The following is a 144,179-nucleotide window of genomic DNA, read 5'->3' on the forward strand; positions in this document are numbered from 1 at the left end:
AGCTCTTAACATTAAACGTCTCTTTTCCAGTGTCAGAAGATCAATTAGTTTTAGGCGATTCTCATATGGTGGAAGTGTATCATTTATATCCCATCCTAATCCTCTGAGAGCAAATAAAAGAAATTGGGTTTGTACTGATTCCAATTTAGCAGAATATGTTTTGTAAAAGGACTCCACAATACGCAACCGTATTCTAAAGTGGGCCGAACCAAACTAATAAATAAACGCTTAGTCACATAAGGATCGTCAAATTCTTTTGACCATCTTTTTATAAAACCCAGCAATGACTTGGCTTTATTTACACATGAATCAATATGCAAATTAAAACGCAATTTATTGTCTAAAATTACACCAAGATCAACGAATGAGTCTACATTGTCCAATTTGTAAGAACCAATGAGGTAATCACTTTTAAAAGGCTGTGTTCTAAACAAAGACAGTTTTTTACATTTCTTGAGATTTAGCGTCATACCATTAGCACTGCACCAATTAACAAGGCAGTAGATATCATGTTGTAAGTAAAGGGAACTAATGTGAGAGTCCATATTACAAAAAAGTTTGACATCATCAGCAAACATTAGGATCTTAGAGTAACGTATAACCGTTGGAAGGTCATTTAGATATAATACAAAAAGTATAGGACCTAAATGGCTAAACTGGGGGACACCAGAGTACACAGTTATCTGTTTAGAAGGAACATTATTGAAAGAAACGCTCTATGTACGCCCTTGCAAATAAGATGATATACATAATAAAAATAATGTTGCGAAACCCATTTTGTCAAGTTTATGTAATAATAATGTGTGATCCACTTTGTCAAAAGCCTTACTGAAATCAATATATATAATATCAGTTTGGGATTTTATTGAAAACCCCCTGTGTACATAACATATAAGTTCTAATAAATTAGTTACAGTTGACCTACCCTTTACAAATCCATGTTGGTAAGGCGATATTATAGACGAAACAAAGTGCGTTAGTCTACGCGAGACTAAAAACTCAAACAATTTCGGTATTGCACTTAATTTTGCAATACCCCTATAATTTTCGACGACACTTCTATTATCAGCTTTATGCAAAGGAATAATAAAACTAGATCGCCATACTTGAGGAAAATAACCAGATGTCAAAGAATAATTAAAAATAGTGGTTAGAGCTCATATGCGCATGACTTTAAAATGTAAGCAGGTACTCGATCAGGACCAGGGGAATTACTACTTTTTAACGATAGAAGACCATTTAAAACCTCCTCCTCAGACAGAATAATTTGGGGGAAATAATTTAATCTACTAATATTATAAGCATAATTGTCATTATGATTGGATGAAGGCTTAGAATAAGTATTTTGAAAAAAGTCAGCAAACAAATTTGCTATTTCAAGGTGGTCCCGTGATTCCCTGCAACCAAGTTTCATGCTACTAGGAAATTCGCGGACTTTACGTTTTGAATTTACAAATTTATAAAAGCTTTTAGGACTCTTCTGAAAGTTATTTTTCATTTTTCTTAAATAAATCGAATAAGACTTTAAATTTTCAATGTTATATTTACTTCGAGCTTGTGAATATTTTGTATAATTTAAAGTGGTATTACATTCTTTAAATTTTTTAAATAACCTACTTCCTGGTCCTGAGTCAGGATAGAACTTCAATAATGGAACTGATATAGTTAACGCATTTTTAAGTACGCTATAAAAATTTAAAATGTGCCATTTAATGTCACCTTCATGAGACCAACTTGAATTGGACAATATAGAAAGAAGGAGATCAATATTAGTCTTAGAAAAATTTAATTTGTGAGGCTTAGTTTGTGGCTTTGCATAATTTGTTTGAATATTAAGTTCAAGGTCTATGACAAGTGTTGGGTGATATTTATCTTCCGGTTCTACAAAAGGTGAACATTTACTTAATGAAGTATTAACAGATGAAGAAAACACTAAGTCTAATATTTTACCTTTAAAATTATAAATTTTATTGAGTTGATATAGACCTTGGTCAAAAATATTTTGCCAAAAATTTTCCATATCGTTAGACCGTACTGTTGACGAAACAGGTACATAATGTGCCGTGTCATCATCAAGGATCCACGATGTATTTGGTAAGTTAAAATCTCCAAGACAAATTAATTCAGAATTTGGCGAGTGAATATGTGAAACGTTTTTAATTAATTCAGAATATTTTAAATAAATGTTTGAATCAGAATTAGGAGGAATATACGAACATGTTATGTAAATAGTTTGGTTAATGTAAGATAATTTCACACATCTTGACTATCAGTATGCATAACACGCTCAGAGGAAATGGAATTGTGAACTGCTATGAGTACACCTTCACCAAATTTATTTAATCTATCATTTCTAAAAAGTTGGTATTGATCGGATAAGATTTCAGTATCACGGATATCCGGTTTAAGCCAAGTTTCTGTAAAAACGAGAATTTTAAGATCTGATTCAAAAGTCTTTAAATATGTATTTTTAAGTTTAGTGTTTAGGCCTCTAATTTTGGACTTGATATAATTACTAATGTTATCTACAGAAATACTAGGATGTAGTCTAGAAACAAATATACTTTTTCTGGGAGCAACTACGATTAAATCGTTATTACTAGTAGAAGGAGCATTTTCTGGAGCACAAATGATTATTGGAGGCGGAATCTGTGGATTATTAGGGGTAACTTCTGAAGATTGGACTTCAACCGGAGTCTTTACACCAGGACTCGAAGCTGTTACAGGATTTACATTAGAGCATACAGATGAGTATAGCGCCGGAGGCGCGAGTTGATTCTCTGTGTGTAAAGTTCCCAGGTTTTTGCGTGGCGGAGCCACAGATGGTGAATTTAAAGTTATTAAATTTTCACCAGAAGCAATTGCCGAGGACTTTTTACGTTTTGGAGAACCATCAACATACTCAAAGTTCATAAAAAGCTTTTCAAAATTTTCAAGCCTTGTGTGAACTGCGTTGAAGTCCTTCTTCGTGGCAGCTATTTCAATTTTAGACTCTTTGAAAAGACGATAAAAGTCAATTTCTAGAGACCTACAATTGATACATGCCCAACGAAGCCCATTTTTACGATCAGTTATTAAGTCAAAATGTAAATCCTGCACATTTTAAATGACCATGTTTGTCACATAGCCAGCAGGTTAATACTCTTTCGTTTAGGTTTGTTATGTTACATTTGTAAACACACTCCATTTTATTGTGCCTTAAGTTATGCTTTACAGGTATGAAATTATTTAAAGAATATTATTATAAATTTACTTAGATGCCGAAAAGTATGCTTTAATTTCAATTATTAAAACCAAATTTTAATTGTTGTTTTCAAACTGTATAGGGCAGTATTAACAACAATGAATACCAAACTGTATAACACAAACATCACGACAACGCAAAGCAAGACAAAACAATAAGTAAACACACTAAGCTAACCAAAAAATTATAGTTGCTTATTTATTTAAATAACACGACTTATCACTGATTATCACAATGCACTTGTAGGGTGACTCAAAAATTCACAAAATTTCACAAAACAATACAATTAACAATTGAATTTAAAAAAAACTTTAGTCACTATTGACAATGTTAAAACACTTCCAAACACAACAAGGGTTGCCAGAATTCTTTATTAAACACTTATTTATTAAATTCAATATTTTTCATTTCCTTTTTCCAGAAATTCATCAGAAATCATTCTTTGTCGTAATTCAAGCTTGGTTTTCCTCTCTTTTATGGGTTTACAAGAACTTTAATCGTAAATTGTCGTTGTATCAATAACAAGTAAGAAGACATTAAAGTCGGCCGGCCAAACTTCTAATACCATCCACCAATAACAAAGAAAACATATTTCTGGAACACGTTTGAATCCATATATCTGGAATCAAACGTGTTCCACTTTAAAATACAAACACCAGTAAGATCGGTGCCAGAGTGCAGTTAGACTTTTCAAAAAACAATATAGTGGTCGAAGCCACTATGTGCAAAAATTAAAGTCCACTGCGAGTCTTAAAGATTGGATATAATTTCAGATTATAAAAATACTGAATATCGGTCCATATATCAAATACCGAATAGTTTTGTTGAAACCGTAAATCAATATGGACAACGTTTTGACGTCGGTTGAAGCACAAATACCAAATTTCACACAAATCTTTTAAAAGTGTTGCAAAAATCTTCAAAATACCGAATCTCGGGAGGCATCCTTATATGGAGGGCTATTCAAACTCGAACCGAGCCATCATTTTTAGGAACCATCACTACAGGCGAGGCCCAGGTGAAGTCACATTCATTTTTTCAACATGGTCCAAATATAACCTGTATGTCGGTGAGAAAATAGGTTCATGTATCTATTTTGTAAACAGCATATGGTGTAGGTTCACCTGAGTCAGCAAAAACTGTTCAAAACTCCACCAATTATGTTTCCACTAAAATTTACGCGGTAGGAGCTCTTTATAGTCTTGTACTCGAAGGAATAAAGTGGTACAAAAATTGAATCGGTATCTTCCTGGTTCGCATTTGAGGTACTTGGGAATAATGAATTATGCTTGGTTCATTCTGGAATAACCATGTCAGGCGCTATAGCATCTCTGAATATAGACTAAATACAACGAGGAGAATAATCATTTTAATGGTAATCTGAGCCATACGATTCAAACTCAGACACGAAATTTTGGCAAACACTCTGTTTGGAGTGATAAATTTGGACTCAACATATTAAATTACAACGTCCGTTGCATTACGGTTGGGTTGCAAATTTACCACTGTAATCGTTTCTTCAGCGAAACCAAAACCTGGGTGGACAACCTTTATAGTGGCAGTGTCATTGACTATTTGCAAAGTTAAGGGTGGGCTTTAATGCCTCACTCAAAACTTCAATTGGTAAAAATCTTAACGACATTTTGTATGAAGGTCCTACTTGACAGTTAGACTTAGTCCTACTTGTATTATCACGTACGTTTTTAGTCTTGATATCAACCAGATGTATCGCCAAATTAGGGTTACTTCCAAACACACTCCTCTCCAAAGAATAGTTTTTAGGGATTCGCCCAGTCAACCTGTTCAAGATTATGAGCTCTAGACAGTTACTTTCGGTGTCAATTGTGCGCCATATTTGGCTATACGCAGGTTATCACGATTTATCACTTGCTCAAAAGTCACGTGATGAATTAATAAAGACTTTATCGTTAGCTAAATTTTAATTGAGAGAATGGACATCGATTAATCGATTTGCCAGCTGAATAAATGTATGACACCCAACTGCTTACCATTGTTGAAGGTAGTAGCAATAAGTCATTAGGAATTCGATGGTATGCACAAACCGATTTATCATTGATAACCCCTTGTTCAAAAACATAATTATACTAAAGGAGAAGTGTTATTTTTTTAAACTTTTTGACCAAATTGGATGGTTAGGTTCCGTGATAATAGTAGCCAAAATTAATAGTAGCAAAACGAGTCACTACCGTCTGCGACGGCAAGTGAATGGGAAAAGTTTGTCGGAACATATAAAGATGTCAATTCCATCCAATCCAATTCTTTGCCAAGGTTGAAACTCTGTGGGCAGTTTTAGGGTCAGAGCTTTTGAAATATATTATTTCTGAAATTGGAATAGAAGTTAATCATATATATTGTCGGACCGATTCTACGATTGTCCTCTCCTGGCTTAAAAAATCTCCTTCAACATGGACTACATTTGTGGCTAATAGGGTGAGCAGAATACATGAGAACATAAGTGAGGGTTCGTGGTACCACGTGAGTTCGGAAGATAATCCAGCAGACTTAGGTAGTCGTGAGCATTCGCCTGCTGAGTTGGCGATGTCTCAAATTTGGTGACGTGGTCCTAGATGGCTTAGCGTAGACAGTTCCCATAGGAATCTTCCAAATTTATCCACCCTTGATACCGATTTAGAGATGCGGGCCGTTAAGAGTCATGTAACATTTTTCTCTAACTATACGGATATTTTAGAAAGGTTTTCATAACTGATCACGGCGATACGTGTAGTGTTTTTCGGTTTTTCTATAAGGGCAAGCATAGTTTTGAAGAGATAACCCTGTCAAGTTTTCAAATCAATAGGTTAAATCACGTTTAGCGTTGTTACCCGAAAGGTACATTATGAATAGAATATAATTGTTTACTAATAATAGACAAATGGATTCTAAAAGTTCAATCTTGTCGTTAAATTCGTCTTTAGATAGGGTTGGAATTATGAAGTTGAATGGTCGTTTAGTAAGATCCCCTACTCTTTCCTATTCCGATCGTCATCCTATCTTGTTTCCGTATCACTGCAAATTTACTCATTTGCTAGTAAATGACGGTCACATAAGGTCCATTCATGGACAAAATCAACTAGTGTTACGAATTATTCGTAGTGAATATTGGACTCCTCGCCTAACGAGTTTACTTCGCACTGTAATTAGTAGATGTAAACGCTGCTCATTGTATAAAAGTCGAGCTTGTACTCAAATTATGGCAGCTCTTCCTCCGGAGAGGACAAGCTTTACCAGGCCATTTGCTACGACCGGTGTAGATTTTGCTGGTCCAAATTGGGATCAATCCTTTATTGGTAGGAGCTGTAAGATAACCAAAGGTTATTTATTCGTTTTCGTATGCTTTTCTACGAAAGCTATACATTTAGAAGCTGCTTCAGATTTGTCTACGACAACTTTCCCAGCTGCCTTCTACATGTTTATTTCCCGTAGAGGCTGTCCTAAAACTATGTTTTCGAATAACGCCACCAATTTCGTTGGAGCTTCTAGGAAACTAGAGAAAGTCTTGTATTGTATGCTCCGAATTGCAATGCCAAGTGGTTTCATGGAAACCGCCCCACCTATGGGCGGTCTACGGGAAGCAGCCGTGAAAAGTTTCAAATTACATTTTAGGAAATGTGCTAATAATGCTAAATATACGTTCGAAGAATTATCAACTTTTCTATCGAGAATTGAAGCATGTTTAAATTCACGACCACTTTGCCCTATGAACAATAGTCCACATTCACAAGTGGCACTTACTCAAGGTAATTTTGAATAGGCTCTCCGATTCTTGCTCCTCTGGATCCATTAAAAAAATGAAATCGTTGACTCAACAATTCTTCCTCCGTTGGAAGGAAGAGTATTTAAAAATCTTCATAAACGTTACAAATGGAAATTTCCGGAATGCGATATACAGACGGATGATTTAGTGGTTATTCGTAATGAACAACTACTTCCTACCTCGTGAAAACTCGGTCTGGTTATTGACGTTTTTCCGGGCGTTGGCGGTCACAATCGCGTGGCAGATATTCGCTCAGAAAACGGTGTTGTAAGACGACCAATAGTAAAGTTGGTCATTCTGGCCCACCAATAGTTAATAGAGGGTATATTAACTTTGTCATTCCGTTTGTAACTCCTCGAAATACTCATGTCAGATCCAACAAAGTATACATATTAATGATCAGCGTAAAATTCTAAGTCGATTAAGCGATGTCTGTCTGTCTGTCTTTTGTAATCACGCTATACTTCAAACGATTTGAGATAGAAGGCTAAAATTTTGCACACATGTTTAGTTTTCCAGTATGCAGGTTAAGTTCGTAAATAAGTCATGTAGGTCCACGTTTTCATATAGCTCCCATATAACGGTACCTCCCTATATTCGGTATTTTGATGATTTTAGCGACATTATTCACCGCAATTGCTTCAAATCTGGTGTTTGAAGTTCGAAATGGATACTACAGCCTAAGGCAGAAAATTGTCTATGCAGGTCCACGTCTTCGTATAGCCCCCATATAAGGGTACCTCCCGATATTCGGTATTTTAATGAATTTAGCGACATTATTCACCGGAATTATTTCAAATTTGGTATTTGAAGTTCTAAAAGGATACTACAGCCTAAGACAGAAAATTGTACGTGCAGGTCCACGTAGAACATGCCCAATATAACAGCTACATTCGGTATTTTAAAGATTTTAACAGATTTAATTTTTTGAAAATTTCCAAATTCGTTCCAAATGGAAGGTAACTCGGATGCAAAGCCAAATAGTACCGATCAAATGGAGGCCACTCCTATCCGGGAGATTGCACAAAGCCCTCCAGTGGAGAATAGTATCCTCCTGCCAAGTCGAGCCGAAGTGACTCCTTTCCGGGAGTCTGCACCCACACTTCGTGCCTCCAGTTCAGTGGTAGAAGATACCCAAGCAGCTCCTATCCGGGAGATTGCACTGAAGCCTTCCGTTGTAGTTATTAATAATTTCGCAAACGCTGTTCAGAATAGGTCGGCTCCGTCGACCGCTCCTGCAGGGAAAACCTAGGTTCGAGCACTAGGAACCAAAGATGTGCGTTTTGCAATCAGGGCCATCAAATTCGTGACTGCCGTAAATTCCATAGACTGTCCCATGCAGCGAAGGTTCGCGTCATTGTGACGAAGCGTTTATGCTCGAATTGTCTGGGAACCCCTTTTATAAAAATTGGCCAAGTCCGAGAAGATGCCAGATATGTCAGCGGAATAACCATACCCTTTTGCATCCTACCAACAATTCCCCAAATCTGAATCTAAGAAATCCAAACGGCAGACAAATTGTTCCTCATCGCCTCCCCCAATTCTTCCTCTGAAATGTCTCCGTTCCTTCCCTTAGAAAATCCTATCCCCATGTCCGTTCCTTCGTTTTCCTTTCAACCTACAGTAACATTAGCGACCACCATTATATTAAATCTCCAATTGGGCAATCGAAAAATTCCTGTCCGAGCTATGTTGGATTCGTGCTCTGAACATAGTAGAATTTGTCAGTCTTTTGCGCAGAAACTACTATTGGGTACGGTGCCAATGGGACAGGGAATGTTTTCCCAAATTAAGGTAAATAATAATAAAGAGATTTTTTATTTGTATTTATTACGAAAAAACTAAAACACTTTGTTTTTTATTTTATTTTCTTTTTATTTATTGTATACACAAACACCTACTATCCCTCCTTAATTTGGCTAAATGTCCCATCCAATTTGGTGGGATGGCATTTCTTGCCTGGATTGGTAAGCGGGAAGACTTTGGCGCATAAAGTGTTGAAACGGCGAAGCCTAGATTTAGCCAGATCCGCAAATTTTCCCCAATGAGCCTTCCTTAGGTTTCTATGAGGTTTTTTTTAAATTCCCTCTACAGAGATTTTGAAAACAGTCTTCCGGTGATCTGAAAAAAAAAACGCTCAGGAGATACTTTCCAATATAGTATAAGTTACTGAAGTAAGATATGTTCTAATGCTGTTTGAGGTAGAAGGTGTATCTATGGAAGTTAAATCTGTAATTTATGACGACTGGGAAACTCTTGCCAATACTCTTGGTTTGTTATTACTCCGTTGGGACACATTTACTGTGTGCAAGAGCGTATGATGCTTAAATTGCACTCAGAACAATTCTTCTGGTTTGTGCAATTTGCCACAATGTGGCCTTAGGCTGGGCAATTGATGCTGTTTAGTAGTAGTGTTTAACAAGAGACATCCAATTTTTAAAGTCCATTGTAAAAAATTTGGGGCAAGACCGTAATGTGAATTTTCCATTTCACAAATAACAATTTTGATTGTTTACTTGGATCATAGTGTTACCTGAAATTTGTTGAGCATATATGTCTGACGCTTTCATGAGCTTGGAATCTATCTGTCAGAAACATATTTTTTTCTTTCCAATATGACATTTCGTTTTTATGTCCTCCACCTTGAAAAGGAGGATATATTAACTTTGTTATTCCTTTTGTAACATACCAAAATATTCGACGTACGCACCATAACGAAGTTCTAGCACCAGTGACGAAAAATTGTATGCATGGGTCCACTTTTTTGTATAGCCCCCATATAACGGTACCCCCCGATATTCAGTATTTTGATGATTTTTGCCACATTTTTCCACGCATTTTTCTAAAAAGTGGTATTTATTGTAGCTCCGGTGGCAGAATATTGAATATTTAGGCCCACGTTTTCTTAGCGTACATATAATGATACCCACCGATATTCGGTATTTTGACACTTACCCAACAAATTGTTTCAAATTTGGTATTTTCGAAGATTTGGTAGATGAAAATTTTTGAAGTATTGAAGTATCTAATTATCTGTAAGCCTCACCCACTTTTTGAAAAGTTTCACAGCATTATCCAAACGGTCCTACTTTTATTTGTACATTAAAGTGGAACATGTTGGAATTCAGATACTTTTATGTAAAATTTTTTCTTTACTCAAATTCTTAAGGGAAAAAGTTTTTTACTTGTTTGTTTTATACCCTCCACCATAACTATTATGGAGGAATTATAAAGTCCGTCATTCCATTTGTAATTCAACGAAATAATATTTTTGGACCCAACCGAGTATACATATTCTTGATCAGCGTAAAGTTCTACAGTCAAAACGAATTAAGATAAGAAGCTAAACTTTTGAACAGAACTCTCTTTTGTCTACAGGCAGGTCAAGTTCGAAGATGTGCTATATCGGTCCCCGATATCGTATAGCCCCCATATAACGGTACCTCCCGATATTCGGTATGTTGATTATATTAGCCACATTTTTCAATTGAATTGTCTGAAACTGTACACAAGGAGTTTTGTATAAACACTTAACTCCTTGGCAGAGAATTGTCTGTATAGGTCCACGATATCGCAACCCCCCACGTAACAGCATCTCCCGATAATCGGTATTTTGATGATTTTAGCCACATTTTTCAATGCAATTGTCTGAAATTCCACACAAGGAGTTCCTTGCGAGTACTTTATCCCCTGGAAGAAAATTATATATGGAGGTCCACAATATCGTAGATAACCCGTTTTAACACTTTTTTACAACTCCACAATCTTCTGCTTGTTTTTTTTTTTTAAATCTGGATGAGAGATACATATTTTTTAGGAAGATATCCCTTATTCTCATAAAATTTCCACTTCCGTTTTTTTCGTTTTTTGCCTATAGAGACATTTCGTTATAATGTTTGAAGTTAGTTTAATTTAAATGTGCTTCAAATGGAGATATTTAGTCACGTATTTATAATGTGTAGCTGTTTTGATGACTGAGACAAAATTTTGAATTAAAAAAAAAAATATTTTGTGATAAAAATTCCTAAATATCAAAATTTGAAAAATGGGACAAGAGATTTTCAATCAACACCTTGTGCATAGACAAATGAAAATATAGACAACGAAATGCTCTCACCGTTCATCTTCGAAAAAAATCGAATCAGCAGATGTCGTCTATATCGTTTTGGGGATTTGAGTGGAAATATTGAAGTCACTCAATTCTAAAACGTTAAAAATAACAAAAACTGTAGGATATTTGTCAGTTGAAAATTGTTCCATAATAGAAGAAATGTGAAAAGTACGTGATGATATCGAAAAATTCCGGATTAATCAAGTGAAATTCTTGAAAAACGATAAAATGTGTTTTCGAAGTCGAGTGGGTTGAACGCGTAAATCAGCATGTTGACTATGCAAAACATGATGAGAGCCACCTGTAAAAAAAGACAAAACTAACTTTTCGTTGTCAATATTTTCATTTGTCTATGCCTTGTGTGAGGTATAATAACATGTTGGAAATTTGACCAAATAAACAGCAGAGGCTGTTTTAATTATTTAGTGATAGATAAACAGAAGTGTAAAGCAAACGACCATAACTTTAGAAACAATCAATAGTGTGAACACAATATTTAAACACCAACACAAATTTTGTACTTCCAGAGACGGATAAAACAAAATGACAATTTTATATTGTCATCCTATTTTTTTAATAAAATTAAAACAATAGTGTTAATTTTATTTCAAAACATAAATAAAAACTATTTTGGTTATCAACAAATTTTCCTTCAGTACCACTGTTTATTGTCAAGTACTTTTCTGCTAAAGTTCGCGCATGGACTTTTGCAAAAATAATCCACAAATATCCAAGGAGCAATTTTTTCTCCAAATCAAATTATTTCTGAAATAACAAATCTCTAATCAGCCAACCAAGCTTGACTGTTTAGAAAAATGTCCCACATTCATATGGAACTAAGCTCGATTAATAATGAAATATTTTAAATTATAAAAGTACCTCTGCGTACATGAACAAGCGTATGTAAGCCCTCGTCTTCGGTATTTTTCGAACATTTTTCAAGCCTAAATAAAGTATTACTGTAGTGTAATTGTTTGTTGGCACAATTAAAAAGTTTTTTCGCTTAGCATTAAATAAAGTGTTTCATTAATCTTTTGCCCCTGGCACTGTTTAGTGCCGGTAAAAATATACAAAAACGAACTTTTGCAACCAGTGTTTGGACAGCAAAGGAAGAAGGATGACAGATTGGCGCGGATTCCACTAACAGAAAAGCCAAAGCATAGAAGAGGTGGTAAGATTGTGATGTTGATTGGCCGATTTGAAGTCTGCTATTTACGCTGATCCTCCACCACCTTGCCACATTGCATCCGAGCTATGGATTCCTGTAAGCGACATTAAAACACAAATGCAACAAAAAAAAAACAATAAATGAAGCAAAAATATATATAACAATAGGTACGGCATAGAAATGAAAAATTCGGAATAGAAAAATAAACGTTTCTACACTATAAAAACTATTATTTATTTTACTTAAACATTAAAAACTTAAAAATTATGAGAAATAGTGAAAATTAAACTATAGGAATTGCTAATTGTTGTACAAAAAATTTAAAAACTAAAAGGAATCGTGAAAAAAAAAACAAGAAAAATATAAAGAATTATAAAGTGGAAATTATAGAAAAGGAATTATCACATTTATCAACAATAACAACTACTTGGGTACAATAATAACTAGTAACCACAATCAGAGTTGAATCGAATGACATAGATCAATCTTTGGCGATGGCAATGTTGTGATTTCTTAAGCGAGTTCACACTAGTAAATATTTTTTAAAAAAATTCAAATATACTTTTAGTAATTAATGAATAAATGAATTTAAAAAAAAAAAAAACAAAAAAATACGTGAATGATAGGTTAGATAGGCTAGGTATACTAAATACTGAATTTGTTACATATTAAACAGCTGAATCTATAGACGCAAATGAATAGATAGTATTAGAAGCAAAATTTCGAGATCTTTGTGAAGATGTTGAGGAAATTTTAAGGAAACTAACGATAAAAGAAGAATTATTCCAAAAAGTGAGATTACCAAATATGACTGCTTTCGATATTTCGGTAGGTGGCAAAAGCCTACAGGTGTTTAAAGGGACATTCAAGTACTTAGACGATAGCGCAGGTTGAATTGCTGCACGATCTCTTGCAAGATGAGGATCTCTTAATTTATATAAAATATGTTTATAATTTTAAGCTATCGAGTGAGGAAGGGTGTACTTTAGATAGGTTTTATAAGCCAACTACATTTGAAGATTTAAAGAAGTTGCTAATTGATGCATATCCGAACCCCAAAACGATACAACAAATTCTGTCAGAAGTCCAAGGGAATTCTTCGGTCAATCTGTTTAGGGAAATGGTAGCAGATTTGGTAGATCAGTTGAGTACATTCCAAATAAATAGATTGCCAAAGCGACGAATGAGACTAAAGATGCAATATATAAGGCGAGCGATAACTTGACACTCAATGTATTTGTAAAAGGAATAGATGATGCGTAAAAGAATGTTCTGCTTGCGAATCCACTTCACACTATGAATGAAGTAGCTCAAAGATGTTCTGATCTTCTTAGATCTTCAAAACAGAAGCGTTTTTACTCATGTAATGGTAACAAGTACAATAACAGATCCGGTTACATTAATAACAGTAATTACGATAACGATGGTAGAGGTGGTGGAGGTTGAAGACGTCTTAATCTGCAAAGATTTTGCTTTCAGTAATATGAATTCAAATGAAACAGCGAGATTAACAGATATTACAGAGACAGCAGTACAGTGCTTGGGTAAATCAGTGTTAAACTTGTCAATTGACAAAGAGCATATTAGTCACAATTTCCTTGTTGTCAAAAGAGATTTCCCGATCCCCACGTATACAATAATTGGGAGAGACATTCTGTCCAATTACATATATAAGATTGATTTTGAGACTTACACTGCGACTTTTTCGGTAAATGGTGGCGATTTAATATTACCATTACATTCGAAACATATATTAAATACCATTGTTCGGCCAGTGCAGTCTGAGGTTATCATTCCAATTGAATTGAAAATAGATGAGGATAGCGTGATACTGAATAAGGAAGTGACGGATGGGGTTTTCATAGCTAGTTGTTTAATACCCCATAATGGACTTAAACATGTAAAATTTTTGAACACTAACAGTAAATCTGTTTAATTAAAAGGTCAAATTTGGATATCAAGAATTTATGAAAGTATGACGTGTATTACGCTAACAATAAATATGTGACAAATGCCAATTCATGAAAGAAAAACATGAAGGTAAATGTTAATTCAGGAGGATATTATAGAAGATTCAGTGAGTCCATATAATTCGCCATAATTAATAGTACCAAAGAAGAGTACAGGTGGGAGTAAAAAGAAAAAGTAAAGACTGGTTGTTGATTACAGAAGACTGAATGAAAAAAATTGTCAAAGGCCAACTTTCCGTTGACAAGGTTGGAAGACTTTTTACATAAATTGTGAAGGGCCAAATATTTCTCACAACCTCTAACTGCCTTCTCAACCGGAAAAGGTCCTTATCAGTATAAGAGACTGCCATTCGGATTAAAAATATCATCCAACAGTCTCCAAAGAATGTTGACCATAGCAGTGACAGGTTTGGATGCTTCCGTGTTTCTTTATGTGGACGACATCATAAAGGTATCAGGACAGAACCCGCGAAAGATGATGTCATAAAGAATTACCCAGCACCTACGAACGCTGACGAAGTTGAACGATTTGTGGCATTTTGCAATTATTACAGGAGGTTTATATCTAAATTTGCGAAGAAAAACGTCTTGCAAAGAAAAACTTACTTTTCCCATGGAATGGTCAATGCCAGAAAGCAATACACTGAAAGGTCAATTATTAAACCCACCGATATTACAGTACCCGTTTTTTCGAAGCCATTCCTATTGATCACAGATGCATCGAACTATGCCCTTGGGGCTGTATTATCGCAGAGGAAAGTTGGAAGTAATTTACCTATATCTTACCCCAGCTCAACGTTATCAAAACATGATCTGAATAAACCGATAATTGAGAAGGAACTACTTGCGATCCATTGGGGAATAATTTTTTCCATACCGTTACGGGAGAAAATCCACTGTAGTAACAGATCACAGACCTTTGGTGTCATTATTTTCTCATAAAACCACATCGTCTAAGATGACGAGGATGTGTGACTACGACTTCGATATAGTTTTTAAAAAAGGAAAAATGAACGCTAATGCAGATGCTCTGTCGATGATAAAATTGAACAGTGAGAGCAAAGGGCAAAGCTATGCCAAGGTAGGCTATAGATACAGAAAGTAGTGGAAGTATTTTTATGGGATTGTGTCTCAAATTCTAACTCTAGAGGAATGAACAAGGTAATATTTGAACCTGATGCTAAGATGAAAAGTATGCACATAAGTTGTTTATCTAATAGTGTAGTTGTAAAATGCTGTGAAAATCCTATTTTATGCATGAAACAGAGCGAATATATCGTAAAGATAAACAGTTGAATCTAGTTCAGGAATATCATGGTTCCATGCATGGTGGTCATTTGGGGGTAAGGAAAACATCATTAAAACTAAAACAGCGATATACGTGGAAGAATATGCACAGGATGGTGAAGAACTATGTCTCGAACTGCCCACAGTGCAAATGAAATAAACAGGATAGACATTCGAAAGAACGTTTTACGAAAACCGATACACCAACGATAAGCTTTGAGATCGTATCTGTAGACACTATAGGCCCCATAGATGGCCCGTCGGAAATTATGACGTATCTGACATACAAAAGTCGTAAACCTACCCGATAAAACAAGGTTTTTGACAAAAATAGGAACGAAATAAAAACACATTTGTCTCTTAAAGTCCAATACAGTTTTTCTTTAAAATATTTGTTTTATTAAACAGGAAATAAAAAACATAACAAACTTAAATAATTCATTTAAATTACATTTTAAATCAAAGGCCTCCAAGCAGGTACATACTGTTATTACAAATTATTTTGTAATTTGTTTCGTTTAATTTTCGTTTTCGCTGGAATCAGTATCCTCTATATACTGCGAGACGTCTTTTGTTTCATTAATTCTTAAAGAAAAATAAACTTCTAACAATTTCTTAGAACGTTCTGGGTCTAATCTGTTCCTCAAATCGGTATGAACATGTGTCCAATTTGAAAAAATACCCTCCAGCTGAGCTGTTGAAGCTGGTATCATGAGCAATTTTTGTGCAAATGTCGTTAATGATTTGTGTCTATTTCAGCCAATTCCCAGAATAGCCCAGGTTAGGATGTTTTTTCCGAAAGTAAGGCAAAAAATCCTGCCGCATTTTTGTTTTCTGAAAATGATTGTAATCCATGTTCATCAAGATTTTCCAGTAAAAAGTCTTCAACTTTTTGCATTTGCTCTGGGTTCAACCTTCCACCCTTATATCGCGGATTCAAAACATTTGCTGCGAGGTTATATTTATTAAAAACTTTACTGATTCTACATCTTTTTGCCGCCACTTCATATAATTCTGGTTTTGCCGTGGTAAGCAATTTTATCCATTCTTCTGTTGCATCAGCTATAGAATACTCAGACTTTTGACAGTTTTTTATGAGTAAAGATACAGGATTCAAAAGGTCAAATAGTTCCTTAACGGATTGAATAAATCCTCCTTATAGAGCAGCTCACTTATATAGGATTTGACCAAGGGTTTTCCATAAGTGTTAGTTTCTGCAGATATTTGCTTCATCTTGGAAATGCGGTTTATCAACCAAAAAAGTCCATCACGCTCACCGCACCATCTTGTTGCACATGGTAACTTCGCTTTGGTTCCTCCAAGCATTGACAACTTTCTTTCAATATGTACTTTTTTAAATTCATTAAGAATTTTATGTACTTTTCTAAGTATTGAAGAGTTTTCAGTAACTTCGTCCTCCAACATACCGAATACATCATCGTTTTGTTGAGACTGTAGCCGTGTAGATCGCCTCTGGCTATTCCCAGTCACACAAAGATAATTTAACTCGAAACGAATACCAAAATTCTTGATGATATCTTTGGATAGCAAATTACCCATGTGGGCATTACACGTTGTATGAATCAGCCCAACATTCCGGCCCATTGATACCATATCAGTAGCATTATCTGTTACTACAGCGAAAACTTCAACTTTGTACCGATATTTGGCTTAACTGGCAGCTTTTTTCACCATTTCAGTGAGATTTTCTGAAGTTTCTCTCATGTATGAAAAGTCGTAAGATTCCAAAAAAAAAAAATCAGTGGTCACAGTTGTGCAGTAATGCTGCGACATTTTTTGTGTTTGATGCTGAATTTTTCCATCCGTAAATAAGAAGTACGGAATATGTACCTTCTTTTAAAAATTTGGCATTCAAATCGATTTGCTCCTTATGCACTGCATCCAATAGTGGTCCAGATATCCTTTTTCTGCTTGGTGGTTTGTACGATGGTTGCATTCCTTTGCAAAAATCTTTGGAGAATTGATTACCTGCTGCAACAAAAGGAATGTTACAAGCGAAAAAACCTGGCAGTACGAATGTCGAGTTGAGCTTTATCTTTCTTGTTGAAAGATAAAGCTCAACTTGTTGAAAGATAAAGCTCAACTTAATAGTAGTTTGAGTATTTGATGTCTGTGTACATGACAACTGAAAGTAATAGTGATATTTTAATACATGTAAATTGAAAACGAATGCATGCTTACATTTTTTGGGATATAACCGCTTCAAGTAAATCACTTCCGTTGTCCTCGTCAATCTGTTCAACATTGCATTTTTTCCTAAAGATCCAAAAACGCATTTATAACTAATCGTTATTTTAATATTAATATGGAGTACTTACCGATGTGACTGCATTCTGTTAATAGCCGTGTTGCGGATTAATTGCTTGCACCTATTGCACTGGGCAACAGCTTTTCCTCGTTCAGTTATTTTTGTATATCTGTACCAATATGGATGAAGGGGCCTACCACCGGTTGCTCCAGAACTTTGTCCAAACCCATCTGGTTGTTGTTCATCACTCGGACTTTTTAACATTTTAAAATATATAAAATTTTTGTAATTGTTGAAAAGTAGTGTTATCTCCCGCTCAAACTAATTTGTTTTTGGCGTTTCTTGGTTGACATCTGTCAGTTCTATTTGTCAACATGTACAAATGCAATGAAACACACATCAAGCAGTATACGCGACATTTTGTAGATGGCGTGATATGTATTTTGTATATTTTATGATTCATTTAATTAAATTTAAATGTTTTATTTAAGAAAACATCAAGATCACAAAAAGTAAATTTTATAAAAGTCTACATTTTGAGAATCTTACACATGTTCATATTATATAAGTTGTGATTATATAGTATAGTGGGTACTATCCGCAATATACATTTGTAATTTGTTTCATACAAAGTTCAAAGTTTTCAAATTATTTTAAATACATTATTTTTAACAAAGTAAAATATATATAAAAACTTACTGAATCTTTTAAGTAACAAGAGCTAGAGGAATTGAGCATAATTATGATTATAACACAACATTTTTCAGGTTTATGACGTTAAATACATTTCATACTTTTTATACAGCTTTATGACGTTTTCGACGTTTACAACTTTGTTAGGCCTCTGATAGGCCCCCTTAGAATATCCAGGAATTACCGGTATGTTCTCACAGCACAGTGCGAACTAACAAAATATATTGTAGCTTTTCCTGTGGAGATAAAAGATGCAAAGACTGTTGTGAAAACTTTGGTGGAAAATTGATTAATGGAATTTTGACGTTGAAATCGGATAAGGGAACTGAATTTATCAATCAATTGTTATCAGAAGTCGGCAAAAAAAATACAAAAATCAACATTTGCAGCCAATGGGGTTTTTAAGCGCCAGCTAAACTATTAGGTAGGCTTAAAAATATTTCCCCAAGCCGTGAACATCACATTACATACATAATAATACTGATTATATATAAAAGAAAATGTTAGTTATTACGATAATAACTTAAGAACGGCTGAACTGATTTATCAATTCATAATGTCTCATGGCAGAAAAGGATAAAATACAAAAAATCGATTAAATATGCTCCAACAAAAATGTAATTTAAAATATTTTTGTTGGAGTATGTATATCCGGTGTTTTTGATTTTATTCTTTTCCGCCATGATCCAAAAAATCGAGTAAAAATACTCCATCAAAAATGTGAATAAATAATATTTTTCTGATATATATATTTTTTTAATTTTTCGTAATTTCTTATATCGCATGTATCAATTTGACTAATTGTATTGCATTGTACATTTTGTAATATTGTTTATATCCTACAACACTGAATTGGGGGTATTATAAGTATGATTGATGATAGCACTTCGAAATATTGGTCCCACGACTTCATATATCAATTTACCTATCTCGCTGAGTTGAATCGATTGAGCTATTTATGAGTTAAGATGGACCAAAAAAAAAAAAAAGATTTTGCTGATGCTCTTCAGGTTTTGAATCATCGGATAATATTTATATTCTCGGTTAATATATAAATTTAAAGCCACATTGACTTGAGAACGTGGCTTAAGACCTTAATAGACTAGTATCGGTCGCTACAGCTATATTAAGCTCAAGTCAAACTAAATCCGTATGGCAAACATTAAAACAGCTTAATAAACACAGAATTTTATTTTTATCAATAATATATACTTTATGGGTATCTTTCCAATATTCGTGAAAATAAAAGTAAATTGTTAAATAAATATATTCCCTTTGTGTAGAGCGTATCGAAGAGCAAAAAACCCTCAATCATTAGGTGGACCAAATAAATACCCTGTAGGATTGCTTATGGAAACATAGATAATAGCTAATACATTAAGAATCCTAATAATTGATCTATGTTTAGAAAACGTAGGCATTACACTATTATTCTATACCCATTAGAATATTAAGATTAAGAATGACATATGAAGGGAATGTGATTATGACCTTTCCACCACTAAAAAGCTGTAATACAGTTGCCAGAAACAGCAATCATAAGATTGTTGTATTAATAAAAAATGAAAATAAGTATATACACTTAAAGGAACACTTGTATCCATACTACATTGGTGACCCCGAACGAAAAATAACAAATTTCAAACATGACAACCGAAAAAAATTCAATGGAAATATCCCGTGTTGCTTTACGTGTTCCACCATTTTGGCGACAACATCCAAGGCTGTGGTTTATTCAATTGGAATCTCAATTCGTAACAGCAGGAATTTCTTCCGACGAAACGAAGTTCCACACGCTAGTTGGGTCCATGGAAAGCAACATCCTAAGCCATGTGAGCCATGTTTTGGAGAATCCTCCAGCGAATGGGAAATATGATACGCTTAAGAAGACATTGCTGAACGAATTTATGGAATCAGAAGAAAAGAGACTACGGCAGCTATTGGAAAACGTGTGCATTGGTGACAAGAAGCCTTCTGGATTGCTGAGAGAAATGCGAGAATTGGCATGTGGATAAGTGTCTGAAGAGTTGCTTAAAACCTTGTGGATCCAACGCCTTCCACAAACAGTGAGAGCAATATTGTCGGTGAGCGAAGGCAGATGGCAGATAAGATTCATGACCAACCGGATGCTTCTGGGGTAGTAAATGCGGTTTCAACAAGCGACGATGACCGATTGCAATCTCTCGAAAGGCAAGTATCCGAGTTGTTATCAAAGATTGATAGTCTGTCAATAAGAGGTGAACAAAGAAACAACCCCAGTTATCGAGTTCAAGAAGCAATTCACGAGCAAGATCATCTGTTTGAGGGTACCATTACAAGTTTGGTAAGAAGGCTACAAAATGTCGGTCACCCTGTTCCTTCGAAGCAGCGGAAAACAATTAGGCACCTCATCTACGGTGACGGATGAGTGTGGCCTACAGATAAGTCGCCTGTTCATTCAAGATAAACAATCGAAGTACAGGTACCTTAGAGATACTGGAGCCGACATTTCAGTTTTACCACCAACGGCTGAAGAGAAGAAAAGTCCACCTAAATCATTTGTATTCTATGCAGCAAACAATACGAAAATACGAACATATGGGACGAAAATTGTAAGTTGCAATATTGGTCTGCGACGCAAATTTCTCTGGTCTTTTATTGTTGCTGATGTCGCACAGCCAATAATTGGATCAGACTTTCTGAAACATTTTGGTCTTCTTGTGGACGTTAAAAATAATCAACTAATTGATTCAACGACGAACCTTAAAGTGCCTGGATATTGCTCCCTTGATCAGAATTTCTCATTGAAGGTAGTTTCAGATGCCCCAGGAAGATATAAATCAATTGTTTCCGAATTTGTCGACGTCACGACACCCAATATTAAATTGCCTCCAGTTAAACATCCAATAACACACCATATTGATACAAATGGACCAGTAGTTTCCGTCAAGGCGCAAAGATTATCTGATGCAGTTAGGAATTTGCTGACTATCAAAAAGTTCTTGGGCGAGTCCGTTACACATGATACCAAAAGGTGACGGGTTGTGGCGCCCCTGTGGAGATTATCGTTCTCTTAATAACCGATCGTTACCCCGTAGCACACATCCAGAATTTTGGATATATGCTGGCTGGTAAGAAAGTATTTTCAAAAATTGATTTGGTCAAAGCATACTTTCAGATTCGTGTGGCAGAAGAAGACATCTCAAAGACTGCTATAATTACGCCATTTGGATTGTTTGAGTTCACGCGCATGCCATTTGGTCTTACGAACGCTGCGCAAACATTACAACGTTTTATTAATGAGGTTTTACGAGGACTTGACTTCTGTTTTGCCTACATCGATGACATACTCGTAGCGTCTGAAAATGAAGAAGAGCACGAAAATCATATCCGGCAAATATTCTCTCGACTACAAGAATATCGCATAACTATCAATAATGAAAAATGCGAATTTGGCTAGAACTCTCTGGAATTTCTGGGATACTGTGTGAAACAAGACGGCCTTACTCCATGTCCAGAACGTGTTTCTGCAATCCTTCAGTACAAATTGCCCCAAACTGTCAATGAATTGAGCCGATTCTTGGGAATGATCAATTTTTATCGACGTTTTATTCCGAGAGCCGCCCAAGCTCAAGCAACGCTAAGTGCCCTAAATCTCGTCAAAAGAAGAACGACAAAACGCCAATAGTTTGGATTCCAGAATTACGTAAATCATTTGAAGAATGCAAAACCCAACTTGCGAACGCAGCACTTTTGGCATATCCTATTGAATCCGCAGAGACCTCTTTATGGGTAGACGCGTCAGATACAGGTATGGGAGCTGCCCTCCAACAACTAATTGATGGTGAATGGAAACCACGCGGATTCTACTCAAAGAAGTTGTCAGACACAAACACGGTATAGTGCTTATGATCGCGAACTTTTGGCGGCATACTCAGGATTGAAGTATTTCCAACATTTTCTTGAAGGACGTCAGTTTTGCATATACACAGTTCATAAACCGCTTACATTTGCTTTTAATCAACGACACGATAAAGCATCTCCACGCCAACTTCGTCACTTAAATTTTATTGGACAGCATACGGTAGACATTCGTCATGTACCTGGAAAACAAAATTCAACTGCAGATGCATTGTCTCGTGTCAACACGATATCGTTCTCATCTTCTTTGAATTATTCAGAACTAGCCGAAGATCAAACGAAAGACGAAGAATTTAAATCTTTACTTGCACACGAAAAACCATCAAATTTGGAACTGAAATCTCTTGAAATTCCAACGTCGAAAAAAGAAATCGTATGTGATGTGTCAACATCTAAAGGAAGACCGTACATCACATCTCTTTTCCGAAAGCAAGTATTTGACATGATACACAACATATCACATCCCGGCGCAAAATCTTCAATTAAGATGATATCGGATAGGTTTGTATGGCCGAATATGCGGAAAGAAATTTCAACTTGGGCTAAATCATGCTTAAAGTGTCAGCAAGTCAAGGTTGTACGCCACGTGAAAAGTGCTGTTGAGCAATTCCCAATTCCAGACGAGCGATTTAATGTAGTAAGCATCGATATAATTGGAACTCTTCCACCGTCGGAAGGGTATAGGTACTGTCTAACGTGTATTGACAGATTCACCCGATGGCCCGAGGCTTTTCCACTGCAAGATATCACAGCTGAATCTGTTGCAAAAGCATTTCTTAGTGGATGGATATCAAGATTTGGAGTGCCTTCTCAAGTAGTGACAGATCAAGGACGACAGTTTGAATCCGCCTTGTTTAGAGAATTTTCAAAATTGATAGGAGTTCGAGTCACTCGCACTACGCCTTACCACCCTCAATGCAATGGTCAAATTCAACGTTGGCATCGGACCCTTAAATCATCTATAATGTGTCACGAGAAAGAGCGTTGGTCTAAAGTCTTACCAATTGTAATGCTAGGACTACGTGCATCTATTAACCACGATTTGAACGTTTCACCTGCAGCTTCAGTTTATGGCATGGAGTTAACGTTGCCTGGAGAATTTTTTACAGAATCAAAAACTACGAAAGTAACTTCCGATTGGGTTCTGCAATTTAAGGCTGATATGAGTAAAGTCAAAGCAACAGAGGTGAACCGTCATGGTACTTCCAAAGTTTATGAACCGGAAGCATGAAAACTTGCAAAATTTGTTTTTTTTCAGAAATGATGCTGTACGACCGGCATTGCAACCTCCCTACACTGGACCATTCCCCGTTGTATCGAAAGGAGAGAAAACATTTTTGGTCGATGTAAATGGAAAGCAAAAAACAATATCAGTTGATCGCCTAAAACCAGATTCAATCTTAAAAGATGACATTCCAGCGGAAGAATCACCACCACTTACAGTTCCACCTGATATTCACACTCGTACGCTTCGATCTGGAAGAACTGTACGAATAAATACCTAACGTTGTCACTGGGGAAGGAGTATTGTGGTGGCACTCAGTATAAAATAAACTGTGCTTATAAAATATAATAAACATCAAGTAGGCTAAGAATTATACCTTTGTATAAAATGTCAACAAAAATATTTTCATGAAATAAAATTTAGTCTTGAATTTGAAATAGAAAAGAACACTCGTATCCATACTACAGGGCTATTTCTGCAGTTTTGCGAAGTTGTTTCACCCAGCAACCATAAGACAGAATTTTCTAAATTGGTTTGCGAGTAAAAAAATATTATATATGAGACATCATGCACTTATGTATTAAAACCAAACACATATATTTCAAAAATTTAATTATTGATATTTATTTGGAATTGAAATAAAGTAATGGCATTTTCTTACATTTAGTATAAAAAATAACATAATTCTTCTTGAAGATTTTAAAAAATTAATGGAAAATATTAACATAAAAACATAATTCCTTTTGATTATTCGTTTTTCATTATACATACATACAAGAAGTTTTTATAGAGGATATTTATACATTTCTGTATAAGTAAGTGAGATCACGTTTTGTTAATGGCCATGGAAAACTGAAAAGCAGTTACAATTCTTATTGAGGCATAAATGTACTTTACATTTTTCACAATAAATATAAGATGAGCCTGAACATCCAGCTAGATTACAGCGCTGCCGATCTCTCGCCCATACTGGAATATGAGATAAATTATCCTCTCGAACATATTTTTGATGGAATAAAAGCTGCGTTAGGCTTTCCTTTTTTTAGCTTCTATTTCTTGAGACACGCGAGTCGATAGACTTCCAAGGGGTTTCACTGTTTGGCCGATTCTACATAAACTTACCCCGATTTCAATGCGGAAATCCGCTAAAGATAAAGTTTTATTCCCATTTCGCTCTTTTGAAATGTGTTTATACAGTATCCACGAGTTGACTGTTGTAATATCCAGTAAATGGTAAAATATTCGTATATACCATTTCTTGGATCGGAGTTTAATTTTATGGCGCCTAATAAGGCTATCAAGAAGGTCAACACCACCCATGTGTGTGTTATAAATCTTTACACTATTTGGGCACTCCACTTCAATCACTCGCTTATTCTTCCTATCATATCTTCGAGCAGAATGAACTGGCAACTTTCCAGAACAGGTCGAAAGAAAATGAACTAATTTGGTATCTTTCCAAACTACCGAACTTACATTTACTGCTTCTACGGCACATGTAAACTCATGACAAGTTCCTCTGGGTTGGGATTTCATGGACCACTCTGTTGGTAGCATACACGATGGAAGTCTATATCGCCGTACAGTACCAATGCTTAGTATGCCGATTTTATGTAGTTCCACAGCTAATTGCAAAGTCGTGTAATAATTGTCGAAGTAAACACGGTAATTCATATTGCTTGGATCATCGCATAAAAGTCGAATGACAACATTTGCAACAGACCCTAAATTGTTTTCTGAAGTCAACCTTACTTCATTCTCTTCATATGTAAAGCCTGAGGCACCAATTAAAACGAAGAGCTTATATCCCCACTTATGGGGTTTCATTGGCATGTATTGCTTCAAGTAACTTTTAGCTTTTGTTGAACATAATTGTTCGTCTACAGAAAGGTTTTGTACCATTGCTACCGTCGCAAATCCTTTCAATAGAGCGTCAATAACAGGACGTATTTTAAAAATTCGATCATGGTTTTTGTCATCACGTGGTACATTTTCAGAATTTCGATTGAAATGAAGAATTCTTCTAATCTTCTCGAACTTAGAAAGAGACATAGTTTCTTTTATAATTTGATTACCAACCTCATATGACCAGTATCTGCGCAAATTTGTCACATGGTGCATTGATGTCATTATACAAATTCCAATGTATGCTTGCAAATCTTTTTCATTTATCGTTATTGGATTGTCAATATTGAGTTCAGCAGAATAGTAATTCGATTCTTCAACAATTTTTGACATAAGCTCATTGTTGAAGAAATATTTAAAAATTTGCAACGGAGTACTCAGCGAAATTATTTCTGCGGAGAGCGTTTCACTACCCTTGAACTGTACAGTTTCTGGTGATAGCTGAAGATTTTGATTTTTCCACAAAATTTTCCTATATTTACATTTCAAGTCTTCAATTTCTTTTTTGGAGTTTGCAGTGAATTGGCCAATGGTTTCATTTTCGTTCAAATACGTTATTGGTAAATCATTTATCGAAGTCGTCTATATCATCGTCAGGTTCTGTATTATCCCCGGGTAACTCGGTGTGTGATCCGCTTATTGTAGGATTAAAGTTTTCTGAAAATTCTTCCTCATCACTACTATTATCATCTAAATCATCTTCGCTCTCGGAAAATTGATTAACTAAATTAGTTATCATTTCGTCATTTAAATATTTAGATTTAAATAACATGGTTTATAGCTAAAAACAATTTTTTTAACTAGTTTTACTGTGAAATTGCATATACATATGGGGTTGTTCTTTGATCTTGTTCGTTGCTGTCGTCTCACTTATTATGGCGACTTTTACCTATTTTTTGGAGATAACATATGTGAAAAATTAAAAAAACTTGGTTCTCTCATATATGATACAAAATGCATAGTAGGGCTAAATAGGTGTCAAACTTATTTCTTAACAATGACAAATGCGCGGCAATTATAGAAAGTATGTTAATCTTTGGTTGTACTTGGTTATCTACGATTAGAGTTTCAAAACAGTCATATTTACTGTTTAAGATAGAATTGGTGTTTAAAAATAGTTAAACACCCACCAACTAATTTGAAAGAACATAGCCCTTAAAATCTGACTACTCCCAATTACTATATCTCTGTTGTAGAAGAATAGAGAGATTTCAACGAGAGATTTCATGCCGCCAATCTTTAGGCATCTAAATAAACATGTCCACACAAACAAATACAATTAAGTTGAGTATCGATCGACTAGAAGCTTAAATCGGAAGCCATCAATAGCGCTTAAATTGGAAGCTTGAGTTAAACTAGTTGTAAAAAGAAAAGGTTATATCGTTTACCAACAATAAATATGTAAGACAATTGGCCAAACCTCTACCAAAACAATTGTGTTTTTTACATCCTCTAATCCTTTGACGCCCACACGTACGTATTCGACGTACTAGCTCCCATGGTACAATGAATACAAGGTAGGCTAACTTTGAAAAAATTGCAAGTATAGAGGTCCACCTGTTTGGCTTGTAATGTCAGAATTGCTATCAAAACAATAAAAAAGCAAACAACTTGTTGCATTGATTTTAAATAAATAAATAAAAACCGCGAAAACTGAATAAAAGGTCAACATTTCTTTTCAAAATCATGTTCTATATATATTTATTATTGAAAAGAAGACACACACATAAGCAAATGAAGTTGACATATTAAGCCAGAAAAATAAAACAATTGAAATCATATGGTAGTTCTGCCTTGAATTCATTGTACCATGCTAGCTCCATTGGGAGAGGTCGCCGGCACTTGATTCCCAGAGTCTCTATAGTGTGAACTTAACATTAGTCCTTCAAGCCGGATACGGTCCAGACTCTTCATTAATATTGATCCTAACAAGCCTGTTATTCCACCCTCATTGGTGTATTTTGGATTTATTTCAAAAATACAGTCCACAACATCGCCTGTTTGCATCAAACTTACTTCGGTACTTGTAGTGAGCAAAACAAAAATAACAAGTGTTTCGTTTGTTTGTGGCCGTCATAACAACAAATCACGTATTCATTGTTTCGCGATCGCTCAAAATCCATTAGCGGACAGGACAGCGGAAATAATAAAATCAAAACCAAATTATTAATTTTGCTTCTTCGGCTTGGTTCTTATTATTCTCTAAATTCGTAATCAATATTGTTGACATATCAACAATTTGCTGTGTTACAATTTTAAATAGCATACATCAATATTCAATTCTCATTATTATTTTCTTTTCAGGCAGCACCAAAAAATACACAAAAATGTAATCATATTGCGTAAATACAAAAATTTGTGCAATTGCACATATCGTGTGTTGTTCATGTGTAATTAGTGGCATGTACAATTCATTTGTTTTACTATTTTAACACTTTTTTACAGTCCTCCCTTCCCAAATACTAAAGCAGAAAGAATTTTTAGGTAATAATTTTTGGGACAGACAAGAAGCGAACATGATTCTCATTTACTGGAGAATGTTTAATATTTAAAGTGCTTATTTTTCACCAAAGTCGTCACATCAATAGCCTAAAAAAGTTATTCATGATATTGGTTGCGATCAGCTAATGTTGCAAAGCTGTCATTTTCGTTTTGAAAAACACAAAGCCAATAGGGGCATACCCCAGACTTAAGCAATCGAATATTTAGCACTTAAAATAATTGCAAAACAACATTTAAGAAACACACATAAAAATATTTTTATACCATAAACTGTGGTCAGGTTTAGACCCATATTTCCTTTTGATTATCTACATAGAATCACATTCTTAGTCGATTTATGAATATATATACTTACATACGTCTGTGCATGTATTTGTGTAAACAGAGTACTGGTCGCATTTATTGCCCGATCAATATGAATCTTTGCACAAAACATTTTTTTGTTCCAAGGATGAATTGGAGATAATTGGTCAAAATTTAGATGTAGCTCCCATATATATCTTCGCCCGATTAGCCTCTTATTGTGCACCAAATGTATACACTGAGCTTAGAAAAAGTATGTCAAATTCGGTGGAAATCGGTTCAGATATAGACATTGCTATATCGGCACCGCCCGACTTTGGCTTTTCATTACTGGTTTAACTATAATTTGATATAAAATTAATTTACGTTTTTTTGGGGTATATAGTTACTTTTGTTAAAAAAAAGTAACCCTAATCAAAAAAAATGTTGATGCATGAGTAATTTTTCCCCAAATGTGTAATATGTTCACCCTCCGTGCGTAATGCGCAGTTTCCCTGGTGGCAAAACTAATATAGCTACTCTTTTTCTCGTTCTTCCAACATGATGAAGGAAGACGATTTGGATTTTTATGTATGATTTAGAGGTTAGGATTGAGGAAATTTGAAAATTGTGGAAATCGGTTGAGGAAAAATTAAATAACTGCCTTTAACATATAGAAAACCCCGAAGATATCGGTTATAGCAAGTTTCACGTTTCTTCCAAAGAATATATAATTTGCGCTTCTGCAATTAAAAGATTATCATCCAAACTTCAGTGTCGTAGAGAAATGTCATCGAAATCATCTCTAAATTGTTCGGTCGTTTCGTTATTGGATTATCCCTGTGAAATCCTGTCGGAAATGCAGCCTCTCGATGTTACAGACAAAAACCAGAGTTCATCATTTCACACTTCTCTTGACGGAGGAGCACAAGCATCTAGCTCTTCAATATTAGGTGTTGGGAATTCTAGATTAGACTCGAATTTTGTAATAAATCCTCTGAATGTAGATGACTTTCACAGTTTGGCGATACCTCCGTGTAATATTGAGGTGTTCGATGGTGGTATTTTGAATTGGCCCACTTTTAGAGATTTGTTTAGTGGGGTTTTTATTAATAATACTCGATGGATAGACATTGAACGTCTGTTTCATTTTCTCAATAAAAGTAGTGGCGACGCTCGAGAGAAGTTACCTTCAACTAATCGGAGTTTTGAACCGTTGTGGAAAGCCTCGAATTCCACTTACAATAATCTACGGTTGCTTGTAAATTAAAGTCATTGCTTGCGCATCCTGTGTTGGAACAGGAATCTAGTTCGGGACTAAAGTTTACACAATGCATGATTAATAGTTGTCAATGTCAATTTTTAATGTACCAACGGATAATTGGGATCCGATCGTTGAATTTATTTGTCTGCAAAAATTGTCATGCTTTGTGGGAGCAAAGTGTCTCTTTCTTTCGAACTCTTCTGTGTTTGCATGAAATGAGGAATGTTAACAGCGATATCAAACGCCATGATTTCTATAGCTTAGGTGTGACTTCTAAGTGATTTGCGAGATATTTTTTGCTTACAGGGAAATGAATACAATGAGTATTTGTGTTGGTGTGAGTGGCAGGTGGATATCGCAACTCGCTACTTACAAGTAAGCAGGATAATATTGTGCATATGTATGCGCCATATACTCTCTTCCAACTTTAGGAGTTATTAAATGGTATGACTGTGCTATGATGTAGCCTGTTTCTATCTTCCTCTTAATTGTGATTTCTGAGATGATTTAAGATTATATCCAATTTGTTTAATGTTATAATTACTTTTTTATATCTCGTCTTTTCGCCTGTCTTATTTATATATTTGCTTCGAAATATAATGAAAATGTAATATTTACGTGTAAAAGTTGTTGTCTAGCAATGTGTTAGGGGGAGAGGGAATGAATCGAGACGCAATGTTGTTGAGTGTTTGACGAGAAATGATTCTTTATTCAATAGAAAAACTAAATCTAGCCTTAACATCTAACACAAAAATGCACATGAGCATGCACTCCACGCACAAAATACGTTGCGGGAGAAACGAAACGTACCTAGTGTGTGATCGACCCTTTCTTATCTTCTATTTATGGCCGTGACATTTATTACATCATTTGTTACCGACCAGAAACCTAGCATATAGAAAGCACATGCATCTTAAGTGTTTTCTTTATTTAACTAATTTGCATTCTTCGGAAAAGACAAATAAAAATGTGATAAGAATTTAAAGAAGTATATTAAACATACAAATTATTTATACAACAAGAACAGTTTCTACAAAATTAAAAACAATGCGTTTGTAGTGATGAATTATAATTCAGAGATTTAATATTCTCTTACCTTTGTTTTATCTATGCAAGCGAACATTGGAAAAAAATTAAAAAAGAAGACAATTATTTTTAAAATTATTTGAATAACTGTCTAGGAAGTGAACTTTGTGGTTATTAGAAGTAACCCTGTGTGCGCTATTTAGTCACGATTGAAATGATCGCAGGCGTGGTTCATTTCTTCCTGGTGATGATCGCTTACATGAAGATAAAAGTTCCAAAAATTAGGTAATACTTTATGATTTAATTACATAAATAAAGTAATTACTTACTACAAGAGAAACTCTCCGAAAAAAAAACAACTATTTCATAATATTTTCTCACAAATTTATTTTATGCAATGAAACTCTACATTAATATGTTTTAGATAGAATATACACTTACAAGTAGATTGGTCAAATAAATATTTACATTACTTAGTTGGAAAACAAACTTAGAGAACTTTAGCATATTTCTGGTTGATATAAGCCTTAGTGTGATAGTTATGTGGTCGAATTGATGCTGCTAAAGTTTGAATTAATTGGTGTTCTCTCTTACTGGAGGATTCGAAGTCCAGACATCTTCCACTAAAAAATAAAGACAAAAACAAGGAAATAGCAGTTAATACTTTAGCTCAAAGTTATATATATATATATATATATATATATATATATATATATATATATATATATATATATATATATATATATATATATATATATATAAGTTTTTAATATGGTAAAAATCGTTACAAAATTTTCCAGTCAAATGAGCAGTAATTTGGAATTTACTGTATTTTGTACACCTCATGATTGAGGCCTGAATGATTAAAGAATAGCCTAAGTTAATTATTTTTCAACCCATTAACACCTTAGATTGTGCATAATAAGTCCGCCAAAAGGTGGCATTTAAATTGTAAGTTGGAGACCCCATAAAATCCATATTTTTCATCATAGTATAATTCAATGACGATTCAACACATACTCGGTCCCGTGCTACTTTCTTATATTTGTAATTTTTTAATGTTTCCACAATTTATTTCATATAGATGTACATCCCAAATCTACGTTCCCAACCAATATTCTCTTGGGGGTTACAAATTCAAAATTATACAAAATTTTCTTTTCTGACCACACATTAGATGTGAAAGTGGACTTGGGGATACTCCAATGTGGGGACTTTACTTAAATAAATTCCTATGTGGCAATTATCTGTATGATGGTTCCCTACCCCAGGGTAGCATAAACACAATTTTTTAGCCAAATCAATTGATAAATGTGGTCAAGAACAATATGGGCCCTACTCTGAAAATTTCAAATTTTATGCGAATAGGTTCTCTACCCCCTTAGAAACAAAGATGCCAAATAAGGGCCAAAAAAAAATTAAAAAAAAGTGTTCAAGACCCCAAAAATAGCTTAAATCATGCGATGGTTATATAAATATGAAATCGGGTTGTACCCTTATCTGTGAGTTATGATCGATATCATGACCTGCAATAGCTATTTAAGGTATCTTGAATGTTTGGGAAGAATTTCTGGGAGGATAGAAATCCTTTTCTTACAAAAGTCCAATTCGCTCTACTATTTTGCACCCTTTATATTTGGTATTTTTACAGATTCTACTCCCAAAGAATTTTGAATTTTGAGCTCTTATTGGACGGATTATTTGTTTATTTAAATGTGTTCGCATCTTCCAGCTGAATCACGATGTAGGCCCTGGAGTTGAAAGGTAGATGTCAGTTAACATCGTATTTCGCAATTATTTTATTTTCTTTTTGGTGAAAAATTATATATATGGTAAAAAATATATTTTTTTTGTTCACAAAAAATTCACTGAATATAATATGATAATACAAATTGAAAAAATTGACAAAAAAAAAAGAATAACAAAGTAAAAAAATATTCAACTTTTTCGCTGATTTTTTACTGCAAATTTCGATATCATCTACTCTGTTTCGCCACCAGAAATCAAGTCAGTTAAAGAAATTGGTATTAATATTCGGATTCAAAATTAAAATATAAAAAACACTACAAATGTACATTAGAAAAAAAAAGTAAGACAAAATGGAAAAAAATATATCATATATATAATATATCAAATTGTTACGAGATTTTTTTGTATATTATCCTTTTCGGACAGGAGACAATTCCGAATTTGTATGAATCGTTAATATCAGTCCAGCGGTTCTTAAGTTATAAGCGTAGAAACTAACTAACTTACTAACTAACTTAAGATCTTTCAATACAAAATTTGAAACAATTCCAGTATACATCCAGATATCGAATATTGAGTAGTACCGTTATATACGATACAAAAACGTGACCCATTTATGAACTTAAACTGCCTACTGGCAAAATACACATGTATGAAAGATTTTAGCTTTCTATCTCACTTCGTTCGAAGTGATTACAACAGACAGACGTATATCGTTTAATCGACATAGATTCTTACGTTTTGTTGGGTCTGACATGAGTGTCCCGAGCAGTTACAAACGGAATGACAAAGTTAATATACCCTTCATAGAATGGTGGAGAGTATAAAATCTAAGGTACCCCATCAACTCCAACAGATTTTGGCTTACGAATTTGTGAGATCCTGTATTAAAAAGAATAGTTATGATCATCAATACTCCCTAAAACGCCTCCAAGCATTGGAAATCATTGCGTTTAATTTCTTAGAAAAATACTTTCTACACTTGCAACGAATCACCGACTTCGCTCTGTTCCGATAACGACAAAAATGTTCCAATTATCATTGTTTTTGTTGTTCAGGTAGGCCTTAAAAGCCAAATCACGAAGTGATCGAGAACAATAAACTGATCAAATTATCATTAGGTAGCATTTTTTGCACCAAATTAACAAATGAAAACAACCCCGAAACAAGTTTTGATATTTGAGAACATTTAATATCAACATCAACAACATTCAAAATATTAACATTTAAGGCCGATTGATAAGAAAAACAAGTTAAAAAGCAGATAACAGTTAAACAGATAAAACAATTGTTAATAATGTCGCAAAAATCATGAAAATACCGAATATCTGTCTATCTATACTAGAAAATGGATCTATGTAGACAATTCTCTTCGTGGGGTAAAGTACTCAGAAGGAACCCATTGTGTGGATTTTAAGAAAATTCCATTTAAAATTTTGGCTGAAATCATCAAAATACAGAATATCGGGGGTACCGTCATATGGGGGCGTGGACCGACATCTTCGAACTTGACCTGCCTGCAGACAAAAGACATATCTGTGCAAAATTTTAGCTTCATTCAATTTCACGCTTATCAAGAATATATATACTTTGTTACGTCTAAAATTATTATTTCCATGAGTTACAAACGGAATAACGAACTTAATATACCCTCCATACTATGTACGGTGGAGGGTATAACAAACCAGGCCAGTCAATACAAGAGTAATCTCGATAAACAATAACATCACAAAATGTATTATCACCAATATTTAAAAGGCAAAATTAAGTGAATATTTTTGGAATGATGCAAAACTGACAAACTTAAATGGAAACAGACTGAAAGGATAGACAAAAATTTATGCTGATCAAACATATTAACATTGAAACCTCGCAGCTGATCAAATATTGCAAAATGAGATAAAGTTTCTGTACTAAAAAATCAAAGGATCCATCACACACCACCCTCTTCCATGAGAGGAATATGGAAATATTCGACACCAAATCAACTGCCACACTATTTACCACATGGATTGCGGAGATGAGAACAAAGCTGAATGTGCAGGTCGAGAGGCACATAATTCCGACCATTAACTTCTCCAAAATATCAAATCGTCAACGCAAGCCACAGCTATCTGCGATAAATTAAACAGTCGGAACCAGGTTTTCAAGGGGAACCTTGGATAATGAAACCTTCTTGACCTGTTAGAAAGCAATAGGCCGGTCTCTGGTTAGCTATGTGGATGCAATGCGATCTGCGAATACGAGTGCAAATCATTCACACCTTCCAAAATACTGCCCTGAGGACTGCAACAGGGTGCCTCCTCATGATTCCTGTGGACCATTTACATGAGTAGTCGAAGGTTCTTCCCTCACTTCAGAATAATCAAATGCTTTCGAATTCAGAAGCATTTTTCGTATACCCACTTTATTTCGATTCTTTATAGTATTAGAGAAAACTAATGTTATATGTGTTCAGCTTAGTTTCACTAATATATTTTAATATAATTTTACACCGCTGTCGTCATTGGATTTTTTTTAATTTTTGTAAAGTTGATGATGGGCTGAAGCCGCTGAAAATCGAAATGCCCTTTTAATCGAAATCGTTAGTTTCCATCAAGGTGCTGAAGTTTGCTCTATTCCATAACCTGCATGAATCTACTAATTTTACAATTTTCTTAGATATCGTAAAGGTTATTACATTGTTATAGGTTCTGGAAAAGATCAATTATTTTAGAAGTTATGACCAAACAGCCAACAATTTCGACATTTTGCTTGTTTAATAGTTAGTTAGTTAACTGCATATTTCTCGACTATTATCGGCAATTGTTCTTTTTAGTTGTTTATCAATCCCGAAGTAAACGAACATTGTATGTAAAATGGCGACAAAACTGATATAGTCGCATTGTCTGTAATGAACATAAACACTCATTGCATCTGATGAAAATTCAACGATAGAGCTAAATACTGTGCTTGTTGCAGCATTGATCTTCCAGGCTGGCAGAAGTGTTTATGAAGTTTAGAATACATCACTCTAACTATTACAATTCAAAAATTTCAGGAGAGTGAATAATCTAGTTCCACAACTACAGTTGGTTGACAATCTGTTACACATATGTACATAGATATGTAATTAGAATTTTCTTCTTAATTTTACTTTATTTATTTATTTTTTTTTTTTTTTTGCATATTAGGTACTTTTCCATTTTTTTTTTTACAACAATTGAAATTCATGTATCGCCAAATATGCTTTTCAAATTCACAATGTAATTTTTTATACCCTCCACCATACTATGGAGGGTATATTAATTTTGTCATTCCGTTTGTAACTCCTTGAAATACTCATGTCAGACCCAACAAAGTATATATATTCTTGATCAGCGTAAAATTCTAAGACGATTTAGCCATGTCCGTCTGTCTGTCTGTGTGTCTGTCTGTCTGTCTGTCTGTCCGTCTGTCTGTCTGTTGTAATCACGCTATCTTTCGAACAAATAGAAATAGAATGCTAAAATTTTGCACACATGTATATTTTGCCAGTAGGCAGGTTAAGTTCGTAAATGGGCCATGTAGGTCCAAGAAATCATATAGCCCCCATATAACGGTACCTCCCGATATTCGGTATTTTGATGATTTTAGCGACATTGTTTACCGGAATCGTTTCAAAGTTGGTATTTGAAGTTCGTAATGGATACTACAGCCTAAGACAGAAAATAATCTATGTAGGTCCACGTCCTCATATAGCCCCCATATAACGGTAGCCCCCGATATTCGGTATTTTGATGATTTTAGCGACATTATTTAGCGAAATCGTTCCAAATTTGGTATTTGAAGTTCGTAATAGATACTGCAGCATAAAACAGAAAATGGGCCATATAGGTCCAAGTCTTCATATAGCCCCCATATACCATACCCCCCGATATTTGGTACGTTGATGATTTTAGCGACATTATTTACCGGGATTGTTTCAAATACGGCATGTGAAGGTCGTAATGAATACTTCAGCCCATGCCAGAAAATTGTCTGTGCAGGTCCACGTCTTCGTATAACCCCCATATAACGGTACCCCCCATATACGGTATTTTAATGATTTTAGCTACATTATAAACTGATTTTTCTTCAAGTTTCGCATTTAAATATTGTAATAACTTATGACGAAAGTTGCCTATGCAGGCCCACGTCGTCGTATAAGCATTTGGAATTCTTAAGATATTAACAGAACTTTTAACGGATTTTACTTTTTGAAAATTACCAAATTTGTACCAAATGGTGGAGGGTATTAAAAGTTCGGCGCGGCCGAACTTACATCTTTTTTACTTGTTCTTTCTCATTCACTTTTATGTCGACGTACAGAAAGAGGTAATTTCTCTTCATTTGGCCAATTGTGAAACTTTTTCAACAATTCGACAAATAATAGTTGCATTTCAAAATCTGCAATATAGTAATATTTTATAAATGTTCCGTTCCTGAAAAGCAAGTAGAACTTATAGTCACAATAAAAAACACAATTATAAAAAAACACTGAATACAAAATAACTGAAATATAGGTGCATAACATGAATGTCTCTTGTGATAGCCCCATATAACAGTATCGGTATTTTGATGATCCTAGTCACATTTTTCTATAAGGAGTTCATATATTTGAAGTATTTGACTATAATAAAAATTACTTTTACGGGACCACGTCTTCGTATAGCATTTCATTTAAGAGGTGTTTTTCGACGGAATTTTTATACCCTCCACCTTGGAAAGGAGGGTATATTAACTTTGTCATTCCGTTTGTAACATCCCTAAATATTCGTCGTAGACCCTATAATGTATATATATATTCATAATCTGCATAAAATTCGAAGACGATTTAACGATGTCCGTCTGTCTGTTGAAATCCCGATACAGCCCACATTTTTGACGTGGAGCGTCAAAATTTAGCAGAATAATTTGTATTATATCTAGGATGGTTGGTATTGAAAATGGTTGGTCCACGTTTTGGAATAGTTCCCATATAACGGTACATGCCAATATTCGGTATTTTGGTTATTTTTGCCACACTTTTTCACGGATTTGTCTGAAAATTGGTATTTGTAGGTTATAATGGGTCCTAGTTCGTGCGGCGAAACATTGTATGTATAGGTCCACGCTTTGGTATAGCCCCCATATAACGGCACCTCCCGATATCCGTATTTTGAGAATTTTTGTCACATTTTTTCATGGATTTGTTAAAAATTGGTACTTGTTGGTAATAATGGGTTCTAGCTCCGGTGGCGAAAATTTGCTTGTATAGGTACACGCTTTGGTATAGCCCCCATATAACGGTTACTCCCGATATTCGGTATCTTGATGATTTTTGCCACATTTTTTCACGGATTTGTCTGTAGATTGGTATTTGTAGGTCATAATGGGTCCTAGTTCGTGCGCCGAAACATTGTATGTATAGGTTCACGCTTTGGTATAGCCTCCATATAACGGTATCTTCCGATAATCAGTATTTTGTCACATTTTATCACGGATTTGTCTAAAAATTGGAATTTGTTGGTCATAATGAGTTCTAGCTCCGTTGGCGAAATATTGTATGTATAGGTCCACGTTTTTGTATAGCCCTATATAGCGGTACCTCCCGATATTCGGTATTTTGATGATTTTCCCACGAATATGTCTATAAATTGCTATTTGTGGGTCATAGTTGGTTTTAGTGTTTCCATTACCATTATGTGGAGGGTATTAAAGATTCGGCCCGGCCAAAATTAATGTCTAATGTTTCTTCCAGATGGTGGAGGGTATAAAAAGTTCGGCCCGACCGAACTTAGCTGCTTTTTATCTTGTGTTTCTTATCAATCAGCCTTTAATGTTGATATTTCAAATGTTGTTGATGTTGACATTAAATGTTCTCAAATAAAGAAACTTGTTTCGATATTTGATTCGTTTATTATGGTATTTGAAATTCGTAACATATGATACAGCATAAAACAGAAAATTGGTCATGTAGGTCCACGTCTTCGTATAGCCCCCATATAACGGTACCTCCCGATATGCAGTATTTTATTTGAGGGCTCAGGAACTGACCACGCATACCTCTAATCTATCTATATATATATAAAAGAAAGTTGTGTTAGTTACTACGCTTATAACTCAAGAACCGCTGATCTGATTTTAACGACTCACACAAATTCGGAATTTTCCCATGGTAAATATGTGAAATTTGAACATTTTCATTTTGACTTGAAGTGTACAAGAGTATTGTTTTATTTTGCGTTTCCATTTTGACTTACTATTTTCGAATGTACATTTGTAGAGTTTTTTTTATTTTAATTCTAATATTCTTTTTAGGTAGTACAAAGCGACGACAATTATGGAGTGGCGGACCCGAATAGATGATGCCAAAATAATTTAACGTGGTCAAATCAAAGTTAAAAGATAATTACTTTTTCAAAATAGCTAAGAAACCAAAAAAAGAGCCTATTGCATTGCAAAAAATCTAAAATCGGAAAAAATAAGAGAACATTTTTGAATCTTCAATGGAACTTTTCGTAAGGACTTTTAAACATTCGCTGTAAAAAACCAGCGAACAAGTTGAAGATTTGTTTTCATTTGTTTGTTAGTTACTATTTGTTTGTTAGTTACAATGCTTATAACTCAATAAAGCCTTGACGGATTATCACAATTCATACAATTTCGGAATGGAATCTTGGAAAAAAATGCGTAAAATATGCCAATAAAAATTAAATTTAAATTTTTCAATTTAAAAACTATATAGAAGTTTACATTTTTTATTGTTTTGAGTTCTGAATGAATAATATCAAAAATGAAATAGTACGCAATACGATGGGCAATGGCGATCTTTTATGTCTGAAATTGGCATTTAGCTTTCAACTCCAGGATGTACATCGTGCTTCAGCTGGAAGATGCGAACACATTTAAACAAACAAAAATAACCGACAAAACGTTATGGGGCTAATTTCAAAACGTCCACTGAGAACTCTATATGTAAATTCATTGGGACTGCAATCAATGAAATACCGAATGTAAAGGACACAAAATAGAAGAGGGAAAAGGATTTATATTCTTTCAGAACATTTTCCTAAACTTTCATGATACCTTAAATCGCTTTTGCAGTTCATTATATTGGTCATAACCCCCGGAAAAGTGTACAACTCGATTTCAAGTATATCTTACATTTTAACTATATTTTCATACTAGTTTCGGCAAATGATGGTGATTTGGGAAGAAACCACCCTTGCAAAAACTGATCACGTTTTGTATAACCATCATATGATTTAAGGAACCGGACATTTGTTTCGTCTTTGAATTATATACTATGATAAAAGTATGGGCTGTAACGCGCAATTTCAATAACAAAACAATAAACTTCCATATTACTTTAAAAACAAGTAAAAACATTCAGTTCGGCCGGGCAGAACTTTTAAAATCATCCACCTTAGGATAAAGGAAACATTTTTATATAAAACTAGCTGGCCCGGTCCGCATTGCCGGCCCGTAGTTTTTGTCTATTATGCATATCTGTCAAAGCATAATTATTCACAGATATCCTTTTCTTACTAAGAGTTTGGAATTTTACTGATTGTACTCCCAAAGAATTTTGCATTTTGAGCTCTCATTGGACGGATTATTGTCACATGAAAGAAGTAGGTCCACGCTTTGAAATGAACCCCATTAGGCTTTTTCGATAGTTTTTGTTTGTTCAAATGTGTTCGCATCCTCCAGCTGAACCACGATGTCGGCCCTGGAGTTGAAAGGTAGATGTCAGTTAACATCGTATTTCGCACTTATTTCATTTTTTTGTGAAAAATGGTATATATTGAAAAATTATTCTTTATTTTGTTCACAAAAAATCCACTGAATTCAATATGATACAAATTAATAAAAAAAATGACAAAAAAGAAGAATAACAAATTGAAAAAATTTTCAACTTGTTCGCTGAATTTTTACAGCAAATGTTTAAAGATCCTTACAAATTTTGTCAATAGAATGTACTATTATTTTAAAATTCGATTCCATTGAACATTTTTTTTTCGAATTTTTCCCTTTTTCGTAATTTTTGAGGGAATTTGAAAAAGTAATTATCTTTCAACTTTGGTGTGACCGCGCTAAATTATTTCGATATCATCTATTCCGTTTCGCCACCACATAATTCGGTACTACACTTCCATGTAACCCTACATCAATTTCAGTTCTAAAGAAATCAAGTCAATTAAATAATTGGTATTAATATTCGAATTCAAAAATAAAATATAAAAAAACACTACAAATGTACATTAGAAAAAAATAAGTCAAAATGGAAAAAAATCATGCAAAATGAAACATTACTATTGTACATTTCAAAAGTCAAAATGAAAATGTTAATATATCAAATTTTTACGCGATATTTTTATACCCTCCACCTTGGAAAGGAGGGTATATTAACTTTGTCTTTCCGTTTGTAACATCCTTAAATATTCGTCGTAGACCCCATAAAGTATATATATTCATAATCAGCATAAAATTCTAAGTCGATTTAACGATGTCCGTCTGTCTGTCTGTTGAAATCACCATACAGCCAACATTATTTGACGTAGAGCGCCAAAATTTAGCAGAGCTATTTGCATTGTGTCTAGGATGGTTGGTTTTGAAAATGAGATATATCGGTCCACGTTCTGGTATAGTCCCCATATAACGGTACCTCCCGATATTCGGCATTTTGATGATTTATGCCACATTTTTTCACTGATTTGTGTGAAAATTGGTATTTGTAGGTCATAACGGGTCCCTGTACGTGTGGCAAAACATGGCATGTATAGGTCCACGTTTTGGTATAGCCCCCATATAACGGCACCTCCCGATATTTGGTATTTTGATGGTTTTTGCCACATTTTTTCACGGATTTGTCTAAAATTTGGTATTTGTCGGTCATAATGGGTTCCAGCTCCTTTGGCGAAACATTGCATGTATGGGTCCACGATTTGGTATAGCCCCCATATAACGGCACCTCCAGATATTCGGCATTTTAATGGTTTTTTGCCACATTTCTTCTAATGTTTCCTTTAACCTAAGGTGGAGGGTATTTAAAGTTTGGCCCGGACGAACTTACTTTTTTACTTGTTGGATATTATCCTTTTCTGACAGGAGACAATTCCGAATTTGTACGAATCGTTAAAATCAGTCCAGCGGTTCTTAAGTTATAAGCGTAGTAACTAACACAACTTTCTTTTATATATAGATAATCTGAATTCAAGCGTGTTTCACTTTAAACTTCATATACCAGTAAGACTGTTTGGATAATGCAGTTAAACTTATCAAAAAACCATAAAGTGAATAAGGCCGTTATATGGGGCCATACTATATGTGTTAGACAAATCCAAAGAGAAATGTGGCAAAAATCATCAAAAGGAAGGCGCCTACATATGGGGGAATATACGATATTGTGGACCTATACAGACAAATTTATGTCTGGGGGTAAAACACTCACAAAGAACTCCTTGTGTAGAATTTCAGACAATTCCGTTAAAAATGTGGCTAAAATCATCAAAATACCAAATATCGGTAGATACCGTTGTATAGGGGATTATACGATATTGTGGACCTATATAGACAATTCCCATTCAGGGGATAAAGTACTCACAAAGAACTCTTTGTGAAGAATTACAGAAAATTATGTTGAAAAATGTGGCTAAAATCATTAAAATACCGATAATCAGGGGGTGCCGTTTTATGGAGGCTACCTATATAGATAGTTCTCTTCCAAGGGATAAAGTACTAACAATGAACTCCTTGTGTGGAATCTCAGACAATTCCATTGAAAAATGTGGCTAAAATCAACAAAATACCGAATATCGGGATGTACCTTTATATGGGGGCCATACGAAGACGTGGACCTTCACAGACAGTTTTCTGTCTTAGGCTGTAGTGTCCATTACGAACTTCACATAACAAATTCGAAACAATTCCGGTGAATAATGTCGCTAAAATCATCAAAATACCGAATATCGGGGGGTACCGTTATATGGGGCTGTATGATAACGTGGACCTACATGGCCCATTTACGAACTTAACCTGCCTACTGGGTGTGCAAAATTTAAGCCTTCTATCTCAATTCGTTCGAAAAATAGCGTGATTACAACAGACAGACGGACACGCGATTTATAAAATTTTGCTCAAATGTATATTATGTCTGCAGGACTTTTGGTATTAAAAATGGGCAATGTAGGTCCACGTCTTTTTATAGCCCCCATATAACGGTACCTCTCGATATTCGGTATTTTGATGATTTTAGCGAATTTATTCACCGGAATTATTTCAAATTTGGTATTGGAAGTCCATAATGGATACTACAGCCTAAGACAGAAAATTGTCTGTGCAGGTCCACGTCTTCGTAGAGCCCCCATATAACGGTACCTCCCGATATTCGGTGTTTTAATGATTTTATGGAAATTTTTTCACCGGAACTGTTTCAACTTTGGTATTTGAAGTTCGTAATGGATACTACAGGTCCACGTCTTCGTATAGCCCCCATATAACGGTACCTCCCAAAATTCGGTATTTTGATGATTTAAGCGCCATTATTCACCGGAATTGTTTCAAATTACGTATTTAGAGTTCGTAATGGGAAGTACAGTCTGTGACAGAAAAATGTCTATGCAGGTCCAGGTCTTCGTACAGGCCCCATATATCAGCACCTCCATATATTCAGTATTTTGACGAGTTTAGGCACAATACCCACCGAAGTTGTTTGAGATATCGTATGTGACGTTAGTAATGGATGCTATTGCCTGTGACGGAAAATTGCCTTTGCTGGTCCAGGTTTTCGCACAGCTCCGATGTAATGGTACCTCCCTATATACGATATTTTGATGATTTTAGCTACATTATTCACCGTTTATTTCAAGTTTCGAATTTGAATATGGTAATGGCTAATGGCAAACAATGCCTATGTAGGTCCACGTCGTATAGACCCCAATATAACGGCAATATTCGGTATTTTGAAAATTTAACAGAATTTTTTAAGGCCGATCTTACTGATTTTAACTTGTTTTACTTTAGTTTAAATGAAATGAATATTTCCATTATTTTTATACCCTCCATAGTATGGAGGGTATATTAAGTTTGTCATTCCGTAGTAGATATATTCTTGATCAGCATAAAATTCTATCGTCTATTCGTCTGTCCGTCTTTGGAAATCACTCTTGCTTCCAATCGAAATGAAGTAGATTGATAAAATTTTACTCAAATGTATTATGCCTGCAGGACTTTTGGTATTGAAAATGGGCTATGTAGGTCCACGTTTTGGTATAGGCCCCATATAACGGTACCTCCCGATATGCGATATTTTGATGATTGTAGCGACATTATAATTGTTTCAAATGTGGTATTTAAAGTTCGTAACAGATGCCACAGCATAAAATAGAAAATGGGCCATGTATTTTAGCGACATTATTTACCGGAATTGTTTCAAATTTGGTATTTGAAGTTCGTAATGGATACTACAAAATGGGACATGTAGGTTTACGTCTTCGTATAGGCTCCATATAACGATACCTCCCGATATTCGGTATTTTGATGACTTTTGAGACATTATTTACCGGAACTATTTCAAATTTAGTATTTGAAGTTCGTAATGAATACTACATCCTAAGACAGAAAATGAGCCATGTAGGTCCACGTCTTCGTATAACCCCCATATAACAGAACCCCCGATATTCGGTATTTTGATGATTTTAGCGATATAATTTATCGGAATTATTTCAAATTTTGTTTATGAAGTTCGTAATGGATATTACAGCCTACGCCAGAAAATTGTCTGTGCAGGTCCACGTTTTATAACCCCCATATAACGGTACCTCCCTATATTCGTTATTTTAATGATTTTAGCTACATTATAAACAGATTTTTTTCGAGTCTAGCATTTGAATATTGTAATAGCTTGTGACAAAATTGCCTATGCAGGTCCACGTCGTCGTATAGACCCTAATATACGGCTACATTCGGTATTTTTAAGATTTTAACAGAATTTTTAACAGATTTTATTTTATTTTTTTTTTTTTTTTTTTTTTGAAAATTGTCAAATTTGTACCAAATGGTGGAGGGTATTCAAAGTTCGGCCCGGTCGAACTTACAGCTTTTTTACTTGTTTTATTTACTGCTGGAGCAATAATTTTATTTTATTAATAACTGAAAAACTAAAACTGAAATTTTATCTAATTCTATATGTGCATTTGCCGTGCACGTTGCCGAGTGTTGGGTAACCGCACATGTAGCAACGTCAGTGTCGGCATTATTGTTTGCATTCCCAAGTTGTTGGGAAATGCAACGCTAGCTGTTTTCAAACGGTTTTATTTAGCTCACCCCATTTGTTATACCTTTAGTCATATGGCTAGTTATACCTTCAGCCATATGGCTAGAGAGGGTATATATATCAGTTGATACGGTCAAAACTTGCCTGGTCGAAATAACGGTTTTAGACTCTAGGTTTCTTCGGACAAAATCCATTTCAGGATATTTGGAGTCAATCTAGCGATGTCCGTCCGTCTAGCTGGTGCGCAAGATAACTGTTTAAAGGAGTATCCGATTTGATCCAAACTTGGTACATTGTAATATTATTGTCAAATTTAGATCGAGTTCGGAGATGGACAATATCGGTCTACACCTTTTGGTACCTCCCACACAAAATGTCAAAATTTTTAAAGAAAATAATTTTCTACACAGAAAGAGAAAGTATAATCCGATTTTTCTCCAACTTTGCACATCCCAGTACTTGCATCAATGCTAGCTCAGGACAATATCAGTCCACTCCACCAAGTACTTCCTCCACAAAGTGTCAAAATTTTGAGTAATAATAACTCTTATAAAATATGATGTAAGTGTCCGGTTGCCTTCAAATTACAAACGTCACAAAGTTTTTTAACCCAAGATCTGGTGTAAAAATCGGATACATAGGTCCACTCCTTCTGGTAACTCCACCTTCAAATTTTTTTAATAATTAAAACTCTTATAGAATTTGATGTAAGAATCCAATTGTCTTCAAATTTCAAACATCCCACTAATTTTACTAACCCAAGGTCTGGTTTTTAGATGGAGTATATCGGTCCACGCCTTCTGGTACCTCCCTCACAAAAGATTTCTGCACAGAAAGGGAAGCAATAATCCAATTTTGCTCTAACTTTGTAAATCCTGATATTTGCGTCAGTTATAGGTCAGGTGCAAAAATGGATAATATCGGTCCACTCCATCAAGTGCCTCTCCCACAAAGGGTCAAAATTTTGAATTATAATTATAACTCTTACAAAATATGAAGTAAGAGTCCGATTGTCTTCAAATTCCACACATCCCAATATTTTTATGAACCCAAGATTAAGATGTTTTTAAAATCCGAAATAAGCATCAAGTTCCCTTTATATTTCACACATACAAAAATTTTTGCTAACACAAGATCTGTTGTGAAGATGGGATATGTCGGTCCTCTCATTCTGGTACCTCCCCCACAAAAGGTCAAAATTTTGAATATCCATGAAGCTTATAAAAAGCGAAGTCAACATCCGATTCCATTCCAGACTTGGTACATATCAATATTTCCATCAACACAAGATCTGTTATAAAGATGATAGAGATCGGACCATTTCTTTTGCTAGCCCACATATGGATCAAGATTTTAAAAAACAAAACGTTTAAAGAAAGCGAAATTAGCACCCAACTCTCTTCAAATTTCACACATGCAAACATGTTTGATATATCTGCGAACCCCTTCTGGTACCTCACCCACAAAGCGTCACAATTTTCAATACTTTTATCTGTCATTAATTGCGAAACAACTCAATGATCTTTACAACTTGCTATACCTAAATATATGTCTCTCAACCAGAAACCTGAGATGAATATGGAATTTATGATTTCCCATAAATTGGATATAAATGTTCTATTTTTTTATAATTTTGACCATACCAATACTTTTATCTATATTAGATGAAGCATGAAAATGGAATACTTTGGTCGACTATATCTGGTACCTCACGCACATGTTAACATTTTCTACAAATAATCACATATTTCATGTAAAGTGAAGGAAGTTATCAATAAAGTCCACACCTGGCACGTCGCAATATTTATATCATATTTATTTAGGTCCAATACGAAATGGACAGTATTGGCCCATTCTTTCAAAACCAATTCCATAGAGGGCCAAGAGTTTGAATAATCATAACAAAAGTCAAAATATTTTTAAATAATCGAATATTGGCTGAGGGTATACATCTGTCGGCCATGTGGGCTCACGGGCTATGTAGGTCAACGTTTTCATATAGCCCCCATATAACGATACCTCCCTATATTCAGTATTTTGATGATTTTAGCGGCATTATTCACCGGAATTGTTTCAAATTTGGTATTTTAAGTTCGTAATGGGAACTACAGTTTGTGAAAGAAAATTGTCTTTGCAGGTCCGTATTCGTATAGGCCCCATATGTCAGTATCTCCCTATATTCGGTATTTTGACGATCTTAGGTACAATACTCAACGAAATTGTTTGAGTTGTCGCATTTGAAGTTCGTAATGGATGCTACATTATTCTTACTACATTATTCACCGTTTATTTTACGTTTCGAAATTGAATATGGTAATGGCTTATGACAAACAATGTTTATGTAGGTCCACGTCGTATAGACCCCAATATAACGGATATATTCGGTATTTTTAAGATTTTTACAGAACTTTTAACGGATTTTATTTTTTGAAAATCTCCATATTCGTTCCAAATGGTGGAGGGTATTCAAAGTTCAGCCCGGCCGAACTTAATGCTTTTTAACTTATTACTTGTTTTTTATTTATTAGTTACTAGCTGGCCCGGTCCGCGTTGCCGGCCCGTAGTTTTTGTCTATTATGCATATTTTCCCAAGCATAATTATTCACTGATATGACTGATATAAGTGTTCACGTACTGGTCGATTAAAAGTGTTTTGAAATACCTGTGCCTATATTTAATTCTAAAATTTTGTAGATATCTTGAAATGTTTGTGTAAGATTTTCACCCCGCAAATACACATTTTTAGCCAAATCCTTAGAAATATGGTAAAATCAGGAGGTACCTTTATATGGGCACTACTCCGACCTACATTGAAAACTTTCTTCTACCTCTTATAATCCAAGGTGACAAATAGAGGCCAAATTAAAAATATAGCGGAACAGCATAGCATGTCAAACTGAAAAATTCGAGTGATTTAAATAAGTAAAAATAGTTTTATCCACCTCATAAATGAGGACAGAATGATTTCAGAATAGTCAAATATAATTACTATTTTACACCCATTACCGTAAAGTGGGAATTAATTTTATTTGCCATTTAAATTGTAAGTTGGAGACCCCATAAAGACCATATTTTTCATCATAGTATAATTCAGTGACGACTCAGCAAATATTTGGTCCCGCGCTACTTTCTTATATTTGTAATTTGTTCATGTTTTCACAAATTATTTCATATAGATCTACATCCCAAATATACGTTCCTAACCAATATTCTCCTGGGGGTCACAAATTCAATAGAATACAATATTTTCTTTTCTGACCACACATTAGATGTGAAAGTGGACTTGGGGATACTCCAATATGGGGACTTTACTTAAATAAATTCCTATGTGGCACTCTGTATGATGGTTCCCCACCCCAGGGTAGCATAAATACAATTTTTTAGCCAAATCAATTGATGAATGTGGTCAAGACAAATATTGACCTTATTCTGAAAATTTCAAATTTTATGCGAAGAGGTTCTCTACCCCTTAGAAACAAAGATGCCAAATAAGGGCCAAACAAAGAAAAAAGTGGCCAAGACCGCAAAAATATCTTAAATCATACGGAGGTTATATAAATATGGGTTAAATAGGGTTGTACCCTTATCCGAGAATTATGATCGATATCATGACCTGCAAAAGCGATTTAAGGTATCTTGAATGTTTGGAAAGGATAGAAATCCTTTTCTTACTAAAAGTCCCATTCGCTCTACTATTTTGCACCCTTTATATTTGGTATTTTACTGATTGCACTCCCAAAGAATTTTGCATTTTGAGCTCTCATTGGACGGATTATTGTCACATGAAAGAAATAGGCCCAGGCTTTGAAATGAGCCCCCTTAGGTTTTTTTCGGTCATTTTTGTTTGTTTAAATGTGTTCGCATCTTCCAGCTGAAAAACGGTGTAGGCCCTGGAATTGAAAGGTAGATGTCAGTTTACATAGTATTTCGCACTTATTTAATTTTTTGGTAAAAATTATATAGATTGAAAAATTATTCTTTATTTTGTTCACAAAAAATTCCATTGAATTCAATAAGATAATACAAATTGAAAAAATCTTCAACTTGTTCGCTGATTTTTTACAGCAAATGTTTAAAGATCCTTGTAAAGATTGTCAATAGAATGTACTATTATTTTTAAATTCGATTCCAATGATTTTTTTTTAGATTTTTTTCCGATTTGAGAATTTTTGCAATGAGATCTCTTTTTTGTGATTTTTTAGCGATTTTGAAAAAGTAATTATCTTTAACTTTGGTGTGACCGCGTTCAATTATTTCGATATTCCATTTCGCCACCACATAATTCGGCACTACACTTCCATGTAACCCGCCATCAATATCAGTTCTCAAGAAATCAAGTCAATTAATTCAAAATAAAAATTCAAAAATAAAATATAAAAAACACTACAAATGTACATTAGAAAAAAGTAAGTCAAAATGGAAAAAAATCATGCAAAATAAAACATTACTATTGTACATTTCAAAAGTCAAAATGAAAATGTTAATATATCACATTTTTACGTGATTTTTTTGGATATTATCCTTTTCGGAGAGGAGACAATTCCGAATTTGTGTGAATCGTTAAAATCAGTCCAGCGATTCTTAAGTTATAAGCGTAGTAACTAACACAACTTTCTTTTATATATATAGATTCTTGGGTCAAATTTAGTCAACCGATTAATCTGAAATTTTGTATGCACTTTGGATTTTGGGCACAATACAATTATGTTTATTCATTATCATTATAAATTAAAGATGGCGGCCGCTACAAAATGGCGGATAACTTAGGATTTATCAATCCCATCAATATGGGTATCAAATGAAAGGGCTCAATAAGCAGAATACAATTTACTAAGCAAAATTGAAATCTAGGATAGCCGCCGCTACCAAATAGCTGATAAAATTTTTTTTTATCAATTTCATTAATATGGGTATCAAATATAGCATTTTCAGATTAAATTAAACCTTTTGCAATTGAAATGAAACCTTTTGCAGCGGAAATGAAACTTTTTGCAGTGGAAATGAAACCTTTTGCAACCAACATTAAACTTTTTGCAAATCAAATGAAACGTTTAGATTTATAAAAGGAAAACTAACAAAACATTTTTATTTTTAGTAGGTTTAAAAATAAATCAACTAATTATATCTAATATATAGTTAAAGAGAAATTTTTATTGCTTATTAATATCTACATTTTTATATTACTAGCTGACCCGGTCCGCATTGCCGTCCCCTAGTTTTTGTCTATTATGCATATTTGTCAAAGCATAATTATTCACAGATATGACTGATATGAGTGTTCACGTACAGGTCGATTAAAAGTGTTTTAAAATACTTGTACCCATATTTAAGCCGTGGGATTCAATATTTAAACCGTGGACTTCAAATGTGTGGATGTGCTATACAAATCCATTAAAAAGTATATATCAATCTTATGCCCATGTAAAAGATCAAATTAATTTTTAGTATGGTAAAAATCGTAGCAACATTTTCCAGTCAAATGAGCAGTAATTTGGAAATTACTGTATTTTGTACACCTCATAATTGAGGGCTGAATGATTTAAGAATAAAATTTTTGTGTAAGATTTCCACCCAAAATATACATTTTTAGGCAAATCCTTTGAAATATGGTAAAATCAGGAGGTACCTTTATATGGGCACTACTCCGAAACAGCGATCTACATACAAAACTTTCTTCTACCCCTTTATAATCCAATATGACAAATAGAGGCCAAATCAAAAATATAGCTATTTTACATACATTACCGTAAGATGGGAATTAATTTTATTTGCCATTTAAATTGTAAGTTGGAGACCCCATAAAATCCACATTTTTCATCATAGTATAATTCAATGACGATTCAACAAATATTCGGTCCCGTGCTACTTTCTTATATTTGTAATTTTTTCATGTTTTCACAATTTATTTCATATAGATGCACATCCCAAATGTACGTTCCCAACCAATATTCTCTTAGGGGTTACTAATTCAATAGAATACAAAATTTTCTTTTCTGACCACACATTAGATGTGAAAGTGGACTTGGGGATACTCAAATAAATTCCTATGTGGCAATTATTTGTATGATGGTTCCCTACCCCAGGGTAGCATAAATACATTTTTTAGCCAAATCAATTGATGAATGTGGTCAAGACCAATATGGGCCCTACTCCAAAAATTTCAAATTTTATGCGAAGAGGTTCTCTAACCCCTTAGAAACAAAGATGCCAAATAAGGGCCGAAAAAATGAAAAAAAAATGGCCAAGACGCCAATAATAGCTTAAATCATACGACGGTTATTTAAATATGAAATCGGGTTGTACCCTTATCCGTGAGTTATGATCGATATCATGACCTGCAAAAGCGATTTAAGGTATCTTGAAAGTTTGAGAAGAATTTCTGTAAGGATAGAAATCCTTTTCTTACTAAGAGTCCCATTCGCTCTACTATTTTCCACCCTTTATATTTGGAATTTTACTGATTGTACTCCCAAAGAATTTTACATTTTGAGCTCTCATTGGACGGATTATTGTCACATGAAAGAAGTAGGTCCACGCTTTGAAATGAGCCCCATTAGGCTTTTTCGATGTGTTCGCATTTTCCAGCTGAACCACGATGTCGGCCCTGGAGTTGAAAGGTAGATGTCAGTTAACATCGTATTTCGCACTTATTTCATTTTTTTTTTTTTTTTTTTTTTTGTGAAAATTTGTATATATTGAAAAATTATTCTTTATTTTGTTCACAAAAAATCCACTGAATTCAATATAATAATACAAATTGATAAAAAAAAAAATGACAAAAAAGAAGAATAACAAATTGAAAAAATTTTCAACTTGTTCGCTGATTTTTTACAGCAAATGTATAAAGATCCTTACAAAGTTTGTCAAGTACATTCTACTATTATTTTAAATTCGATTCCATTGAACATTTTTTTTTTTCGAATTTTTCCCTTTTTTCGTAATTTTTGAGGGATTTTGAAAAATTAATTATATTTCAACTTTGGTGTGACCGCGTTAAATTAATTCGATATCATCGAATATAATTGGTATTACTATTCGAATTCAAAAATAAAATATAAAAAACACTACAAATGTACATTAGAAAAAAATAAGTCAAAATGGAAAACATTTCAAAAGTCAAAATGAAAATGTTAATATATCACATTTTTACGCGATATTCTTGGATATTATCTGTACAAAATACTTTGTACATACTTTTGAGTGCGATTGAGGCGCTGGGAAAATGTAGCAATAAAAGATAAATGTTCTAAAATTAAATATTTCCCAGCCGCCATAAAATATCACATGTGAAGAATTCGGTGATCTTGTGCGCTGACGCATACGATAATGTGAGAGATAATAAAGGTTATGACCCACACGCACATATATCGATGCGCTCAGTAGATGCACAAGACCACTTGAATGAGATGTTAAGCAGCCCTGCAATGTTCTCAATTCAGTATTAGAATAGATAAGAATAATTGTGTGGCTGCGACTAGGTTAAGTTAGATTAGTTTCAGTAGTACGTAAGAAACATATTCTTTAAATAAAATTAGAATTGAAATAACACCCTAACGAAGCGGTCGTGTTTCCTTTCTCACTCATTATCCTTTTCTGACAGGAGACAATTCCGAATTTGTATGAATCGTTAAAATCAGTCCAGCGGTTCTTAAGTTATAAGCGTAGTAACTAACACAACGTTCTTTTATATATATAGATTTCTTAAATTTTCAATTATTGTAATAAAAAATGGTTCATTATTGATTTGATGTAAAATATTTCCATATTATTAAATTCCAAATGCTTTACGCTAAAAAGAGAAATTTAAACAAATTTTGGCCTTTATAGGTATGGGCAGGGCTGAAATGCGAAATTAAGCTTTACTACAATGTTTTATAGTTATAGTATACTAATCTTACCTAATAGAGGATTCCCGCTTCGCAGTATTATTGATTATGAAGATAGAGCTATCTTGCTATGTGGGCTATTGAATGGTTCGCTCTATCGCGTACACAATGTAGTGCTTTATTAAAACATACCGGTATCATTATTTGTCTCAGTATACTCTGACAAATCATCATGAATAGACTCATGCTTGAACAACGCTACGAAATTATCCAAATTTACTTTGAAAATCAGGCTCTAGAGCAGTTAGCAAAATTGTTATATCGATGATGCGCATTTCTGGCTTAACGGGTTTGTTAATAAGCAAAATTGTCGCATATGGACTTTATTTCTTCAAAAATGAGGCCGGAGCTCGCGTTACGGTTAATGGAGATCGTTTTTGTTTAAAAGTATGGATGACATTGATCCGGACTTATTGAAATCAACATTTGACGATAAGTTGATTTCGAGAAGTGGACCTGTCAATTGGCCTCCAAGGTCGTGCGATTTGACACCTCTCGATTATTTCCTGTGGGGCTACGTGAAGTCACTGGTTTATGCTGATAAGATTAAATGAAACCTTTTGCAACCGAAATGAAACTTTTTGCAAATCAAATGAAACTTTTAGATTTATAGAAAGAAACATAACAAAACATTTTTATTTTTAGTAGGTTTAATTTAAAATTAAGTATAACTAATATATAGTTAAAGAGGAATTTTTATTGATTGTTGATATCTATGTTTTTATAGTATTATTTCATAAATATTCAACTCCCATAAAACGCAAGTGAAGATGCAGAAAGGTTAAAAAATGTTTTTTAAGATCTTTTCCTTTAAATACCTTTAAATTTCCATTACCATTTAAATTCCCATTACTCGTGGGAACAAAATGGTAAAAAATATAAAAAATACAAATACAAATAAAACAGAAACTGCAACTGCAACACAACGTAAACGACGGCTTCAAAGAGCGAAAGAAAAGTGTAAAGCAAAACGAAATAAAGAAAGTGAAGGTGATAGAAATAGTCGATTACAGAAACGACGGGAACAATTAGCATCAAAAACCCCTGACCAATATGAGGCCAGGTTAAAAAATAAAAACTAACAAGTAAAAAAGCAATAAGTTCGGCCGGGCCGATCTTTGAATACCCTCCACCATTTGGAACGATTTTAACAATTTAAAAAAAAATAAAATCCGTTAAAAATAGGGTCTATACGACGACGTGGACCTGCATAGGCAACTTTTGTCATAAACCGTTACAATATTCAAATGAGAAACTTAAATAAAACATGTAAAAAACATTACGTTCGGCCGGACCGAACTTTTAATACCCTCCACCTTAGGGTAATGGAAACACTAGAACCCACAAATACCGACTTTTAGATATATTCGTGGGAAAATGTGGCAAAAATCATCAAAGTACCGAATATCGGAAGGTACCGCTATATAGGTCTATACAAAAGCGTGGACCTATACATACAATATTTCCCCAACGGAGCTAGAACTCATTATGACCAACAAATTCCAATTTTTAGACAAATCCGCGATAAAATGTGACAAAACCCATCAAAAGACCGAATATCGGAAGATGCCGTTATATGGAGGCTATACCAAAGCGTGGACCGTGAAACCAGTAAAGAAAGTCTTAAAGTCGGGTGGGGCCACTTTGCTAATCTAGTAGAGCTCCACATAACAATTAAAAGTTTTTATGGGAGAATTTAATCATACACGCTATGATTATAATTATAATTTAAAGTTCAATAGACTAAATATGCTGAAGCATTTGTATCTTTTAAATTGGGACTTGTATTGCCTATATGGGAGCTATATCCAAACCTGAACCGATCTTGATAAAATTTGGCAAAGATATTTCTGAGCTGTATTTCATATATTTCCCTGAATATCGCTGTTACGGAGTGCATGTTACGACTTTGGGTAACAAATATAACAAATGAACAATAAATATGGGAGCTATAGCTATATCTGAACCGATCTTCACCAAATTTGACATACCAGCTTCTAGACTCAATTCGGTCGTAAGTGACAAATTTCATCCCATTTGGGCAAATATTAGACGTTTGGTGCACAATTAAAAATAAATCAGACGAAGTTATACATGGGAGATATGTCCAAATCCGAACCGATCTCTATAAAATTTAGCAAAGGTATTTCTGAGCTGTATTTGATATATTTCCCCAAATATTGTTGTTATAGAGTGCATATTACGGCTGAGGAGGACTAAAATACCAAATCGGATGAACAATATATATTGAAGTTATAGCTATATCTGGACCGATTTCGATCAAATTTGGCATACTTATTTTCAGGCCTAGTTTATTTGGTATGTGCAAAATTCTATACTATTCGGGTTGATATTACACGTTTGGTGCACAATAAAAAGCAAATCGGACGAATATATATTTGGGAGCTATATCTAAATGTTTACCGATTATCTCCAATTTCAAAAGGGTTCGTCCTTGGGCCAAACAAATGATTTGTGCAAAATTTCATCTGGATCGGGTAATAAATACGAACTGTACTTTGTTCACAAAAATACATGGACAAACGGACAGACGGACGGACATGCATAAATCGACCCAGAATGTGATTCTATGCAGATCATCAAAAGGAACAATGGGTCTATATCGTTTCCTTTTGCCTGTTACAAACAAATGCACAAAGACATAATACCCTGACCACCTTGTGGTGTAGGGTATAAAAATGTGGTAAAAATCATCAAAATACCGAATATCGGGATGTACCGTTATATGGGGACTATACCAAAACGTGGACCGACATATCTCATTTTCAATATCAATCATTATGCTGATTATGAATTTATATACATTATGGGGTCTACGACGAATATTTAGGGATGTTACAAACGGAATGACAAAGTTAATATACCCTCCTTTCCAATGTGGAGTGTATAAAAATTCGGTGAGTAATGGACCTAAAATCATCAAAATTCCCAATATAGAGAGGTACCGTTATATTGGTGCTATACGAAGACGTGGACCTGCACAGACAATTTTCTGTCATAGGCTGTAGTATCCATTACGAACTTCGAACACCAAATTTGAAACAATTCCGGTGAATAATGTCGCTAAAATCATCAAACTACCGAATATCGGGAGGTACCGTTATATGAGGCTATATGAAAACGTGGACCTACATGGACCATTTACGAACTTAGCCTGCCTACTGACAAAATAAACATGTGTGAAAAATTGTACCCTTCCATCTCATCGGACATCGGACAAAAATCGACTTAGAATTTTACGCTGATCAAGAATATATATACTTTGTTGGGTCTGACATGAGTATTTCGAGGAGTTATAAACGTAATGGCTTAGTATGGTGGAAAATAAAAACTAGAAAATAGAAATAGGTAAAACATATATTTTAGTTAAACGGTTTTATGTTAAACATATATTGCAATGTTTAAGATAAATGTACTAAAAACCAAAATTTGACGTGCCCCACGGTTTTATTTTAGTTAAGTCTATGCGTATGTTTATAATTCCCACGACTGTATCTATTTTATTATTTTTTGATTTTTTTATCTTAAACATTGCATTCCCATGTTAGTGGGAAATACAACATTAGCTGTTTCTCAATGCTGCCTATCTTAATGACATGTTTTAACTTATAAATTTATAACTCTACTTTTCGCAGGGTTTCAATATAAATTTGGCTACTCTAATACTAGGAAGTAGGTATCGTTATATCGGAGCTATACGAAGACCTGGACCTACAAAGACAATTTTCTGTCATAGGCTGTAGCATCTATTACGATCTTCAAATGCGACTCTCAAACAATTTCGGTGAGTATTGTACCTAAAATCGTCGAAATACCGAATATAGGGAGGTACTGACATATGGGGCCTATACGAAGACCTGGACCTGCATAGACAATTTTATGTCATAAGCTATAGCATCCATTACGAAGTTGAAATACGACATCTTAAACAATTTCGGTGGGTATAGTACCTAAACATGTTCAAATACCGAATTTAGGGAGGTACTGATATATGGGGCCTAAACGAAGACCTGGACCTGCATAGACAATTTTCTGTCACAGACTGTAGATCCCATTACGAATTCTAAATACGTAATTTGAAACAATTCCGGTGAACAGTGACGATAAAATCATCAAAATACCGAATATAGGGAGGTACCGTTATATAGGGGCCATACGAAGACGTGGACCTATATGCCCATTTACGAACTTAACCTGCCTACTGGAAAAATAAACATGTGTGCAAAATATTACCTATCTCTATTCGTTAGAAACATAGCGTGATTACAACAGACAGACGGACATCGCTAAATCGACTTAGAATTTTACGCTGATCAAGAATATATATTGTATATTGTTGGGTCTGACATGAGTATTTCGAGGAGTTACAAACGGAATGACAAAGTTAATATACCGTCCATAGTATGGTGGAGGGTAAAAGAAAAACAAAATTTTCCAAAAATCATTTTATCTATTGGATTTCTTTGTGAATTATTAAGAAACGTAATAACAACTTCAAAAGCAGTAAGTTCGGCCGGGCCGAACTTTGAATACCCTCCACCATTTAGAACGAATTTGGTAATTTTCACAAAATAAAAAAAAAAATTATATTGGGGTCTATTTTTTTCATAAAATAAAAATATCCGTTTTATTGGGGTCTATACGACGTGGACCTACATAGACATTCTACTGGCAAAATAAACTTGTGTGCAAAATTTTAGCATTCTATCTCAATTCGTTCGAAGGATAGACTTAGAATTTTATGCTGATCAAGAATATATATACTTTGTTGGGTCTGAAATGAGTATTTCGAGGAGTTACAAATGAAATGACAAAGTAAATAAACCCTCCATAGAATTGTAGAGGTTATAAAAATGTCGGTAACCGAGGAACAAAATAAAAATATTTGTGGACAATATTTGTTGGATATCAAAACCAAATTTTTATTCGATGTTCGTTTTTCTCCTTGTTGCTCACTCTCTAAAAACTCATATAAATGCATGAGTCATACGAAAAGACTAGGCTGGAGATGTCAGAAGTTTACATCTAAATCTCCCAATATTGGTTATTTGGTTTTACCAACTGAAAATGAGCACTATCAACATAACTCTAGCAGTCAACAAAACAAACAGCAAAGAACCCAGAGCGATGAAGCTAGCTTTACTAAGAGATTTAAAAACACAAATACCCAACATCCTCGTCAAACAAGAACCACGAAAACTTATCTCATAACAGAGACATAGAAGAGTATAAAATAGGTTTCTTTAAGTTAGAAAACTGCATAAAACAACACACGGAGAGCATCTCAACAATGTATACAAAATTGGATGAAACGAGAGAAGATATAAATAAGAAAGTATCAACACTAACAACACAAATACTAGACCTGTATGTATACATTGTGCCACGTTCTTTAAACTACATGTATTTTAATCTAAACGCTGTATTTAAAATAATGAAAAGCGTCGTACGCTGCCATTTCCAATCAGCGATAGCAAATTTTAGAGCGAACGCTTTTATATTAGGTCTTTGTAAGTGGTTTTCGCATGCTCAAAGTTGTCAACATTGTTGTGTTTGTTTATTTCTGGAACAGCTGTTAAGAGACATTTTTATACCCTCCACGAGGGTATATTAAGTTCGTCATTCCGTTTGTAACTCATCGAAATAATCATTTTAGACCCAACAAAGTATATGTATTCTTGATCAGCGTAAAATTCTAAGACGATTTAGCACTGTCCGTCCCTCTGTCCGTCTGTTGTAATCACGCTACAGTCAAGACGAATTAAGACAGAAAGCTAAAATTTGTAGAGATCTCTCTTTGCCTGCAGGCAGGTCAAGTTCGAAGATGGGCTATATCGGTCCACGATATCATATAGTCCCATATAAAGGTACCCCCCGATATCCGGTATTTTGATGATTCTAGCCACATTTTCCAATGGAATAGTTTTTTGTGAGCATTTTACTCCCTGAAAGAGAATTGTCTATATAGGTCCACGATATCGTATAGCCCCCATATAACGATATGCCCTGATATTCGGTATTTTGATGATTTTAGCCACATTTTCCAATGGAATAGTCTGAAAATCCACACGAAGAGTTCTCTGTGAGCACTTTACTCCCTGAAAGAGAATTGTCTATATAGGTCCACATCTTCGTATAGCCCTCATATAACAGTACCCCCGATTTTCGGTATTTTGATGATTTTAGCGACATTATTCACCGGAATAGTTTCAAATTATGTATTTGAAGTTCGTAATGGATACTACATCCAATGCCAGAAAATTGCCTGCGCAGGCTTATGACAAAAGCTGCTAATGCAGGTTCACGTCGTCGTATTGACCCTAATATGCGGCTACATTCGGTATTTTTAAGATTTTAACAGAATTTTTAATGGATTTTAATTTTTTGGAAAATTGCCAAATTTGTTCCATATGGTGGAGGGTATTTGAAGTTCGGCCCGGCCGAATTTACAGCTTTTTTAGTTGTTAAATATGCAATATGTACATACATATATTATTACTATATAGTATTACATATAGATGAATTTGTTGTTTTGTTCTAAACTGTTATTTTTTTAAATAAAATGTGAAATAAATTGTGCCACTTTCTGTGCCACCATTTAAAATTATATGTGCCACTTTTTTCAAGAAATGATACTTGTGATACTTTTTGAAAATTTCCAGCGGTTACACTGCCTGTATGAAAGAGATAGAGAGAGAAGTGAACAAATTCAAAAGCTAAATGAGAAAGATCAGGGAGATGTGCACAAATTGAAATGTTCAACCAGAGAATAATAAGTTGGAACAGAAAGCATTAAATAAAAACATTGAAATAAGCAACGTTAAAAACATGAATTTTGAGGTCAGTGAACTGGTAGCCAAAATAGTTAAGAAAACGGGAGTGCAAATTTGCAACTCTGATATTGAGAGAACTGTGAAGATAAGTAAAAAGAGCAAAATCATTATAGAGTTCTCATCAATAAGCAAAAAACGTAAGATAATGAAAAAAATAAACAGACAACGACTGTAAGTATGCGAGGAAGCTGATTAAGGTGAATTTGAAAATACCATGTTTTTAAATGATGAGCTAACTCCAACAACAAGCACTTGCTTTGGATGACCAAAACTAGAGCAAAAATGGAAATTCGTTTGGGTCCGAAACGGATGTATTTATGCTCGAAAGAATGAAAATTCTCTATATGTATTGATCAACAATACCGATGATTTGGGAAGCATAACCGAAACAATTTAAAATTTTCACAGTTTACAGTTTTTTCACAGTTTTTTTATTCGTAAAAATACTTAGATTTTAATAAAAAAAATAATTATATCAAAGACACTATTTGCAATTTCAATGAAATAAAGGCTAAATATATAAATTTTTCTGTTACTACAATAAATATAAACATAAGATCTCTCAGAAAAAATTTTTTTTGACTTTTTTAACCAATATTTCAAAAATAATAAACAAATTACAGCTGAAAACACAAATATGGCATTGTCTGAAATTGGAAGAATAAACATAACGGATAAAAAATATACAAGTTTCACAGTACAACATTATTCTTGTTCGAGCTTGAACAAAACCTAGCTAATATTGGTAACAATGAAAAATCAATACTAATAGGTGATATTAATATCGATATCAACCAAGGAAATTGCTTATAAAAACTTTGATAACGAACTATATTAAACGATCATATATACCCTCCGTTTATTAAAAATAAACATAATATGTGTGGAACATGGCAGGCTATAAATAATGTTATTGAAAAGAAAACAAAAAATGTAGATGATCATATTAAGATTTGCTTTAAAATCAAAAATATTAAAGAACTATAAGATAATTTTGGGTCCAACTTTAGCCAAAAAGTACTAAATATAATTCATCAGTGTAATGTAACAACATTAAACGTACGGAAAGAGTCATTCCTAATTCAATGTTCATAGAAATGCCACAGAGCTTGAAATTAATGAAATATTAAAAGCGCTAAATACTAATAAATCTGTAGGCATTCATAGAATTAGACCCATTGACATTAAAAATAATTCTTCTCTTCTCACCCCCATAATAGCAAATTTAATAAATCAAAGCATAACTGAAGCGTCGGTACCTGAGATATTTAAACAATCACTCGTCAGACCCATATACAAAGGAGGAAGTAAAGCAAACTATTGACCTATCCTATCCTTCCTATATTAGAAAAAATCCTGGAAGAGGTTATAGTGCGAAGACTGAACAGCGTCTTAACCAAATATAAAATAATAAACAGAAGCCAATATGGCTTCAAAAAAAAACAAGAATAACAATCAATTCCTAGGCCACTTCTCAAACCGTATAAATAAAAACTTAAGTCAACAAAAACAATGCATCGCTCTTTTCATAGATTTCAGTAAAGCCTTCGGCACTTTGTCACATGAAAAAATAGTGAATGTGCTAGAAAAAAAATTGAATAAGAGGTAAATGTTTGAAATGGTTTCACGACTATCTCACATACAGGTCGTTTAGACTTAAAATTGATAACACAAACAGCTATGAACTACCAACAAAATATGGTGTCCCACAGGGGTCAAAAATCGGGCTCGATATTATATTTAATATATGCCAACGAAATGACGCTCAACCTACACATCAGCTCATCGTATACATACGCTGATGATACTGCAATAATAGTATCACATACTGATATAGATAAGGCAACCTCAATAATGAAGTAGGAATTTAATATTATAACCAAAAGGTGTCACGATTACGGCCTGATTATAAACCCAAACAAAACTAAGCTTATGCACATCAGACCTAAATGAATTCATGATAATGAATGCATTCACGGAAATCCTTCAAAAATAAATCAAGAATAATGTGCCACATTTAGAAATAAATAATAGAATAGAAATAAATAAATATTTAGGAATTCAGATAGATCAAAACTTTAAATGGAAAGATCACATAGAAAAATTACAAAAATGCTAAGAAAATCAGCGTTTGGGCTTTATCATCTAGGCAACTGTGCAACCTTCTAGATATTGAAGCAAGTGTACTATTTCTTAGTCGTATCGCATTTACGACATAGTATTACAGCATGGACATAGTATTATTTTTGCATAAGTAATGAAATATAGCACTAGAAATTAAGTCTATAGCTATGGATAAGATCAATCTGTACTAACATATATATGAATTATACTTTACAGACAAGTCTTTTACTGGCTTCGTAAAATAAAGTAAATATTATATAATAATGAACAATAAGAAAGTTCTTGCGACAAAATTATAAAAAAGTAACAGAATTATTAAAAAAATTGTTATTTGTGACCCCATTGAATATAGATATTGCTGATAACGCATGAATCTTAACTATAATTATTATCAGATATCTATCATATTGTACAGAAATAATAATATATAAATTAAATATCAATAAATTGACCGGTGTCGAAGCCACCTACAAAAACAATTATCAGATTTATAAAAACTTTGGTTTACAGTACAGGAAATATCTAGAGGAGAAAATCTCAGCCACGGCCAATGTCTGGACACTTAATAAAGTGAAAACTTTGGAAGACATTTAGAAAACTTTGGTGCATACATTTAATTGTTTATGTTAGTCAACAATTAAATATCTGCATACGGAATGGATGATGGAACATATTGTAGCATTTTGAAATGTTAGAGTGTAATAATTGACTTTTGAAGGGCTTCATCAATTAAAAAATCGATAAAAAAACGGAATCAGACTACAAATACCTACCTGTTAAAACATTTTTAAAAGTTTTTACTAAATTAGAGTTGTACCGTACTGTTTTTCAGTCTTCACGTGAACACGTTAAAAAAAATGTAAATATTAATGAAATATAATTAAAATAAAAATAGGTTGAGAACAAAATTGTTGTAAAATTGATTAAAATACCATGGTACAATTAATTAAAGGTATGTTCAAAAGTATTATAAAATAATTTTCAATAAATAAATTATTTAAATTTCAAAAATGTACGTTTTGCATAATATGCAGAAAAATAGTTCTTAAAATATTTAATTTTAATGCTTTCATTTCGATCCACTGAATGTATAGGTATTAGCTGTAGGTCCAAATGTCTCAACACTTCAAGCAATTGCTAGAAAAACTTAAAAAAGCAACATCTATTTCAAATTGCAACCAAGTTTTAGGAAACTTGAAATATATGAATATATTACTTAACGTGTTTTCGCTTTTCCTTAACAGCGTAAAACAGCGATTTTTTCTATTATTAGGCAAAAAAATTTGTTCACATTGCCCTGCAGTGAAATGTTATACGAAAAAAGGTATACCTATTGTATATCCAGAAATGGAATTATATAACAAAACGTCATATTGAGTTTGACACTGGTATTACTATAGAGTCCAGTCAGATGGGGTTTGCTGCTACCTGTAATAATTATACCATGATTGTCACAGTTTACTTCATTGAAACCCGGTTCCCATCTCTGATTTGAGTATATATAATGGATTTATAAATAAACATTTTGACAACGATGGTTACCTTCTTCGATATGAGGAATGACATGGAAGAATTTCCAAGGTAATCTCATGAAATCATTCGATTAAATTTTTATTTGATGTCCATAAATTGTCCAATTTAAGTCTAGTTCTTCCTTAAATATGAGCGTTCTTCCTTAAATATGAGCGTAGTGCTAGCAAGAATTTTATAATTCTCACCTTTTAGAGGGTATAAAATTCAAGGAATATAAAATCTAAAATTTTATCGTAACTCATGACTTTTACGATAAAATTTTGGATGGATGGCTGATTTTTGTTTCAAACTGTAATTTTCCAGCAACTAGGACCAGTATGAAGATTCGCGGCTTGTTTTGCTATAATACTGGTAGAAGATTATCATCCCAAAGTTTTTGTCAAATTGATCAGCGCAAGAATCCATATAGATGGTATTGTAAAGATTTTGCATTTCTTTACATATTCAGCCTGTTAATCTCGAATTTTGACCTTAAAGACTGACTTAAATTAAATCAATCGAAGACTACATAAGAACTAACATTACCGAAATGTTTTCTAAAGATGAAGTGATTCAAATCTCTATTTTTATATCTTTAAAATTAAGCCAAGATGAAAAAAAATCATTTTCCTAAGATATGGAACATATAACTGTTTTTAGGTTAGTAGAAACGGCGAAAATAATTAATTATTTAGTATCTTTATAAAATATACCACTATTCATACGTAAATTTGCGTACATAATAATACATTTTATTTAAAAAAACAATTAAAAAGCATTAGGTTCGCCCGGGCCGGACTTTTAATACCCTCCACCTTAGGGTAAAGGAAACGTTTTTATATAAAAGTATCTGAATTCAAGCGTGTTTCACTGTAAACTTCATATACTAGTAAGACCTTTTGCATAATGCAGTTAAATTTTTCAACAAACCATCAAGTGAGTGAGGCCGTTATATGGGGCCATACCAAAATGGAAGCCTCTATAGACAATTTTATACTTCAAGGATTGCTATGTTTTAAATCTTTTAAAAAACCAAATTTGAAACAATTATGTGGGTAAATGTTACTTGAATTATCAAAATAAAGAATATCGGTGGGTATCGTTACATTTGCGCTGTAGGAAAATGTGGAACTAACGAACTACAAATCCGTTAAAAAATGTGCAAACATCATCAAAACACCGAATATCGGGAGATACTAAACGTGGACTATACAAAAACGTGGACCTTTAAATACAATGTTTTGCTATACGAACTAGAGCCCATTATGACCAACAAATACCAATTTTAGACAGATTCGTGGGAAAATGTGGCAAAAGTCATCAAAATACCGAATATCGGGAGATACCCTTGTATGGGAGCTATACCAAAACATAGATCTATACATACAATGTTTCGCCACAGACAAATCCGTGAAAGAATGTGGTAAAATTCAACTCATTTTCAATACAAATCATCCTAGACACAGTGCAATTTGTTCTTTTTGACGCTCTACGTCAAAAAATGTGGGCTGTATCGTGATTTCAACAGGCAGACGGAAAGACAGACAGACATGGACATCCTTAAATCGACTTAGAATTTTATGCATATATATGCTTTATGTGGTATACGATGAATATTTAGGGATGTTACAAACGTAATGACAAAGTTAATATACCCGCCTTTCCAAGTTGGAGGGTATAACAAGTAAAAAAGCAGTAAGTTCGGCCGGGCCGAACTTTGAATACCCTCCACCATTTGGAACGAATTAGAAAATTTTCAAAAAAATAAAATCCAATAAAAATTCTTTTAAAATCTTTAAAATATCTAATATAGGAAGGTGCCGATATATGGGGGATATACGATATTGTGGACCTATAAAGACAAATCTATGTCTGCGTGTAAAGTACTCACAAGGAACTCCGTGTGTGGATTTTCAGACAATACGATTGGAAAATGTGGCTAAAATCATCAAAATACCGAATATCGCGGGGTACCGTTATATGGGAGCTATACGTTATCGTTAACCTATATAGAGAATTCTCTGTCGGTGGGTAAAGTGCTCACAAAGAACTCCTTGTGTACAAAGAACCCCTTGTGTACAAAGAACCCCTTGTAACCATTCCGTTGAAAAATATGGCTAAAAACATCAAAATACCGAATATCGGGGTTACCGTTATATGAGGGCTTTACAATATCGTGGATCTATATAGATAATTCTCTGCCGAGGTATAAAGTACCCACAAGGAACTCCTTGTGTGGATTTTCAGACAATTCCGTTGAAAAATGTGGGTAAAATCATCAAAATACCGAATATCGGGGGGTACCGTTATATGGGGGCTATATGATATTGTGGACCTATATTAATAATTCTCTACCGAGGTATAAAGTACCCACAGGGAACTCCTTGTGTGGATTTTCAGACAATTCCGTTGAAAAATGTGGGTAAAATCATCAAAATACCGAATATCGGGGGGTACCGTTACATGGGGGCTATACGATATCGTGGACCTATATGGACAATTCTCTGCCGAGGTATAAAGTACCCACAAGGAACTCCTTGTGTGGATTTTCAGACAATTCTGTTGAAAAATGTGGGTAAAATCATCAAAATACCGAATATCGGGGGGTACCGTTACATGGGGGCTATACGATATCATGGACCTATATGGACAATTCTCTGCCGAGGTATAAAGTACCCACAAGGAACTCCTCGTGTGGATTTTCAGACAATTCCGTTGAAAAATGTGGGTAAAATCATCAAAATACCGAATATCGGGGGGTACCGTTATATGGGGGCTATACGATATCGTGGACCGATATAGCCCATCTTCGAACTTGACCTGCCTGCAGACAAAAGAGAGATCTGTGCAAAATTTTAGCTTCCTATCTTAATTCGTTTAGACTGTAGCGTGATTACAACAGACGGACGGACCGGGCTAGATCGTCTTAGAATTTTACGCTGATCAAGAATATATATACTTTGTTGGGTCTAAAATGATTATTTCGATGAGTTACAAACGGAATGACGAACTTAATATACCCTCCATACCTTTTTTGGTGGAGGGTATAAAAAGCAGTAAGTTCGGCCGGACCGAGCTTTGAATATCCTCCACCATTTGAAACGAATTGGAAAATTTTCAAAAAGTAAAATCCATTAAAAATTCAGTTAAAATCTTTAAAATACCTAATATCGGAGGGTGCCGATATATAGGGTATATAGATATTGTGGACCTATATAGACAAATTTATGCCTGGGGGTAAAGTACTCACAAAGAACTCCTTTTGTAGATTTTCAGACAATTCCGTTGAAAAATGTGGATAAAATCGTCAAAATTCCTAATATGGAAGAGTTACCGTTATATTGGGGCTATACGATATAGTGGACTTACAGGGTTGCCCATATTCGACGGATCCATGGGCCCATTCCAATCGACAAGGCTTTTCCACAGGCAAAATTCTTTGCGTCAATTGGATTTTGTACGGGAACAAATGCAAATCAATGCGAATAATCCGTTGTAAAGTGGACCGAGCCATGCCCAACTGCTGAGAAAGGCGTTTTTGGGATGTTCTTGGGGACCTCTCAACACTGGCTCGTACGGCAGCGATATTCTCGGCCGATCGCCTTGGTCGACTTTTATATGGCCTCTTCGAATTAGAAAGAGCCTTACCAGTCGTATAAACGCTTAATGGTGTTCTTAGAAGGCGCACTTCTCACATTTTTTAATGTTTTAAAAGCACGTTGAGTTTTCACAATTGAATTCTTCTGTTGAATGTAAATTTCAACTATTTCGCGTGGTAATTATCTTACAGGGGATAAAGTACTCACAAGGAACTCTTTGTGTGGAATTTCAGAGAATACCATTGGAAAATATGGCTAAAATAATCAAAATACCGAATATCGGGGGGTGCCGCTATATGAGGGATATACAATATCGTTAACCTATAAAGATAATTCTCTGTCAGGGGGTAAAGTGGTCACAAAGAACTCTTTGTGTAGAATTTCAGGCAATACCATTGGAAAATGCGGCTAAAATCATCAAAATACCGAAAATCAGGGGGTACCGTTATATGGGGGATATCGTGGACCTATATAAATCATCAAAATACCGAACATCGGGGATTACCACTTATGGGGGCTATACGATATCGTGGACCTATATAGGCATTTCTCTTTCAGGGAGTAAAGTGTTCAAAACAAACTCCTTGTGTGGAATTCAGAAAATTCCGTTGAAAAAGGTGCCTAAAATCATCAAAATATCGAATATCGGGGGGTACCGTTATATGGGGGATATACGATATCGTAAACCTATATGGACTATTCTCTTTCAGGGGATAAAGTGCTCAAAATTAACTCCTTGTGTAGAATTTCAGACAATACCATTGGAAAATGCGGCTAAAATCATCAAAATACCGAATATCGGGGGGTACCGTTATATGGGGGGATATCGTGGACCTATATAGCCAATTCTTATTCAGGGGATAAAGTACTCACAAGTAACTCCTTGTGTGGATTTTCAGACAGTTCCGTTGAAAAATGTATCTAAAATCGTCAAAATACCGAATATCGGGGGTACCGTTAAATGGGGGATATACGATTTCGTGGACCTATGTAGACAATTCTCTTTCAGGGGGTTAAGTACTCTTAAGGAACTCCTTGTGTATATTCAAACAATTCCGTTGAAAAATGTGGCTAAAATCATCAAAATACCGAAAATGGGGGGTACCGTTATATGGGGGATATACGATATCGTGGACCTATATGGACTATTCTCTTTCAGGGGGTAAAATGCTCAAAAAGAACTCCTTGTGTAGAATTTCAGACAATTCCGTTGAAAAATGTGGCTAAAATCATCAAAATATCGCATATCGGGGGGTACCGTCATATGGGGGCTATGCGATATCGTGGACCTATATAGACAATTCTCTTTCAGGGGATAAAGCACTCAGAAGGGACTCTTTGTGTGGAATTTCAGACAATTCCATTAAAAAATGTGGCTAAAATCATCAACATATCGAATATTAGGGGGTACCGTTATATGGGGGCTATACGATATCGTGGACCGATATAGCCCATCTTCGAACTTAACCTGCCTGCAGACAAAAGACAGATCTGTGCAAAAGTTTAGCTCCCTATCTTAATTCGTTTTGACTGTAGCGTGATTACAACAGACGGACGGACGGTCGGACATGCCTAATTTTACGCTGATCAAGAAAGAGGAACTCCATTGAAATTCGTAGGCTCATTTCAGCACTGGGCATTTGGGGTAATGAACGATGATGACAGAAGTGCTATGGAAAATAATATGAAGAACCTCTTGGAAACAAAAAAATTAAAGGAGCTTGCTAAAAGACAAACATCAGAAGTTAATGCTACTGTCAATCTACTAAAGATAACAACCGAGGAGGTTAACTCGCACCTTTCGAATCTCAAGAGCAAGATTCTGAATATAAGCGGTACCATGAACGAGCATTACTTCGTGTATTGAGAATCTATAAGATTTTTTATATATTTATTTTATAATATAAGTGGCACCATGAACGAGCATTACTTCGTGTATAGAGAATCTATCATATTTGTTATAATAGTCAAACAGATCCATGAGCTAGTTGACTAATGTGACGAACTGCAAAAAGAAATAATAAATACGTTAATTGATGTGAATAGCGGGAAATTCTAGCCCTTGCTCATAACCCCATCTCAATTGCAAATGGAAATATTAAAAATGCGAGATAGCCTTCCTGAAAAGTATGTGTTACCAGGCAAACGCACAGTAATGGAATTAAACGAGACATTGCACTTAATAACGGGTCACGGTACGTTTGTGGGATCGCAATTTGTTCTGGACATAAAGATTCCGCTATTCAACCGACAATCATCCCAATTCTACAAAGTTATTAGTTACCATTTCAAGAGGGACAGTGATGATAGCCCGGGTGAAAGCCCTGTATATTGTATATAATTTCGAAATAAATGCTATTTCTTAACCCAGGTAATGCTAAATGAATACAAAAAGACGTTGGGCAATGAAATAATGTGCGAAGGTAATTTTCCTTGAAGAGATGCGTCCACTAATAATTGTGAAATATCGCCACTGCGTCCACTAATAATTGTGAAATATCGCCACAGAGATGAAGTAGAAAGCATGCCTTATTGGATACGATCTCGATAGCTTCACATCGAGAACGCAACAATGTAACGACCGAATATCATTCAGTTCTATTGAAGGATATAAGCCCGACCGAAAAAGAAGCTATTAAATCCACGGGAAACGTGTTGATTAATCATAATCAAGAAATAGCTGAGCTGAAGAGGATTGTTGCAGATTAAAATAACGAAAATGTGGAATTGAGAGGATTGAAATTTCATAATATATCGGCACATGTATCATTCACACTGGTTATTTAAATTATAATTTTAGTTATATTACTTATAAGAAGGTTAATAAAAACTAAGCGCATAGTAGCTATTCAATTTCCTCGGGACCAAGAGATGTAAATAAATTATTTGCCGCCCGGGAGAATGTTCATATGAGCAGTCAGTGTAATCTTCCTATATGGATTGCGATTGATTTTGAATAATATAGAATCTTGTATGTTTATGACAAATATTTATGTTCAACGATAAGATGTATTTTTAGTAAAAGTGTTTATGTGTAATGATAAGAGCCTTAGTAATATATGACAAGCATTAATGCATTGTAAAGTATGGGAAAACCCGAAAGGTAATAAAATCTTTGTGCGTGCGATAATAATAAAGAATTTGAAAATGTCCACACACGAAGATAGTAATGCAGTCACTAGGTAGCATAAAGAAATGCCACCTACTGCGTAGGGACAAAACAACCCCTTGTGTGCATTATTGAGATGCATCATTAGAAATAAAGTAGTCTAAGTTATATAAGAGCAAGTAGCTATTAATATATAAAAATTGTGAAATAAAACTAGAATCGAAACTAAATCCGAACGTAAAAGTTGTTCTTTCCTTCTCAACTAAACATTGGTCCTTCGATAAAAAAAAAACCAGCGGCCTTAAAAAATAAAATAAAAAAGACCAAAGGGGCACAAAAAATAAAATATATAAAAACTACAGGGGCAAACTAAAAAGGCCACACGGGCACAAAAATTATACAAAGACCGGATAGGCAAAAAAAAACAATATGTTGGAAAAGACTTTAAAAAAAAACACGATATTTAAAAGACCCTTTGAGCAAAATAATACAAATGAAACACTATACGTGAAAAGACCCATTGGGCAAAATTATACAAAAAAAAAAATTAAAAAACGATAAAAAAAGAAGAAAGAATGGCGTCTAGAATAAATTTGTAAAAAACGCAAAATAAAATCCCAAGAGAATTGGGAAAAGGTACAATCAGGCATTGAGAGTAAAGTAGCTGTAGGAGAAACATTGCGGTCGCTGGAAAATAAATTAGAAGAGGCTACAGTTAATCATGAGTAAATGCGAAAATGCTCTGGGTGAGAAGCATGACCCCAACAAAAAGGCGCAATAGCTTCACCACAGGAGGCAGAAATGAAAGTAAAAGAGGTGCACCCAGAAGAGTCTAAAACCTTTTGGATCTACATCTAAAAAACTTCCAGAAACAAATGCAGATACAGATACAAGAAGCGATAAAAAGACAATTGGAACTGAATATGCAAGAGAAATTGCAGACAATGCAAGAAGTGGAAGGGACGCTGCAGGATGATTCAATATGGGAAAATACAAGCAACAAGAAAGATCGACAGATGTGGCGGAGAAAAAATTATGCAAGTTTTTCAAAATATCAGGACATGAGATCGCATATTGTAGAAAATGTTTGTCATTGGATTCGCGGGAAAGATACGATTGGGCAAAGTCAGCGCAAATATGTTTCAAATGCCTGAATCATGGAACGGAAAAAAGTGCTACAGTGAAATGAAATGTCAATCTAGCAGATGCAGATTTCAAATTGTGGGACAAAACACCAAATTGGTCTGGTAATAATAAAATGTCTGGAACAACAATTGAGCGGTTTAGGGAGTACGAGGAAATAGCAGATGAACAAACCATCCGGGAAAGTGACTTTTGTCTTAAGTTAGATAACACAGACAGATTCATCGTTCGCTTGCCATTTACTGAATAAAAGGATTTAGGAGAATCATACAAGAGAGTAATGGCAAGATAATTAAGCTTGGGGAAAATGTTAGACATCGTTAAAAAGTGGAGAACGTGGAAGTTTGTCATTTCTGCAGATGTCGAGAAAATGTTTAGACAGATAAAAGTAGCAGAGCAAGATCAGTATTACCAATGTATCCTTTGGAGGAGTTGTAAGTCCGAGCCAATTAAACAGTATAAACTCACCACAGTTACATACGGAACCACTTCAGCACCATTTCTAGCAGTAACAACGCTAATAGAAATTAGAGATAGATGTAAAGATCAGAGAATTGCGGAAAGAACCAGCTGGAGACTTACGGATTCCATTTAAGAAAATGGAGTGCAAACACACCAGAAGTGCTAAGAGCTGTAAGGCGGAGGAAAACGAAGTGCTGCATATTCAAGAAGATGAGTGTTCAAAAACACTAGGGCTGCAATAGAATCCGACAACGGATTGCTTTACATTTAATATGCAGATCAACAATGAAAACCAGATAACAAAACGATTAGTGTTATCGAACCTACAAAGATTTTTGATTTTGGAGGAAAATGAAGTGCTGCATATTCAAGAAGATGAGTGTTCAAAAACACTAGGGCTGCAATAGAATCCGACAACGGATTGCTTAACATTTAACATGCAGATCAACAATGAAGACAAGATAACAAAACGATTAGCGTTGTCGAACCTGCAAAGATTTTTGATTCATTGGGTTGGTTGACTCCAGTAACAGCGAAAATCTTCATATAGAATCTGTGGAAACAACAGTTGGAGTGGGATATTCCTTTGGAGGAAAAGTTGACTACAGAGTGGAAGCAGTTTATGCACAGTCTTCCTGTGCTTAAGAACGCATAAATCACAAGACGGTTTGAAATATCAGAAAAAAGTACATAAATAATGGGAGTGTCATGGTTATATGTCCACAAATGTAAAAAAGCAATTCATTTTTTATTAATCGTTTTAATATAAAAATGTACATGTTTGGAATTTGGATTATTAAATTCAAAATTCAGAACCCATAATCCATGTTTTCAATTTCAATGCTTTGATATCTCCAACTCTTCAAGGAATCCCTAGGAAATGGTGGAAAAAGCAACATCCCTTTCAAATTGAAGTTAAAATATACGTATTCAATTCACGGTCGGCGTTGTCGTTTTTATACCCTCCACCATACTATGGAGGGTATATTAACTTTGTCATTCCGTTTGTAACTCCTCGAAATACTCATGTCAGACCCAACAAAGTGTATATATATATATATATATATATATATATATATATATATATATATATATATATATATATATATATATATATATATATATAATATAACGACATTATTCAATGGTATTGTTTCAAATTTAGTATTTGAAGTTCGAAATGGATACTACAGCCTATGACAGAAAATTGTCTTTGCAGGTCCACGTCTTCGAATAGCCCATATGTAACGGCACCTCACTATATTCGATATTTTGATGACTTTAGCTACATTCGAAAACATTACATATGCAGCCGTCGTATACCTCAAGGTGGAGTCCAAGATAAAAGAAATAGGAAGACTCTACCCAAGCTGGAATTGTGTGCAGCACAGCTCTTGTCAAAACTATTGCAAAAAATAAATGACTTTTGTTAACGGTTACAACAATCTATGCATGGAGTGATTCCATGATAACACTGGATAGTTCAAAAAATAAAGAAAAATTTATAACACGTAAAAAATCTGTAAGTTCAGCCGGGCCGAACTTTGAATATCCTCCACCATTTGGAACGAATTTGGCAATTCTTACAAACAATAAAATCCGTCCAAAATTCTGTTAAAATCTTAAAAATACCGAATGTAGCCATTATATTAGGGTCTATACGATGACATGGACCTGCATAGGTAACTTTTGTCATAAGCCATTACAATATTCGAATGCGAAACTTAAAAAAATCGGTAAATAATGTAGTTAAAATCATCTAAATACCGAATATAGGGAGGTATCGTTATATGGGGGCTATACTAAGACGTGGACCTGCACAGACAATTTTCTGTCATAGGCCTAGGATCTTCAAAAACCAAATTTGAAACAATTCCGGTGAATAATGTCGCTAAAATCGACAAAATACTTAATATCGCGAGGTACCGTTATATAGGGTTTGTACGAAGACGTGGACCTTTACAGACAATTTCCTGTCATAGGCTGTAGCAAAACTACAACAAAAACAAATCTACAACAACCACATATAAAATTGTTGCTGTACATAATGGGAATGTCATGGTTATATGTCCACAAATGTAAAAAAGCAATTCATTTTCAATTAATCGTTTTAATATAAAAATGTACATGTTTGGAATTTGGATTGTTAAATTCAAAATTCAGAACCCATAATCCATGTTTTCAATTTCAATGCTTTGATATCTCCAACACTTCAAGGAATCCCTAGGAAATGGTGGAAAAAGCAACATTCCTTTCAAATTGATATTAAAATATACGTATTCAATTCACGGTCGGCGTTGTCGTTTTTATACCCTCCACCATGCTATGGAGGGTATATTAACTTTGTCATTCCGTTTGTAACTCCTCGAAATACTCATGTCAGACCCAACAAAGTATATATATTCTTGATCAGCCAAAATTCTAAGTCGATTTAGCGATGTCCGTCTGTCTGCCTGTTGTAATCACGCTATCTTTCGAACGAATTGAGATAGAAGGCTAAAATTTTGCACACATGTTTATTTTTCAAGTAGGCAGGTTAATTTCGTAAATGGGCCATGTAGATCCACGTTTTCATATAGCCCCCATATAACGGTATCTCCAGATATTCGGTATTTTGATAATTTTAGCGACATTATTCAATTGTATTGTTTCAAATTTAGTATTTGAAGTTCGAAATGGATACTACACCCTATGACAGAAAATTGTCTGTGCAGGTCCACGTCTTCGTATAGCCCACATGTAACGGCACCTCACTATATTCGATATTTTGATGATTTTACATCAATTATTCACCGTTTATTTCAAGTTTGGAATTTGAATATGGTAATGGATTATGACAAACAAAGCCTATGTAGGTCCACGTCGTACAGACCCCAATATGACGGCTAAATTCGGGATTTTTAAAATTTTAACAGAAATTTTTAAGGATTTTATTTTTTGAAAATTTCCAAATTCGTTCCAAATGTTGGAGGGTATTCAAAGTTCGGCCCGGCCGAACTTACCTCTTTTTAACTTGTTTAAATGAAAGCAACTTTTTATTCCTATTATCAGGGCGAAGACTCCACAATGCACTGGTATATGTTAGATAACAATACTTGTAGTAAAATAGTGTCTACATAGGTTCAAGTTTTGGTATTGCGCCCCTACCGGTAGCTCCCGATGCTTGGTAATTTGGTGATTTTAGCCACATTTCCACGTAATTTATCCAAATTTGTTATATTTTAGCTTAACATCCGGTGGCCGAATATTTTCTATATACATAGGTCTACGTTTTACTTTATGCTCTGTTCCAGAACCTGCAAGAATCTACTACCTTTGCATTTTTTCTATATCATAAAGGAACAATCGGTTATCATAGTAAACACTTTTACATTTTTGCAGTTCTGGGACAGAGCTGCAGTTGTACGAACATAATTTACTTTGGTAAGTGTAGTTTGTAATAGGTTCTAACTCCGAATGTTATAACTATATTTCAATGTATGAAAATATATAATGTATAAAAACGCAATATTTATCTCGATTTATGCGATGTAAATGTTTGAAGGCAATACTAAACCCAAAAGTAAATGTTTTTTTTTCTTTTTTGTCTGGAAACTTAGCTAAGCAGTAGTTGCCGTGCTGAGCAATTTCGATATTAAATTCAAAATTGCTGCAGCTGATCACTTTTATTTTGTGTTAACTAACGATTTCAAAAATTTTTAACGCATTGCTACATTGTGATATTGCTTTGCTCATTAATGGGCAACATTTTTGATATGAATTGGCGTTAGCATTGGAAACCCTGTCATTAAATAATTCGTATATGGTCACATTTACAAAATATTTTTATACATAACAAAATTACCTGGAATAATTGCTTCTCAAGATTCGTTCAGCCCATGTCTGTGGTCTGGGAATTTCTCTTGAGACCCCTTTCTGCCTTTTGTCTAAATAATCAATGACGTCATCGTAGTAGTTCGTTCTATAATTATACATATATTTGTACTGCAGGAATTTGGGTCTTTAAAATAGAAGATATATTGTTAGTTACTTCCTATTAATTCGACATCACAACTATTTACCTAACCCAATGTCTATACAACTGAACTGGTTTTCTGTATCCATCATCTTCTACTGGTGGTGGAGGTGGAGCTACTTCAGCATCCGCCGTATCCGATATTACTGCAGAAGGGGCATCAGCTACAGGCGGTTGACTTTCTAAAGCTGCCGCTTGTGGAACAACAGTGACTTCAGGCTGTTGCTCAGAATCATCAGCTCCCCATGGATCCTCCTCATCTCCCATTTCTGGAAATACAAATTATTAAAAAAAACGTACATAATTTTGTCCATATCAGAGAAAATAGGGAAAATTTTTGTAGAATTTGTTTAAGTAGGAATTGCTGTTTAAAATTACATATTATTTAGATACACGCAGCCTTTCAAAGTTTTCTACTCCTTATTGCAACATACTTGATAAACTGATTTTAATGAAAATATTGATTTAACATATCGCCACCCTTTTTATACCCTCCACCATACTATGGAGGGTATATTAACTTTGTCATTCCGTTTATAACTCCTCGAAATACTCATGTCAGACCCAACAAAGTATATATATTCTTGATCAGCGTAAAATTCTAAGACGATTTAGCCATGTCCGTCTGTCTGTCTGTCTGTTGTAATCACGCTATCTTTCGAATGAATTGAGATAGATGGCTAAAATGTTGCACACATGTTTAGTTTTCCAGTATGCAGGTTAAGTTCGTAAATGAGCCATGTAGGTCCACGTTTTCATATAGTCCCCATATAACGGTACCTCCCGATATTCGTTATTTTAATGATTTTAGCGACATTATTCACCGGAATTGTTTCAAATTTGGTATTTAAAATTCGAAATGGATACTACACCCTAAGACAGAAAATTGTTTGTGCAGGACCACGTTTTCGTATAGCCCCCATATAACGCTACCCCCCTATATTCGGCATTTTGATAATTTTAGCGACATTATTCACCGGAATTGTTTCAAATTTGGTATTTGAAGTTCGAATTGGATACTAATCCCTAAGACAGAAAATTGTCTATGCTGTTCAGGTCTTCGTATAGGCCCCATATATCAGTACATCCCTATATTCGGTATTTTGACGATTTAGGTACAATACCCACCGAAATTGTTTGAGGTGTGGTATTTGAATATTGTAATGGATGCTACAGCCTGTGACAGAAAATTGTCTATGCAGGTCCAGGTCTTCGCACAGCTCCGATATAACGGTACCTCCCTATATACGATATTTTGATGATTTTAGCAACATTATTCACTGTTTATTTCAAGCTTCAAATTTGAATATGGTAATGACTTATGTCAAACAATGCCTATATAGGCCCACATCGTATACACCTCAATATAACGGCTATATTTGGTATTTTTAAAATTTTAGCAGAATGTTTTAATAATTTTTTTTTCTGAAATTTTCCAAATTAGTTCCAAATGGTGGAGGGTATTCAAAGTTCGGCCCGGCCGAGCACAATTTCGGATTGTCTACTTATATGGAATAAAAACTTTGTGAAACGGCTTTATTTCACTCTTCTCTCAAGAAGGAAGAACTGAGGACTCTCTTCCGATGGCTGTATAAAGCTGTGGTGTGGCCCATCCTTTCTTATGTAAGTCTTGTCTGGTGGTACGCATTAAATCTGAAGGTAAATAGTTCGAAACTATCCATCAAGCAGCTTCAATTCTAGTCACAGCCGCATCAACAAGTACACCTCAAGTAGCCTTAAATGTAATGCTCAATATCGCTCCAGTTGAACTTAGTATACAGTACCAAGGAGGCACGAAGAGCGATAACGCTGTCAAAGTAGGATATGCATTGTAATATTGAATGAAATGAAGAAGTGGATGAATCGACAAGGATGGGCTCGCAGTCAACAGACCTTGAAGCCGCCGACATGTCAACAGAGCATTAGAAGTACTCTTCAAGGAGAAAGCCAAAAGATGCTCGTACAACGAACCACGGTGCAAGGTATCAAAACAATTCTGGCCAGATATATCCTTGCATAGAACTCGGTCTCTATTAAGCATGCATAAATCAACGTTACGGATAACAATAGGGATACTAACAGGCCACCGCAACATCCGATCAAGGATGTCCAAATGGGCTTACACTAACGTTGAATACTGCAGGCTGTGCAAAAATAAGGAAGAGAATGAAACGATCCAAGGCCTTTTATTCCACTATCCTGATCTATCAAGGGACAGACAATGAACTATGGGGAACACTCGAATTATGATCTCAGTGGTTTTATAAAAAATTTGGGTCCAAAAAATCGGTAATTTGACTATAACATCCGAACCGCTTATAAATAACCCCAGCAAGTGACCACTTCTTGAATAGGTATTTTATAAGCTTTCAAACGATACCTATATTGTATTTATCGGGTAAGCTGGTCTAGCACGGTTCTTGAACTCGGACTTTCGGGTCAAAAATCTGGATCCGGCCCCAAAAAAACAGTTCCCCGGAATCATGTCAAAAGTGCCTATCTCTGAAAAACTGAGCTAGAGTTGTTCCCTCACCTCTTAATGTTACTGACAAAACGACTTATTAGAAGAGTAGTATAACACGACGACAGTAATATCAAAAAGCAGGCGTCTCGGTTGTGTATCGTACCAAACATTTTAAACACATTTTAGTTAACGCCGATGCGGAAATAATTTGTCGTGTAGAAAGACAACTGTATTTTGACAACAAATGTTTTTTTTTTAAGTGAAAGACAAAATCAAGCTACATAATCCTAGATTTTGACGAAATGTGAACGATAAGAAGCTAGAACTGTGCTTCCCTATTGGTACAGAACCCGATCAAAATTATTTGTTTATGATGCAAAAACTACGAATAACTGCATTCATTGAATAATATTCTCCAAAAACTTTTGGCGTAATGTATTATTATAGAAATGATCACAAGCAGCACAAATTCTAATGAATATAATACATAATATGTGTAAAAATTGACCAATAAACTGAAACAATCGGTATTTTATTAATATCCCTGAAATAGTTATACACAAATCCCTTGAAAAAAATGGATAATACACCCCAGAATAAATATCGTTCTTATTTTCATTTATGGACAAATAATTTTAAAATCGTTGTTTGGTGTACATCTGTATGCATAACAAGTAAAAAATTGGGGAATGTAAGAAAACGTGAACCTCAGGAGGTACAACACGTTAAAAACTCTAATTAATTGTTATAGTTTTAGTTAATTTTTATATGGAACTAGCTGTCCCAGTCCGCGTTGCCTGCCCAAAGTTTTGGTCTTTAATGCATATTTTTAAAGCTTAATAATTAACCTTTATATGGACGCTACTTTGAAACATTGACATTGGAAAATTTAAGCGAAGTGGTATTCTACCCCCTTAGAAGCTAAGATGCCGAATAAGGGCAAAATCAATTGAAAAATGTGACCAAGACCCTGAAAAAAGCTGAAATCAAGGGATACCTTCATATAAGGGTTATACCAAAGCATGGTCCCATACAAAATAAAATCTCAAATTACCAACATTTGGAGAGTTTCAAAGGGGATACATCATTTGAGGGGAGCTATATCACAATGCAGACCGACCTGATACATATTTTGTGCAAATGATTCTTCATGTAGCCCCTAGGACTGTATCAAATTTAAAGCTCTATCGTTATTTTTGCGGAGTATAGAGCAACATATTTGAAGGCCTTTGTGCATGGTTAAGCTATGGACCCTAAAAAGTTTGACCCGAGAATCCCACTTTTGGGATTTTATTTTCTACCAAACCCAATTTCCCAACCCCATGATTGTTTGCGGCGCAGACAAATTATATTCGTTATATCATCGTATTTAATACAATTTTCAAACCTCAATTATCAGTATTATAAAGGTAGAATATATACTTTTCATTCAGGTATAATAATACCACTAAAAATTAGTCCTTTTGCATGTTGAATTTTGTTATTTCTACCGAATAAACTGTAATTTAACATTTAAAGTTTCGGTATCAACTGTTTACTGTTGGTTTCCGGATCTTATGTGTTTTGATGCTTTGAGAAGTATATTTTAATCACAATAAAATTTTTTGGTATGGCAACCATAAAATTATATTATGTATAGAAAATATGCCAAATTTCCCATTTTTTTTTTTGGTTTTTTGTTTTCAATAAGAAAGAGGCATTCTGAAACAATTCTACACAAAATTCCATATCAAAATAGAACAGTACATTATTTTAGTTCTGCGATTTTTCCAGAGGATTTTCTCAAAATTTTCTTTCCTGAAAACGTTACCACTGTAATTACAAATAACCAAAAGAAAATTTTAGTCAAATCGGTCCAGCCGTTCTCAACTGATGTGTTACTATACTTATCTAAAATTTTTACATATAGATTGGAAGAAGTAGTTGTGGCCAGTTCCTCTGACCCCAAGTCAGATTACGTCGTATAGTAACTGTAGAACATATATCTTCATGATTGTGGCAAATATTAAGAGTGGGCGTTGCCACTTTTTCTTTGCATAAAAACTAAGTCGTGGTAGGATTAACAATTAAAAAAGTTAAACGGCTGGACCGTTTCCATAATTTTTTTGTACAACTACTGTTAACTTTCCCTCAAACCCTACGGATTTATGTGGGGGCTGAGGAACTGACCGCGCATACTTTTAATCTATCTATATATAAAAGAAAGTTGTGTTAGTTACTACGCTTATACCTCAAGAACCGCTGATCTGATGTTAACGATTCACACAAATTCGGAATTGAATTCAATTGAAATTTTCATTTTGACTTTTGAAGTGTGCAACAGTATTGTTTTATTTTGCATGATTTTTTCCATTTTGACTTACTATTTTCGAATGTACATTTGTAGTGTTTTTTTATTTTACAATTTTGGAGCGGCGGACCTGAATAGATCATGTCAAAATAATTTAACGTGGTCAAACCAAAGTTAAAAGATAATTACTTTTTCAAAATTGCTAAGAAATCAAAGAAAGAGCCTATTACATTGCAAAACTCTAAAATCGGGAAAAATAAGAGAACATTTTTTCAATGGAATCAAATTTCAAAATAAAAGTAGGGACCAAACTTCGTAAGGACTTTTAAACATTCGCTGTAAAAAGCGAACAAGTTGAAGATTTTTTTCATTTGTTTGTTAGTTACTTTTTTTGTTAGTTACTATGCTTATAACTCAAGAACGTTTTGACGGATTTTCACAATTCATACAATTTCGCAATGGAATATTGGAAAAAAATTGCGTAAAATATGCCAATAAAAATATAGAAGAAAATATCCTTTTGACGTGAAATTTTTTCAATTTAAAAACTATATAGAAGTGTACATTTGTAATTGTTTTGAATTCTGAATGAATAATATAAGAAATAATATCAAAAATAAAATAGTACGCAATACAATGTGAAATGGCAATCTTTCATGTCTGAAATTGGCATTTAGCTTCCAACTCCAGGATCTACATCGTGCTTCAGCTGGAAGATGCGAACACATTAAAACAAACAAAAATAACCAACAAAACGTTATGGGGCTAATTTCAAAACGTGGACCTACGTACTTCTTTCATATGACAATAATCCGTCCAGTGAGAACTCAATATGCAAATTCATTGGGACTGCAATCAATGAAATACCGAATATAAAGGGCACAAAATAGATAATAATGGTTACATTCATCAGAACTCTGATAACTTTTCAAAAAACTAAGCACTTTTAGTAATGAAACATTATCTATTGCCTAAAACGACCGTGGTATTCGATCTAAAATATCGAAATTGTATGTTGACAGTTTTACCTTTGAACATCATATCTTAGTAATGACTGAGACCTGGTTAAATGAACGTATTTTAAACTCGGAAATTCTGTCAAATAAATACAACATCTTTAGACGTGACGTGTAAGCAACGGCGGTGGAGTGCTCATAGCTGTCTCCAATACATTTTCTTGCAAATTACTGGATCTTGATTCTTCACTAAATATTGAGTTCATTGCCGTCGAAGTAAAAAACAGTTTGAAAAAAAAATGTTCATAACATGCTCTTATATTCCTCCATCATCACCGCAAATAATTTATAAAAAACATAGCCATGCATTAAAAGCAGTTTTACAAAAAAACTAAGCCAGAGGATCTAATTTGTATACTTGGCGATTTTAATATACCAAACATGTTGTGGAATTTTTACCTGGGGATAAATACCTGCTGCCTGAAAATATACACAAATTTTATGAATTACTAGCTGGCCCGGTCCGCGTTGCCGGCCCGTAGTTTTTGTCTATTATGCATATTTGTCAAAGCATAATTATTCACAGATATGACTGATATAAGTGTTCCCGTACTGGTCGATTAAAAGTGTTTTAAAATACCTGTACCCATATTTAAGCCGTGGGCTTCAAAGGTGTGGATGTGCTATACAAATCTATTAAAAAGTATATATCAATCTTATCCCCATGTAAGGGATCAAATTAATTTTTAGTATGGTAAAAATCGTAGCAAAATCTTCCAGTGAAATGAGCAGTAATTTGGAATTTGCTGTATTTTGTACACCTCATAATTGAGCGCTGAATGAATTAAGAATAGCCAAAGTTAATTACTTTTTTAAGCCATTAGCACCTCAGATTGTCCATTAGCGTTCTTATAAGTCCCCTAACCATGTCGGTCTGTTTGTCCGCCAAAAAGTGGACTTGAGGGGGTACTATTATATGGAAAAAATTCTAAAATTTGTAGATATGTTCATATTTTTGTGTAAGTTTTCACCCCCCAAATACACATTTTTAGCCAAATCCTTTGAAATATGGTAAAATCAGGAGATACTTTTACATGGGCACTACTCCGAGACATCGACCTACATTGAAAACATTCTTCTAGCCCTTATAATCCAATATGACAAATAGAGACCAAATCAAAAATTTAACAGAACAACATAGCATGTCAAACTGAAAAACATTCCGCGTGATTTAAATGAGTAAAAATAGTTTTATCCACCATATTATCATATAGATGTATTTCCCAAATCTACGTTTCCAACCAATATTCTCTTGAGAGTTACAAATCCAATAGAATACAAAATTTTCTTTTCTGACCACACATTATATGTGAAAGTGGACTTGGGGATACTCCAATGTGGGGACTTTACTTAAATAAATTCCTATGTGGCAATTATCTGTATGATGGTTCCCTAACCCCTTAGAGACAAAGATGCCAAATAAGGGCCAAAATATGAAAAAAGTGGCCAAGACCCCAAAAATAGCTTAAATCATATGATGGTTATATAAATATAAAATCGGGTTGTACCCTTATCCGTGAGTTATGATCGATATCATGACCTGCAAAAGTGATTTAAGGTATCTTGAATGTTTGGGAAGAATTCCTGGAAGGATAGAAATCCTTTTCTTACTAAAAGTCCCATTCGCTCTATTATTTTGCACCCTTTAAATTTGGTATTTTACTGATTGTACTTCCAAAGAATTTTGCATTTTGAGCTCTCATTGGACGGATTATTGTCACATGAAAGAAGTAGGTCCACGCTTTGAAATGAGCTCCATTAGGCTTTTTCTGTCATTTTTGGTTGTTTAAATGTGTTCGCAAATACAAATTAAAAAAAAATGACAAAAGGAGAATAGCAAATTGAAAAAATCTTCAACTTGTTCGCTGTTTTATTACAGCAAATGTTTAAAGACCCTTACTATTTTTTTTAAAATTCGATTCCACTGAAAATCTTTTCGATTTTTTCCCGATTTGAGAATTTTTGCAATGAGATCTCTTTTTCGTGATTTTTTAGCGAATTTGAAAAAGTAATTATCTTTTAATTAATAATTATCTTTCTTTTGGTGTGACCGCGTTAAATTATTTCGATATCATCTATTCCGTTTCGCCACCATATAATTCGGTATTACACTTCCATGTAACCCGCCATCAATTTCAGTTCTCAAGAAATCAAGTCAATTAAATAAATTGGTTTTAATATTAGAATTCAAAAATAAAAAATAAAAAACACTACAAATGTACATTAGAAAAAAGCCAGTCAAAATAGAAAAAAATCATGCAAAATAAAACATTACTATTGTACATTTGAAAAGTCAAAATGAAAATGTTAATATATCACATTTTTACGCGATTTTTTTGGATATTATCCTTTTCGGAGAGGAGACAACTCCTAATTTGTGTGAATTGTTAAAATCAGTCCAGCGGTTCTTAAGTTATAAGCGTAGTAACTAACACAACTTACATTTATATATATAGATTCTTCGATACACTTTTTGATCTTGGTATTTTTCAAATAAATTGTATCCGTAACACTTATAATAAGTTATTGGACCTGATATTTGTAAATCAAGTGGATGAATGTTACATTCAACGAATTTCCCGAAGACCAGCACCATCCAACTATCAAAATTAATGTTTCGTTTCCTACTGGAAGCCAAATCATACCCGTGACTCAAAGTGAGAAATCCTTATGTTTTTCGAAAACAAACTTTGAGCAGTTACATGAACTTATGCATACCACAGACTGGGATATCCTGTTGTCTAGCACTTACGATTTAAATGGTGCTATCGATATTTTTTACAAAAGCTATACGATTTTATTGATATTAGCGTACCGAAATATGTAATTAAGAAGCTTTCTGGGCCACCATGGAACTCTACAGCTTTGGCAAAGGCTAAAAATGTGAAAAATAAACAATATAAGAAATATAAAAAGACAGGATCTTCCATTGACTACAGAAGATATTCTGTAGCACGGTCTGAATATACTACTATGAATAATATTTGCTATTCAAATTATCTGACAAAACTCAAAAACAACTTTAAACAGAATCCGAAGTCTTTCTACAAATTTGTCAATTCGAAGCGCAAATCCAACGATTTTCCACCAAATTTAAAGTACGATGATGCTGAATCCTGTGATATAAATGTTATATCTAACATGTTTGCAGACTTCTTCAGTACAACATATTCTACTAAAACATTTGCTGCAATAACTACCCCTTCGAAATCAGCACTAATGAATCAATATCTATTTCACTATTAAACAGCTCTTTGGTTTTAAATGGATTGAAAACTTTAAAGTATAGCTATGATTTTGGACCAGATAATATCCCGAGTTGCATCCTAAGGGGGTGCGCCGATTCTTTTGTTTATCCTCTTACTATAGTGTTCAATGCTTCCATAACTCAAGCTGTTTTTCCTGAGGTTTGGAAAACATCGCATATCATTCCACTCTTTAAAAACGGAAATAAATCTGATGTGGCCAATTACCGAAGAATATCAATATTAAGCGTGATTCCAAAGTTTTCAAACAACTGATTACTGAAAACCTTATCCATTGCATTAGTTCTATCGTTTCACCCTATCAGCACGGATTTCAGAGGAAGTGTTCTACAACAACAAACCTCATTCAGTTCACTACAGTTATAAAGAGTTTAAAGATCCTTATGTTTCAGACCGTGCTACAGAATATCTCCTGTAGTCAATGGAAGATCCTGTCTTTTTATATTTCTTATATTGTTTATTTTTCACATTTTTAGCCTTTGCCAAAGCTGTAGAGTTCCATGGTGGCCCAGAAAGCTTCTTAATTACATATTTCGGTACGCTAATATCAATAAAATCATATAGCTTTTGTAAAAAATATCGATAGCACCATTTAAATCGTAAGTGCTAGACAACAGGATATCCCAGTCTGTGTTATGCATAAGTTGTGAAAATATTTCTTAGCATTTCGGAGATATGTAAGAACCAGTTGCTTCAAAATGATTTGAATTCGTTTGTTAACTGGTGCAACATTAATCTTATGGAAATTAATTATTTGAAATGCAAACTTATGAGAGTCACAAGAAAAAAATTATTGGATACTTGTTACACCCTCGGTGACTATTCTCTGGAAAAAGTTGATACATTCGTTGATCTTGGAGTTGTATTGGATTGTGAAGTTAACTTTAAATCTCATATTTCTGTTTCTACAAACAAAGCAAAATCAGTTCTTGGTTTTGTGAAACGTTGGAGTAAAGAGTTTAAAGATCCTTATGTTTCAAAAAATTTATACATGTCAATTGTTCGCCCAATTTTGGAATACTCTTCGGTCATATGGGATCCAATTTATAAAACACCCAGCGACCGCATCGAGTCTGTTCAAAAACAATTCCTACTTTTCTGTCTACGAAGTTTGAACTTTCATATGATAATCTTCCACCATATGTCTCATTTCTTTATAATGTGATTTTGGGTGATATTTCTGCTGGTTTATCCTTTAACAAGAATTTCAAAAGATTTTAACGCGTTTTATAATTTTATCGATTTTACAATGGATATTAATATTATAAAAAGTAAAATAATAATGTTTTTAAATTCTTAATTTTAATTATACAATTATTGTAAGGAATTATCCATAGACTAATAGATTAAATAAATAAATAAGTACATATATATATATATATATATATATATATATATATATATATATATATATATATATATATATATATATATATATATATATATATATATATTTTGTTACAAACGGAACAAAAAGTTAATATACCCTCCTTTCCAAGGTGGAGGGTATAATAAGCATTAAAGACTAAAATTAAGGTCCGGCTATATACATTAAAAGTTCATTGTGCACTCATTGCGTTCTGTGTCGAAGCTCATTTCTGGGCGTATGGATACATAAATAAGCATAATTGCCGATTTCTAAGTGAAGATCAATAAGGAGCATTGCAAGCTACAGTTTGGTGCGGTTTATGGACTGGTGGCATAATTGTATTTCTTTAAAAATGCTGTGAATCGTAATACATCGGTGAATGGTGAGTGTGAGATGACATCCCTTAGATCATATCCATTTTTATACCCTCAGCCATATGGAACAGGCCAAAACATGTCTCATCGAAATAACTGGTTTAGACCCAAGATATTTTTAAAGAAAATAACTAAACTTGTAGAACGATTTTGTGCAAACCTTACAAATCTCAATATTTTTATCAGTGCTAGGTCAAGTATCACCCTATCAAGTACATGCCCTACATGCTTTAAATTTCGAATAAATTGTCTTCAAATGTCACACATCATTCTGTCAACCCAAGATTAGTGTGACGAAGGATATATCTCTCCATACTTTCTGATACCTCCATTAAACTCATAAAAAGCGAAAGAAGCCTCAAACTCTCTTCAAATTTTACGAATGCACACATATTAATTAACGCAAGATCTTGTGTCAAGATGATAGATATCACCCTTCTGGTACCCCACCCACAAAGGGTCATAATTTTTAATACTTATGCTTTTCCTAAGTTGCGAAACAGTCAGCGATTATATTCAAGCTTGCTGTATTTATATATTTCTCTCAACCAAAAATGTTATATTAATATGGATGTTATGATTTCATATAAAATGGAAATAAATGTTAGATTTTCTTGTAATTTTGCCCATCCTAATATTTTTATCAAGTGTGAAAATTAAATACTTTGTCCCACTACTTCTGGAACCTCGTCCACATTTCAATATTAGCAAAAATTATAATGTATCTCATATACTGTGAATGATGTAGTCGATATAATGAAAGTGATATAGTTGTAATATCAGACTTAAGTCAGACATGAAGTGGATACGAAAAAAGTCGGAGCCTCAACCATAAAGGGGCAAGGATCAGTTTGTCAGTCAGTTTGAATTATCATAACGCCAGTCAAAATCTGTTTAAATAATCGAACATTGGCCAAGGGTATACATCTGTCGGCGAAAAATTTTTTTTTGCATATTTTTTTGCCGAAAATGCAAGAACTTGGCTTGAGTGATACGTGGTTTCTCTCACCTCTCAGCAAAAAAAAAAATGCGATCAACAGATGTCTATATCGATTCAGGGGTATTAGTGAAAATATTGAAGTCACTCACCATGATGTTTGACAAGATTGATACTCTAATTCCTAACAGGAACGAATGGAACGGAGACAACCTGTCTCTAATCGGAATGCCGGTATATTCAGGCAGATCAAGGTGGAAGAAGGCATGCGAGCCAGCGTCTTCTGCAAGCAACTAGAAATGACAAACTCTTGCAAGCTGGATGAAAAGTGCAGATTTTTTCAAGCAAAGATCTTGGCGATCAAAAAAGCGGTAGAATTAAAATTGTGATGAATGAAATAACTGAACTGGTAACTATTTATGTAGATAGTCAAACGGCTTTAAATCTATTTAATCTTACAAAATCAATTAAGATGCAGTCCTGAGGTGTAGAACAGCCCTGGGAGATCTGCATACTACTATCCGTCTTTGCTGGGTATCTGGTCATTGTAATATTGAAGTAAATGAGAAATCCGATGAATGCATAAGGATGGGCTCGCAGTCAACAGTCCTTGAAACCGACGACTTTGCAACAGAGCATTATAACTACTCCTTAAGAAGAAAGCCAAAAGATTGTGGTTCAAAGAATAAGGTTGTTCTTTCTTTTCTCTCTATTTATATTTGGTACTTCGAGCCAAATACTAAGAATTGAAATAGCAACCAAACCTTTCGGTTGGTTTTTCTTTTCTCGCCCTTTTACATTGGTCAATCGAGCCTTCACTTTTGTCAAAGTGAAACGAATTAGCGACCACAAAACGAAAATAGTAGGAGTTTTCCCCCACCAGTGGTAAGAGACTCACTACAAGCAGAAGTAGCTATTCTTCAAAAAAAGAGGAGAAAAGCTACCAATAAAAATCCGTTGAGGGGTAAAATTATAAAGAGCCATAAGGGCAAAATTTAAACATATATATTTAAAAAAAAGACCCACGGGGCAAATTAAAAAAAAAAAAAACGAAAAGAGGACAACAAAAGTCCCAATAAAACCAAAAAAAAAAATACAAATTTGAAAAGAGGACATCAAAAGTCCAAAATAAAAAAGAAACAAATTAAAAAAAAAATAGAAAAAGAAAAAGGCAATATAAAAAAGTTTTTAAAAGAGGACAAATAGTCCCATCTAAAACATTTAAATTAAAAATGAATAAAAAATTGAAGAAGATATCACCACTTTGGCAGTCTATTTCCAGTTGTTAACGTCGACGTCAGCCTTTGAAAAGGTGAAACACGTCGCGGCATGGAAGGTACTGGTAGAAAATTCATATTACCAGTTACGACGGTACTTGAGGGTACACCACAAATACTTTCCAACCCATATGAAGACATTACCCTGTGATGTGGATATGTGTATGTTATCGGCAATGAAGCTTTTAGCAACCCGGAGTCGCAATTACACAGACTTGGACATCGATGAAGAAATCGAAGATTCGATGAAACCTCCATCACGATGGATACTCTCGCTGAAATATGACCATTTAACTTGGGAAGAGCAAGTGGAAGAAAACAGACAACTTAGCTATGTCGAAACAAAGGAAGATAACGACAGAGAATTAGAAGATGGTTTGTACGAACAAATGCAAGCCTATGAAAATAATTTACAATCTCTGCAGGGACAAGCAAGCGAACTGCGTTCTCAACTAACAATCGAAGTGGAAAAAAGTGAAATGATATTGAGAAATGCGAAGGCCCACGAAAAATATCTGCTCGCCAAATCTGAAGAAAACCTGCGGGCCAAAGATGAAGAATTCGAAGAAAAACACCGTGTTCAGAAAGATCAAGTGCGACATCTGAAAACGAAGTTAGAGAAAGTCTTGGAAGCTGAGAAAGATGACCTGTCCAAGCAACTAGCAAGTGTAAGAGAGGGACATAATGCTGTTAATCTAAAACAGATTCGATGTTTAGAAGGAAATATTGTGAAGTGTTTCCCGCCGGCAAGTCCTCATTTTGAGGAAAGGAAAGAAGAAGAAAATTCCACCCTGACCAATGATGAACTCGAAAAACATAATTATATTGGAGTAAAGGAAAAAGGAATAAAGGAGTTACGCACAGAAGGTCCCATCAGTTCCAACGAGTATGGAAATGAATTTATCGAAGAAGTGGGAAAAAACAAACAAAGTTCTCTGGTTCCAGTTCCTGATGGGTATTGCCTTAGCGAAATCAATAGCAAACCACCAATAACCTTAAGAACGGAACACGACAACACAGAGCATACCAGGGAGCCAATGGAAATCATTTCCGACGTGAATGATGGCAGTCTGCATCGATGGACTATTAATGCGGTATGGAGAATGAAGCCGGCAGATAAAGGTGGTGGCATTGGCAAGAAGGACTGGACAAAGAAATGGAGTCGTTTCCTGGAAGCAGTTACTTAATTTAATATTTAAATTGTTTGAGCGTATATAGTTACTTTCCTTTTCATATTTTTATATTTAAATATTTTATAGTATACATTTATTCAACTTTATAAAAATACAGTCCACTATTAACATACACATTTAAGCCGCCCGGGAGAATGTACAAAATACTTTGTACATACTTTTGAGTGCGATTGAGGCGCTGGGAAAATGAAGCAATAAAAAATAAATGTTCTAAAATTAAATATTTCCCAGCCGCCATAAAATATCACTTGTGAAGAATTCAGTGATCTTGTGCGCTGACGCATACGATAATGTGAGAGATAATAAAGGTTATGACCCACACGCACATATATTGATGCGCTCAGTAGATGCACAAGACAACTTGAATGATATGTCAAGCAGCCCTGCAATGTTCTCCATTCAATATTAGAATAGATAAGAACAATTGTGTGGCTGCGACTAGGTTAAGTTAGATTAGTTTCAGTAGTACGTAAGGAACATATTTTAGAAATAAAATCAGAATTGAATCAACAGCCAAACCTTTCGGTTGGTTTTCTCTTCTCATTCACGAATTATGATCTCAGTATGCATTCAGAAACTAGGGACCATTTTAATAAGGATGTCCGTATGTGAAGAATGTCCACAATACTTTAAAAATTTTATTTTTATGTGTGTTCCATCAATGGGAAGCTCAGAATATTTCTCAATGTACTAGAGAGGTCCCGTTTAATCGTGTTTTATGGCAAATCCACTTCCTACCCAAACTTACTGCGATAATAAAAGAGCACAACTTGTGATTAAAAATCCAGCTATGGAAGAGCAAAATGAATGGATTGATAAACGTTACAAGTACTTATGGACTAGTATGGGAAGAATGCAACTGAACTTGAAAAAAAATATATATTGGAATATTTGAATAGATTTTTTTGGTTGTAGTTCGTTACTCATTGCGAGCTTCTGTTTCAATGTTTAAAAGAAAATATCCGCCATATCTCGAATTCAATATTTTCTAACATTAAATACAAATTTCCGAAAAGTTAAAGAATCTGTTTTTTTCCTCCGTTACACTAAGAGTGCAAGAATTCGAAGTTTTCTAAAACAGCGGTGTTCTTTCCAGTACTTTTCGCGCCCTTAAGTCGGGCCTACAGTTAAAAACTTCATAGTTAAATTTATTTTTATCAAAATTATAACACTTATATATCGTTTTATTTCATATTTCAATGGTGGTACCTACTTTGAAAAGAATTTAGCCAAAACTCACCTCTTAATGTTACTGACAAAACGACTTATTAGAAGAGTAGTATAAAAAAGACTAACGACAGTAATATAAAAAAGCAAACGTCTCGGTTGTCTATCGTGCCAAACATTTTAAACACATTTTAGTTAACGCCTATGCGGAAATAACTGATTTGAAAATTTAATTTGTCGTGTAAAAATATATCTGTGTTTTGACAACAAATGCTTTTTTCAAGTGAAAAACAAAATCGCAGTTTTTTTACCGAAATATAAACGATAAGAAGCTAAAACTGTGCTTCGGTTATTGGTACATAACTCGATCAAAGTTGTTTGTTTATGATGCAAAAACTACATATAACTGCATTCATTGAACAATATTCTCCAAAAACTCTTTGCGGAGCGTAGTTTTATAGAAATGACCACAAGCAGCACAAATTCTAATGAATATAATACATAAAATGTGGAAAAAAATCGACCACAAAACTGAAGCAATCGGTATTTTATATAATCCAAGACAAAGTTATACACTAATCACTTGAAAAAAAATGGATAATACTCCCCACAGTTTATATCGTTATCATTTTCCTTTGACGACAAATAATTTTAAAATCTTTGTTTAGTGTTAATCTGTATGCATAACAAGTGAAAATTCGGGATTAAATATTGGGTCCACTTCCATTATTGCCAGTAAAATCAGTTAGTGAATAGTCTTAAAACTCTAAATAATAGTAATAATTTTATATAATTGTATAGTATTGACCGAAGCGGCAATTTAATAAATTATGTATTGAAAAAATTACATATGTAGAATATGTTTTGTATTGTGTCCAACGGATTACTTAAGCAGATAGTATTACATAAGATTACACCAATTATACAAATGTACAAGTATTAGGTTAAAGATAAACAATGCTCTTAACATTAAAATTCTTCATTCAAGTGATGGAAGATCAATTAACAATAATCAGCTCTTAAAATGTGGATGAAATTCAGAATAGCTCCAATATAACCAAGTAAAGCGAAAATTAACAAGTTAAAAAGCAGTAAGTTCGGCCGGGCCGAACTTTGAATACCCTCCACCATTTGGAACGAATTTGGAAATTTTCAAAAATTATAATCTGTTAAACTCTTACAAATATCGAATATAGCCGTTATATTGGGGTCTACATAGGCATTGTTTGTCATAAGCCATTACTATATTCAAATTCGAAACTTGAAATAAACGGTGAATAATGTATCTAAAATCATCAAAATAGCGTATATAGGGAGGGATATATATATATATATATATATATATATATATATATCTGTCATATGCTGTAGCATCTATTACGATCTTCAAATACGACATCTCAAACAATTTCAGTGAGTATTGAGTATTTTCTGTCTGAAAATTGTCTATGCAGGTCCAGGTCTTCGTTTAGGCCTCATATATCAGTACCTCCTTAAATTCGGTATTTTGACGTGTTTAGGTATAATACTCACTGAAATTGTTTAAGATGTCGTAATTTATGGGCTCGAAAACCGCTGAATAGATTTTCCTGCAAACTTTCCATATATACTGCAACATATATATATACATATATTATATATATATATATATATATATATATATATATATATATATATATATATATATATATATATATATATATATATATATATATATATATATATATATATATATATGTATATATATATATATATATATATATAATTCCGGTGAATAATGTCGCTGTCGTGGACCTGCACACACAATTTTCTGTCTTAAACTGTAGTATCCCTTTCGAACTTCAAATATCTGATTTGAAACAATTACGGTGAATAATGTCGCTAAAATCATCTAAATACCAAAACTTTAGCCTTCTATCTCTATTCGTTTGAAAGATTGCGTGATTACAATAGACAGACAGACGGACATCGCTTAATCGACTTAGAATTTTACGCCGATCAAGAATATATATACTTCGTTGGGTCTAACATGAGTATTTCGAGGAGTTACAAACGGAATGACAAAGTTAATATACCCTCCATAGTATGGTGAAGGGTATAAAAATGAATATGGACTGATGCAGTTTTATCAGAGCAAACCTTACAACATGGACTATACAATATACAGTTTTTTTCTTATAGTGGACGAACCAAACAAATACTCATTTTGTTATGTAGGGATCGTCGAACTCTTTGGAACATAGCTTGGCAAAACCAAGTCAAAAATTTGCTTTATTAATCAATATACAGATACAATCGGGTTTACGGAGCTAAGACAAATTAAAAAAATCGTAAATAAATTACAATTCTCTGATGCAGTGCTTTGGAGTTTCATACTGCTGGGATATTTCAATGTCTTCCTTTTGTGATTTTGCATCAGATTTTGTTTCAGCTTTATAAAATATTGAGAATAACATTTGGAGTTTTCAGAGTTGTATCTGAGACATATACATAATGTAGAAAGCAGATTTTTCAAAAGTACTTTTTGCAAATTTTGTTTTGAGATAATAAGTGTGTTGGGTTAGTACATTTCTTGACTTAAAAATAATATTCGGATTTTAGCGTCATTCGGATTTTAGCGTCATTATTAACCGGAATCGTTTCAAATTTGGTATTTGAAGTTCATAATGGATACTACAGCCTATGACAGAAAATTTTCTATACAGGTCACGTCTTCGTATATCCCCTATACAACGGTACCTCCCTATATTCGGTATTTTAATGATTTTAGCGACATTATTCACCGGAATTGTTTCAAATTTGGTATTTGAAGTTCATAATGGATACTACAGCCTATGACAGAAAATTTTCTATACAGGTCACGTCTTCGTATAGCCTCCATATAACGGTACCTCCCAATATTCGGTATTTTGATGATTTTATCGTCATTGTTCACCGGAATTGTATCAAATTACATTTTTAGAATTCGTAATGGGATCCACAGACAGAAAATTGTCTATGCAGGTCCAGGTCTTCGTTTAGGCCTCCCTAAATTCGGTATTTTGACGTGTTTAGGTATAATACTCACTAAAATTGTTTGAGATGTCGTAATTTATGGACTCGAAAACCGCTGAATAGATTTTCCTGCAAAATTTCCATATATACTGCAACATATATATATATATATATATATATATATATATATATATATATATATATATATATATATATATATATATATATATATATATATATATATATATATATATTGTTTATTTATGTAATTTATGGACTCGAAAACCGCAAAATTTCCATATATACTGTAACATCGCCTGAAAGTAACATAGGCTATATACATTTTTGAATTTCCACTTGGAACTGGAGATATAGCATCAGAATCGGAGGTACCTCCCAAAAATTTAGATTTTATATGCACATATCTATTGATTGGTTGAAGATACAGTCTCCAAATTTGGAGTACATAACGGAATTTGGAACAAAAATAAGTTTGCCAAATTATATTGTAATCGGTTCAGATTTGGATATAGCTCCCATATATATTTTCGACCGATTTCGTTCATTTGATGCCTCAAACACAATATGAATGTTCGATTCCAATGAAATTTGGAATGTGTGACGGGATTTAATCCGAAAATAAATTTGTCAAATTATATTGAAATCGGTTCAGATTTGGATATAGCTCCCATATATATTTTCGGCCGATTTCAAGCATATGATGCACCAAACACGCTATATATCCCCAATTTCAATGAAATTTGAAACGTGTGATAGATTTTATCTAAAAAATTGATTTCCCAAATTATATTGAAATCTGTTCAGATTTGGATATAGCTCCCATATACATTTTCGGCCGATTTCATGTATTTGGTGGACCAAACACGATATGTATTTCCAATTGTAATGAAATTTAAAATAAGTAACGGAATTGGGAGCCAAAATGAATTTGTCAAATTAAATTGAAATCGGTTCAGATTTGGATATAGCTCCCATATATATTTTCGACCGATTTCATGTATTTGATGCACCAAACACGCTATGTATCTCTAATTTCAATGAAATTTGGAATGTGTAGCGGAAATTAAAACAAATATACATTTGTCAAATTATATTAAAATCGGTTAAGATTTGGATATAGCTCTCATATATATTTTCGACCGATTTCATGTATTTTATGCACCATACACGATATGTATGTTCGATTCCAAAGAAATTTGGAATATGTAACGGGATTTTGATTAGAAAATAAATTAGTCAAATTATATTAAAATCGGTTCAGATTTAGATACAGCTCCCATATATATTTTCCGCCGATTTCACATATTTGATGCACCCAAAGCGAGAGGGACAAAATCTGGCACCAGCAAAAATTGCCAAATTATATTGAAATCAGTTGAGGTTTGGATATAGCTAACATATATATTTCGGCCGATTTCATACATATTATGCACCAAACACGATATATATGACCGATTCCAATGAAATTCAGAATGTGTGGCGGCATTTGGTTATAATAATAAATGTGATAAACTAATTGGAAATAAGTTAAGATTTGGATGTAGCTCCCATATATATATTCTCGGCCGATTTCACATATTTGACGCACCAATTTCAATGAAATATGAAAGGTGTGGCGGAGTTTGGTGTAAAAGTAATTTTTTTAAAATTATATTTAAATCGGATCAGATTGGGATATGATTTTAATAAGAACCATTGACCCACAACGCCTTAGGCTAACACTAAAAAACAACACAACAATTTATTTGAAATATGCTTATTACGGCGAAGTATGTTGCTATCTCGAATTCACTATAGAAATGCCACTCTACTTAAAAAAATTGCAGTTTCCTGCACGCTTGGTATTTGCTATGAAATAAATAAATCCAAGGGACAAACCCTTCGTGTATTCATGTCATGTTACTGCTTTTGTAATGATTTTGTTTATTAACGCATTAAAATAGTGCAATATTTTTTTTTTAAATTTGTTTTTCTTTATCCAACATATATTCGTAAATAAAATTTTGAATGCATATAAAATCCAAATGGGTAGCGAAGCGTACCGGGTTCAGCTAGTATATATATATATATATATATATATATATATATATATATATATATATATATATATATTGTTTAAAGTTGTTTGTTTATGATGCAAAAACTACATATAACTGCATTCATTGAACAATATTCTCCAAAAACTCTTTGCGGAGTGTAGTTTTATAGAAATGACCACAAGCAGCACAAATTCTAATGAATATAATACATAAAATGCGGAAAAAATCGACCACAAAACTGAAGCAATCGGTATTTTATATAATCCAAGACAAAGTTATACACTAATCACTTAAAAAAAATTGCAAATACTCCCCACAGTTTATATCGTTATCATTTTCCTTTGACGACAAATAATTTTAAAATCTTTGTTTAGTGTTAATCTGTATGCATAACAAGTGAAAATTCGGGATTAAATATTGGGTCCACTTCCATTATTGCCAGTAAAATCAGTTAGTGAATAGTCTTAAAACTCTAAATAATAGTAATAATTTTATATATTGTATAGTATTGACAGTAGCGGCAATTTAATAAATTATGTATTGAAAAAATTACATATGTAGAATATGTTTTGTATTGTGTCCAACGGATTACTTAAGCAGATAGTATTACATAAGATTATACCAATTATACAAATGTACAAGTATTAGTTTAAAGATAAACAATGCTCTTAACATTAAAACATAATGTACTAACCCAACCCACTTATTATCTCAAAACAAAATTTGCAAAAAGTACTTTTGAAAAATCTGCTTTCTACATTATGTATATGTCTCAGATACAACTCTGAAAACTCCAAATGTTATTCTCAATATTTTATAAAGCTGAAACAAAATCTGATGTAATTTATTTACGATTTTCTTAATATGTCTTAGCACCGTAAACTCCATTGTATTTGTATATTGATTAATAAAGCAAAATCTTGACTTGGTTTTGCCAAGCTATGTTCCAAAGAGTTCGACGATCCCTACATAACAAAATGAGTATTTGTTTGGTTCGTCCACTATAAGAAAAAAACTGTATATTGTATAGTCCATGTTGTAAGGTTTGCTCTGATAAAACTGAATGAGTCCATATTCATTTTTATACCCTTCACAATACTATGGAGGGTATATTAACTTTGTCATTCCCTTTGTAACTCCTCGAAATACTCATGTTAGACGCAACAAAGTATATATATATTCTTGATCGGCGTAAAATTCTAAGTCGATTAAGCGATGTCCGTCTGTCTGTCTGTATATATATGGTTGAAGAAATAAGGTCCGATGATGCCACCAGCGTGAAAACCGCAACATACGGTTCATTTTTTCGCCACTCCATATGCGACAATTTTTTTTTTTGTTTGTTTCTTTTTTGCTTATTAACCCGTTTAGCTAAAAATGCGCCTCATCGCTGAACACAATTTTGCTATAAAACAACGGCGACTGATTTTCAAAGTAAATTTGGATAATTTCGTTGCGTTGTTCAAGCGCGAGTCTATTCATGGTGATTTGTCAGAGTATATTGAAACAAATAAAAAAAAATTTCATCAAAATTTAATTTTTTAACAATTTTAAGTTCTACCTAGCTTAAAAACACCCTTTATTATTATTATTTTTTTTAAGGCAACAAATGTACTAACCCAACCCACTACTTTTGAAAAATCTGCTTTCTATGGCTTATTACAACAGACAGCGTGATTACAACAGACAGACGGACAGACATACAGATAGACGCTGATCGACTAACCGATGTACACCAAACTCCAAATTTAATTTAATTATACATGATTTTTGTAATGAAAATATAAAAACCAATAAAAAGCATCAACATATTTCTGCTGTAATTTAATAAACAGGGTATTTTAATAAACACAATAATCTAAAAAAAATCTTCATACGAAGTGTTCTGATGAGTTAACTCCTAAAGTCATCACAGGTATGACAGGAGAAACCAAAACTAGAACACGAACACGGAACTGACTTTATTTGCAACATATCTTTATCTCTAATGGTTCATTCTAATGATTTCCCTACATGCTATATGGTCATGCTCTTAATATTAAGTTAGGTTGAAAAGGGGGGCTAAAATGATTGCCACGTGTCCTGGTGCACATACACTTAGGCCAGTATTGGTCTGTTGTGCGCTCAAGACTACAAGGTTTTTGAAAGAAAACAGAAAGTTTACAGTCTATTATTTTGAAATTTAGTTGCTTTAACCAAAATTCCTTGCTTTTTTAAACGCTGGGCATTGGCAGAGAAAATGCTGCGAAGTTTCATCATCTTCCTCGCATCAAAGCGTACTGAGTCATGTTGGGAATAGTTGTTGATTGAATTTATACATTACTGTTTTGAATGTTATGGCTTTTATAGCGATTTTATTGTCCCTTCGGACGTCTCAGACAGATCAGTTTAGACACTATGCGGTCGTCCGGACCACCGCTTGAAGGATCGTATTATGATCGGGCAAGCGGAAAGAGATTACGGTATATGGTTCCTCAGTGAAAATCCCTCACTGAGCCGCCTATATAACAACAGTTTCCAGTCGGCATTTGTGATAGAAATTCGTCGATCCAAGATTCCCTGATGAATATTAAAGTTTCACAAGAGGCAGCTGCAATTGTTTCCGATATTTTTTTTTTCGTTCGTTCCCACGCCTCTCACTCCCACCCCTGCCGACCGAGGGGCGACCTCCCCATACGTAGGGAGCGCGTATACACCAAAGACCGGGAATGGTGGGTTAGTTGTGAGTTAGTGGTGCCAGCTGCAGTCTAGTACATCACACATAACATAAAAATACACTATAGAGAAAGGAATTAGAGCAAAACATACAACAAATATAAACAAATAACAGTGAAAATAATATGTTAAACAAAGACTACTGTTCAAAGGCTGGTGTCTATTGTTTCCGCAGAGGGAATTGTGGACTAGGTGCCGTTAAAATGAACTTAAAGATTCTGACAACTAGTGCTCAAAGGCTGGGTCTCCTGGTTCCGCAAAGGGAGATGTAGATCAGGTGCCGCAAAAAATGAGCTTTTTAAAATAAAAAAATAGGTAAGTGAACATATACAATCACATGTGGAGAATAGATATTTTAATAGAGTTCAACGAATTACTTAAACAAATACTATTACATAGACCATTATAAATTACACATAACAATCTCAATGGGTTACTGATTGCGAAATTAGTTCTTGCGAGAGATAACTTTAAAGGTTCGAAATAACGAGTTCTACGAGAAGGAATATTATAAGTAACTTCCCCAGTTAAAAAATGAGAATCAATCAAACAGCGTGTTAATTTGATAATAAATAACGCTCTTAGCATAAACCGCCTCCTTTCAAGTGTTGGGAGATCAATTAACAGTAAACGATTTTCATAAGGTGGAAGTAATTCTGACGGGTTCCAGTTGAATTGAACTTGAACTGATTCGATTTTATCTGAGTAGCATTTATAAAAAGGACTCCACAGAATACATCCGTACTCTAATATTGGGCGAACTAAGCTTACAAATAATCTTTTGGTGACATATGGATCATCGAACTCTTTAGACCAGCGTTTTATGAAACCTAATAAAGATTTGGCTTTATTAACACATGAGTCAATATGTAAATGAAAACGTACTTTAGGATCTAGAATAACACGGAGGTCAGTAAAGGAATCAACATTTTCTAATTTGTATGAACCGATAAAGTAGTTAGAATGTATTGGCTGAGATCTTGAAAAGGAAAATTTTTTGCATTTCTTAAGATTAAGGGACATAACATTGGCACTGCACCAGTTCACAAGGGGATGTAAATCGTACTGTAAGAAAGTCGAATCGTCAAGGGAATATATATGCATGTAAAGCTCCACGTCATCAGTATACAATAGTATTTTAGAGAATCGAATGTGATACGGGAGATCATTAAGATACAGAACAAAAAGTAAAGGACCCAAATGACTACCCTGAGGTACGCCAGAAGAAACAACAATATTTTTTGAAAACGAATCATTGAAAATAACTTTTTGGGTACGACCCTCCAAGTATGATGAAATCCAGCCTAACAGAGCAGTCGGAGAAACCCATAGAATCGAGTTTATATAGCAAAAGCTTATGCACTACGGTATCAAAGGCTTTACTGAAGTCTGTATAAATAGCGTCAGTTTGTTGTTTATTTATACACAAACTCACAAAGATTAGAAGTAGTAGATCTACCTTTCAAAAAAGCATGCTGAAAAGGTGATAATATGCTTTTTATAAAATGTGACATCCGACGTGAGACTAAGAGTTCGAAAAGTTTAGGAATGGCACTTAACTTAGCAATACTTCTGTAGTTATCTATGAAACGTCTATTGCCTGATTTATGAAGTGGAATAACTAAACTCGATCTCCAGGAGCTTGGAAAATGACCTATTTTCAAGGAGTAATTAAATATTTTAGTCAAAGGTAAGTATAATTCTCTAGCACAAGATTTTAAAATATAGGTTGGAACACCGTCAGGGCCAGGGGAAAATGAGGAGCGTAATGTCTTTAAACCATTTAAGACTTCGTCTTCGGTTAAGATAATGCAGGGAAAGTGATTCAATGAAGTGGTATGAATTTCGCAAGGGCCTCTAGATGTGCCCTGGGTATAGGAAGACTGAAAAAAGTCAGCAAATAAATTTGCAATTGCAAGATTGTCTGAAGACTCTTTACTACCAAGTTTCATGCTGAGGGGAAATTTCTGAGCTCTCCTTTTGGAGTTTACAAATTTAAAGAAATTCTTAGGATTGTTTAATAAATTCTAAATGCTGAGAATAACATTTGGAGTTTTCCGAATTATATCTATTTCTTGCCATGGATTATTTTAAATAATTTACGGCAGTGTTAGATTTTTTGGAATTTTTAAAAAGTCTATTTTTAATATTACGTAGACGTCTTAGTGTAGGTGTAAACCAAGCAGGGCCTTGGTCAACTAATGGTTTTGCCATTGGTACGGAGCTGTTCATAAAATTTAGGAACACGTGAATCAATGTCGCCATTGATGCACCACATAGAACCTGATAAGAGAGAGAGCGTAGTAGGGGTATATTGGCCTTCGCAAAAATTCGCCTACCAGATAAATATTAATAATATTGGACAGAGTGTTCCTTAATTCAAGGTTTAAAAGGAGCGTTGGATGATATGTATCCTCAGGAATTACAAATGGAAGACTTCTACAAAGCGAAATATTTAGGGAAAATCTAGGAGTCGTTCCTTACCATTGAGTATAAAATTTACTTGGTATAAACAAAGTTCATAAATCTTATCCCAAAAAGCGTCGAGTACAACTGGGTAAGTAGAGGGTACATAATCTAATTTATTATCACCCGAGACCCAAGAAACATTAGGAAGATTAAAATCACCCATGCAAATCAAAGTAGAGTTATCTGTTAGCAAAGAGGAAACTTTTCCAATAAGATCAGCGTGATTTAAGTAAGTTTCAACCCCTGAATTGGGTGTAATATAAGAGCAGGTTATATATATTGTATTACCAAAGACTATTAGCTTTGTACAAACAAATTCATTATTTGGGTCGAAAAAAATATCGACAGCTTCCGAAGGAATCGAGTGGTGGACTGCAATCAGAACCCCACCACCTTTTTTATTCAACCTGTCCTTTCTGAAAATTAGATAATTATCGGGAAATATTTCTGTATCAAGAATATCAGGTTTGAGCCAAGTTTCAGTAAAAACAATTATTTTATGTTCACAGTATACACTTTTAAGAAAAACATCACTCAATTTAGTGTTAAGACCTCTTACATTCTGATATAGTATAGATATGACATCATTTAGTTTTTTGATACTGTTGGAATATTCACAGATCTAGGGGATTTTGTACGTTCTCTGAAAACAAATTCCTTTACTAAGGCACCATCAGGCCAAAACGAGTTACTGACAATAGTATTTAATATTTTGTGAGGCACATTTATTTTAAAAGAGGAAATTTCACGTCGTTAAGAGGAACTAAATTTGAATACATTTATATCGTTGTCTGACAGATCGGTTATTTTAGATTTCACATAGTTACGAATAGCATCTGTTGAAGTATTTGGGTGCAGCCTAGATAAAAATACAGTTTTACGAGGCGCAACAACAATTAACTGATTAGAAAGCGGTTGATTAAGGTCTTCATTGGTAATGCGTATCATTTACTACAATAGTAGGTGGGTTGGGAGTATTTTTTGCAAATGACGTTGATGAGGTTTTATTCCCTTCAGTGCAAGAAATAACGTTCGGTGCAGGAACATCCGGATGTGAGTCACTACTGCATTGAGTATAGTTCTCAGTAGGGGGGTTAACCACAGTAGGAGAATTTAAACTTATTAAGTTATCAGGGTCTGAATTAGTGGAACCAAGAGTACTAACAAGGCTAGCGGACTTTTTCCTTTTAGGAGAAACATCTAAAAATTCAAAGGTATTAACCATTTTTTCAATTCTATCGAAATTTTGTGATACAGAGTTAAGACTTTTTTTAAGGTTTAGAATTTCAGCTTTGGTGTCCTTAAAAAGACGATGGACATTTATCTCTAAATCCCTACAATCCAAACAAGACCAGCGGAGTCCTTTAGATTTATCAGTGATAAAGTCGAATTGTCTGCCATTAAAACCAGCGCATTTCAAATGCATATAGTTATCACATAAATAACACGTGATAAGACGTTCAGTAACGTTTTTAATATTGCAATCCTTATAAGAGCAAGCCATTATCAACAGTTACAAATAGAAATATTATTAGCTTTAGGTGTAAACGACAGAGTTTAAGGTAGAACTGTGTGAACGGTATTGTTTTTTGTAATAAAATAAGTGCCTGAAAGTATGCTCAGGAAGAACGAAATTTAGTAGGACGTAACACAAGACGAGTAAAGCACAAACGTCAAAGTAAAACAGAAACAAAGCTTCGAAGAACAAAGCAAACAAAAATGAAAATAAAGTCTATGGATGAATTAACACAAATATTAGAATTTGCAAAAACACTTTAAAACACAAATTTAATCAAAAACTTCACTTTCTTCAAATATTTTTTTATATATTTAATAAAATTAACACTAAAAAACACTCAAAAATGCACAATTAACCGAGCAATTTTTTTTTATAAATTTCGTTTTGGAGACGACACAAAAACCCTCGTCAATACGGTTCTCAACTTATTCCTTTTGAATCTGACCTTCTATAGCGTATGGCTTATTCTGTGTCTGAGGGACTGGTAAACCTGGAAATTGTCCAAGAATTGGATGAGTATTTCTGGGCTGACGTAATTGAAAGGGCCTTCGATATCAGTGCATACTGTACAACCTCATTTAATGCAATGTTTGTATTTCAGCATATCGATTGCGATCTTTATCTGCCGATATATCTTCGTATGTCAGATTCTCGGCGGAAAGTGTGGAAGTGTGTCCATCAAAAGCCCTATGGTCTCTTCTATTGTTTCCATCTTATTGCCCATATCACCCACCTCTTTTTTCTCTTGTTACGAATTTTCTCTGTCATCCAGGAGTTTTTGTGGGAAGACAGCAGACAGCTACCTTCGAATAACTTTACTAATTATCCGTGAATATTGGCCTTCATCTCCATATTATCTATGATTATGCATTCAGTGTTTCCTTGCCCTACCCTTTCTTTTACTAGTTTCCCAAACTTCATTCAGCCAGTTTTCGCTTTGTTCGGAAACTTATCGGATTCGGCGCGTCCGTGTTAGTTCAAGTCTTATGTACCGGTGGTCCGAAAAACAGTGTTCATCTGAATTTCGTTTATAAGATATTCTGAACATACAGTAAAAGGTTGCTTTATTTCTATTGTTGAAAGTTAAGAGTCATTAGTATTGAGATAATCGAAAAGGCCTTGACCCCTTTTATCAATGTTAGCCCTACGCAATGTGGTGTGAGTTAAAATCCCTATCTTTTATTACTCTGTTGCCTGCTTGTTTTCCATTGCTCACCAGCCGCTGCAGTTCCGACATAAGTGGTAGTGTTCGCGAGTCGAACGGCAAGTATTCTGGCGCCAGGTATATGTTCCCATTCCTCTGCTTCAGTACTGATGTGTCTGAATAGTCCGTCTCGCTCTGATTAAAGGGATCCTCTTTCTCCTCGCTGTCACTTTTGGTTCCCTCATCAATATAGTTCTCACCGAATTCTTTTTGAATCTGAACGCGTTAGAGACGTAGAAGGCAATGTCCTTAGTCGTTGTCAAACTGGCCAAGGGGAGATCGTCAACTCCAATCACAAGAAGAGTGGCATCTTCTTTCTTCTCTCTGTGAAAGACGTCCTATCTCTTCATGTCCAAAGCTGCCGAATCCTCTGACATATAACGTCGTTTTAGTTAAGCGAGGAATTTCACTCTTCCTCACCAGCTTAAGGCTGCAGTTTTCAGACAGGGGGTTTATATTACTGATAATCTCGTTAAGGGCGCTGATGTTTGCATGTGCGGCAAGTATACAGAACATTTCGTCGTTCTTTATACCACTACTCATGATAGAAATTGGATCTCGGCTTTCCAGTATCAGGTCCAACATTTTATGATTTCCATTTCCTCTATATTTTACTTGTGGTTTAGGTAAATTGCCTGTACCTTTATTGGTATCGAGTAATGCGTAGTGCAATGCGTACCTTTAATGTTTGTTGGCTGGAGTTAGGTTTTTAAAAAACAAAATATTGACCACGCCTCCTTTCACGCCCACTACTTCGATTTATATGAAATCCTTATATTTGCCAAATAATGAAGATATCGGTTTGAAAATTATTACACGAGATAATGCTGACTTTCCCTCCAACCCTAAGTATTAATTGGGGGACTGAGGAACTGACCATGCCTACTTTTTAATTTATCTATATATAAAAAACAATTGTTGTTCGATTTGTTGGAACGATTTGGATATATTTTTTAATTGTTCGTCCTACCACGACTTAGTTTTTTATGCAAAGAAATATGACAACGCCCAATTGTACGCCCATTTACCTAAAATCCTAATATTTGCCAAAATCATGAAGATATCTGTTCCACAATTATTATACGACGTAATCTAACTTAGGGTCGGAGGAACTGACCACACCTTCTTCTATAAATCTATATGTAAAAAATTAGATAAGTATAGTAGCACATCAGTTGAGAACGACTGGACCGATTTGACTCAAAATTTCTTTTGGTTATTTGGTTCTATTTTGGTAATTACAGTGGAAACGTTTTCATGAAAGAAAATTTTGAGAAAAACCTCTGGAAAAATCGCGGAACTGAAAAATGTACCGAAAACTTTAAATGTCAAATGACAGTTCATTCGGTAGTAATTGTAACAAAAACATGCAAAAGGACGAATTTTTAGTGGTATTATTATACCTAAACGAAACGGATAATTCTGATAATTGAGGTTTGAACATTTTATTAAATACGATGATATAAAGAGGCTTTTGTTGTATTTTTTTGCCAAATAAAAATGGTTTTCAGCCCTTCAAACTACCTCAAGTCGGCCAAATTAGAGCACATTTGATCGACGATTTTTAGGAGATAATATTATATGAGGAGTATATGTAAAAATATATATTTTGCAACATCAATCATGCTAAGAATAATATAAAAGCCGGTGCAAAGTTTGAAAGACGCATATTAAATTTGGGGACCCTTATCGTAATTGCAAATGGTGAACAGAGAGGCTAACGGACATAATATATTTAATGGGGTCTCTAACTTTTATAAACCGAAGAAACTTTAATTATGATAGTTAAATTAAAGTCATATAGCCAATATTTCAATTTAGAAATTACTATAGAATCTGAAATCCACAACTCCAAAATATTGACTAGATATGGAAATAATCAATCCAATGAGAAATCAAAAAGCAAAATTCATTGGGACTGCATTCAGTAAAATACCGAATATGAAGTGGCACTGTAATATGCGGACTATACACTATAGTGAAGCGAATTGAAAATTTAGTAAGAAAAGGATTCATATTTTCTTCCGAACCCTTAAAAGTAACCTTAAATAATAGATAACGTTATACGGGGACTATGCACTATCGTCAGTAATTACACTGCGAAGCAAACAATCATGGGTTGGGATCTACATTGTGATGTAGCTCCCCTCAAATGATGCATCACCCTTTGAAATTCCCCAAATGTTCGTAACTTGAGATTTTTTTATTGTATGGGACCATGCTTTGGTATAACCCTTATATGAAGGTATCCGTTGATTTCAGCTATTTCCAGGGTCTTGATTTTGCCCTTATTCGGCACCTTAGCTTCTAAGGGAGTAGAATATCTCTTCGTGCAAATTTTCAATGTCAATGTTTCAAAGTAGCGTCCATAAAAATGTTAATTATTATGCTTTAAAAAGTATGCATAAAAGACTAAAACTACGGGCCGGCAACACGTCTGAACCCTGTCTGAAACTGCAGCCTTAAGCTGGTGAGGAAGAGTGAAATTCCTCGCTTAACTAAAACGACGTTATACGTCAGAGGATTCGGCAGCTTTGGACATGAAGAGATAGGACGTCTTTCACAGAGAGAAGAAAGAAGATGCCACTCTTCTTGTGATTGGAGTTGACGATCTCCCCTTGGCCAGTTTGGCAACGACTAAGGACATTACCTTCTACGTCTCTAACGCGTTCAGATTCAAAAAGAATTCGGTGAGAACTATATTAATGGGGGAGCCAAAAGTGACAGCGAGGAGAAAGAGGATCCCTTTAATCAGAGCGAGACGGCAACTATGGCTTTAACCTTTGACTATTCAGACACATCAGTACTGAAGCAGAGGAATGGGAACATATACCTGGCGTCAGAATACTTACCGTTCGACTCACAAACACTACCACTTATGTCGGAACTGCAGCGGCTGGTGAGCAATGCAAAACAAGCAGGCAACGGAGTAATAAAAGATAGGGATTATCTCAATACTAATGACTCTTAACTCTCAACAATAGAAATAAAGCAACCTTTTACTGTATGTTCAGAATATCTTATAAACGAAATTCAGATGAACACTGTTTTTCGGACCACCGGTACATAAGACTTGAACTAACACGGATGCGCCGAATCCGATAAGTTTCCGAACAAAGCGAAAACTGGCTGAATGAAGTTTGGGAAACTAGTAAAAGAAAGGGTAGGGCAAGGAAACACTGAATGCATAATCATAGATAATATGGAGATGAAGGCCAATAGTTTCACGGATACTTAGTAAAGTTATTCGAAGGTAGCTGTCTGCTGTCTTCCCACAAAAACTCCTGGATGACAGAGAAAATTCGTAACAAGAGAAAAGAGAGGTGGGTGATATGGGCAATAAGATGGAAACAATAGAAGAGACCATAGGGCTTTTGATGGACACACTTCCACACTTTCCGCCGAGAATCTGACATACGAAGATATATCGGCAGATAAAGATCGCAATCGATATGCTGAAATACAAACATTGCATTAAATGAGGTTGTACAGTATGCACTGATATCGAAGGCCCTTTCAATTACGTCAGCCCAGAAATACTCATCCAATTCTTGGACAATTTCCAGGTTTACCAGTCCCTCAGACACAGAATAAGCCATACGCTATAGAATCGATTTATAAGGAAGGCAAGGAATTCCACAGGGAGGGATTTTATCTCCTCTCCTGTGGGTAACTACCATAAACAGTCTTTTAAGGACTTTAACCGACGATTTGAGCCATTCTGCTATGTAGACGACGTTATAATGTGCAGATGTGTCATACCGTCAAAACATTTTACTGGTAGCAACGGGAGAATCAATGGGAATCCTTGTATCAGACTAGATACCTGAAATAATAGGAGCTGCCTCTTGTGAAACATTAATACCCATCAGGGACTCTTGGATCGACGGATTCCTATCACAAATGCTGGAAACTATTATTATGGAGGCGGCTCAGTGAGGGATTTTCACTGAAAAACCATATACCGTAATCTCTTTCCGCTTAGTCCGAGCGACTGCATAGTGTCCAAACTGAACTGTCGGAAACGCCGTAACGGATAGTAAAATGGGTATAAAAGCCATAACATCCAAAACAGTAAATTCAAAAACTGTATTGGAATGTATAAATTCAATCAACAGCTACTCCTAACATGGCTCTGTACGCTTTGATGCGATGATGATTATGAAACTTCGTAGCATTTTCTCTGCCAATTCCCAGCGTTTGCAAATATCAGGTCCCAATTCTTAGGATCTAAATCAGAGATAAATGAGATAATAGAGTCAAGGAAATTTCAATATAATAGACTGTAAACTGCCCGTCTTCTTTCAATAACCTTGTAGTCTAGAGCGCACAACAGACCAATACTGGCCTAAGTGTATGTGCATGTTTATGTTATATAATGCTGCTATGCATTATTGTTAAAATATGGTATTGTACATAATGAAAAAAATATTTATTACTCGCAGTGTGCGCTCACATGCCAGCGTTTTAGATAAGCATTGCATTTAACTGACGCGCACAGAGCGTTTGTGCGACCATATACCATGTTGGGAAATAATTAAAATGAATAATTAGAGGTAAAGATATGTTGCAAATAAAATTAGTTCCCTTCGAACAACGGAAGAGACAACATGTTTCTAGTTCTGATTCCTCCTGTCATACCTGAGAGTGTATGTTTAGAGTTAACTCATAAGGACACTTCGTATGAAGATTTTTGTTTTTTTAGAAGAAGAAGAAGGAGGAGGAAGAAGATGCCACTCTTCTTGTGATTGGAGTTGACAATCTCCCCGTGGCCAGCTTGTCAACGACTAAGGACATTGCCTTCTACGTCTCTAAAGCGGTCAGATTCAAAAAGAATAAGGTGAGAACCGTATTGACGAGGGAACCAAAAGTGACAGCGAAGCACAAATAATTTAATGAATCGTTGGTAAAGGATGCCATCAAAAGATCTATTTCGTTGAAGGCAGCGGGACCAGATATGGTCTACTCCAAAGGAAATTGGACTACATCTCGTCCAACATTTTTAACATTTTCGTATACCCCAAAAGCCTGGCAGGAGGCGAGGGTAGTTTTCATACACAAGCCTAGTAAGACATCGTCCATACTCAAAACAATGGAACGCACAATCGACATCCTGATTAAAAGCAAGATCGCAAACGATATACCGATATATAAACATTACATTAAATGAGGTTGTACAGTATGCACTGATATCGAAAGAAAGAACCATATGCTAAAGAATCGATGGATGAGTTTTAGGCTATATGACGTTAACATAAGGGACAAAGTTGGTCAAGGAACGCCACAGGGAGGGATTTTATCTCCTCTCCTGTGGGTAACTACCATAAACAGTCTTTTAAGGTCTTTAACCGACGAATGATTTGAACCATTCTGCTATGGAGACGACGTTATAATCTGCAGAAGGGCCGAGCCTTGTCATACCATCAAAACATTTTACTGGTAACAACGGGAGAATCAATGGAATCCTTGTATTGGACCGGATATCGGAAACAATTGCAGCTGCCTCTTGTATCCATCGGGTAATCTTGGATCGACGGATTTCTATCACAAATGCCGACTGTAAACTGTTGTTGTATAGGCGGCTCAGTGAGGGATTTTCACTGAGGAACCATATACCGTAATCTCTTTCCGCTTGCCCGACCATAATACGATCCTTCAAGCGGTGGTCCGGACGACCGCATAGTGTCTAAACTGAACTGTCTGAGACGTCCTAATGGACAATAAAATCGCTATAAAAGCCATAATATTCAAAACAGTTCAAAACAGCCTAACTTAATATTAAGAGCATGACCATATACCAGGAAGGGAAATCATTAGAAAGAATCATTAGAGATAAAGATATGTTGCAAATAAAATCAGTTCCGTGTTCGTGTTCTAGTTTTGGTTTCTCCTTTCATACCTGTGATGAGTTTAGGAGTTAACTCATCAGAACACTTCGTGTGAAGATTTTTTTTAGATTATTGTGCTTATTAAAATACTCTGTTTATTAAATTACAGCAGAAATATTTTGATGCTTTTTATTAGTTCTTATATTTTCATTACAAAAATCATGAATAATTAAATTAAACTTGGATTTTTGTGTTCATCGTTTAGTTTTCCAATGAAGATTTCATTATTTTCTTTTGATATGTATGTTTTTATAACCTCCACCATACTATGGAGGGTATATTAACTTTGTCATTCCGTTTGTAACTCCTCGAAATACTCATGTCAGACCCAACAAAGTATATATATTCTTGATCAGCGTAAAATTCTAAGACGATTTAGCCATGTCCGTCTGTCGGTCTCTCTGTTGTAATCACGCTATCTTTCGAATGAATTGAGATAGATGGCTGAAATTTTGCACACGTGTTTAGTTTTCCAGTAGGCATGTTAAGCTCCTAAATGGGTCATGTAGGTCCACGTTTTCATATAGCCCCCATATATCGGTACCTCCCGATATTCGGTATTTTAATGATTTTAGCGACATTATTCACCGGAATTGTTTCAAATTTGGTATTTGAAGTTCGAAAGGGATACTACAATTTAAGACAGAAAATTGTCTGTGCAAGTCCACGTCTTCATATAGCCTCCATATAACGTAACTCCCGATATTCGGTATTTTAATGAATTTAGCGACATTATTCACCGGAATTGTTACAAATTTGGTATTTGAAGTTCGAATTGGTTACTACACCCTAAGACAGAAAATTTTCTGTGCAGGACCACGTCTTCGTATAGCCCCCATATAACGCTTCCCCCGTATAATCGGTATTTTTATGATTTTAGCGACATTATTCACCGGAATTGTTTCAAATTTGGTATTTGAAGTTCGAATTAGATACTACACCCTAAGACAGAAAATTGTCTATGCTGGTTCAGGTCTTCGTATAGGCCTCATATATCAGTACATCCCTATATTCGGTATTTTGACGATTTTAGGTACAATACCCACCGAAATTTTTTGAGGTGTGGTATTTGAAGTTCGTAATGGATGCTACAGCCTGTGACAGAAAATTGTCTATGCAGGTCCAGGTCTTCGTACAGCTCCGATATAAAGGTACCTCCGTATATACGATATTTTGATGATTTTAGCAACACTATTCACTGTTTATTTCAAGTTTCGAATTTGAATATGGTAATGGCTTATGAAAAACAATGCCTATGTATATACAGATAAAGATATGTTGCAAATAAAATCAGTTCCATGTTCGTGTTCTAGTTTTGGTTTCTCCTTTCATACCTGTGATGAGTTTAGGAGTTAACTCATCAGAACACTTTGTGTGAAGATTTCTTTTAGATTATTGTGCTTATTAAAATACTCTGTTTATTAAATTACAGCAGAAATATTTTGATGCTTTTTATTAGTTTTTATGTTTTCATTACAAAAATCATGAATAATTAAATTAAACTTGGATTTTTGTGTTCATCGTTTAGTTTTCCAATGAAGATTTCATTATTTTCTTTTGATATGTATGTTTTTATAACCTCCACCATACTATGGAGGGTATATTATCTTTGTCATTCCGTTTGTAACTCCTCGAAATACTCATGTCAGACCCAACAAAGTATATATATTCTTGATCAGCGTAAAATTCTAAGACGATTTAGCCATGTCCGTCTGTCGGTCTCTCTGTTGTAATCACGCTATCTTTCGAATGAATTGAGATAGATGGCTGAAATTTTGCACACGTGTTTAGTTTTCCAGTAGGCAGGTTAAGTTCCTAAATGGGTCATGTAGGTCCACGTTTTCATATAGCCCCCATATATCGGTACCTCCCGATATTCGGTATTTTAATGATTTTAGCGACATTATTCACCGGAATTGTTTCAAATTTGGTATTTGAAGTTCGAAAGGGATACTACAATTTAAGACAGAAAATTGTCTGTGCAAGTCCACGTCTTCATATAGCCTCCATATAACGTAACTCCCGATATTCGGTATTTTAATTAATTTAGCGACATTATTCAGCGGAATTGTTACAAATTTGGTATTTGAAGTTCGAATTGGTTACTACACCCTAAGACAGAAAATTTTCTGTGCAGGACCACGTCTTCGTACAGACCCATATAACGCTTCCCCCGTATAATCGGTATTTTTATGATTTTAGCGACATTATTCACCGGAATTGTTTCAAATTTGGTATTTGAAGTTCGAATTAGATACTACACCCTAAGGCAGAAAATTGTCTATGCTGGTTCAGGTCTTCGTATAGGCCCCATATATCAGTACATCCCTATATTCGGTATTTTGACGATTTTAGGTACAATACCCACCGAAATTTTTTGAGGTGTGGTATTTGAAGTTCATAATGGATGCTACAGCCTGTGACAGAAAATTGTCTATGCAGGTCCAGGTCTTCGTACAGCTCCGATATAACGGTACCTCCGTATATACGATATTTTGATGATTTTAGCAACACTATTCACTGTTTATTTCAAGTTTCGAATTTGAATATGGTAATGGCTTATGAAAAACAATGCCTATGTATATAGAGATAAAGATATGTTGCAAATAAAATCAGTTCCATGTTCGTGTTCTAGTTTTGGTTTCTCCTTTCATACCTGTGATGAATTTAGGAGTTAAGGCCCCATATATCAGTACATCCCTATATTCGGTATTTTGACGTTTTTAGGTACAATACCCACCGAAATTTTTTGAGGTGTGGTATTTGAAGTTCGTAATGGATGCTACAGCCTGTGACAGAAAATTGTCTAGGCAGGTCCAGGTCTTCGTACAGCTCCGATATAACGGTACCTCCGTATATACGATATTTTTATGATTTTAGCAACACTATTCACTGTTTATTTCAAGTTTCGAATTTGAATATGGTAATGGCTTATGAAAAACAATGCCTATGTAGGCCCACATCGTATACACCTCAATATAACGGCTATATTTGGTTTTTTTAAAATTTTAACAGAATGTTTTAATGATTTTATTTTCTGAAAATTTCCAAATTCGTTCCAAATGGTGGAGGGTATTCAAAGTTCGGCCCGACCGAAATTACTACTTTTTAACTTGTTCATATTCGGGTTATATGGAGCCTAGCATTAACCGTTTCTATGCACAAAGATATCGTCTGCAACAAATGCCTATTATTTCTGAATTTCCATTTGATAGAGGCATGGGCAATAGTGTTCAAGGGATGCACTATTTTTAAGTGGATTGGACACCAAATTAAACGAAACAGCGCATCGCCCGCTATGTATTTATTTATTTATTTTTCATCATTGCATTGTAAATTATAATTTTTATACCCTCCACCTTCGAAAGGAGGGTATATTAACTTTGTCATTCCGTTCGTAAAATCCCTAGATATTCGTCGTAGACCCTATAATGTATATATATTCATAATCAGAAGATTTAACGATGTCCGCCTGTCTGTCCGTCTGTCTGTTGAAATCACGATACAGCCCACATTATTTGCCGTGGAGCAGGATAGTTGGTATTGAAAATGAGATATATTTATCCACGTTTTGGAATAGTCTCCATATAACGATACATCCCGATATTCGGTATTTTAATGATTTTTGCCACACTTTTTTACGGATTTGTCTGAAAATTTGTATTTGTAGGTCATAATGGGTCCTAGTTGGTGCGGCGAAACATTGCATGTATAGGTCCACGCTTTGGTATAGAACCTATATAACGGTAACTCTCGATATTCGGTATTTTGACGATTTTTGCCACACTTTTTCATGGCGTTGTCTATAAATTGGTCTTTGTTGGTCATAATGGGTTCTAGCTCCGGTGGCGAAACTTTGCATGTATATGTCCACGTTTTGGTATAGCCCCCATATAACGGTGTCTCCCGATATTCGGTATTTTGAAGATTTTTGCCACATTTTTTCATGGATTTGTCTAAAAATTGGAATTTTTTGTCATAGTAGGTTCTAACTCCGGTGGCGAAACTTTGCATGTATAGGTTCACGTTTTGGTAGCCCCCATATAACGGTACCTCCCTATATTCGGTATTTTGATGATTTTTGCCACATTTTTCAATGGATGGTCCTAGTGTGCACGCCGAAACATTGTATGTATAGGTCCATGGTTTTTTTATAGCCCCCATATAACAGTACCTCCCGATATTCGGTATTTTGATAATTTTTACCACATTTTTTCATGGATTTGTCTGAATATTGGTATTTGTGGGTCATAATGGGTCCTAGTTCGTACGGCGAAACATTGTATGTATAGATCCACGCTTTGGTATAGCCCCCATATAAGGGTATCTCCCGATATTCAGTATTTTGATTTTTGCCACATTTTTTCATTGATTTGTCTAAAACTTGATATTTGTTGGTCATAATGGGTTCTAGCTCCGGTGGCGAAACTTTGCATGTGTATGTCCACGTACGTTACAACGGTACGTCCCGATTTTTTCACGGATTTGTCTGAAAATTGGTATTGGTAGGTCATAATGGTTCCTAGTTCGTGCGCCGAAACATTGTGTGTATAGGTCCACGCTTTGGTATAGCCTCCATATAACGGTATCTTCAGATATTCGGTATTTTGATGGTTTTTGTCACATTTTAACAGGGATTTATTTAAAAATTGGAATTTGTTGGTCATAATGGGTTCTAGCTCCGGTGGCGAAATTTTGCATGTATAGGCCCACGTTTTGGTATAGCCCCCATATAACGGTACCTCCCGATATTCGGTATTTTGAAGATTTTTGCCACATTTTTTCATGGATTTGTCTAAAAATTGGTATTTGTTGGTCATAATGGGTTCTAACTCCGGTGGCGAAACTTTGCATGTATAGGTTCACGTTGTGGTATAGCCCCCATACAACGGTACTTACCGATATTCGGTATTTTAATGATTTTTGCCACATTTTTTCACGGATTTGTCTGTAGATTGGTATTTGTAGGTCATAATGGGTCCTAGTTCGTGCGGCGAAACATTGTATGTATAGGTCCACGCTTTGGTATAGCCTCCATATAACGGTACCTCCCGATATTCGGTATTTTGAAGATTTTTGCCACATTTTTTCATGGATTTGTCTAAAAATTTGCATTTGTTGGTTATAATGGGTTCTAGCTCCGGTGGCGAAACTTTGCATGTATAGGTCCACGCTTTGATTTTTGGAGGATTTTTGCAACATTTTCCCACGAATATGTCTAAAAATTGGTATTTGTGGATCATAGTTGGTTTTAGCGTTTCCTTCACCATTAGGTGGAGGGCATTAAGAATTCGGCCCGGCCGAACTTAATCGGCCCTATTATGGTTGTCGTCGGCGTCGCTAAATGAAGTCGAGGCGACAATAATGATATTAGGGTTGTCGTTTTTTGTCGATTGTCGACAAATGATTGATATTATTATTGTTGATACAACAGTCGACGTGAAGTCGATTTTTAAGAAAATCTGTCGCCGTAAAAAATTGTGACGACATTGTATTTTTTAGTCGACGTTGATATTGTAACTTTTTTGTATTTGATATTTGATTATGAAAATTGGAAATTTTTCCGAATTGTAAAAAAAAATATTTTTGGCAAAAGGGTTTACCAAAGGTTATTTTCCAGCTAATTTTAAATCAGATTGGAATCCATTGCAACAAAATTAAATGTAAACAGGTCAAAATTATTTTTGTATGTTTTTATCAGTTAGTTTTCTAAAGTTTTCCTATGTTTGGAAAGATTTAAAATTGAAAACTAAAAAACAATTGTGCTCAATAAGGGTGAAGTCAGCAGCACTGGAGGTGGTATTTTTAAACAAATGACTTTGTCGCTTTGGGAGGAGTCCTTCGCGAAGTTTCAAAAGTAACTGAATCCACCAGGTCGTGCACTTGGAGTACAAAATACGGAAAACATAATTTTAACAGACAATATAGATCTGGAAAATGATCCAGTGGACAATGCTGATGACGAGTCTGATGTAACAAGCTTCTCGATCGCTCAGAAAGAAACAATGATAAAAAGTCATCAAGGAAAGAAAAAACTATTGAATTCTTGAAAGAGAGAGAGAGTATAAACTTTTGGAACAACACAATCAAGAGTCAGGCAATGCAAATATGTTTGTTTACTGCGCTCGCCGCTGCATTACTAATACATTCTCCACTTCATCCTCACTTGAACTTAAGATATGTAACGCATTAATAATATCCATTTTTTCACTATATTTTTTATTTTTCCGAAAGAGACAAAATTAGAATTCAAAATACAAACAAATTTTTATCTTATTTTTTCAATTACAAGGGAGTGTTGCCAACGATCTTTTAATTATTGCCAACTTCTATTTTAAAATGTCGATGTCGCGACGGTGAGGGCGACTTGCACATAAAGTCGACGACGACTATAGAAACTACAACCGTAATATCTTAAGTTCACGTGAGGATGAAGAGAAGAATGTATTAGTAGTGCAGCGGCGAGTGTTAAGGCAGCCAACAAACATATTTGCATTGCCTGGCTCTTGATTGTGTTGTTCCAAAAGTTTATGCAGCTCTTTCAAGAGTTAAATAGTTTCTACTTTTCTTGATGACTTTTTACCAATGTTTTTTCTGGGCGATCAATAGTAGGTTACATCAGTCTCGTCATCAGCATTGTCCACTTGCTCATTTTCATGAACTATAATGTCTATTACACTTATGTTTTCCTTATTTTCTATTCCAAGTGCACAACCTGGTGGATTCAGTAACTTTTGAAACTGCGTTATATTCGCGACAGACTCCTCCAAAGGCGACAAAGTCATTTGCTTGAAAATGTCACCTCCAGTGCTGCTGGTTTCACCCTTGTTGTGCACAAGTTTCTCTTTAGTTTTAAATTTTAAATCTTTCCAAACCTAGAAGAATTATGGGAAACCAACTAATAAAAACATACAAAAATAATTTTAATTTTTACATATTTTTTGCAAGCATCGGAGGCCCGTTTACATTTAATTTTGTAGCAATGCATTCCCAATCTGATTTAAAATTAGCTGGAACATGACCTTTGGTAAACCCTTTGCCGAACATTGCAATATCAATGTCGACTAAAAAATACTATGTCGTCACAATTTTTTACGGCGACAGATATTCTTAAAAACCGACTTCACGACAAACACTAATATCATTCATGTCGCCTCGACTTCATTTTGCGACGCCGACGATAACCGTAATAGGGCCGATTATTTTTGAATCGAAGCGACGGCGAGGGCGACTTGCGCATAAAGTCGACGACGACTATAGAAACGACAACCATAATTGGACCGACTGAGAAGTAAGAGTTGTTCAGTTACATCAGTTGTTTAATAAAGTTGTTTTGTAAACAAACAAACAAATTAAAGTAATCTTTTTGGCGAAAATAAAGTTATAAAAATTATTATTTACAATTGACAAGGAAAACGTAAGCAATGATGAAAAAAAATAAATAAATAAATAGCGGCCGATGCGCTATTTTGTTTAATTGGATGCCCAATCCACCTAAAAATTGTGCATCCCTTAAACACTATTGCCCATGCCTCTATCAATTGAAAATGCAGAAATAATAGACATTTTTGCAGACCATATCTTTGTGCATAGAAACGGTTAATGTTAGGCTCCATAAAACCCGAATCTGAAAAACATACACATCAAAAGAAAATAATGAAATCTTCATTGGAAAACTAACCGATGAACACAAATTTCATTTAACTATCTATGATTTTTGTAATGAAAATATAAAAACAATAAAAAGCATCAAAATATTTCTGCTGTAATTTAATAAACAGAGTATTTTAATAAACACAATAATCTAAAAAAATCTTCATACGAAGTGTCCTGATGAGTTAACTCCTAAACTCATCACAGGTATGACAGGAGAAACCAGAACTATAAACACGATGTTGTATCTTCCGTTATTTGAATGGAACTGCTTTGCTTATGGCTTATTCAAGCCATATGCTAAGAATTGGCCGACGCCGAAGGCCAGTCCTCTGACAATTTCCAGGTTTACCGGTCCCTCAGGGACTGAATAAGCCATATGCTAAAGAATCGATTGATAAGTATTTGACTATATAACGTTAACATAAGGGACAAAGTTGGTCGAGGAACGCCACAGTCACGGATTTTGTCTGCCAATGCCCAGCGTTTGCAAATATCTGATCCCAATTCTAGGTAATCATCGGTTAGTTTTCCAATGAAGATTTCATTATTTTCTCTTGACTGACCCAAATAAATAGCACCGACGTGAACGACAAAAGAGTGTATCCGCCAAATTCGCACGAATAGCCGAAAATAGACAAAATAAGACTTTCGAGAGGAGGAAGCACAAATAATTTAATGAATCGTTGGTAAAGGATGCCATCAAAAGTTCTATTTCGTTGAAGGCAGCGGGACCAGGTATGGTCTGCTCTAAAGGAAATTGGACTACATCTCGTCCAACTTAGCCGAAATTTTTAACATTTCGTAAAGCCTGGCAGGAGGCGATGGTAATTTTCATACCCAAGCCTAGTAAGACATCGTCCATACTCAAAACAATGAAACGCACAATCGACACCCTGATTAAGAGCAAGATCGCAAACGATATGCTGATATATAAACATTACATTAAATGAGGTTGTACAGTATGCACTGATATCGAAAGAAAGAACCATATGCTAAAGAATCGATGGATGAGTTTTAGGCTATATGACGTTAACATAAGGGACAAAGTTGGTCAAGGAACGCCACAGGGAGGGATTTTATCTCCTCTCCTGTGGGTAACTACCATAAACAGTCTTTTAAGGTCTTTAACCGACGAATGATTTGAACCATTCTGCTATGGAGACGACGTTATAATCTGCAGAAGGGCCGAGCCTTGTCATACCATCAAAACATTTTACTGGTAACAACGGGAGAATCAATGGAATCCTTGTATTGGACCGGATATCGGAAACAATTGCAGCTGCCTCTTGTATCCATCGGGTAATCTTGGATCGACGGATTTCTATCACAAATGCCGACTGTAAACTGTTGTTGTATAGGCGGCTCAGTGAGGGATTTTCACTGAGGAACCATATACCGTAATCTCTTTCCGCTTGCCCGACCATAATACGATCCTTCAAGCGGTGGTCCGGACGACCGCATAGTGTCTAAACTGAACTGTCTGAGACGTCCTAATGGACAATAAAATCGCTATAAAAGCCATAATATTCAAAACAGTTCAAAACAGCCTAACTTAATATTAAGAGCATGACCATATACCAGGAAGGGAAATCATTAGAAAGAATCATTAGAGATAAAGATATGTTGCAAATAAAATCAGTTCCGTGTTCGTGTTCTAGTTTTGGTTTCTCCTTTCATACCTGTGATGAGTTTAGGAGTTAACTCATCAGAACACTTCGTGTGAAGATTTTTTTTAGATTATTGTGCTTATTAAAATACTCTGTTTATTAAATTACAGCAGAAATATTTTGATGCTTTTTATTAGTTCTTATATTTTCATTACAAAAATCATGAATAATTAAATTAAACTTGGATTTTTGTGTTCATCGTTTAGTTTTCCAATGAAGATTTCATTATTTTCTTTTGATATGTATGTTTTTATAACCTCCACCATACTATGGAGGGTATATTAACTTTGTCATTCCGTTTGTAACTCCTCGAAATACTCATGTCAGACCCAACAAAGTATATATATTCTTGATCAGCGTAAAATTCTAAGACGATTTAGCCATGTCCGTCTGTCGGTCTCTCTGTTGTAATCACGCTATCTTTCGAATGAATTGAGATAGATGGCTGAAATTTTGCACACGTGTTTAGTTTTCCAGTAGGCATGTTAAGCTCCTAAATGGGTCATGTAGGTCCACGTTTTCATATAGCCCCCATATATCGGTACCTCCCGATATTCGGTATTTTAATGATTTTAGCGACATTATTCACCGGAATTGTTTCAAATTTGGTATTTGAAGTTCGAAAGGGATACTACAATTTAAGACAGAAAATTGTCTGTGCAAGTCCACGTCTTCATATAGCCTCCATATAACGTAACTCCCGATATTCGGTATTTTAATGAATTTAGCGACATTATTCACCGGAATTGTTACAAATTTGGTATTTGAAGTTCGAATTGGTTACTACACCCTAAGACAGAAAATTTTCTGTGCAGGACCACGTCTTCGTATAGCCCCCATATAACGCTTCCCCCGTATAATCGGTATTTTTATGATTTTAGCGACATTATTCACCGGAATTGTTTCAAATTTGGTATTTGAAGTTCGAATTAGATACTACACCCTAAGACAGAAAATTGTCTATGCTGGTTCAGGTCTTCGTATAGGCCTCATATATCAGTACATCCCTATATTCGGTATTTTGACGATTTTAGGTACAATACCCACCGAAATTTTTTGAGGTGTGGTATTTGAAGTTCGTAATGGATGCTACAGCCTGTGACAGAAAATTGTCTATGCAGGTCCAGGTCTTCGTACAGCTCCGATATAAAGGTACCTCCGTATATACGATATTTTGATGATTTTAGCAACACTATTCACTGTTTATTTCAAGTTTCGAATTTGAATATGGTAATGGCTTATGAAAAACAATGCCTATGTATATACAGATAAAGATATGTTGCAAATAAAATCAGTTCCATGTTCGTGTTCTAGTTTTGGTTTCTCCTTTCATACCTGTGATGAATTTAGGAGTTAAGGCCCCATATATCAGTACATCCCTATATTCGGTATTTTGACGTTTTTAGGTACAATACCCACCGAAATTTTTTGAGGTGTGGTATTTGAAGTTCGTAATGGATGCTACAGCCTGTGACAGAAAATTGTCTAGGCAGGTCCAGGTCTTCGTACAGCTCCGATATAACGGTACCTCCGTATATACGATATTTTTATGATTTTAGCAACACTATTCACTGTTTATTTCAAGTTTCGAATTTGAATATGGTAATGGCTTATGAAAAACAATGCCTATGTAGGCCCACATCGTATACACCTCAATATAACGGCTATATTTGGTTTTTTTAAAATTTTAACAGAATGTTTTAATGATTTTATTTTCTGAAAATTTCCAAATTCGTTCCAAATGGTGGAGGGTATTCAAAGTTCGGCCCGACCGAAATTACTACTTTTTAACTTGTTCATATTCGGGTTATATGGAGCCTAGCATTAACCGTTTCTATGCACAAAGATATCGTCTGCAACAAATGCCTATTATTTCTGAATTTCCATTTGATAGAGGCATGGGCAATAGTGTTCAAGGGATGCACTATTTTTAAGTGGATTGGACACCAAATTAAACGAAACAGCGCATCGCCCGCTATGTATTTATTTATTTATTTTTCATCATTGCATTGTAAATTATAATTTTTATACCCTCCACCTTCGAAAGGAGGGTATATTAACTTTGTCATTCCGTTCGTAAAATCCCTAGATATTCGTCGTAGACCCTATAATGTATATATATTCATAATCAGAAGATTTAACGATGTCCGCCTGTCTGTCCGTCTGTCTGTTGAAATCACGATACAGCCCACATTATTTGCCGTGGAGCAGGATAGTTGGTATTGAAAATGAGATATATTTATCCACGTTTTGGAATAGTCTCCATATAACGATACATCCCGATATTCGGTATTTTAATGATTTTTGCCACACTTTTTTACGGATTTGTCTGAAAATTTGTATTTGTAGGTCATAATGGGTCCTAGTTGGTGCGGCGAAACATTGCATGTATAGGTCCACGCTTTGGTATAGAACCTATATAACGGTAACTCTCGATATTCGGTATTTTGACGATTTTTGCCACACTTTTTCATGACGTTGTCTATAAATTGGTCTTTGTTGGTCATAATGGGTTCTAGCTCCGGTGGCGAAACTTTGCATGTATATGTCCACGTTTTGGTATAGCCCCCATATAACGGTGTCTCCCGATATTCGGTATTTTGAAGATTTTTGCCACATTTTTTCATGGATTTGTCTAAAAATTGGAATTTTTTGTCATAGTAGGTTCTAACTCCGGTGGCGAAACTTTGCATGTATAGGTTCACGTTTTGGTAGCCCCCATATAACGGTACCTCCCTATATTCGGTATTTTGATGATTTTTGCCACATTTTTCAATGGATGGTCCTAGTGTGCACGCCGAAACATTGTATGTATAGGTCCATGGTTTTTTTATAGCCCCCATATAACAGTACCTCCCGATATTCGGTATTTTGATAATTTTTACCACATTTTTTCATGGATTTGTCTGAATATTGGTATTTGTGGGTCATAATGGGTCCTAGTTCGTACGGCGAAACATTGTATGTATAGATCCACGCTTTGGTATAGCCCCCATATAAGGGTATCTCCCGATATTCAGTATTTTGATTTTTGCCACATTTTTTCATTGATTTGTCTAAAACTTGATATTTGTTGGTCATAATGGGTTCTAGCTCCGGTGGCGAAACTTTGCATGTGTATGTCCACGTACGTTACAACGGTACGTCCCGATTTTTTCACGGATTTGTCTGAAATTTGGTATTGGTAGGTCATAATGGTTCCTAGTTCGTGCGCCGAAACATTGTGTGTATAGGTCCACGCTTTGGTATAGCCTCCATATAACGGTATCTTCAGATATTCGGTATTTTGATGGTTTTTGTCACATTTTAACAGGGATTTATTTAAAAATTGGAATTTGTTGGTCATAATGGGTTCTAGCTCCGGTGGCGAAATTTTGCATGTATAGGCCCACGTTTTGGTATAGCCCCCATATAACGGTACCTCCCGATATTCGGTATTTTGAAGATTTTTGCCACATTTTTTCATGGATTTGTCTAAAAATTGGTATTTGTTGGTCATAATGGGTTCTAACTCCGGTGGCGAAACTTTGCATGTATAGGTTCACGTTGTGGTATAGCCCCCATACAACGGTACTTACCGATATTCGGTATTTTAATGATTTTTGCCACATTTTTTCACGGATTTGTCTGTAGATTGGTATTTGTAGGTCATAATGGGTCCTAGTTCGTGCGGCGAAACATTGTATGTATAGGTCCACGCTTTGGTATAGCCTCCATATAACGGTACCTCCCGATATTCGGTATTTTGAAGATTTTTGCCACATTTTTTCATGGATTTGTCTAAAAATTTGCATTTGTTGGTTATAATGGGTTCTAGCTCCGGTGGCGAAACTTTGCATGTATAGGTCCACGCTTTGATTTTTGGAGGATTTTTGCAACATTTTCCCAACATTTTTGTGGATCATAGTTGGTTTTAGCGTTTCCTTCACCATTAGGTGGAGGGCATTAAGAATTCGGCCCGGCCGAACTTAATCGGCCCTATTATGGTTGTCGTCGGCGTCGCTAAATGAAGTCGAGACGACAATAATGATATTAGGGTTGTCGTTTTTTGTCGATTGTCGACAAATGATTGATATTATTATTGTTGATACAACAGTCGACGTGAAGTCGATTTTTAAGAAAATCTGTCGCCGTAATTTTTTTGTATTTGATATTTGATTATGAAAATTGGAAATTTTTCCGAATTGTAAAAAAAAATATTTTTGGCAAAAGGGTTTACCAAAGGTTATTTTCCAGCTAATTTTAAATCAGATTGGAATCCATTGCAACAAAATTAAATGTAAACAGGTCAAAATTATTTTTGTATGTTTTTATCAGTTAGTTTTCTAAAGTTTTCCTATGTTTGGAAAGATTTAAAATTGAAAACTAAAAAACAATTGTGCTCAATAAGGGTGAAGTCAGCAGCACTGGAGGTGGTATTTTTAAACAAATGACTTTGTCGCTTTGGGAGGAGTCCTTCGCGAAGTTTCAAAAGTAACTGAATCCACCAGGTCGTGCACTTGGAGTACAAAATACGGAAAACATAATTTTAACAGACAATATAGATCTGGAAAATGATCCAGTGGACAATGCTGATGACGAGTCTGATGTAACAAGCTTCTCGATCGCTCAGAAAGAAACAATGATAAAAAGTCATCAAGGAAAGAAAAAACTATTGAATTCTTGAAAGAGAGAGAGAGTATAAACTTTTGGAACAACACAATCAAGAGTCAGGCAATGCAAATATGTTTGTTTACTGCGCTCGCCGCTGCATTACTAATACATTCTCCACTTCATCCTCACTTGAACTTAAGATATGTAACGCATTAATAATATCCATTTTTTCACTATATTTTTTATTTTTCCGAAAGAGACAAAATTAGAATTCAAAATACAAACAAATTTTTATCTTATTTTTTCAATTACAAGGGAGTGTTGCCAACGATCTTTTAATTATTGCCAACTTCTATTTTAAAATGTCGATGTCGCGACGGTGAGGGCGACTTGCACATAAAGTCGACGACGACTATAGAAACTACAACCGTAATATCTTAAGTTCACGTGAGGATGAAGAGAAGAATGTATTAGTAGTGCAGCGGCGAGTGTTAAGGCAGCCAACAAACATATTTGCATTGCCTGGCTCTTGATTGTGTTGTTCCAAAAGTTTATGCAGCTCTTTCAAGAGTTAAATAGTTTCTACTTTTCTTGATGACTTTTTACCAATGTTTTTTCTGGGCGATCAATAGTAGGTTACATCAGTCTCGTCATCAGCATTGTCCACTTGCTCATTTTCATGAACTATAATGTCTATTACACTTATGTTTTCCTTATTTTCTATTCCAAGTGCACAACCTGGTGGATTCAGTAACTTTTGAAACTGCGTTATATTCGCGACAGACTCCTCCAAAGGCGACAAAGTCATTTGCTTGAAAATGTCACCTCCAGTGCTGCTGGTTTCACCCTTGTTGTGCACAAGTTTCTCTTTAGTTTTAAATTTTAAATCTTTCCAAACCTAGAAGAATTATGGGAAACCAACTAATAAAAACATACAAAAATAATTTTAATTTTTACATATTTTTTGCAAGCATCGGAGGCCCGTTTACATTTAATTTTGTAGCAATGCATTCCCAATCTGATTTAAAATTAGCTGGAACATGACCTTTGGTAAACCCTTTGCCGAACATTGCAATATCAATGTCGACTAAAAAATACTATGTCGTCACAATTTTTTACGGCGACAGATATTCTTAAAAACCGACTTCACGACAAACACTAATATCATTTATGTCGCCTCGACTTCATTTTGCGACGCCGACGATAACCGTAATAGGGCCGATTATTTTTGAATCGAAGCGACGGCGAGGGCGACTTGCGCATAAAGTCGACGACGACTATAGAAACGACAACCATAATTGGACCGACTGAGAAGTAAGAGTTGTTCAGTTACATCAGTTGTTTAATAAAGTTGTTTTGTAAACAAACAAACAAATTAAAGTAATCTTTTTGGCGAAAATAAAGTTATAAAAATTATTATTTACAATTGACAAGGAAAACGTAAGCAATGATGAAAAAAAATAAATAAATAAATAGCGGCCGATGCGCTATTTTGTTTAATTGGATGCCCAATCCACCTAAAAATTGTGCATCCCTTAAACACTATTGCCCATGCCTCTATCAATTGAAAATGCAGAAATAATAGGCATTTTTGCAGACCATATCTTTGTGCATAGAAACGGTTAATGTTAGGCTCCATAAAACCCGAATCTGAAAAACATACACATCAAAAGAAAATAATGAAATCTTCATTGGAAAACTAACCGATGAACACAAATTTCATTTAACTATCTATGATTTTTGTAATGAAAATATAAAAACAATAAAAAGCATCAAAATATTTCTGCTGTAATTTAATAAACAGAGTATTTTAATAAACACAATAATCTAAAAAAATCTTCATACGAAGTGTCCTGATGAGTTAACTCCTAAACTCATCACAGGTATGACAGGAGAAACCAGAACTATAAACACGATGTTGTATCTTCCGTTATTTGAATGGAACTGCTTTGCTTATGGCTTATTCAAGCCATATGCTAAGAATTGGCCGACGCCGAAGGCTAGTCCTCTGACAATTTCCAGGTTTACCGGTCCCTCAGGGACTGAATAAGCCATATGCTAAAGAATCGATTGATAAGTATTTGACTATATAACGTTAACATAAGGGACAAAGTTGGTCGAGGAACGCCACAGTCACGGATTTTGTCTGCCAATGCCCAGCGTTTGCAAATATCTGATCCCAATTCTAGGTAATCATCGGTTAGTTTTCCAATGAAGATTTCATTATTTTCTCTTGACTGACCCAAATAAATAGCACCGACGTGAACGACAAAAGAGTGTATCCGCCAAATTCGCACGAATAGCCGAAAATAGACAAAATAAGACTTTCGAGAGGAGGAAGCACAAATAATTTAATGAATAGTTGGTAAAGGATGCCATCAAAAGTTCTATTTCGTTGAAGGCAGCGGGACCAGGTATGGTCTGCTCTAAAGGAAATTGGACTACATCTCGTCCAACTTAGCCGAAATTTTTAACATTTCGTAAAGCCTGGCAGGAGGCGATGGTAATTTTCATACCCAAGCCTAGTAAGACATCGTCCATACTCAAAACAATGAAACGCACAATCGACACCCTGATTAAGAGCAAGATCGCAAACAATATGCTGATATATAAACATTACATTAAATGAGGTTGTACAGTATGCACTGATATCGAAAGAAAGAACCATATGCTAAAGAATCGGTGGATAAGTTTTGGGCTATATGACGTTAACATACGGGACTTGTATCGGACCAGATACCTGAAATAATTGCAGCTACCTCTTGTGAAACATTAGTACCCATCAGGGACTCTTGGATCGACGGATTTTTATCACAAATGCCGACTGGAAACTGTTGTTATATAGGTGGTTCAGTGAGGGATTTTCACTGAAGAACCATATACCGTAATTTCTTTCCGCTTGCTCGATCATAATACGATCCTTAAAGCGGTGGTCCGGACGACTGCATAGTGTCTAAACTGAAATGTTTGAAACGTCCTAACGGACAGTAAAGTCGCTATAAATGCTATAACATCCAAACCAATAAATTCAAAAACTGTATTAGAATGTATAAATTCAATCAACAGTTATTCCCAACATGGCTCAGCACGCTTTGATGCGAGGAAGATGATGAAACTTCGCAGCATTTTCTCTGCCAATGCCCAGCGTTTAAAAATATCAGATCCCAATTCTGAGGAAACGACTCCATACCAGACCTAAATCAGATTATGGCAAATGAGATAAAAAAGTCAAGGAATTTTGTTAAAACAACTTGTATCGACACAAGTTTCCTCCGGTTGCTGGGATGAGCTCTCGGTGGTCAGGGTGTCACAGAAATTTGTACAAATCGAGACTGAGAGAGATATAACACAGTTTTGTTGAGTTTTTAATTCAGTTTGGTCTTTATTAGAATCGTTTTTCAGAGTTCGTGTATTATTATGTCAGTAAAAGTATTTAAAGCTACCAAATCTGGCCTCTTTCCGTGATTTGGAGTGACCTGGCAAACTTCACTAACTGCTCCGGTAACTTCGTTTTCTCGTAGGTGACCTGGATAAGTTCACCCGATTCTCAGATCCACATTTGGCTGGGTATATCCTTTGTTTCCGGCGGTGACCTGGTTAAGTTCACCGATCGCTTCCTGCGGGTAGAGACCTGCCCTCCAATTTCGTGGTTAAAAGTTACCCCTTTTCCTAGCTGATCCTTTGTGTGGTTCTACAGCGGGAAAAAAGAGCGGGAAATCCTAGGCCCTGAAGATTCTACGCTATAGCTGACAACCGAGAAAACCCTAGGGATACGAACTCTTCAAGGGTTTACTCAAAATACCGAGAACCCAAGGGATACGAACTCTTCAAGGGTTTTGTCTAAAATACCGAGAACCCAAGGGATACGAACTCTTCAGGGGTTATTGCTAACCTAAAATACCGAGGGCCCAAGGGATACGAACTCTTCAAGGGTGAAAATAAAATACCGAGAACCCAAGGGATACGAATTCTTCAAGGGTTTACTTAAAATACCGAGAACCCAAGAGATACGAACTCTTCAAGGGTTTTGTCTAAAATACCGAGAACCCAAGGGATGCGAACTCTTCAAGGGTTAACCTAAAATACCGAGAACCCAAGGGATACGAACTCTTCAAGGGTTATTGCTAAAAATCGAGAACCCAAGGGATACGAACTCTTCAGGGGTTATTGTTAACCTAAAATACCGAGGGCCCAAGGGATACGAACTCTTCATGGGTGAAAATAAAATACCGAGAACCCAAGGGATACGAACTCTTCAAGGGTTTACTTAAAATATCGAGAATCCAAGGGATACGAACTCTTCAATGGTTTTGTCTAAAATACCGAGAACCCAAGGGATACGAACTCTTCAAGGGTTAACCTAAAATACCGAGAACCCAAGGGATACGAACTCTTCAAGGGTTATTGCTAAAAACCGAGAACCCAAGGGATACGAACTCTTCAAGAGTTAACCTATAATACCGAGAACCCAAGGGATACGAACTCTTCAAGGGTTTTGTCTAATATACCGAGAACCCAAGGGATACGAACTCTTCAAGGGTTAACCTATAATACCGAGAACCCAAGGGATACGAACTCTTCAAGTGTTTTGTCTAATATACCGAGAACCCAAGGGATACGAACTCTTCAAGTGTTTTGTCTAATATACCGAGAACCCAAGGGATACGAACTCCTCAAGGGTTTTTTGGGGACTTGCACTACTCTGACTCACCTAAGGAAAGAAACTGCTTCGCTGGGTTTTGGTTCGTTTTGGACTTTCACGCACTTGTCACCTTTGCCACTTTGATAAAACAACTGATCCCCATCCGTCAATCACTTTCCTCTTTTATACCATTGTCCTGATCCCCTTCTGTAACAAACAGCAACCAATCATCACCGACTTACTATCAGCATCACTTTGCCGAATTATGTTGTTGCTGCTTGTTATTATTTCAAATGAGCAACGCATTCCATTCTGACACAGCCCTTCTGCCGCTGCTTGTTTTTTTCTAGTCAGCGACGCATCCAACTCAAACACTCAAAATTCAACGAGGGCAGCAAATTAAATGGGGAATTCATATTTATTCAATAATTCATTTTTAACAAAAATAACAACAAACATAACGAGAATAATAACAACATTGGTTGGGACGAAAACGAGGGTACCGACTTTCGTCGTCACACTACCTCCCCCATTCGGTTAACGCATCGCCACGAAAACTTTTCCTTGCCTGTTGACCTGAACTCGCAGCCTCTGTCCCCTAATCATAAAAATGCGTTTGTACTGTTGGTGGGGTACCGCACGCCGTAGAGCTTCCCGCAAACACGACTGCAACTCGTGCATTATATCGTCGGGAAGAGTCTCTCGGCATTCAAATGGGACATCTGTATTGCAGTTCGGTGGCGAAGGAGGTATTACCACAACACTCGACACGGTCGGTACTTTTGGACTCCTCAACTGTTCCAACCGATGGTTAACCCGGGGTTGGTTCCGCTCTATGTCCGAATCGGAATCTGGAGCATATCTTGGCGACGTGGATAGTGATATGTTTCGCCCTTGTGTGGGGGGTAGATCCGTGCCCAAAAAAATGTGGGGGTTTTGGCAAGCTTGTCCGAGCTTTCTTCGCGCAGGAAGACCCCGATTTCCTCGCAGGTGGGTTGGCTGAAGACCTTTTAGGAGGGTTGCGACCTGTAACTTATCTGTTATGGTGGGAGGAAAAATTTTACTATTAGTGATAATACAATTTTTTTCTGGATTATAAGTCGAGACATAAGGTTTGATATCGTGGATATGGGCGGTTCGCTCGTTATTCCCATTCAGAAGATGAACTTTGACAATTACCGGGGACAGAAAACTAATAACCCTAAAAGGACCATCAAATTTAGGAGCCAGTTTAGCAGCGAAATTCTCTACCGCTTTCGACAAAGGGTGTTGTTTGATTAGTACCAGATCTCCTACCACAGGTTTCCAATCGCGCCGGCACAGGTCGTACCTACGCTTTTGTTCTTCTCCGGCTCGTGCACAAGTTATCCCTTACCAATTGGAATATTTCTTCAAGTTCGGAAGCCCTTTGAGATGACTTGACACACCGAGCTCCTGTGCCGGTTGTAACCTCGACGAATAGACTTCCCGGTAGTCGGGGTTCTCGGCCCTGTACCAAAAAGGCAGCACTATATCCTGTCGATTCGGAAATGCTCGTGTTTACGGCCAACGTGATTTCTGGCAGATGCTCGTCCCACACATTGTACTTCTTGGACAGTTGAGCAATTATCGTGTTGATTGTCCTATTGGCTCGCTCCGTAGGATTTTCTTGTGGGCAATATGGTGCCGTAAATTGCCTACGCACTCCAATCTCCTCCAAGTATTTCGCCAAAATTCTGCTGGTGAATTGTGTGCCGTTGTCGGAAATGAACACTTTTGGTGTACCGAATCGTGCCATGATTCTCTCCCTAAAAGCCTTTACTACGATCCATTCGTAAACTCGATCCATTTCGTAAAGCGATCGATAAATACCAAAAGCATACAATTGCCATGTTTCGTGGGCGGCATCGGACCTAAAAAGTCCGCGCATACTGTCGCCCAAGGCTCTTCGGGTACTGATAACAGCATCTCATCCCTCAGATAGGAAGGGACAAATAACTTCCAGGGGGTATCATCGTCATCGTTAGTAGTTCTCTGTATATGCCGGTAAAGTTGCGAACCCACAATGGAAAAATCTGGAAATTTCTTAGGGTCTGTGGTAACAGCGTCGAATTTACTTTTAAACCAAAGGCATTGCGTAACAGAATCTTCTACCGCTCGATGCAAAGATTCTATTGGATGGCGAGACAGGGCATCGGCTACTACATTCAGGCCTCTTCTTCGGTATTCCACCGTAAACGTATATTGTTGCAATTCTAGGGCCCAACGGGCTAGCCTGCCAGTGGGATTGTCAATAGAGTTAAGCCACTTCAAAGCGAGGTGGTCGGTAATGACCTGAAAACTGTAGCCCTCCAAATACTGTCGCATTTTCCTAATACCCCATACTATAGCCAAACATTCTTTTTCTGTGGCGGAATAATTTTTCTCGGCTCCATTAAGTGTGCGACTTGCGATTACCCGCTCTCCTTCATCAAACAACTGGATAAGAACTGCTCCAAGACCGTAATCACTGGCATCCGTTTGCAAAGTGAAATTACGTGCAAAGTCTGGACAGGCCAATATGGGCGCCTGTGTAAGTCTGGCTTTTAAAACCTCAAATACCGTTTGCTGATTTCCACTTCCAATGCTTCCCTTTCTTCAATAATGATGTGAGAGGTTGTGCTAGAGTAGCAAAGTCCGTTATGAATCTTCGGTACCATGATACTACTCCCAGAAACCGGCGCAGCTCTTTGAGCGTGGTTGGCGCCATCATCCCCTCGATAGCGGTTACTTTGTCCGGGTCCGTCTAAATACCCTCACCACTGATGACATGACCTAAATATTTCGTCTCCTGTTTGAAGAACTCACATTTCTCCGGATTTATGCGCAAACGGACTTCCCTTAAGCGCCGAAATACTTCCTTCAGGTTCATTAGGTGCTCTTTTAACGTTTTTCCAATGACGACTATATCGTCCAGATATGCAAATGCGTGGGGTTCCATCTCAGGTCCAATGACACTATCCAGAGCTCGCTGGAAGGTAGCCGGCAGCCCAAAAGGCATCACTCGCCATTGGTACAACCCTCGTCCTGCGACAGTAAACGCCGTGTATTTTCTACTTCCTGCGTCCAGCGGGATTTGCCAATACCCATCCTTTAGGTCCAGGCTGCTAATGTACTTAGCCTCTCTGAGGCGATCTAAAATTGAGTCGATGCGGGGCAACGGATATGCATCTGGCTCGGACCTACTGTTCAACTGACGGAAATCGATGCATAATCTCCATGTTCCGTTTTTCTTTTGTGCAAGGGTAATAGGAGAGCTATAACGACTGTGGGAGGGCTCGATATATCCCAGGGAAAGGGGTTCATTGATTTTTCCATCGAATATGGCTTGCATGGCAGTATTTCGAGGGGCATAACGAGCTTTAAAAGGTATCTCGTCTTTCATGGTGATACGATGAGTGACAACGGTTGAAGGTCCATGAATCTCACTGAAACTTTGTAGCTCTTTTTATAAGAATGTACGCATTCTGTCCTGATCGCCAGCTACCGGTTCACTTACCGTCTTTGATTCCGGACGTCCAGAGTCCGTGGCGATTGAATTTTCCTCAGCGACCGAGGTAGCCAATGTTCGATGATGGTGGGTTTCCGGTGTATCGCCAAACAAGCACGTGAGACCGGCGCATGTGATTCGGGCTCTGATTTTGGATAAGAAGTCCAGCCCCAAATTAATTCTTCCGTTGTATCTGGCATCACGAGGAAACGTAGTTTCAGCTGTCGCGTGCCGAAGATTATGTCGGCATCCACTGCCTCTTGAATATGGCGCTGGGATCCGTCAGCTAAAGTGACATTAGCGGCATAGGAAAGGGTTGTCGATTGCTGTCGGATTGCATCTCTCAGTCTTGAACTGATAAAAATTTCTGGTGGCCCCGGTGTCGACGATGGCATCTATCTGTTTTCCGGCCAGGATTATTGTCGCCACCAGTTTTGTTGCTTCGACATGTAGTGATGTGTTTAATTGAGGGTGATGTATTTCCCCGGACCCGCTTACCCTCGATTCTGGCGGATCCTGTGGTCGTTTCCCGGCCTAGACCTGCAGCATGCTATCTGAGCTGCGAAATGCCCAAGTCGCCCACATCGACGGCAAGAGTTTTTTGCATCGATGATATCCAGTTGTTCTACTGGATCCAACGATCTGTGCTGTTCCCTTACTGGGCCATAAGCCGCTCCCGACGTTCTTCATCGTGCTCCTCGGAGAGTAAGAGAGCAAAACGTCGTCGTAGTTCGTCTACCGTTCCGGAAATAGGAAATCCAAATTCTTCCAGATAGGATAAAAGGTCCTCTCGGCGAAGGGTATAGGCCCAGGAAACACGTAAGGTGGACGGCATTTTAAGATTAACAAACGAACTCTCAAACTAATCTTCTTGACCGGTTATACTCTCTCAGGTCCCTGCTCGGGCGCCACTGTAACGACACAAGTTTCCTCCGGTTGCTGGGATGAGCTCTCGGAGGCCAGAGTGTCACAGAAATTTGTACAAATCGAGACTGAGAGAGATATAACACAGTTTTGTTGAGTTTTTAATTCAGTTTGGTCTTTATTAGAATCGTTTTTCAGAGTTCGTGTATTATTATGTCAGTGAAAGTATTTAAAGCTACCAAATTTGGCTGGGTATATCCTTTGTTTCCGGCGGTGACCTGGTTAAGTTCACCGATCGCTTCCTGCGGGTAGAGACCTGCCCTCCAATTTCGTGGTTAAAAGTTACCCCTTTTCCTAGCTGATCCTTTGAGTGGTTCTACAGCGAGAAAAAAAGAGCGGGAAATCCTAGTCCCTGAAGATTCTACGCTATAGCTGACAACCGAGAAAACCCAATGGATACGAACTCTTCAGGGGTTATTGCTAACCTAAAATACCGAGAACCCAAGGGATACGAACTCTTCATGGGTTTACTTAAAATTCCGAGAACCCAAGAGATACGAACTCTTCAAGGGTTTACTTAAAATACCGAGAACCCAAGAGATACGAACTCTTCAAGGGTTTTGTCTAAAATACCGAGAACCCAAGGGATACGAACTCTTCAAGGGTTTACTTAAAATACCGAGAACCCAAGGGATACGAACTCTTCAAGGGTTATTGCTAAAAATCGAGAACCCAAGGGATACGAACTCTTCAGGGGTTATTGCTAACCTAAAATACCGAGGGTGCAAGGGATACGAACTCTTCAAGGGTGAAAATAAAATACCGAGAACCCAAGGGATACGAACTCTTCAAGGGTTTACTTAAAATACCGAGAACCCAAGAGATACGAACTCTTCAAGGGTTAACCTAAAATACCGAGAACCCAAGGGATACGAACTCTTCAAGGGTTAACCTAAAATACCGAGAACCCAAGGGATACGAACTCTTCAAGGGTTATTGCTAAAAACCGAGAACCCAAGGGATACGAACTCTTCAAGGGTTTTGTTTAATATACCGAGAACCCAAGGGATACGAACTCTTCAAGGGTTTTGTCTAATATACCGAGAACCCAAGGGATACGAACTCCTCAAGGGTTTTTTGGGGATTTGCACTACTCTGACTCACCTAAGGAAAGAAACTGCTTCGCTGGGTCTTGGTTCGTTTTGGACTTTCACGCACTTGTCACCTTTGCCACTTTGATAAAACAACTGATCCCCATCCGCCAATCACTTTCCTCTTTTATACCATTGTCCTGATCCCCTTCTGTAACAAACAGCAACCAATCATCACCGACTTAATATCAGCATCACTTTGCCGAATTATATTGTTGCTGCTTGTTATTATTTCAAATGAGCAACGCATTCTATTCTAACACAGCCCTTCTGTCGCTGCTTCTGTCTTTTCTAGTCAGGGACGCATCCAACTCAAACACTCCGGCTTGTTGTTGCTACTTGTTTTTTTCTAGTCAGCGACGCATTCAATTCAACTACGCAGGTTTGTTGTTGTTGCTTGTTTTAGTCGTCGACGAAATGTATTGTCCTAACGGTATGTTGTTTTGATGTCACAAAACATATAAACAACAGTGAGGGCCAATCGATCATGCGGGAAAAAATTCAGCGAGGGCAGCAAATTAAATGGGGAATTCATATTTATTCAATAATTCATTTTTAACAAAAATAACAACAAACATAACAAGAATAATAACAACATTGTTTGGGACGAAAACGAGGGTACCGACTTTCGTCGTCACAAACTGATTTTTAATATAATAGACTGTAAACTGTCCGTCTTCTTTCAATAACCTTGTAGTCTAGAGCGCACAACAGGCCAACAGTGGCCTAAGTGTATGTGCATCGGGACACGTGGCGATCATTTTAGCACCCCTTTTCAACCTATCTTAATATTAAGAGCAATAAACTGACGTGCACAGAGCGTTAGTGCGACCATATACCATGTAGGGAAATCATTAGAATGAATCATTAGAGATAAAGATATGTTGCAAATAAAATCAGTTCCGTGTTCGTGTTCTAGTTTTGGTTTCTCCTGTCATACCTGTCATGAGTTTAGGAGTTAACTCATCAGGACACTTCGTATGAAGATTTTTTTAGATTATTGTGTTTATTAAAATACTCTGTTTATTAAATTACTGCAGAAATATTTTGATGCTTTTTATTGTTTTTATATTTTCATTACAATAATCATGAATAATTAAACTAAATTTGGATTTTTGTGTTCATCGTTTAGTTTTCCAATGAAGATTTCATTATTTTCTTTTGATATGTATGTTTTTCATATTCGGGTTATATGGAGCCTAAAATTAACCGATTCTATGCACAAAGATATCGTCTGCAACAAATGCCTATTATATCTGCATTTCCAATTGACCAAATTAAACAAAAAAGCGCATCGGCCACTATTTATTTATTTATTTATTTTTCATCATTGCTTACGTTGTAATTGTCAATTGTAAATAATAATTTTTGTAACTTTATTTTCACCAAAAAGGTTACTTAAATTTGTTTGTTTGTTTACAAAACAACTTTATTAAACAGCTGATGTAACTGAATAACTCTTACTTATCAGTCGGCCCAATTATGGTTGTCGTTTCTATAGTCGTCGTAGACTTTATGTGCAAGTCGCCCTCGCCGTCGCTTCGATTCAAAAATAATATTACGGTAAAGCATGGAAGCGACATCGACAGTTTAAAATAAAAGTTTGCAACAATTAAAAAAGCGTTGGTAACACTCCCTATTTATTGACGAAATAAGATAAAAATTTGTTGGTATTTTGAATTCTAATTTCGCCTCTTTCGTAAAAATATAAAAATATATATATAAACATAAGCAACAACAGAATACTATGGTATCCCGAACAAACAAGGCAACACTGTGAAAAAATGAATATTATAAATGCGTTATATATCTTAAATTCAAGTGAGGATGAATAGGAGAATTTATTAGTAGTGCAGCGGCGAGTGCTAAGACAGCAAACAAATATATTTGCATTGCCTGACTCTTATTTGTGTTGTTCCAAAAGATTATAATGCTCTTTCAAGAGTTCAATAGTTTCTTCTTTCCTTGATGACTTTTTTCTTTGACAGCAGTTACATCTGTCTCGTCATCAGCAACAATTATGTTTTCCGCATTTTTTGCTCCAAGTGCACGACCTGGTGGACTCAGTAACATTTGAAACGTCGACTAAAAAATACACTGTCGTCACAATTTATTACGGCGACAGATATTCTCCAATGTCGACTTCACGTCGACTGTTGTATCGACAATGACAATAGCAATTATTTGCCGCTATCGACAAAAAACGACAACCTTAATATCATTATTGTCGGCTCGACTCCATTTTGCGACGCCAACCGTAATAGGGCCGAGTTAGAAATTGCAAACTCTCAGTTGCCGTCTCGCTCCGATTAAAGGGATCCTCTTTCTCCTCTCTGTCACTTTTGGTTCCCTCGTCAATATGGTTCTCACCGTATTCTTTTTGAATCTAACCGCTTTAGAGACGTAGAAGGAAATGTCCTTAGTCGTTGCCAAGGTGGCCACGGGGAGATCGTCAACTCCAATCACAAGAAGAGTGGCATCTGCTTTCTTCTCTCTTTAAAAGACTTCCCATCTCTTCATGTCCAAAGACTTATTATGTCTCGAACTTGCTGCCGAATCCTCTGACGTATACCGTCGTTTTAGTTAATCGAGGAATTTCACTCTTCCTCACCAACTTTAGGCTGCAGTTTTCACAAAGAGGGTTTATATTACTGATAATCTCGTTAAGGGCGGTGATGTTTGCATGTGGGACAAGTTTTAAGAACATTTTGTCCTTCTTTATACCACTACTCATGATAGAAAATCTGCCAAAAGTATTTTTAGCTGTATCTGATTTTTTGTACTGAATATCATTGGTATAAAGCATGTATTACGACTCTGAAGGGCTAAAATGTCAAATCGAATTAAACGTATATGTTGGAGCTATATGTATATTCTCTCCGAATCAAAACAAATAAAGCATATATTGTTCTAAACAAAACGAACACTTAAAAACGAATTTGAAATCCGTGTTTTCTTAAATATACAATAGGCCCAATAGTAAAATGCATCAATTGATACGTGCAGGAAATCTCAATTTCATGATTTGCAACACTAAGATCCTCGGGACTACAAGAGATATCAGGCCAGAGTGTAGGCTACAATGTAGAAAGCAGTTTCTAATATCCCATAATGGGTCCATTTTCGACTTTTTATGGGTTTTCAAAAAGTTTCGGTGCAAAAATACCATTTTTTTGTATTACTCCGGAACCGATTGAAACCAACCATCATATAACTACGTTTTAGAAAGGAATTTCCATTTTATTTATATATCAGTTTTATACAACCGGATAAAACCCGGATTTTGTATTCGAACTTCCGTGTCGAATAACCGGATATTAGCTTGCGCCATAAAAAATTAGCTTGCGTAATCAGGTTAAAAAGATTTACACCTGGTAAAAATTTCAATCCGAGCATAACCCCTAAACTCAACTTAAGCCGTTTAAGCATTATAGAATTAAACATAATGTGTCTTCTTTTCAATGAAGGCAATCGAATTAATATAACCTGCTAGTATAAAGATTGGTATACGAAAGAACACGACAAACAGCTGATTTCCGCTCCACTAAAATCCATTAGAATGAACATCAAAGCCGACGAAAACGTAAGCATTTCATTGTAATTTTGCGTTCCACTATATTTTTTCTTTCGCGCGCATTCGAACACAAATGACAAAATAAGTCACTTGTGTGATTGCTGTCGTCTAAATATAATTCAGGAATATCAACATAAATAGTGCTATGATTGAAAAGTGAGTACTTTGCCTTCATTTCTCTTAACCATTTTTATAACTTACTTTGAGGCGCTTCAATAAAATAGTTTTATTAAAGGAAACTATTTATAGTGTAAAAATTATTAATATATTCAGAGTATATGTGCAATAAAATATATCTATGTAATATAGCATTGTACAGTATATATGTTCATTTCGTTGAATTTTGGGGTCCATCAAAAGCCCCAGATCAGTGAAGAAATCTACTATTGACAACACATACCCATTTATACTATAATGATTTAATATAGGATTGGATATAAAAAACTCATATGCTGAATTTTTCTTTAGTTCAACCCCATTGCTGATGTAAATGTGGAATAATTTCAACTAATCGTTTAGGATGAGGTAAGGAAAAATTTTATTCTATATGTATCTATCGTTATGACAATTCAGTTTGTATGTCATTTGTATATATGTATTGCAAGTTAATAGTACCATCAAGCAAACGTTCTTGTATCGATGTGCTTCTTTCTAGACGAATAGGAATTTTTATAAGCAACGTGAATAGCACTCTTATTACCACAGTGCAAAACTATAGTTTTTGAAGGTTTAACACTGAGTTCTTTCTCCAAACGTTTTAGCCAAATAGCATCTTGAATGGCCGCAACAATAGACATGAATTCCGCTTCCGTTGAAAACAAAACAACAGTTTTCTGCCTTTTAGTAGCCCATGATACAGCACATGACTGGAAAGTAAATACATATCCAGTAGTTGAACGTCTTTCATCCTCGTCACCACCCCAATCAGCGTCACAATATCCAGTTATTTCTTCTCCATCTTTTGCATAAACTATAAATTAATTCATGGTTCCTTTTAAGTAACGCATCACTCCTTTACATGCTTCCCAATGACTTTTTCCAGAATTTTCGAATATCTACTCAGCACGTTAACAATGTAACAGATATCAGGGCGAGTTACATTTGCAGCAAATAATAAGCACCCAATTACTTCCCTTGTTTAAGGACAAAGTTCCTTTGACATGTTTGTACTACAATCAACTGGAGTTTATATTGGGTTACAGTCGGCCATCTGAAAATGCTTAGGAACATTTTGAATGTACTGGGTCTGGTCAATTTTGGCATAGTTGTACTTTTGAGAAATCCGATTTTTTTCTTCAGAGATTCCTTCAATATGACTCGATTTATTTTACAAAATTAAAACATCATCTACGTAAATTGCGATATATGTTATTTCATCCTTCTGAATTCTGTAGTTAATGCATTGATCGGTTCCGGGTCGAGTAAGCCCCATCTTCAACAAAAATTTGTTAATAGTATCATTCCATATACGGCTTGATTGTTTTAATCCATATATGGACTTTTGAAGTTTGCAAACCCTACCAGTTTCATCATTCATACCTTCGGGCTGTTCCATATATATTTCTTTCTCTAGATTACCGTTTAAGATTTTCAATTTGTACTTTGCAGCTAAATCAATTACAAATCTCATTGATTCGTACCTGACTACAGGAGCAAAAGTTTCATTGTAGTCAATTCCTTTTTCTTGATTATAACCCTTTGCCACAAGTCTTGCTTTTCACCGCAAAATCTCATTGTTAGTACCAACTTTTGTCCTGAAGCACCATTTTGCAGGAATTGCTTATTTATTTTATAATAACTCTGTTAAAATCCATGTTTCATTTGCAATCAACGAATCATATTCTTTCGTCATCGCTAGCTTCCATTCCTCTGCATATGGTGATGAAATTGCTTCGACTATATTAGTCGGATCATCAGACACAAATTCCATCACACTAAAAACAAAGGATCGTTTAGTCCTGTTAGCTAACCTCTCTGATAGTCGTACATTAAGATTTTCATTTATATTTTCTGAAGATAATCTCATGTTTCATATATATATATATATATATATATATATATATATATATATATATATATATATATATATATATATATATATATATATATATATATATATATATATATATATATATATATATATATATATATGGAAAGATATATATATATATATATGGAAAATAGTCATGTTTATTTCCCATTAGTAGGCTTAATTCAGATATATATATATATATATATATATATATATATATATATATATATATATATATATATATATATATATACTAGCTGGCCCGGTCCGCGTTGCCGGCCCGTAGTTTTTGTCTATTATGCATATTTTCCCAAGCATAATTATTCACTGATATGACTGATATAAGTGTTCACGTACTGGTCGATTAAAAGTGTTTTGAAATACCTGTGCCTATATTTAATTCTAAAATTTTGTAGATATCTTGAAATGTTTGTGTAAGATTTTCACCCCGCAAATACACATTTTTAGCCAAATCCTTAGAAATATGGTAAAATCAGGAGGTACCTTTATATGGGCACTACTCCGACCTACATTGAAAACTTTCTTCTACCTCTTATAATCCAAGGTGACAAATAGAGGCCAAATTAAAAATATAGCGGAACAGCATAGCATGTCAAACTGAAAAATTCGAGTGATTTAAATAAGTAAAAATAGTTTTATCCACCTCATAAATGAGGACAGAATGATTTCAGAATAGTCAAATATAATTACTATTTTACACCCATTACCGTAAAGTGGGAATTAATTTTATTTGCCATTTAAATTGTAAGTTGGAGACCCCATAAAGACCATATTTTTCATCATAGTATAATTCAGTGACGACTCAGCAAATATTTGGTCCCGCGCTACTTTCTTATATTTGTAATTTGTTCATGTTTTCACAAATTATTTCATATAGATCTACATCCCAAATATACGTTCCTAACCAATATTCTCCTGGGGGTCACAAATTCAATAGAATACAATATTTTCTTTTCTGACCACACATTAGATGTGAAAGTGGACTTGGGGATACTCCAATATGGGGACTTTACTTAAATAAATTCCTATGTGGCACTCTGTATGATGGTTCCCCACCCCAGGGTAGCATAAATACAATTTTTTAGCCAAATCAATTGATGAATGTGGTCAAGACAAATATTGACCTTATTCTGAAAATTTCAAATTTTATGCGAAGAGGTTCTCTACCCCTTAGAAACAAAGATGCCAAATAAGGGCCAAACAAAGAAAAAAGTGGCCAAGACCGCAAAAATATCTTAAATCATACGGAGGTTATATAAATATGGGTTAAATAGGGTTGTACCCTTATCCGAGAATTATGATCGATATCATGACCTGCAAAAGCGATTTAAGGTATCTTGAATGTTTGGAAAGGATAGAAATCCTTTTCTTACTAAAAGTCCCATTCGCTCTACTATTTTGCACCCTTTATATTTGGTATTTTACTGATTGCACTCCCAAAGAATTTTGCATTTTGAGCTCTCATTGGACGGATTATTGTCACATGAAAGAAATAGGCCCAGGCTTTGAAATGAGCCCCCTTAGGTTTTTTTCGGTCATTTTTGTTTGTTTAAATGTGTTCGCATCTTCCAGCTGAAAAACGGTGTAGGCCCTGGAATTGAAAGGTAGATGTCAGTTTACATAGTATTTCGCACTTATTTAATTTTTTGGTAAAAATTATATAGATTGAAAAATTATTCTTTATTTTGTTCACAAAAAATTCCATTGAATTCAATAAGATAATACAAATTGAAAAAATCTTCAACTTGTTCGCTGATTTTTTACAGCAAATGTTTAAAGATCCTTGTAAAGATTGTCAATAGAATGTACTATTATTTTTAAATTCGATTCCAATGATTTTTTTTTAGATTTTTTTCCGATTTGAGAATTTTTGCAATGAGATCTCTTTTTTGTGATTTTTTAGCGATTTTGAAAAAGTAATTATCTTTAACTTTGGTGTGACCGCGTTCAATTATTTCGATATTCCATTTCGCCACCACATAATTCGGCACTACACTTCCATGTAACCCGCCATCAATATCAGTTCTCAAGAAATCAAGTCAATTAATTCAAAATAAAAATTCAAAAATAAAATATAAAAAACACTACAAATGTACATTAGAAAAAAGTAAGTCAAAATGGAAAAAAATCATGCAAAATAAAACATTACTATTGTACATTTCAAAAGTCAAAATGAAAATGTTAATATATCACATTTTTACGTGATTTTTTTGGATATTATCCTTTTCGGAGAGGAGACAATTCCGAATTTGTGTGAATCGTTAAAATCAGTCCAGCGATTCTTAAGTTATAAGCGTAGTAACTAACACAACTTTCTTTTATATATATAGATATATATATATATATATATATATATATATATATATATATATATATATATATATATATATATATATATATATATATATATATATATATATATATATATATATACATATATATATATATATATATATATATATATATATATATATATATATATAGCTTGTATAACAGTTATTCAGTAACATCAGCTGTTTAATAAAGTTATTTGTAAACGAACAAACAAATTTAAGTAACCTAAGTTAAGTTATGTCTGCAGGACCTTTAGTAGGTCATGTAGGTCTACGTCTTCGTATAGCCCCCATATAACGGTACCTCCCGATATTCGATATTTTGATGTTTTTATCGACATTATTCACCGGAATTGTTTCAAATTTGGTATTTGAAATTCGTAATGGATACTACAGCCTACGACAGAAAATTGTCTGTGCAGGCCCACCTCTTCGTAAAGCCCCCATATAACGGTACCTCCCGATATTCGGTATATTAATGATTTTAGGGACATTTTCAACAGAATTGTTTCAAATTTGATATTTGAAGTTCATAATGGATACTACAGCCTACGACAGAAAATTGTCTGTGCAGGCCCACGTTTTCGTATAGCCTCTATATAACGGTACCTCCCGATATGCGGTATTTTGATTTTATCGACATTATAACCGATTTCTTTAAGTTTCGCATTGGAATATTGTAATGGCTTATGACAAATGTTACCTACACTGGTTCATGTCGTCGTATAGACCCTAATATAATAACTACATTCGGCATTTTTAAGATTTTAACAAATTTTTTAACGGATTTTATTGTTTTTTCAGAATTGCCAAATTGGTTCCAAATGGTGGATGGTATTCAAAGTTTGACCCGGCCGAACTTAGAGCTTTTTTACTTCTTTTAAATTTTAAATCTTTCCAAACCTAGAAGAACTTTAGAAAACTATCTAATAAAGAGATACAAAAATAATTTTAATTTTAACATCCTTTTTGCAACCATCGGAGTCTCTAATCGGAGGCCCGTTTACATTTAATTTTGTAGCAATGGATTCCCAATCTGATTTAAAACTAACTGCAACATGTTCTTTGGTAAACCCTCTTGCCAAGCATAGCTTTTTTGCAATTTGGAAACCAGCATTTCAAATTGTTTTGCTGTTGTTATTTTCATGGTCAAACATCAAATACAAAATAGTTCCAATATAAACGTCGACTAAAAAATACACTTTCAAAAATCGACCTCTCGTCGACTGTTGTATCGACAATGATAATACCAATTATTTGTCGCTATCGACAAAAAACAACAACCTAATATCATTATTGTCGCCTCGACTTCATTTTGCGACTACGACGACAACCGTAATAGGGCCGAATGTATGCTGATGATATAAAATTATTCATGAATCATAAACCTCAAATAAATGTAGACTTTCTGTAAATAGCCCTTTTAATTTGTGTCATATCAATGAAATTGTGGAAATAAACTTGTAATATTTATACTTGTTATATACAAATGTTAAATTGATATAGTAGGCCTAGATACAAACTGAATTGTCATAACGATAGATACATATTGAATAAAATGTTTCCTTACTTCATCCTAAACATTCAAAACGATTAGTTGAATTTATTCTACCACTTCCACATTTACATCAGTTTATTGGCCTTTTGTACCATTTTTGGTAGAATTGTTGCGCGGAATTCATTTCAATCGTGCATTTTAAAACGCAATGGCTTCAGTTTTCAATTTCCCATTCGAAAGGCTACGTGGACGTGAAAATTTCGATGTTTGAAGACGACATGCGAAATCTTCTTTGGTGATTAAAAAATGCTGGAATGTTGTCGAAAAAGGGATAGATGGAGACAAGGATCGTGAAATTAATGAACTTGCTTTGGCGGAGATAACGCTAATGATCGAACCCAACAATTTCGCTCATATTGCAAAAGCTAAAACGGCAAAGGACGCTTGGGATTCGATAGTGAGCACATACGAGGGTACTGGGTTGACCAGAAAGGTGAAACTGTTGAAACAGTTAGTGCAACTTAAGCTTGGTGATTTTTCATCAATGGAAGAATATGTAAATGCAATGATTTTAACATCTATCAAGGTCAATAATGCTGGATTAGTAATTAATGACGAAGTAACGGCTTCTTTAACGCTGGCAGGATTGCCGGAAGAATTTCAATCAATGGTGATGACAATTGAAAATACAAAGACCAAATTGACTGTTGACTCGGTAAAGAATCTATTGTTGCAAGGCGCTAAATTTGATAACAATAAGAAAGAAAAAGCATTGGTGTCAAACAAAAAATTCAAAAATTGGAAATTAAAATGTCATTCGTGTAATCAAATTGGTCATTTTAGTAAAAATTGTCCAAAGAAAAACAAGAACAATCCTAAGAAACCAACAAAGAACAATGGTGAAGTTTTGTATGCAGCTTTGTATCTGAAGCAGACAAAGTGAATGAATGGATTCAGATGCGACGTCTCATATGACTAATAATAGAGATTTGTTATTTAATGAAACTAAGGTTTGTAACAGAGAAATTGTGGTCGCCAACAATAACAAATTGAAAGTTTCGAGTTCGGGAGATATACAGATGTTTTGAATATGGGTGAAGATTCG

At 35.0% G+C, this 144,179-nt stretch overlaps 1 protein-coding gene and 1 long non-coding RNA gene across 4 annotated transcripts; both read right to left on the minus strand.

Annotated features, from left to right (window-relative positions):
* Positions 1–15,940: 15,940 nt before the first annotated feature.
* LOC131806808 (uncharacterized) lies at positions 15,941–18,189 on the minus strand. The gene is made up of 3 exons (XR_009344174.1): positions 17,895–18,189; positions 17,758–17,832; positions 15,941–17,701 (listed from the first exon to the last, which is right to left on the minus strand). It is a non-coding gene; the product is annotated as an uncharacterized LOC131806808 (long non-coding RNA).
* Positions 18,190–30,983: 12,794 nt separating this feature from the next.
* On the minus strand, positions 30,984–90,790 carry LOC101898847 (flightin). 3 transcript variants are annotated; one of them, XM_059131521.1, is made up of 4 exons: positions 90,733–90,790; positions 75,380–75,602; positions 75,163–75,318; positions 30,984–31,244 (listed from the first exon to the last, which is right to left on the minus strand). In XM_059131521.1, exons 2-4 carry the CDS (start codon positions 75,598–75,600, stop codon positions 31,112–31,114), a joined length of 510 nt encoding a protein of 169 aa, XP_058987504.1. In that variant the 5' UTR covers positions 75,601–75,602; positions 90,733–90,790; the 3' UTR covers positions 30,984–31,111. The 3 variants fall into 3 exon arrangements, with proteins under 3 accessions (XP_058987504.1, XP_058987503.1, XP_005188887.1); XM_059131520.1 differs by lacking the exon at positions 90,733–90,790 and adding an exon at positions 81,503–81,523; XM_005188830.4 differs by lacking the exon at positions 90,733–90,790 and adding an exon at positions 77,867–77,932.
* Between the last annotated feature and the right edge of the window lie 53,389 nt (positions 90,791–144,179).

This window comes from Musca domestica, unplaced genomic scaffold (assembly GCF_030504385.1).
Source record: "Musca domestica strain aabys unplaced genomic scaffold, Musca_domestica.polishedcontigs.V.1.1 9, whole genome shotgun sequence".
Taxonomy (NCBI): Eukaryota; Metazoa; Arthropoda; class Insecta; order Diptera; family Muscidae; genus Musca; species Musca domestica.

Coding starts and splice junctions, on each gene's coding strand:
- LOC101898847 (XM_059131521.1), bottom strand. CDS start 75,600: ATGGGAGATGAGGAGGATCCATGGGGAGCTGATGATTCTGAGCAACAG. Junction 75,319..75,379: donor TTGTATAGACATTGGGTTAG/GTAAATAGTTGT, acceptor TCTATTTTAAAG/ACCCAAATTCCTGCAGTACA. Junction 31,245..75,162: donor TTGAGAAGCAATTATTCCAG/GTAATTTTGTTA, acceptor TTTATTTTTTAG/TGGAAGATGTCTGGACTTCG.